Source organism: Tyto alba, unplaced genomic scaffold, assembly GCF_018691265.1.
Source record: "Tyto alba isolate M040663 unplaced genomic scaffold, T.alba_DEE_v4.0 Super-Scaffold_18, whole genome shotgun sequence".
NCBI lineage: Eukaryota > Metazoa > Chordata > Aves > Strigiformes > Tytonidae > Tyto > Tyto alba.
In genome coordinates, this window is record NW_024881280.1 from 32122132 (window position 1) to 32266310 (window position 144179).

The 144179-nt window shown below is 39.6% G+C and overlaps 4 protein-coding genes across 8 annotated transcripts; 1 reads left to right on the forward strand and 3 right to left on the reverse strand.

The window, feature by feature from the left end:
• Positions 1–3015: 3015 nt before the first annotated feature.
• On the reverse strand, positions 3016–19847 carry DDX24 (DEAD-box helicase 24). Of its 2 annotated transcripts, none has more exons than XM_042791197.1 (9): positions 19797–19847; positions 18663–19398; positions 15255–15632; positions 13406–13559; positions 11504–12019; positions 9300–9375; positions 8509–8697; positions 5943–6072; positions 3016–4187 (listed from the first exon to the last, which is right to left on the reverse strand). In XM_042791197.1, exons 2-9 carry the CDS (start codon positions 19390–19392, stop codon positions 3961–3963), a joined length of 2400 nt encoding a protein of 799 aa, XP_042647131.1. In that variant the 5' UTR covers positions 19393–19398; positions 19797–19847; the 3' UTR covers positions 3016–3960. The 2 variants fall into 2 exon arrangements, with proteins under 2 accessions (XP_042647131.1, XP_042647130.1); XM_042791196.1 differs by having other exon boundaries at positions 19806–19846.
• A 10498-nt stretch (positions 19848–30345) lies between these two features.
• Positions 30346–103084, forward strand: PPP4R4 (protein phosphatase 4 regulatory subunit 4). Of its 4 annotated transcripts, XM_033010563.2 has the most exons (25): positions 30347–30992; positions 31492–31565; positions 55323–55425; positions 64907–65054; positions 65736–65809; positions 68010–68116; positions 70609–70716; positions 75137–75258; positions 77867–77989; positions 80588–80757; positions 81815–81934; positions 83784–83861; positions 85197–85280; positions 86538–86720; positions 87455–87560; positions 88370–88517; positions 90010–90154; positions 91056–91097; positions 91189–91263; positions 93594–93669; positions 94064–94144; positions 94477–94570; positions 95015–95085; positions 95912–96047; positions 101173–103084. In XM_033010563.2, exons 1-25 carry the CDS (start codon positions 30876–30878, stop codon positions 101195–101197), a joined length of 2610 nt encoding a protein of 869 aa, XP_032866454.2. In that variant the 5' UTR covers positions 30347–30875; the 3' UTR covers positions 101198–103084. The 4 variants fall into 4 exon arrangements, 3 of the variants coding, with proteins under 3 accessions (XP_032866454.2, XP_032866457.2, XP_032866456.2); XM_033010566.2 differs by lacking the exon at positions 77867–77989; XM_033010565.2 differs by lacking the exon at positions 91189–91263 and having other exon boundaries at positions 30348–30992.
• A 1721-nt stretch (positions 103085–104805) lies between these two features.
• SERPINA10 (serpin family A member 10) lies at positions 104806–110759 on the reverse strand. Its single transcript, XM_009967236.3, has 4 exons — positions 110039–110759; positions 108416–108689; positions 107562–107709; positions 104806–105013 (listed from the first exon to the last, which is right to left on the reverse strand). Exons 1-4 carry the CDS (start codon positions 110745–110747, stop codon positions 104822–104824), a joined length of 1323 nt encoding a protein of 440 aa, XP_009965538.2. The 5' UTR covers positions 110748–110759; the 3' UTR covers positions 104806–104821.
• Positions 110760–131640: 20881 nt separating this feature from the next.
• On the reverse strand, positions 131641–136277 carry LOC104367447 (alpha-1-antiproteinase 2). Its single transcript, XM_033010562.2, has 4 exons — positions 135629–136277; positions 134362–134632; positions 132451–132598; positions 131641–131835 (listed from the first exon to the last, which is right to left on the reverse strand). The coding sequence occupies exons 1-4, from the start codon at positions 136275–136277 to the stop codon at positions 131641–131643; spliced, it is 1263 nt and encodes a 420-aa protein (XP_032866453.2).
• Positions 136278–144179: the final 7902 nt, after the last annotated feature.

The window sequence follows — 144179 nt, forward strand, 5'->3', positions numbered from 1 at the left end:
ACTACTGATTAGACTGATGTAATTACATCAATAATAAAAGAACATCAGACCTCTAATTAGGCCAGTGGTATCAAAGTCTGTGTGTACTCTGCAGTGCCCTTTCTCCTTTTCCAACCCAGGATTTGGGTCTGTGTTCTGTAACTGCAGCTCTCACCTACAGAAATTTGGCAATTTGTACCATCTAAAGTTGGTTGCTCTGGAAACAGGCTGTAATTTCTTCTAGCTTCGCAGCAAGAGCTGCTAAGCTCCAAGACAAACAAATGTAACAGCTCTGTTCACTTACTTCCCCAGGCCGGTGAACTTGCCTCAGGAGTCACGGATAATTTTCCTCTTTCTTATCCACTCTGTGTGGCCAACCCCAGGAGAAGCCTTCGATTGCTTGAGAAAACACTGAAGCCTTGAAGTACCTTTCACAAAAGCTGGAACGGGAAAACTCATATGGGCCAGAAAAATAGAAGACAACATGTGCTTGAGTATCGAAAGGGGGCACGGAAGGGATCTGTAGAGGGTTACAGAATCAGGACAGTTTCCTAACAGAGAGCCCTTCTGTCTCATGTCTCCCATCTTCTCCCCAGTCCTATGACCTCCCACAACATCCTGCTTTTCTGCAAGGACTACTAGATATTACTTACATATTGTTGCTACATTACCAATCTGTTACTAGTCACTCAACTCATGGTCTCTTGAGCTCCTCCCTTCATCAAGCCATTCATCAAACAGTCTGGAATCGCTCAGACACCCAAAATCCACCCTGCTAGCACAGGACAAAGCAGAGTGTGTTTTAACATCCAAGCAAGCACAGTGCTTCTTGCCAGATTTTCCTCCTGATGCCAGGCAGTATGAGGTGAGATCACCAAAAAGCGACCTTTTCCTACCTTATTTCCCCTTTAGGGGCCTGGATACAGAGTGAGGCCCAGCCGTGTGCCCGCGCTGCTGGCGTATGGGGAGGCAGCACTCCAGCTTCTGCTTTGCTAACTTGCTGGTTTATTAACAGACACGGGAGGAGAGAAAGAAAATGGTAAGGGAACGTCAGGGAACTTTGCTGTCCAGTATGTGAGATCCTGTCCAAACAATCTCCTCAGCAGATGTCTTAAATTACAGGGACTCTTCCTTCTCTTGATAGGCACAGGACAGGCCAGGACCTCTGTGGCAAGGATGAGGTCAACTGGCCCCATGCATTCACAAAATAAAAATGAAGGCTCAGAAGCTATTAGGGTTTCAGCTTTCTGTCGTGTAGTAGTGGTTGCTCTGTATCAGCTTGGTCCCTACCAACACTCTGCTGAACTCACACTTTTATTAATCTACTTGGAAGTTGCTGTGACAGCCTAGACTTAATTAGTCCTTTAATTAATGTGTATTTTAGCAGACATAAGCTGCCACAAAACACAAGATTACTCGAGGTCTTCGCATAGCTGCTGTGCCAGGAGAACATTACAGAAACCATTCGATATTACATACTAAATACTAAAATTAAATTGCCCATATGTACTCGATGTAAAACTCTTCATGTTTAATTTGCACCAGTGATACACATGCAAGAGATGAGAGCTGGAGAAAATATTCTCCTTTGCCTTCCTCTCTTCCTGCAGTTACCTAGTTCATACTGGAGGAGGGCAGCTAAGTGATAATATTTTCTAGTTACTGTTTAATAATTTGTTTTAATTAGCTAAAGCAACTATAAGGTTTTTCCTCTCTAGGTAGAAGACTCAGGGTATCCTGATAAGGTAAGGACAAGACAAAGCAGGCAGCCACAAGAGAGCTTTCAGAGTAATAGACAAGTATTCTTTTTAAGACACTGAGATATTTTTAGGGTCCAGGCTCAGCCTGAGCTCTTGTAGGGGTGCAGCATCAGTGGGTTAAGGATTGAGAGCTCACGCTGAGCACATCAGAGGCTGCAGGAGAAAACCAGCAGCAGAGCAGCCACAGGCAAGCATGAAGGTGGTGGGAAGCAGGGCAGAAGTGTCATGCTCCATCCTGGGGAGCCTTAGCAAGACAGTGGGATGAGGGCCAGACAGAGGGGTGGGAGTGTGAGAAATAGGTTGTTAAACTGTAGAACAGAAGCAGCTGAAAAACTTCACAGCAATGATGGGGAGGAAATAATACTCTCAGTCCCACAGTTCAGTTCTCCTCATGACCACATGGAATTAGAAATTGCCAGAACTGTCGGACCTCATGTAGATTTCCAGAAAAGGGAGGAGATGAAGAACTCTTTTGTCAGGACCCAGCCTTGATTTTGCTGATGAATCGTAAGCAAAAATATATCACGAGATGCAGAAAAGGCCCACCTGGTCTTCAGTCTGTTCAGGGATGCAAAACCAGTGAAAGTTCCCTTTCCACAATCTAAGAATATGATTAAAACGGCACAGAAAATGAATGAGTGGCTGCTTTGCCTTTTTTCAGCTTCCCTCACAAAGAACTTTCTTTAAATACTTGTTATTTTTCAGATGTCACATTAGCTCCAAAGATGTTGTCTTCTCACACGAGCGAGGAAACAGAACCTTACTGTCTCTTCCCCCCAGAAAATTTCCCCCTCTGCTCCAAAGGGCATGAGACAAACAGTGCATTGCAAGAAAAGCTTCATACGTAATCGATAAGCCCTGTATGCTTACGATAAAATTGTCACAGTTCTTCAGTAATGCAAGGAACCAAGAGAAAAGCCCTCCAGAGATGGAAGAGTAGGGAGGCCTTCAATTATTTACACAGATGAAAGAGTAAAGAGTTTGCTCTTCTCACATAACCAGCAAGTGGTTGGAAGAGGCACTCAGTCCCACAAATTTCTTTGACTAGCTGAGTAAACTGCTGCCTCCTATATCGTAGCAGTGACACTGGTTCTGTACTGTATGAGAGACACTCAGCCTGATCCAGAGCTGGCAAGCGAAGGTTCCCTGTCCTCCCACCAATACAGATCCCACTGATGCTTTCTGGGTGCTTTTCTCCTCCCCTTGCCTGTCAAGTCAAAAGTGCATCAGCTATAAGGAATCTAGGAATCTCAAGTGACTGGAAACAGACACAGACTTTGGGTTTTACAGCAGATATAATTTATCAAAAATTAAAATTATATTTCTCTGACGTATTTTTAAAAATAGTTTTAAAAAATATTTGCCCAGGTTAGGTTAAAACTCTTTAGAGACATAATTATTAGGAAGCACTCTTCAAAAGTGACATTTCACATCATCATCTTTTCCATTAAAGCAAAGGTCATGGTTCTAACATGCTTCAAGTACAGACTTGACTCCAAATATTAAGTAATTAAACACTGAGTAGCAACACTTATTCCTCAAAACTCTACACATCTCTCAAGGTCAGTCCTGGCCCATTGCCACCTTGACTTTTTTTGCACATTCTAAAACATATTAACACAGAACTAAGAGAATTAGACCCAGTGGAGAACAGAATAGCGAAATATTATCAGAGGAGAAAGAAAATTGGGAGAGATTTCCACAACCAGAATTGTAGACCTGCTGGTAACACTACCTATATTTGCTGCCCTTCTCACTGAACTGTCTGCAGTAAAAGCCAAATCTCCCAGTACCACTAAGTTCAGACTGTACTCAGACTGCATACAGCCCACCTTCCCCTTTCCTTTAAGGACATTAAAATTCAAACCAAGTTTTATCATTAGAGTATGCCCACAGCATATTTTACCCAGTAACTTTTACCTATCTCACAAAAAAAAAAAAGAGTAATAAACAGAACTATTTCAAAACTAATTCTCTTGTATTAATACAGAGAGTAAGAACATGAGAAAACAAGATCCGAGACAAGATGCAACAGCAACTAACTGCATGTTAACAGAGCCCTCTAAATCAACATTTTGCTTTGTGCCTGCACAACCAAGACAGGCAACATCCTCTGATATTACGTGTCTTCTAGTTGAGTTCCTCCATAAGCAGTGACAGCCTTGATAAGGATTGTCCTTGCTTCCATCAGAGTGATCTTGCTCACTTATCTAATTTAATTTTACTGATTTTTTTTCTTCTTGGCTTGTTGTTTGGACACAGTACCCAGAGCAGATTCTGAAATGCCCACTGATGTCTGAGGCAGGAGTAGTTTTCCAGACTGTGTTGGGTACTTGGTTTTCATGAGGACTTTAAACAGTGGCTGGGACAACATATGTTTTAGTTGTTTTTTCATCCCCTTCAGCATCTTTTGCTTCTGGCTTTCTTCTTGCTCAGTAGCTTTTCTTCCTTGGAGCAGAAATCAAAAGATACAGAATGTTACAAGAGAAGAACCTGCATTGGCAAGTTCTTTCACCAGGATTTTGCTGTGCTAGGGGCAGATGCTAATCTCATCTCTCTCTAACAAGGTCACTTAATTCTACTACAGTATTGCAGTCATCTGTGACACTTTCAGATCACCCAGGCTGTCCACAAGATAACAAGGATCAAGAAACATTCTGACTACTGAGTAAACTGTAGCCCAGGTATCATCCTGCTAAATTATCCAGTTGGCTCTCAAGCCAGAACAGACTCAGAAACAAAGGGAAAAGGGTCCCAGAAGGTAAGGTATTAACCCAGGGCTTCTAGCTCAGGCAGAAGCTTCTTCTGTGTATTTTGCTACTTTATGCATGCCTCATTTTAGCATCTGTAAAACAAGAAGCCCTTCCTCCTTCTACATAAAAAACGACGAGGTGCTCAGATTTAATAACATAGGAGAAATAGGGGCATAGAAAAGACTGGACATAGTTAATATGGTCAGAGGCCTGAACTGGAGAGAATAAATGAAAACCAGGTTGCTGTAATATAAATCGAAAAGACATAACTAAATCCTTTGTAACAGCGTAAGAGGCATTTCATTTATGGGAGGAATGACAGATTTTAATTGGTCTCCAACAAGCTACGGAAGAATCGGAGACTGAATACATTTTAAAGCATAAATCTGGCAAGATTCTGGGTGGCAATTACAAAGTGCTTCACTCAAGAGCCACAACTTACTTGGACTGGATGTGCTGTTTTGAAACTCATTTCAAAGCACAGCATACTCAGATTATGTCCAAACAAGACAGCAGAGTGCTAATTATCTGAGAGCACTCCTGAACAGTTTGGATGGAGACAATTAGTGCTCACTTGCAAAGTGGTTGAGAACAAGCTAGTCCAGCCATGAATAAATGAAAGAAAAAAATTAATGTGAACGTGCTTCAACATTAAGGCATCTGCATATTTAGCAGCTAAAAGGTTAGAGACAGCTTAAGCTGAAAAGACCCAGGCAGCAGCCCTATTCAGCATGCCTTCAAAGAACTGGTAGGAAATCGTATCGTCAGCTCCTAAAATCCGAACACAACGTGGCATTTTACAGTGCATCTAAGGAGTGCAAAGTTTCATGGTATTGAACTAATAGGCACCAGTAGTTGCACAGCTCTGCAGATTCTCTCAGGCACAGCCCGCAGAACATTTAATTTTAAAGATATAAAAAATTATTTACTTCTAACACACCACCAAAAACCTCAGCAACTTGAATATAAGTACTGGCCATTTAACCCACACAACTCAACCTACATGAGGCTCAATTTTTGGTGTTTGCTGTTGCTTTCTGGTGTTCCCACACAGCTGTCAGGCTCCTGTCCTGCTGCCTGAATACAGGGGAGTGGGAGAAATAAGAAGTGGAGAAACAGCTTTTTCTTTGACACAGAGAGGGCAAGACTCAAGCAGGACATACTGTGCTGTCAGATTACCCTAAAACGTTTGCCAGAAGCTGAACAGTTTTTGTCCTACAACATGTGGACTTGTCCGATTTGCTAGAACTGTCACACCTCCCTCAGCTCCAGCAATCTCCACAATCATCCTGAAAACACCAGCAACACCACATACTTAGTAATGACACTCCTTTCTTTCCCCTTCTGCCCTGCAGGTTTTAAGAGTTCCTCTGCCACGGCGGGGCTTCTTCTGGACACCAGGGCTATGGGACCACCTGAGCATATCCCTAAAACAAGCATTTCTACGCACCCATAAACATGTCATCATCAAGATCAATCTCAAGAGCCTCTGCAGCTTGCTGGAGCCAGGAGTTGTGTTGCTTCACACGACTGTTGAAATATTCTGCCTTCTCAATCTGCCGTGCCAAATTCATCCGCTCCTGCAAGAAAAGGACATGTTAGGCATTATGACTGGGTTTAACTGTGGGGCACTTTAGCAGAATCAGTGCTTGAGAGCATGCATTACAGTGCAACTGAGGTGCAGACACCTTTGTTCCCTGCTGCTGCCCCAGCAGGTGTGCCATGTCATCATTTGCTAGTGTCTTCCCTCTTCAGATCCATGATAGAATCTGACTTCTAAAACATCCCAACTACTAAACATGCCTGAATGTTAACTCCTCATTCTTTAAACGAATCATTACAAACACTTCAGAGATATCAAGGACAAATCATGATTCAGATACCAGTAATTTCCAAGTTACATATTTATGTAGCACAGCTGGATCTTAAAGTTACTAGTCTCAGCAATAAGGGGCAGCCGCTAGCTTCATCTCACTCGAAGAAGTAAGCTCCTGCAGGCTATACAGAAGGAGCTACCCATGTTTTCAGAAATGCACCTGATCTTGTTTAGGCACAGGACAAAATGTCCTGTCCTTCTTCCCAGCTGCACACAGGTGGAACAAAAATGTCCAACAAACCTGACCTGCAGCCTTCCAGCTGAGCCAAGCTGTCTTAAACAACTAATTTATTATGGGAAGAAAATCTGCACTGACAGTAAATAATAATCAACCCAGCAGCAACTTCTGCTGTTTGGAACGTGCTTGTGGTTGCACAAAACAAACCCTGTGCAGGACACCCTGACCACCCCAACCGAAAAGTCTGGTGCTACACCACAGCAGCAGCAGCCAGGACTGCCAGGATAATTAAGAAGCAGAGAGAAAGGAATCTGCAGTTGACTAACAGAACAAGTCAGTCACTTCTTTCATCATTACAGGAAATTTTAAATTATTTTTTCATCTTCGTAAAACTCGAGTCCTCTTCTGGTCTCTCCTCTACCTGGGTTCACCAATTCTATTCCTCTCAAAGTGTGAAATCCCTTCAGGCTTTTCCTGAACACGAAGGAAGGCAGAGCCAGGGAAGGAACATGCTGAAGGGACAGACATAAAGAAGCAGCAGAACCAACTACGATGGCTGCATGATTAAGCCCAGGGCAAAGTGTAAATGAGACCTGACCATGCAAAAGGCCTAGGAGGCTGGAGTCGAGTAATTACAAAGACATCTCTTCTGAGGAGAGGAGCACTGTTATGGATAGAAGATTGTGAGATAGTGGCAGGAAAATTTAAGTGTGGAAACAATATTTATTTGTCCATTAATTGACAGAGTGTAATAAGAGCCAAGAACACAGAAAGAAACATCAAGAAACACAGAAGGGACCTCTGAAAACACTAAAAACAACAGATTTCTCTGTTGAAACAGAACCAGAAACATTTGCCAGGTGGAGAGAGGCAAGGGGGCACATGAAAAAAAAAAAAAAAAAAGTCAAATTCTCTTTGTTACTACCAAGAGAAGAAAAATGAGGCTGTGGAAGCATTTCTTTGATTTTCGTTCTCTTTTAGAAAGCTGAATCTCCTGAAAGATTCATGCTAAATACCCCATTTTCAGCCAGCCTGGGCTTTGAAACTTGTTGATGTTATTTCCAAGGTGAGAATACCACTGCTGTCACTGGACCATGGACTCAGTCCAAGCCAAATGGATAAGCATGAACCAAAACACCATGAGGAAGGTAACTGTAACTGCTGCATTATCTGACAGCTTGCATTTCTCCTGTTGCAGACACTGTGCAATATTCAGACACTCCAACATCAGCTGGATTCCTTTCAAACGAAGTATTTAAATATGTCCCATTAGTACATGGCTGATGTGACCCAAACTGTTAAGAGAATGCTCAGACATGAAACGGCCTCCTATTCGAGAAGCAGAAAATCTGCAGTGACTGGATGCTTTCTAAAATACATTGTTTTGTAAATCCGAACCATTGTCTATCCTGTGAGTTATTGATTGACTGAATTCTCCTTAAGAGGGCAATAACCTAGAAAAAGGAAACATACTTGGTTTGACAGGGTTCAGTGGCAGCTGTGGCCTCACATATTTAGAAAAGCAGACGACTCACTACTCCAACTGAGAATAGGCAGGTGAAGACCACTGAAGATCCCTGGACTTTCTACTGTTCTCTAGTCTGTTCCTAACACAGGAGCTTTTAAACAACATAAGAGACATCCCAGCTCCCCAGCCACAAAACATACTCACTTCCCTGTACTGTTTTTGGGAATGTAGTCGTGAGAAGCTCTGCATAACAATGTGCAAGAGAAATGTGATACTTATGTTTGAACACCTCTCTTGGGCTAGTTATTGAGCAGAAATCACTAACATTGATTAAAAAAAAAAAAAAAAAAGGTAAAGTATGATTAACTTCATTTTCAAATCCATATTCCGAAGAGTAAATTTCATCTGAAACCTGGAAAGAACATGACAGGCAATGCAGTAATATAAGTAAGGAAGCAACTACTCGGGCTGCAAAGAGATTGTTGTTTCTTTACCTTGATAGAAGTCATGCACTTAGTTTCAACTGGGAAAAATGGAAGCTCTTCACTCTTATCCAGTGTTTTATAAATTTTCCTAAAATTGATCAAGTCATCAGGGCCAATCAGCAATAGGCTAAGGCCTTCACTGGCAGCTCGGGCCGTTCTGCCGCTTCTGTGCACATACAACTCAGACGTACGAGGGACCTGCAAATATTCAGAAAAACCATGAAGCTGGCCATGGAAAGCTAGCAGCAGCCTGTCACGCTCTAGCTGAGAGGTTGCCAGACAATATTGTCTTTTACATACACATGGTACTTTGCACGTAACACAGCTGAAGGTAAAGTAAAAGATGATATCTGGAGACTTTTTGTTCTCTGGTCCAGTATCCTTCCTTGCATAATTGTTTCTGAGTCTCTCCTAACTTCTGACCCTCTGACATTTTTGATTTGCAAAGCAGGAAAAAAATTGTATGTGTCTCCAGAGAAGAGTTATAGGGCTAAATCATTTGACACCTTTGGGTATCAAAGTTAAGCAAAAAGCGAGGAGAATTCATACCCGTTATGTCATTTTTCAACTGTAATTACACATTCATGAAATGCTACCTACCACAGTCAGTCACTGCAGCAATGAGATCCTTAAGTACAAAGCACTACAGGACAGTTAAATTAATAATGATTAAATCGCTATGCCTGGGACTATACTATACACAGGACCGAGAATCACAACTTAAGTGTTCAGGGTTTGGACTAGCAAAAGCTCATTTCAAAAACAAAACCGTAAAAACAGAAACATTAAAAATATTTAACCTGGTAGTGGATGACATGCTGCACGTTGGGAATATCAAGACCACGAGCCGCAACATCTGTTGTCAGCAGGACACAGCTGAGAAAGTGATAACATTTAATGAATATAAAATTGAAGAATAAACCATCTGCCAAGGAACATAAAATAAAGCGACCTAGAATTCTACCACAGCAATTTAAGGAACAGATTTGTGCCATATCATCTGCTGGATATATGCTATTTGTTTGCCCTTACAGAAAACGATACACAATATTACATCAGAGGTAGTTTTGAAACAGCAATGCTTAAAGTAAAAGAACAAAATGCAGTGTTACCTTCAGCAGGTCTATTCTGTTTCCAATAAACAAATGCACTACCTTGCTGGATCCGGTTTTCCAATGCTTTATTCTCCCCCAGTTCACAGGAATGCTAGTGCAAATCACTATTCAATGACCTAATCCAACCACATAGCAGGGGGATAAGCCCCCCCTTCATTAGATTTTCCAGTGCTCTGTCTAGTTTAAAACATCCTTACCGTTTATGGTTTAAAAATATCTTTAGCTTGATATGACTATACCATTAACAACACAGCTGAACTTTCAGCAGGACAGAAAGATTATTACAAGTTTCACACATTGAAAAAAAATCACATTATTAACATCATAGATTTAATTAATAGCTTTCTGGGCCTGAAATATCTTCTACCAAGTTGCACTCAAATAAGTTCTCTCAATAAATCAAAAGCTAGAAATGTAAGAGGGAGGATATCTATTCTGACAATTAGTATTTCTCCTTACCCCTAGAAATTAAGAACTATGCAAAAAAGTAATTCTTTTATATAAACAGTCTACTACAGAGACAAAAGTCTCCCTAGGGTACAGAACAACTTGTTTAAAAAATCTCCTAGCAGCTGAAACGAGTTACTGGTAGGTAATGGGAATTTGTTAAGATTTTATGGCATTTGACTGCATACTCTATTGCTACAAGGTTCAAAGTAGAAAATTCTACCGCTTCCAATACGCAGAAGGCTGTGATAGATGGTTGCATAGATTTTTTTCTTGCCTTGAAAATCTGCAGTCTCTGAAAACGCCCCGTCCGGCCTAGGCCAATGCTGTCGATGCTACATTTTGCCAAGTGATCCTGCAGATCCATCATGGCAATTCAACCTCTATTCTCCCTGCCTGAGTCTATTACCACGGTACAAATTCCCATAGTCAGACAGCATGCAGCACTTCACAGCGGGTCTTAACAGTGAGGCTTCCTGGATTATGGAGGTACTGAGACCACCAGTCTCCTCCCAAAGCCATCAGGAAACAGTAATTCTTAAAATGGCAGGACAGGCTTGCCTGGGTAAACCTGACTGCCCACTGCTGCTGAAAGGCACGACTGCCCCTTCTCTTGCTTTGTTCTAGGGTACTTTGATCCTTAGGAAGCTAATTCATCTATCTAAACCTGCAAAATCCTAGCCCAGCAAAAAGCGGCTAGTTTCTGGCTTAGTGAGATGAACCAACTTACAGAAGGATCAAATGAGCTGCAGAGCCAGGGCACAGAGGCAGGGAAGTGTACAGGATGGTTATAAAAGTACACGGCTGAAAACAGGTCAATTGACAGCTCCTTCAGCAGTAATGAGCTGCCAGACCACAGCATAATTCAGGCTCCAAGGGACTTCAGGAGGTCTCTAGTCCAACCTCCTAATCAAAGCAGGATGAGTTACAAGGTTGGAGCAGGTTGCTCAGGGCTGTATGCAGCTGAGCCTCAAAAACTGGCAAGAACAAGCAGCCTGTTCCAATGCCTCCCAGAGAAAAAGCTTGCTCTTATATCCAGCCTGAACCTCTCATTTCAACCTGCACCCTCTATCCCTCAACCTCCTCCCACGCCTAGCTCCATCTTCTTTAATAACCTTTTAAGATACCAGAGGGCCACCGTTAGTCCCCACAAAGTCTTTCCCGGGTGATATAAAGCCAGTGCTCTCAGCCTCTCTCCTTGCAAAGACAATTATTCCTGACCATCTTGGCGGCCTTCCACTGAACTTGCTCCAGTTCATCACCTCAACCATCCTGTGAAACCTCATCCTTAACCGTTAAAAACCTGGGCTCATGAACAGGGGGCTCACATCCCCAGCTAACTTCCCCAACCTGCTCCTACTCTTAACAGAATTGGTTCTTCTTCCCACTACCCTTTACACGATTTCTGTTTTCCTCTATTAGGAAGTAGAAAATCTACTCACCTCTCTCGCTCAGCAAACCTTTCCAGGTTTTTCAGCCTCTGTTTTTGGTGCATGTTGGCATGCAAAGGAAGAGGATCACAATTTAAGATTGTGAGGAGAGAACTGAGGCGTTTTACACAGTCTATGCTGTTTGCAAAGACCATGGTTCTTCCTGGATACTGGAGAAGAAAGTAATAGAGATAATAGTCCTTCTCGTTTGTATTACAGTGAATTCTTGTTTCTGTCAGAGTCTCAACAGTAGCCTCTTTCCTTGTTAAGTCTATTACTTTGGGTTTGCCCTTTATTCCTACTTTTTCCATTAACAATTCTAGCTTGGTTTTCTTGTCCATCTTTTTAGCATGCTTCTTCTGTAAAACTCTTGTGGGAGTCTGATGGACCAACGTCAAAGTGGCAGAAAAAACAAAAGTCTGTCGTTGAGGATTATACTGTGAATCATTTAAGATTTCGAGCAACTGAGACAGCTCTAAGAAGTGACCTTTCTCAACCATTCGGTCCGCTTCATCAATCACAAGGCACCTGTCAAATAGAAAACACACAGTAAAAACACACTTGTGCAGATAAATACGCATCTGATACACTTAAAAAGAACTTTACCTGCTGTGTCGGGTTTGTGTGGCAATCGTTTTTGGTAGCAGTGGAGGGGGCTACAGCAGTGGTCCCTGCGAGAAGCTTCTCAGAAGCTCCCCTGGCTCCAATTCGGACTGGCCTCTGGCCAAGGCCAAGCCAATTAGCAACGGCAGCTGCGCCCCTGCGATAATGTATTTAAGAAGGGGAACCTGAGAGGGGTTGGGACTTGTGAGAAGGAGTTATGAGAAGGACACCTATGAGAACACTGAGGTCAGTGGAAGGAAGAAGTGGAGGAAGGTGCACCGGAGCAGAGTGTCCTGTGGGGAGATGGCAGGGCCACCCATGGAGGTCCACGGTGGAGCAGAGGCCGACCTGCAGCCCGTGGAGGAGCCCGCACCAAAGCAGGCGGCTGTGCTTAAGGGAAGCTGGGACTGAGGGGAGAAGCAGACCCTGCTGTTTTGGTTCAGTGCTGGGAACGCTGCAATACGTGGGGGTGACCCACCCCAGATCAGCATGAGAACGGCTGCTTCCCGTGGGAAGGGCTCACTCCAGGGAAAGTTCATGGAGGACTGTCTCCTGTGAGAGGAGAACCACGCTGGAGCAGGGGAAGAATGTGCAGCATTCCCCCACCTCCTGAGGAGGAAGGAGCAGTGAGCTGACTGTAACCCCCACTCCCTGCCCCCAGTGCCGCTGAGGAAGGAGGTAGAGAGATCGGGAGCAGAGATGAACCCAGGAAGAAGGGAAAGGGTGAGGGGAGGTGTTTTTGGATGTGGTGGCACTTCTCACAGTCCCACCTTGTCTGTTAAGTGTTGTTTTTGTTAGTGTTGGAATTAAAATAATATTCTTTTCCTTCCCCTAAGGAGTCTGTCTTTTGCCTGTGACTGGAATGGGTGAGTCATTCCTCCCTGACCTTATCTGGAATCAGAAGCCTTTTGCCACCTTTTCTCCTTCCCCGCACTGGGGGGGAAGGGGTGAGTGAACAGCTCTGTGGTGCTCAGTTGCCCTCTGGGCTCAAACCACGACACCTGCTGAACACACAACGGAAGTTCTGCATGTAAAACCCAAGGGAGCACCAGGTATGCTGGGGTAGCTACAGTAGCGTTCCATATTTCTTTTTGAAAAATCAGGTTTCTTAAGGAAAAATGAAGTCTTTGCTACTGGCTTTAATTGACATTTCCCTCCATCAATATAACCACTGTGCATTTCAATAAAACACTCTGGCAAAGGAGTAAGTGATCTTAGGTAATCTGAATTATTTAATCAGTTAGTAAGCATAAACAGTATGCAGTGACACCCAGTTCAGTATCCAGCAGATAGTTTAAAAGGCACCTTTACCTGAGCTGCCGCAGATTTGAAAGATGTGGGTGTCTCTCTTTAACTAACTCCCACAGACGGCCTGGGGTTGCTATTACAATTTCTGGCTTTCGATTCAGTACACGCTCTTGTTTCTGTGCAGCCATGCCTCCAACCAGAATTGCAGTCTTAATGCCTAGAACATATAAATAATAGTTTTTATCTCACTGATTTATCAGTGAATGTTTCTTCATACATCTACTCAAAGTATTTAAAAAAGTCTATACTGCAGCCTTCAGCAAGCATTTTGTCCAGGAAACTTCAGGGTTTTTATGTAACACTGAACACACAGAAATGCCCTAAACTTTACAGAAAAATCCTTATTATTAGTTAGATGTCAGAAATAAAGTAGTCTTTCTTTAGTGCACCTGTCTTCCAATAACAGGAAGAATCACATATGTCCTCTATAGTTGTTAGCTTTGTTTACCTGTACTTCAAAATCTCACATTTTGTCAATTATATCCGCATGAGCAAGCATGTCCCTGTTATGAATAATGAGCAGGCCTCCCAAGACTGAGAAATGTCTGTCTTGCTAATAACTGCTCATTTGCTATGGAATGATCCTAACAAGAATGCTCCCACCCAATTAACGATTCTTTGGACTGCGCAGTAGCGCAGAGCCTAAATTAGCTTTTAGCAATTTGCTCAGGTACTAAAAGGAGTTTAGTTTTGGAAGTACAGACTCCACACACAGCTTATTTCACCCTACTTCTTCAAAGAATACTACACTGGCCCATGACAAACTCCATGCCACTGTGCAAGATTCCTGCAGTATCCAAGCCATCACTGATCTCTCTTTCCTACTACTTGTGGAACTCCATGCTTCCAGCTGGGGATTTTTTTCAAAGTGAGTTTGAGACAATAAAGAAAACCCACATCAAAACATTTTCTCTCCTGCTGCAGCAACTATACATCACCTAGGCAGCAGATTATTTTTTTTTTTTTTAAACACACAAATAGCTCTGCTTCTATCAGAACTGTACTGAAATAAATTGGTTATTTCAGACTAGGAGTTAAAATTAGCCTTGTAGTCAGCTGTAGGCTGATGAGCACAGCAGGACGTACAGACACCAAAGGAAGATATGCTTAAAAGCAGTATGCTGCACTACACATCCTTTTCAATAAATAAGCAATTACTGCTATTGGAGAAGTGGGGAGTTGTTTCCCAATTCTCCCCATCTTGAACAGTTTCACATCCTCACTCATTAAGAGATGTGCTGACCTCTGGTTTAGAAGAGAAAGGAACAGGATGGAATTGCTTTCATCAGGAATGTTACCTGGCAATATGCTGTGGCCTGAACTGCTGCAGGAGGCAAATCAGGCAATACAGCAATGCCTTCCACCCATAAAATTTATGGCCATAGTTTCTTGAGAGATAGACCAAAATTATAGATATATCTATTATGCACATAGATTGCTGTATCTGCCAAAAAAGGAAATTATGATATATATATATATATATTAAAAATTTATATATCCATAAAATGAAATTATTTTTTATCTATAAAATATGTTATCCAAAACCAGGACAAAGTTAGCTGTGGCTGGGTATCTAGTACTGATCCTGTGTCGCTGAAGCATGAATCAATAGCTATTTGAAAGAAGAAAACTTCTAAAGCAAAATATCCCACATTGACTATTTACATCCACATGCATCTCACTGAAGAATCTTAACGTACTTCTCAAATATTAGTGACTACAAACTCTAACTCTTCAGAAGCCACCCCAATTTTATGATGTGGAAGAAACTGTGGCACACATTCTGGCTCAACACCAATGCCAAGATCCAAACCCAGCATAATATGGGACGTGGTCTGTGAGGTCTACATACCTGTAAACTTTGCAGCTGCATCAATGTGGTGCTTTACTTGTACAGCTAATTCTCTCGTGGGAGTAAGGACCAGTCCTAAAAGAGGCCTCTTTTTATAGGAGCCAACAGTATGTGTCTCATCATCAGAATCAAATTCAAAATTTTCCAGCACCTTCACACAGCCTGTTGTGAAAGATGCATCATCTTCATCTCCACTATCTTCAATCTGCTGATAGGTTAGTTTTTCTGCTTCATCCTCATTTTCCCATCTTGTCTCATCATGATGCTGATGGGACTCTTTAGAAACACTGTCGTTTCTGGCTGTTGAGCTATTTGATTTTCGCCACTGCAGCACAGAGTGAATCATTGGAATTGCAAATGCAAGCGTTTTGCCACTTCCTAAAAAAACAAGGAAGAAGCATAATACCGACCGACAAGTCATTCATTTGAAAAGATGAGAAAAGCAACAGTCAATCACACACCGCTGTTAAAACATACAGTTGTAACAGACAAAACTCTTCATCTTTAGAAGACCAGAAACTTGCGGCAATAGCATCTTTGCTCCCGTTCCCTTTATACATCTCCTTGAGGTCACCAGTAGCATACTTCCTGGGGAACAGGTATTTTTCCAATCTCTAGCAGGTCAAGCAGATTCATTTGTTCTGAAAGTATTTTTTAAAAGCTGCAGTTGCAGCCAAGATATTTTTAAAGAACTGTATGCCCTTAAGGAGAATAACATGCCCTAATTGACAGTTCTGGTCAATGTTCTCCAAAGAACGGAATAGCAAATGAGGCCAAGGACAAACTGAAATGTACTTGACGTGTTCACTTCCATCTTCAATTTACAGTACTGTTTTTATGACTTTCTAAGTAACTGTATTTTGAAATACTCCACCGTCTAATCTCCTGATCAATGACCAGCTCACATTTTTATAATCAAAATACATAAATCCGATTGAAAACCGATAATTACTTTGGAGAAAAGGGGGTTGTCAAATACAAAATGCTCCCCTGATTTCAATTTCTGGGGTTTACTGTACCAAACTGCAACTCGCATCCCCGCCACATACTCCCGTCTGAACTGTCACTAATAAAGATGTTAAGAGAAGCCTGGTAGCACATTCATCCCAGTTGAGGTTCTCATATATATCAGTTAATTGATCACAAAAGCAGCATTCAGAACACAGGACACTATTACACCACTGCTGTAATAGGCCACTGCTGGGAAGCGCTGGTTGTCCACATCACAAATCCATAATGGTTTGCCAAGTTCAGCAACACAGAATTTTGCCGATTTAAGGGAGAACCTTAATATTAGTTAATAAACAGCTAAGCCCAGTACTGTTATCCTGGCCAGTACTGCTGCAAAGCCTCCTTGTATCCACTTCCCCACCTTCCTGCATGTCTGGGAGGTCTCTCGTGACTTCTGCAGTTGAGGCAAAAAATGTTTATAATCTGGATTTTGCAGAGCACTTCTACAGTAAGATTCTGTATTACAGAACATCTGTTTTTACAGTGAAGGACACTGCTGATCTTGAATCAAATATAATGCAATTTGGCTGGTGCAAATGTCAGTAGTGCCCCCAGCTAGATTATGGCTGTGATAATCAGGACTATTCTGCAGGCACTACATTCACCCACAAATCAAACAAACACCTCACAGGTCACATTATCTTCACAACACACAGATCATGTACCATAGCCAGGACTTCAAGACCAGGAGAAAAGTATATCTTGGTACCCCCAGATACTACAGCTCAAGCTAATTCATGATCTTTTAAATGGCTTTAGATTGTAAGATTTTACATAGATAAAATTTGGCTCCTCAACTAAAAACTTCAGTAATTATATATGGTAATGAACAGAAAGGGTTAGATCCACTACAAAAACAAGCCTTGACATTCCCTGCATCTGATCTCCACATGGATCTACTGCCATATCAAAATCTTGCTGTTCTTCCCTATGCCGCTACCAAAAAAGATGACTAGATGACTAGTTCCTTCACCTGTCACCTTCCTCCCTCAGGCCCAAAGCTAAGGGAAGCTGTAGGACGTAGAAAAAAAGAATTGCAGATTTTCAGCCTCTTCCAGCTTCAGCACTTCCTAACAGACAATTGTCCACATCTTCTCTCAAGTTTCTACAAGAACACAGATGACCCGCTAGGCTGTCTGGAGAAAGCTTGGCTTTCTTTCATGAAAGAATAAAATAAAGGAGCACAACACAGCCCTACTATCTCAAGGTTATGCAAAATTAAGAGAGCAACAACCCAACCTGCCACCAAAACTGCTTTACACCCTGCAGCTAGTGAGGGATTTGCTTTCTAGCACTGCCAAAATGGCACTTTTTTGCAGCACAAAACCACTATTTAAATCTCCAGTTCCATTTTCAAAAACACTCCCTGCAGGGCTTTTTAATCTTATTAAAGCTAATAGCGCCAGCCTAGCTTCTAATTAAAATAAAAATGCAAATTACTGCATATTACTATACCTTCATGCTCAAGAGCAGTAAATGGCTTTACAAGACAAGCAGTGAGATAAAGCAACTGGAACAGATGAAAAGAATGCAAAGTAAGCCTTCAAACCAAGGCAGCTTCCAACTGTGCTTCCTATTCTTAGTTTTTTTGGGGAAAGAAAAAATGTTGTACTGCTAAAGAAGACAAAACTTCAAATGTATGAGCAGAAAACGAAGTTAGAGGAAACATGCTCTGACACTTCACAGCATTAAGTAAAAAAGGAGCTATAACAAATTTCACTAAGGCTAGCAATGCTCAGGACAAAGGCATGAGCTGATCACAAGCTGGACAAAAGACAGGACCTCTCAAGTTATCAATGTAATACTCACTTTGAGCACAGGCAGTGAGAAGGGCTGGTGGCAACGTACTGGCCAAGTCCAGAGACAGGGCACAGGGTGGGCCTGTTTTGCTACAATAAAGGCCTAGGCCATGTTCATGCCTAACTGTGCCTAGGATTTTTTTACTGTTCCAAGCTAGTACTGAATCATCTTCAGAGGAATCTAGCTCTCTGCTTTGCTTTGGCACAAGGACATCCACGGAAGTTAGGCCATTGGAAAAACGACCCTGTTTGTTTCATTAATTACACCCTTTGCAGTGTAACACCTTAGAGTTCCCAAAATAGGAAACAATTTGTGAAACAACATAAAAGGAGACTTCTAGCAGAAGCATAAAAACTCATTGAGGCTTCAGTATTGCACACTGTACTTCGTAAAGATGGAACATTCTGTGTTTGTAAGTTACAAAATTTTAATACTTTACAGTGAATCATGACTAATATGCTGGATATGCAGAAGATACAAGCTCTTCTCCTACATATGCTTCTCCTGCTACATATAAAAACTCATAACCATGAGCTTCATTTAAAGAGGGGAGGTGGGAAGTTCCCAGCATATACAACCAGTTTAAGAGATTCGTACCTGTTTCTGCAGCACCAAGAACATCCATGTTATCCCGGATGGCAGAAGGCAAGGCTAAGGCCTGAATAGGAGTTGGAGCGCTAAACCCCAGGTAGCTCAAGGCACGCAACACTGGTTCAGGTACAAACAGGTCTTTCCATGCAGACACATCAGCTTTGCGATCAGTTGAGGAAGATAAAGCTTCTGTTGTCCAGTTTTTAACTTTTTTAGAAGTAGGTACTGATGCAAGAGCGTCCTGAGCTTGAGAAGCCTTACTTTTAACTACTTTCTTTTTCTTTTTCTTTGGAGCACCTTTTGTGCTTGAAGCGCTCTCAGCCACATGTCCATGGTCCTCACAATTTGCCACTTCAGTCATTTCATTACTTTTTGCCTCATTATCAACCAGCACATCAACTTCTGCTGCATTAAGATCATCACTTTTATCTGTTTTGCTTCTCAAAACTTTGTTTTTCTTTTTCTTTTTTTGGGGGACGACAGGTTCTTCCTCCTCCTCATTGCTGCCTTCTGAAAGACTCTCAGCCTTTCTCTTTTTCTCTTTTACTTTCCCCACTTTGGAAGAACTTACTAGTTTGTACTCTGTAAGTTCCTCCAAGCATACAATATCTCGAAACTCCTCATCAGCAAATAAACTGGGGTCGATTTGCACATTTTTCCATTTTCCTATTACTTGAATGCCTTTTTGTTTCAATTTAAAGGAAGATTTAAATCTCCCTCCTTTCCGGGTCTTCATTTTTACCTAAAAAGGAGAGACAGAAAAGGAGGGCATCAGATTAAAAGAACAAGGGCTACATTGTTGATATTCAAACAAAAGGGAACGCAAAGCATAATTACTTTACTTTTTTTTTGGAAACATTATTAATACGAATGGATATACGTACAACTGCAGCAGGCCAAACCTACAGCCTCGCCCCTGAACAGCTCCGGGGATACAATAAGAACCGGGGGATACAATAAGAACCGGGGGATACAATAAGAACCGCGGGATAAATCCCCGCAGGCCGCGGAGCACCCCCGCGCGCCTACCCCCCCCCCCCCCCCCCGGCTTCCACCCGCCGCAGCCGGGACCCGCGGGAGGCCCAAGGGGCCGCACCGGCCCGCGACCCCGGGGCTCCCCCCGCACCCCGCGGCGCTTACCGCGCTTACCGGGCGGAGGGAGAGAAAGCGGGGCGCGGAGAGAAAGCGGAGCGCGGAGAGAAGGGGACGCGGAGAGAAGGGGACGCGGAGAGAAGGGGGCGCGGAGAGAAGGGGGCGCGGAGAGAAGGGGGCGCGGAGAGAAGGGGGCGCGGAGAGAAGGGGGCGCGGAGAGAAGGGGGCGCGGAGAGAAGGGGGCGCGGAGCTCCGCGTGTCACCCGTCAGCCGCCGCGTGCGCGGCCGGGCGCCGCCATTTGCCGCGTGACGTCACTCCGCGGCGCCCGCGAGCGCCCGGCCCGGGTAGGAGGTGGCGGCGGCGGCGGCGGCGGCGGCGTGCGCATGCGCCCCCGCCGTGGGCGGGGTCTCCGCGGAGGGAAGGGTTCGCGGGTGACCGCGCCGCCTGTGGGCTGCGCCTCAGCCGTGAGGCGCGGGGGGCCGTGGGCTCCGCTCCAGGGCGGGTGTGGTTGGCTGGGCCGTACTGGGGGGTGCGCCGGTCAGGCGTGAGGGGTGTTCTCGGCAGGGCCTCGCTTTAGGTGCTCTGGCGTGGGCCTTCTGGGTCCCCTGCGCGTTCGGCCCTACCACCGAGCTTAATCAGACGAGCTTTCTAATACGTAGGAGACCAACGCGAAGCAGCGAGGATACTTTTCTTTCCAGTCTGGGTTAGCGGAGCGTGCCATTTGCCTGCTCGCGTTACTCTCGGTGTAGCTTGAGACTCGACCTACGCGTTAAAAAAAAGCAAACGGCAGGTTAGCTGCGGCTTGCAGTCCCCTTGGCCTGGCAGTGCTATTGTGGCAGCTACTTCACCGGCGTGGAGGAGGACGTAGCCTTTCTCCTAACCAGGCACTGCCTATGTTTTTCACAAGTGCATTAGTAGCTATGGTGCTGTTTGCATAAATAATACTAAAGCGTAGATTAGCCGTACTGCTGCAGCCCTGACAAAGAATAGGAAAATGTGTTTACCTTCCTGCAACTGACAATTTTCTTTCAGAATATAATCAAGATATCCACAGATCATTTGTGTGTTACTGTGTGCATAAGAATGCATAAAGGGGCTCTTAAATTTCCACTCTAAAAATTACCAGCTAAGGCTGAATGTCATCAGCATTGCTCATTCAATAGAAAACTTGTTATTCGTGCTTGGTTATGTGTTGATACGTTCTTTATTATTCCTTCTTTGGAAGAATACTGTGTGTGAAGTAATGGAATTTGGAGAAAAGTTACAAATAGCTATAGAAGTGAGCATACCACTGAGGTCACCGCATGGGTTTTTTTCCTCCTGTGTGATCAAGTGCTCTTTGCAGCTTGATCTTGGTGTAGGAAGAGTACATCATAAATTATATACTATGTTAATAGAAGATTTTTATTTCTGCCAAAAGATTGTTAGATCCTCTGAGCAGCTTTTTTTTTTGCTGTGAGGCATGGAGAAGAGAATTAAAAACAGGTTTCTAGGTGATAGAGACCAGGATAGTAGATTAAGGTGCAATTACAACAGCAATTACAATTATTTCGTCTGTGTGGTATCTGCAAGTGCTTCTTGGCTCTGTGAGAAGATGGGAAAATGTAAGGTTGTTTTCTTTGCCCTTTTTTTAAAAAAAAAATAAATTTTTTACTGTGTTAAGATCAAGGGCAGAAATAAGCATGTTAAAAGTTTTCAAGGACAGTTTCAGTTCCAGGTAATCAGTGTTAATAATCTGCCAGTGCACAACACGAAGAGTTGCTTCCAATTCATATCCCCATGCGAGCAGGGCTAAAGAGCATTTGATTTGTCCTCATGTTCTGTAAGAAATGAGTTAAAATCAGTGAGAGTCCCAAAGTGAGTTCAGGGAGCAGGATTTGATACAGCTGCTTCAACACTTCAGCCAACAAACCTTATTTATGTAGTGCTGAACTGGAGAGAGTGATGACTGACAGTGCTTGCTTGCTGATAGGAGCTGTGACTGCATCTTCACAGTCAGGTTTAGTTCAGCAGTCTTTATCCCTTCATCAGGAATATCCTTCCTTGCAGGTTGCGTAGATTCAAATTTGTAAGTGACAGTTGTGCTAGTTTACAATTTTTCCACTTTATCTCTTTATTTTACTGGATATTAGCAAAAGAGAATTTGCAGAAGGAAAAGAAAGCGATACTTTTAAATTCTGGTGTGGCTGACTTAATGTTTATCCTGAATAAAGAGTAGGAAAAAAAAATAATGTGGACAGGAGAGTTCTTAGGTGTTAATCTGTCCTTACATAGTTTCAGAGTTTTCAGCTCTATCCTGAACGAAAGATTTAACATGGAAATGACTTGCCAAATTATGTTGAATTATGATTTTTTTTTTATGTAATTACGGACATATTTTTACACAGTATAGGAGTATTCTGATTTTTTTTTTTTTTGTCATCAAGAATCCATTTGTGGATGCAGCTGACTTTTCTTCTTGATCAGTATTGAGCTCTATGTACTATTTATAGAGTAAGGAACTGAACTACAGGCCTTAAATCTTAATTTGGAAGAAGTCACATGCCTATTTGTAATGAGAGCGGAAGTTCAGAATGGTCTTACCTACATAAAGGTGGCAACTCTTCTTACTGCCATGGTGTAAACTGGTTGTACAAGAGGTATTAATTTTCTGAATTGCTTTGAAAAGGCATAACCAAGGGAACTAAACATTTACTTAGTTTTAGAGTAACATTAATCTTCCTGAGCTTTTGTAACCTGAAAGTGGCGCAGCTTTGGTATGTTGTGACAAGGCTTTGTCAACACGAAGTGTGCCTTTGTGTGCTACCAGAGAGTCAGCTGTTACACTCTTGGTAAATACATTTCCATTATTGACAGGGCTCTTAGTTAAAATGCCAACAACAAACAAAGCAGAAGTCTGCCTCCTCACCCCAGCTCTCCCTCCACCAACTTCTTTAGATCAACAGTTATTTAAATACCAGGAAAATCTGAACTGAAGATAATAACGTGTATTAATCATAGTTAAGGAGTCATAGCTCATGTCAGAATATAGATATTTGATTATTTTATCAATAATTTCCAAATGACTGAAGCCAATATTTTTTAAGTCCCAAGAGAAATGTCTTTATTACAGAAGTTTATCTGACAACAGATCCTTCTGTCCTTCCCAGCTGTAAACTTACAGTCCTTCAGGTCAGTAGCGGAGAGACCATGGTTTGGTCCCTACTGTGAAATACTGGATATTACATGTTTTCTAGATATTTTGATGTTTTGTAAAATATAAAAGACTTCTACTAAGGTAGGTCAAGCCAGATAACTTTTTGATGCACACCTTTAATTCTGGGATTCAGATAGCTGAATTCAGCGCCAGGAACTGTTGATTCTGCATGTGAGCAAATGTTGCAGGTTTTCACTTGGGGTAATCAAATTCTTTGGTTTCTTTGTTGAAAGAAGATCTGCATCTGCTTAACTACTGATTTAAATAGCTGTTACTGCTAATAAAAGAATGCTACCATACTGTGATTTATGGTAATACTCATGGTGCATTTTACACAACGAAAACATGCAGCCACTGGCCTGTATGTGATGCCTCCTGCGCTTTGCAGCCTGTAGAATTTGCTCGTCAGTCTTTTCTGACATGCCAGATGCAGCCCATCATCCTGGTCCTGAAGTGGAAAGGTAAAATCTCGGTTCTATCAGGCTCCAGGACTTTATTCTCATATTCACAAGTACTGGAATATTCTTCTGGGACCGACGAGATCCTAAGACATAGCACCCTACAACTAATAATTCTGGGAGATGGGTTGTTAACTGGAGGAGAGTTTTAGATTGGATTCTTCTGCCTTCTGCAACATTCTGGAACATTTTTCCTATGTTTCTCCAATTTATTAGTTCTCTATTGTTAAGTCTCATTTGAAAACATATACCCCTTTGCCTGTGCTGCCTTTTTTTTTTTTTTCTTTTCCCTTTTTTCTTTTTCTCTCTTCTTCTAACTTTGCAGATGAGTTGCTTGCTTATCTCTGTGAAGCATTTTTGGTGTGTAGTATATGCTTTGTCAAAGACATAGTGCTGCTTCTTCAGCTAATATGTTCACAAAGCCAGGAGAACAAAGTAATTTCCAGGCATGAGATTTAAGAGTGCTGGCACATCTACTCTAGTTACAATAGCAAAGACTTTTTCACGTACAGATATATCAAGGTGAGGATTTTTCTGTCTGACTGAAGAATAGCAAAGATGCCTTCATTTAAGATGAGGGAAACATTTGCAATGGTCACAAACGCAGTCAGATGCAATAGGTAATTCAGGATGTATTTTGAAGGGAAGAATGGTGAAGTTATGAAGGTAAGAGGGAATGAAATAAAAGGCTGTATGGGTTAACCAAGGGGAAGTGGGAAATCGGGCCATGTCACTTGATAGAGTAACTGGTTTTCTGGGCAGAAAAAGTTTATCTATCCTATCTGGACATCCTCAAAATATCATTTTCTATGAGAAATGATTAATATCAAGGAATAGGAGAGAACTTTGATGTGATAGGAATTGGCTAAAGAGGAAGGGGAATGCCTGTTTCATTTGGGGGAGCACATTGGTGGGTATATCCGTAGATTAACCTATCAGGTATATGGAGTTTACTCAAGGAGTTTCTTTAAGTCTTGTGGACTAATCTTACTTCATTAATAACTGTGATACTGTAGTAAATTTGCTGATGACACGGTTATTAATACAGAGGGGAGTGAAGGTATCAGGCAGATTCCAAGGATGTCGAGAAGCAGAATAATTGGATGAATTCACTCATACGAAGTGCAGCACCATTCAGCTAAGGCTAATACTTAATTTTATATATAGAATTTATACTATTAAGATGGGAATTTTATAAATAGAATTTATACTATTAAGATGGGATTTAGTTTTAGATCACTGCAGATGAGAATGACCTCACGTATTAATTGTTCACAGGATAACTATGAGCTGCCAGCGCAGTATATTTGGTAAACTAATTCCTGTACAGACATTCATTCTTCGCAGGAGGCATTACTTCCTTGAAATTTGGATTTGCAAGACAATATCCTAATCACCTGAATTCAAGAGAGGTGAAGTCAAACTGCAGCAGTTGCCGAGAGGACTGTTGGGGTGATCGTGGGAATGAAGAACCTGTTCAGGAGTGAAGACTGAATGCTGAGTTTAGCTTGTTTAACCCGGGATTAGAGCAGATACGACCGTAGTTTTTAAATACCAGAAGAGGAAGAATAAAGTAAAGGACAACACTGGCACGAGAAGAAACTCGGTAAACTGGCCAACAGTAATTTTTAGGTAGGAAATCTGGAGTTTCTATGGCAACCAATGAGTAAAGAATACTTGAAGGCAAAAAGTTGTTAGTTTTAATGTAAAGTTTGACATGTGTGTGACAGACAGTGTTCGCGGTTGTCATAGCGAGGAACTGGACTCCTCGGCTACCTCTGTGTTATGAATATAAGGGAGCCGGTCTCTGTCTGAGGCAGACTGGTGTGGTTTGACCGTGTCTGTACCCGTAGGCTCCCCTCACCTCCCGAGTTAGGGCGCTTGCATCCTTCCTGCCTCTAATACTAATTCTCAGTATTAGCCTTAGCTGAATGGTGCTGCACTCTGTATGAGTGAATTCATCCAATTATTCTGCTTCTCGGCGTCCTTGCAATCTGCCTGATACCTTCATTCCCCTCTGTATTAACAACCGTGTCATCAGCAAATTTACTCCAGTATCACAGTTATTAATGAAGTAAGATTAGTCCACTGCAGGAACGCCTGCCCTGAGCCGGGGAGCCATGGGGGGAGCATGCAGGCTGGCTTCGGGGACAGCGCTGGCCACGTCACCGTGTGAAATGCTGAGCCCCAGGCCCCCCGACCATGCCCCGTACCATTTCATCTGTTACTGGTTCCAGGGGTGCTTTCTGTTCCCTGCTCACTGTAAAGGGTTGAAAAAAATTGCCGGCAGAATAAGGTATAGACCTCCCTACTGAAAATACTGGTGGCACTGAGGCTTTTGCCATTATTGTGCCTAGTTCTAACGTATAAATTCAGCTTTATGCGGATATTTGAAAAAAAAAAATAAACCTGGGCAAAAAATGGTGTTCTTTCTTTACAATAGAAAATAATTCACTTAAACTTTGTAAAGTAGTTTGCTATTAGATCCTGCTCTCGGATCAAAAATCCTACAGATAGCTGGAAGATATGAGGAAAAATGGCACTTTTATTTACTCTGTTGTTATTCTGTCTTTTGTGCGTGTGCTATTTACTTTTGGAGAGAGGGTAGCAGATCAGATGCTGTAGGAGGAGAACATTACTAGTTCCTCCAGCAAGACATGGAGAATGCAGTGACTGCAATCTTACAAATTTTATATATTACATAAAAACAAATTTCAGGATCTTTTCTGTGTTCTTGTAACATAATCTTTTTGGTTTTTTTTAGATCTTACTGGAGGGTACTAAGTTACAGGAGTATGGGAGACCAGTTTGCAGATGATGAAACATGAGTGGATTCCCCTGTTTTTTTCATTTATACCCCATTTTAATTATATAGCTGTTACAACGAGGTGACCAAAGTAGCAAAAGAACAATTAGAAATTTTCTGCAAATGACAACAGGAAAATGAAGCAACAGTTTCTTAGCAACTGAAAAATATGCTAAATAATATTTTTTCCACTGACGTTTGTGTATGCTACGTTCCAAGCATTGTTCTGAAGTAGAGCCAGATTTTTGTGTGTGTTTCTTTCAAATTAATGTTCTTACAGGTTTGCCTTGACATGGAGTTTTTCTGAAGAACCACGGTTTGTGGAGACATTCTGACTCAGAATACGAATGGAATAAAAAAATCTTGCTTTATAAGGCTAAGGCATTAGATGGAATATTAAAGCTGCATTTTTTAAGGGTTTGGTGAACTATAAAAAAAATTAAAAGGCAAGCTACTCCAGTCGGAGGTTGCTTATTTGGAAATTGTGACAGTTGATACACCTCTGGCTGCCTCTTGGTGATGGTGAACAGACTGAACTGAACTTATGCGCGTTTAGGTGCCAAGTCCTGAGTAGAACTGTGATTACACAGTGCATAATATATAAAGTGTACATGATGAAAGGGTATTTATTTTTTATGGAATATTAAATTAAGAGAAAAAAGGGGAAATGAAGAATGAAATGTTTAATTTTGAGCTTTACAGAAACTCTTCAGAAGTCTACATTAAAAAAAAAAAAAACAAAACAAAACAAAAAAAACCCCAAACAAACAAACAAACAAAAAAAATCCCCCAAACCAGTCTGGAAAGAAAGCATTACTTTCAAGTTGACCCAAAATGAAAATGTACTGCACTTTTTTTTCCCCCCTCCAACATGATAAAAAAATATTCTGCTGAATTTTTCCTCCTTTTTTTTTTGTGTTTGGCCATTGCATAAGAATTTCTGGCTTTTAATCTGGAATGCACACATTCTGCCTGAAAGCGTTTCTTGGCATGTCCTTCTATATCCACCAAGCCAGTTCCTTCATATTCCAGGTGATTCAGACATTGTAATACATGCTGAGACTTCCTAAATTTTCAGCTTCTCTGTGAATAATTTGATTTACAAGTTAATTCTTTGGGAATGTGTAATAGGCAAAGTAAGAATCACAACTTTTTGCAGAGTAATGGCCAGAAGGCAGACACCTAACTGCTGGGTAGCAAAGGAGAACTGTGCATCTGTGTAACATGACATAAATCCCTTCACCCAAGAGTCCTTGGGTTGAGTCCGTCTATCTGAAGAATCCTTCAGGTGCAAAGTCTTCTCATCCATTCTGTCAGTTTGTTTTTTGGTATTTTTTTTTTGTTTTTTAGATCTTTGTATTGCATTTAGAGTTTATTGCTTTAGAAGGCATGAATAACACTATTTTTCTTCTTCTAGTAGGTATGAGTGCCATTTTCCCAGGTGCTCTGTAGTTGTCTCAATCAATGAAGGTTTATTTAAAATCAGCCCTGTTTTGGCTTCACAAGCTTACACAGCTCTTGTGTTAAAATGGAGGTTCCAATTCACTCTGGATTTCACAAAAGCAGTATGAAAGAGCTCTTCATTCTATTACAATAGCTGTGACAAGGTTAGAATGAAGCTGAAAGTAGAGCTTTTTGGGGGAGAAGAGTAGTGGAAAAGGGAGGAGCTGAATGCAGCAGCAGTGGAAGGGAAGTCATGCGTGACTTTTGTCAGAGATGAGAATGACAGACCACTTGGGGTGGATATGCCTGCAGATTTACCATCAGACGGGGATTAATTTTTATATAAGCGGTTGTGGAACAAAATATGCAAGCTTTTTTTTTGTTTTGTTTTTTTTTTTTCTGTCTGACAAATGTGTGGGTCAAAAGGAGATATGTTTATATTGACTATGGGCAAGCTAATTCCTTCTGTGGTCTTTATTCCGGTCCGGTATTCAATTTACAGAAAAAAAAAAAAATAATCTTATTTTAACTCTGCTTTTCACATTTCCAAGATATTTGTAGATCTCTTTGACATACCTACTGATTTTAAAATTAACAGAAGTCATGACTGCACAGTGTTCCTGGACTGTTAAAAGGCCAAATTTTTAAAGGCATTAAGGGAGATATTTACATCTTTATAAAGCCCCCTCTTCTGTAGTGGCTTACGAAATTTCTGTAAAACATGACATAAATCAGCCTAATTGTACATCTAAACTCCATATTCTTTAACTCAGTCTTTAACACTGAGTTATGAAATACCTGTTTTGAAAACTGCAATGAGTTCCTAATTCAAAGCACATAAAAGAATATGTCTTGTAAGTTCTTTATTAAATTCATGAGAACTATTTGCAAGGTGAAATAGCCACAAATTGGCTGTGAAAGAACTTGCAAAAGGATTTTCCTAACTAATTGAGATTGAGATTTCAGTATGTTTTCCTAATATTTACCATTGGCAGAAACCTGCATGTCAGGATTCTGAATTTGAGAACATCTTAGAAAAATTTTATTTTTTTTCCCTTGTGGAGCTAGTTAGTTAACTGCTCTGAGCGGACTTAGGTTCAGTTATAGCTATTATATTTTCTATCTCATGATGTTCCCTGGTTGAAAGGATAATGCGAAAGAGATGTTCAAAAAAAGCGTTTCTCATTTTAATTCATCATCATGCCTTGAAAACTCCAAATGGTTTTCGTTTTCTATTACATAACAGTGTAATTATCTATATGTACTTCAGATTAGATTTTTCTGCTAGTAATTCTGTTGTACATTTAAAATTAATGGAGATGCTTTAATCTATTACTCTTTTACTGGTTTAACTGAGCACAGGATTTGGCCTAACTGGTACACGGAGAAGTAGCACACAAAGGACTATGTTTATTTTTTTTTCTAAATAAAAGCTGAGGACCTTACCAATCATAAAATAAAAGGTAATAAAATTCTGGGCAATATACTACATAGTATTATCTAATCCTTAACGTTTCTGGAATTTTTATACTTTTATCAACAAAACTTGCTGGGTCATGCGGGCATTTCACAGTAATAGTGAAACATTGCACCCAAGTAAGCCCTTGTAAAATATATACATGCGTTTTTTAACTCCTGGTGTACGTGTGATTGTTTAGTTGTGTTCCATATAATCCTTGCAAAGGCCACTGTCTTGAGGCCTGGATAATTACTTAGCTCCGTAAACGCTAAGTGCAACTCTGTGATGATTCTTCCCTTGTGTGCGTTTTGCATCACTAACCAACCCCAAAGGAAGATGTCTTACTGATTTTTTTTTTTTAAAATACGTAACGTTCCATGCTTATTTATCCACCAGTGGGGGGTAAAAATGTCATACCTTGATTTTGAAATAGGCGCTCTCCCTTGTACCCCCAACGTACTCCGTATTTGTGAGCCAGAACGATAAATCCTACAGCATCCAAGGCCTAACTGCATGTGTCGGGGAGAATATCCACGTTGAAGTCTGCGTGAGCAGCGTGCGACCCGAGTCAGGGAAAGGGCTGTAAAAGTGAGGAATGAGACGTTACGAAGCGATGCCTTCAGTGTAGATCCTCAATTCGGCGGCAAGGGTATTTTTTTTGGTGTTTTATTACTGATTAATACAAAAGCATCACTTGGTGGGGAAGGACCCGCTTTGGACTTTTAATTGAAATCAGGACGTTTGTAGGTGTCTTGTGTGCAATTCCGTGTAGGAGCTGTGCCGGGGGGGGGAGGCAGGGTGCGGGTGAGGTGTCTGAGCACGGCGGGACAGGGACGCTACCCGAGCTGAGGGGCCCCACAGCAGCGGAACGGGAGCTTCGGGGAGGCCGCGGCCGTGGAAGAGGAGCCACGGCAGGCCGGAGGGGGGCTCGGCGGGGCAGGCCGGGCTGAGGAGTAACGGCCGCGTGGGGTGGTGGTGGTGGTGGGTGGGTGGGTGGGTGGGTGGGTGGTGGTGGTCGTGGGGGGGGGGGGGCGGCTGCCGCGCTCGGCCGCCGCGTTGCCCCGTGGAGGCCGCTGTGGCGCCGCGTTGCCCCGGCGACCGGTTCGGCGGTGCTGGGGGCGGCCCCCAGCGCGGAGGCCGGCGCCGTGGGGGCCCCGGGGCTGCCCCGGCCCGGGTGCCGCGGCGCTCGGCCCGGCAGGCAGGGCGGCTTGGAGGAGGAGGAGGAGGAGGAGGAGGAGGAGGAAGCTGCGCCGCGGGAGCGGGACGGGGGCGGGGAGCGTCACTGTACCGCAGCCACCGTCCCTCCTCCCGGGGTGGGAGGGCAGAGGCGGCACCCGGGCACCGCGGCGAGGGCCCGCCCGGCTCCGTCGGTGCGGAGCGGGCACCGCGCTGAGGGATTCCCGCCGCGTCCCCCTTCCCCGCCACACCGCACCCCCCCCCCCCCCCCACCGCAGCCAAGGGGGCGGCCCGCGAAAAGGGGAAACTTGGCTCGCAACCCCCCCCCCCCCCCCCCTCCGCCTCCGCTGAGGTATCAGCGGCTGCCGCGCTCCTGCCCGCCCGGGCCAAGCGGAGAAAGTTTGGCGGCGGGAGGCCCGGCGGCGGCGGCGGCGGCGGGAGGTGCCGCAGTGTGTGCGCCGGGGCTGGCGGCGGCGGGAGCGCCCGGGGCGGGGGGGGGGGCGCTGCGCCGAGCCGGTCCTGCCTCCTTCGGCGCGATGTGAGGCTCGGGGAGAGCGAGCGTCGGCTGCCGCGGGCTTTAGTTGTTACATGCGTCCAATAATCTTCTTCTCCAAAATGGATTTTAGTCAGAGCAATTTATTCGGATACATAGAAGACCTGCAGGAGCTAACTATTATAGAGAGGCCAGTACGCAGGAGCCTGAAGGTATATGCTTCAAAATAGAACGATGCTTTAAAATCCGTTTGAAATGGTGTCTTTTTATTTATGCACAGCTAACTGAACAGGCAGTTTATTTTTGCACAGCATCAGGATACTAAAAATTGTTTTCAGTCATTTTGGAATAAACAGTCTCGCATTCTGTACAGCAGGGGCTTAATATTTTCAGTATGAGACTATTAAGCTGGAAAAAAAATAGACTAATTTAGGTCTTTAGATTAATTCATATGTGACTTGTTTATACTTTAAGTGATTGATAGTGATGGTGTCTGACATGGAACTGCACTTCTATTACATTCCATCTTTTCCTGGTGAAAGATTTATTTGATTGAATACGAAATGCTGGCTAGAGATTTCAAGGATTAAAGTCAAATTACTGATGGAACTATCCCTGGGTATGTGGGGAGGAAGGGGTTGTTTTAAGAAGATTAAAAAGATAAAATAGTGAGGCATTGTAAACTCATAATCTCTATTTCACGCTTGACAGACACCAGAAGAAATAGAAAGATTGACAGTTGATGAAGAACTCAGTGATATTGAAAGGGCTGTTTATCTACTCAGGTATTTGCTAAAATACTACTGTGAAACATTGCTGACCATCATGCTTACATACGGCTTTTTCAGTGCCTTACTCTTTATTTTCTGTCCTTCAGTAGTAGTTTTATTACTTTCTGCTACGTTAAACGTATAGGCAAGATAAAAATAGGTACTGGTTTTTTTTCAAAAAAATGCATAGAACAGGATGCTTGCGTACGTGTATAAACATTTATTTTTTGAGTTTCTAATATGGCCCTCACCAACACTGAGTAGTACTTCATCTTCTTTTCCCCTGCAGTTGATCTTGCAAGATGCCATGAGTGTTAACATTAATAACACCGATCACTCAGTGACTTCATGCTCACTCTAAGGCATGAGCAGTTACCACAGACTGACAACAGAGCTGCTCGAGCATACTGTGTATGTCTGGGCTTTCAGAAGAGAAAACTTGAGAGATTAGTTTTATAGTCCTTAGCAAATACTGTAGAAGATACTGTATTAATACTTCCCTGTGTTCTGGTTATCATTTGACCTCCTTTTTGTTGTTCTTTATTTATTTGCAGCTACTCGAATAACTTAAATTTTGGTAGGTTAAAATATAGATCTTTCAACTATGGTGTAAGTTATCTTTGAGAGCAGAAATGTTCTGAGGGATGTTGAATTGAATATGCATTTTTAAACAATACCTAATAATTAGAGAACCAGATGCAGCTCCCTCTTAGTTTGCCTATTCTGCTATTTTAAGTGCTCTTCTAGTCTATGCCTGTTGTCAATGTTTAGGGTAGATATTCTCAGTGCCTTAGTTTTCTCTTTGTGGGGTGCATGGCATTATTTTTAGGTAAGCATTTTTGTCCATTCATACTACTTTTGATACTGAGTTTTGTTTATGTTTTTTTTTTTTTTTTTTTTTTTTTTTTAATGCTGAACTTTAATAGTGGATTTAAAAATCTTGCTTTGATAATAGTTCCTGTAATCAAAGCAGTCTGTTGACTCTAGGGAAATTCAGAGGAAACGGTTTGCATGTGGCGGATATCATTGCAAAGGATGCATATAAATTTTGCTTTTTTACCTCACAGCAATCAGCATAGTTGACTTTTTTTTTTTTTTTTTCCCTTTCCCTGTGTGGCAGCAAATTTCTTTGCTCTTTCCCCAGTTAAAGATCACGTTTCCAGCAATGTGTCTTTACTGGATCACTGCCTTGTTAAAGGGTAAAAGGTTCCACTTCATATCTTTAATCTTACTAATTGCTTTTCAACCTGGCCTTGAACTCCTCCTGACATCTTCATCTGCTTTCTCTCTACTTGAGCAGCTGTTCTAGAGCCATAATATTCTTTTCCTTGTGATGAAGTTTTCATTCTTATCTCTGCATTGTCCTCATTGATGAAAGGTAGCTTCAACTCTGCTTGATAAGGCAGAGTGTTTGCAGGGCACAATCACTTGCTGTGATTGTCCAGGTATGTTAATACAATAATTAAGTGGAAGCTTTTGCTGTTCAATAGCATATTACCTTCCCTGGACTGAGTGGAGTATAAGCAAACAGAGTTGAAAAGCTGCCTGTAACACAGGCAGTATCCTTTATATAATGTACAAAGGTATGTATTTTTGCATTGTCTGGCATTTTTTTAATCTATTATAATACAATACCCCTGCCTCTTCCTGTTTGATGATAATGTCAGAATGGTCTTTTCAGGCCTCATTTTCTCACACAGATGCATTATTTACTGTCCTTCAGGTTGTCCCTTATGTGGGACTCTCCTTGATGTTATTCAAAAAGCCACTGCCTTTTGTGAAAATCCCACTATAAAAATTGCTTTGGTGAGATTGAAATGAATTGTTAATGATGTCTGTGTTGTGCTTCATTTGGAAAGGATGAGGCTATCCCCATATACATTAAAAAATATGCAAGAAGTAGAAAGCAAATCTCTAAATACTACAAATAGTATCAAAATACTTAATGTGGTGTCACATTGTTTTATATATTGTCACTTATTTGTGTAACCCTAATCTGCAAATTGGAGATTTTTAATTTACTGAGGAAGGTACCTTTAGTGTTACACAGTACAATGGAGTTGACTAATGCTGAGTGAAACCTTTGTGTGATACAACAAAGCTAATGTTTACTAATTATTTTCCATGAAAGTCCTAAAAGAGTCCTCACATTTAAATGGCTTTCATTCTGAACAAAAAAGCTCAACCACTTTGTTCTCTTTCCGCGTCCTCCTTTCCCTCGCCAGACTGCCCCCAACTTCTCCCCAAACTTGAACTTGGATACACTGGGCTGCTTGTATGCAGAGTTGTATGTTTAGTAGATTCTTGCTTTTTACAGATTTCTGTTTCTGAAGTTGTTTACTATTGTACCCTGAAAACAGATACACTGACATCGTAGTTGGAGAGAATAGTACAGCCTTTTACTGTCTGAGGTTATTGGTGTCTGAGTAGTGTTTTTTGTTTGTTTTGTGTGTTTGTTTTTTTTTTTTTTTAATCCCCTTCCCCCGTGACTGATTCTTGCTATACCGTGGATATGAAGAGGTATTAATTTCCCAACTCTCATCAGTTTCCTCAGTTCATTCTTCTTTTTTTCACCTCTTGTATTGCTTCTCATTTGCCAGTAATATTATGGAGTTTCTGGCATGCTCTTTTACTTCTTGATACTGTAACCTTATTTGTTTTGCTCATCTAGTATGTATTTGTATCCTTCTAATGATTATTTTGTATTTCTGCATTGTCTTGTCTGTCTGTATCCAGCCATGAGGTATGGTGATAGATTTTGTAAATTTCTGTTTATTGTCTTCTAAATATAACATAAATATTTGTCTGCAAATGTTCTTAGCACATGGTGAGTACACTGACACATTAACTCTGTTTGGAACCTCACTGTCATAGGAATCTGCCTTCATTTTAATCAGTTTTCTGTTGCTACTTATCATAGTTTGGTTTTACATTCTGAAGTGCTAATTGTAATTTTGATAAGCCTAACAAGTTTTTGTTTTATACATATATTACTATTTTTAGGGGATGGCTTCTTTCAGTCTCCCCTTTTCTGCCATACTATTCTTCAGATAACTGTGTAATGATGTAGATTGACAAGATGATCTAGCTAAAGCTGATCATTTTTAGTCGGATTAGTTTTCAGCTAAATCAACTTCTTGATTTGGCTCATCATGTGGATATAGAAACAATTGTGCAAGCAAGAGAAAAGGACTCGGTGGCTCTCCTGGTGGCCAGAGTCACTTTAATATGACATAAGCATGGGTGAACTTCAGCTTTAGATCACTGTTGCCCAGAGTTCTCAGTTTTAATTAGGCAACATTTTGCAATTAGCCTGAGCAAGTTCTAATTTAGTAAGAATGTGGTAGCGAATTGGACTGTCATTTGTTGTAATCTCAGTTAACCTTGATTCTGGTTGAGGAACTGGGCTTCCTTAGGCCAGGTTGTCAGGGATGTTTATGAACTTGCCATGGAAATCAAGTGGCTTTAGGTAGCTGAAGCAGGAGAGGTGTCTGAGTGTCTAGGATCTTTGTTTTAGAGCTTCAGCCTGAGTGCTTGGGGGGTTTCTGGAGAGTCTAACTGGCGTCACTGAAGAACTGCATTCTGATGGTATTTTGGGTGTTGCTGGCCCAACAGCAGAACAAGGAGAGCAAAAGAGCTATGTGCAGCTCAACCGTGTTGGTTTCAAGATTGGTGGTTTATCATAAACCCATCAGCAGAGTAAGACAAGCTGTCGGACTTTGCACTGGACTGACTGAATAGTTTGCATTCCGCTTCAGGCCATCGTGACCTCTACCAGGACAGTGGCAATAAGCAGCTCGGGGACTGTAATTTTTATTCCTCGTATGAACTTTTGCCTGTAGTCTTAGTTTCTGTGTCGACTGATGACTGATTGATGTTATTCTTATTTGTTTCACTGCAGCTCACCCTTTTCTGGCATACAGCCAATAGCAAAGCATGTGTGCTTTGCCTGATGTGAATCTGGTGTGGATACAAGGATGCTTACTGGCACGCACACTGTAGCATGGTTTGTTTTCTGAGGGCTTTTCTGACAGATTTCCCTAGGGGTTTTACATTGCTGTGTGTACTTTATTATTTCGTGTTCAGCTACGTTTTGCTTATTTGTGCCTGCTCAGTGTTAAAGCTCCTAGGCCTTGACATTTCTGTCATACTCAAAATAACAGGGTAATGATGAATTATCAAGGTGGAAGATTGAATTATTCACCCTTTTGGGAACATACTGTGATTTGGTTTTGGAGTGATCCTATCTCTCAGTTTAGAAGTCAACACAATCCCCCTCCAAAACATTTAGCACACTTTCTGAAGACACAATAGATAATTTATCTAGATTGGAAAGAATTCAATGCCTACAAAGTTAGCGTGTCTTTTTTTTTTTTTTTTAAAAAAAAAGTTGTACTTTGGCTAGAGTATTCTCAAATTCTAAACAGCTTCTTATACAGTGTATGCTGTTAATTATGAGTGTCAAAATCAGTACTATTTAAAAGATTTAAAAAATTTTCCTTCCATTTTTCAGTTGTCTTCACGTTAGTTTTGGAGATTCTCTTTTCTCTGTAGGTGCAGGCAATCCACCTTTGAATTTAAATCAAAGCTTTCATTTAAATGTAACTTTAGGAGCTGATTTTCTAATACAAACATTGTGTCATTTTTTTGTGTGTTACATAATCATGAGAACTGGCTACTCTCCCGATTACATAGCTTCTGAACTTATGGTCCTGATGCATACATAATATACTGAAAGATCCAGCTGTCATGCTAAGCACATTGGAAAATAATTCTTCCAACTATACTGGCAAGATGTAAATACCAACACAACAATTATTTCTTCAGTCCAGTCTTCTCCTCCCCCCCCTTTTATTTTGTAAATTACAACTTAAATTTTATAAAAGTTTAATTCCTGTTTCACTTAGTTGGACAGATAAATTGATTGCTTGACCTTGAATCCGTTATGCAAATAAATGAATATATATGAAATTGTTTCTTTCACCTTAAAGTGGAAGGTGTACCTGTAGTCTTCTGAAATTATGCTGTCACATACTTTTATTAAAATTTAGATTTGTGCACATACTTCTGCTGATCATATTAGTTGAGTTGAAACTACAGCTGAGGAACCAGCTGTAAGTATACAGAGCAGTTAATGTAGTGCTCTGAGAAACTTCGGAAAAAAAAAAAATGAGAGAGAAAAATCTTTATTTAAGTTTTCTTTTTTTTGGGCCGCAGTTAGTGCAGGAAGATGGCAGTGCCAGTCCTCTCCCCATTGTAGCATTTGTGCTATGCTTGCCATTGTGCCCGCACAGCACATTGGGGAATTTATCTGATGCAAACCACGAAAAATTATGGTTAGTTTTAAAACGGATCGACTGTTTGGACTTTGTGCACCTGAAAAAAGCCTTGTGCCAGCACAAGAGAAGTTGGAACAGTGCTTGGGAGTGAGTGAAATATCTTTGAGACTTGCGTTTGGCTGGCTTATGGTATTCATGAAGAAAAGTTTCCTGGTGTGTAGTTTCACAGTCGGGTTAAGCTGAATGAAGCTCTTCTTACATGAGAAAAAGTAGCTCTTCCTTCCTTTCCTTATGTGTCTGCGTGGTACTGATAAATTTTGTGTGCCAGCACTAATGCTATTTCAGCCATGGAGTCTCGGTCAGGTTAGGGAATTGATGCTAATTCTAACAAATTTTTCAGGTACTTGCTTCCAACAAAATGTGCAACTGCATGACTGCTCATGCTACTATAAGCAGGAGCATGAACAGAGAAGGAGTCATTCTCCCATCAGTAGTAGGACAAATTTAGTTCCAATCACGCTAATCTTGAATCTATACTTTGAATCTGTGAAGTCAAATACTGATTGAAATGGTCAGAGAGTAGACAGTATTATCTATAGTGTATTTAATGAGCCTTTTGACATCAAATGGACTTCTGGAAGTATACATGAGAGCTGAGATGTGTGAAACCAGTGGTAACTCTTCCTCATGCATTGCCAAATTCTCTTCTGGAGATGCCAGTTATATTTCAGAGCATCTTTGTGCGTGACATAATAAAGAGCAACTAGGTAGTTGTATGGATGACTTTTTTTAATAGTAAACACAATTGAAAGAGATGTGGTTTTTCTTAACTTCTAAAAATTGTTCTGTTGCCTTGGGAAAACCTTATCATACCCTCCTAGAAAAGATCTACATAGAAATATCCAACTAAGTATTTACAATGTTTTTTTCTTTCTACATGACAAATCCCATACAGGAATAACATGTTGCCCAGCAGGAGACTGAGTTTGTTTTAGTTTTGTTTAGATGAGCACTGGCATTTAATAAATAACTTTAACAGCTGCACAGTTCATTTTGAGATGGCACATAATTAATGTGTAAGTACAATAATTCTCCTTTATATCACCTTCCTTAGAAAGCTCCAAGTATTTATAGCAACATTTTGAACTTCTAAGGAGCTTTTATCCTCATGTTGTTCGATATCACTAATTTATGTTTGTATCCTTTGCCTGATTTGGCAAGAGATAATAGTATTGCACTAGTTTATGTTAAGACCTGGAGATGCATGTGGTGGAAACCGCATGAGGATGTAGATGGGAAGATGCAATGTTTTGTATTAGAATATAGCGAAGGTACAAACTCCTCAGAGTAGGTCAAACTGTCCCTTTCTGGCAAGTCTGAGAACGCTTTCACACAGCGGTGCCCTAAAATATGACGACTGTCATATGCTAGTGCCTGAAAGAAGTATCTGGTGGATTTTCTCGCAGACTCCTCCTGGTGTTTTGAGGCCTGCTGTGTTGTAGGCATATGGAGCCCTTCACATGTCATGGCATGATGCTTCCATGGCCCTGCACTCGGACTCTACTTCATTTGTTGCCGACAGAGAGAAGCAGCGGCAGTTAATACTGGTCCAGCTACTCTTCCCCTGATAGCAGTAACAGGCATTTCAGTTTTGTGAACAGCGGGATAGTAGCATGCACCTTTACCTGTGTCAAAAATGTGAGTACTCAGAGACTCTTCAGAATAATGATTCTTAGTGCTGATACACCACATATTTTTACAATCAGAGCTCTTTTAGATACTCATCGAAATCTCCACAAAGCGAAGCAGATATCACTCCATTATGTATTGGTTCACATTGCTGCACTTTGTAAACTTTGTGTGAAGAGACGTTGTTTTACTGAGGTGAAATTCTGATCATAATTTAGGGACTTCAGGAACTAGGACTGCAGGTTTGGGCCTGTGTCTGTGCCTCAGCTGATATGCTATGAGAGGAATAATTTGGAATGAGACAAGAAGTAGCTTCACTGAGATTTAAAATGAATCCTGTTCTCTGGAGCATACTTGTAGAACTGTTTTATTTAGCTATTTTTAGAGTTAAGTTCAGTAATGTTAATGTTTTTGTCTTTGTTCCACCGGCTGCTAGTCTAAACGCCAATACTGTGGTAAAATTACACTGGATCTTTGTCAAGCCTCAGACCCCAAAGTTTTATGTCACAGGAAAGAAACCAGGGTTATTTCATCATGTAAACAGAACTTTTTGCACTGGGAAAACAGAATGAGAATGTAGACAGGTCTTGAGATGAAGGAAGTCAAGGAGGTCTCCCTTATTCATTGAGAAGTTCTCCTACTTTGGTAGGGCTGTCTTGTTTATTCGTTCAGGGGCAGCTTTTTGTATAAGAGAAGTTCTCTTTAGGTCTTGAAGACAAACCGAGAAGGAAATTGGAAGTGATTTCTATAGTGAGGGTTTCTATTGACATGGTCTGGCAAAATCTGTATTACAGCTAAAGAACCAACTGTTTAAATGATACAGAATTATAGGACTATGTGCCCGAAAAAAGAAGTCCCCTTCCAAAAACTGATGCCACAAGTGGCATCTCTAACCAAAGACAGAGTTATGCCCTCAGGGAAGGATTTTTAAAGATAGGCTGGTGATGCAAAAGTACCAAAAATGTTTTCATTTGAACACGATAGTGATGGGAATGCTACCTAACTGAGTTCTCGAAACTCACACTTTGAGAATTAACATGTCACTGGCATTCTTACATTTTGAGTCCCCCTTCCTCCCGCCCCCGCCGCAATGTATAATTACCTTCCTAGATCAGGTTGTGTATGGGTCTTTCCAGTCTGAACAATAACAGTATCCTTAGCAGGATTTGAAAATAAGGGTTCTCTAACTCCTACGCCTCAGTCTGTTAAAACTAGTTTTAGATGTCTATCACATTCACTGCAGTTGAAGTTGTTCCTCTCTCCGTGAATAACCTTGCTGGTCTCACTGAGACACCTCTTGACAAGATGGAGTTTTTCCCATTGAATGTTAATTCCCTATAGCCTATCAGATGATCACCCCGTCTCCAGAAGAAAACTGTCTTTCTGCTTTATGAGTCATAATAAAACAGAATGAGAAAAGAGACAAAGAGCCACTTGGAAACTTCTCTGCTAGATGTCTTAGATACATCTTTCTGAGGCATGCTTTATTGCCTCTGGCTGATACTCTTATACAAGCAGGAATACATACCAGATGTTTCATATCCATGTTATTATTTGAATGGACTCTTGATGATGCAGGTATTATTACTTAAATTCTACCTTCGAGCTTCCTTTGCACTCAAATAAATGTTTCTGCATGGTTTGTTTTTTTTTTGGCAAAGCATTCCCTACAAGGGGTTAACGTTAAGGAATAAAAATACCGGGCTCTGGATATATTCCTGTGTGTCTTGGTAGCGGTTGTTTCAGGAGCAGTTTTCTTTATTCCATGTTGCGTGGCTGTGGGTTCTGAGAATGTGTACAACTCTCATGTGCAGATGAGCTGAGTCATTCCTTGTCAGTCGTATCAATTCACAGCAGGACCGAGGGGAATTGCTATGCTTTCTCAAACTCGTTTCCAACAATAATTAACGTCTTGACTACCTACCCCTTACCTACTAAGGGATTGTAAATACCTACCCCTTTCCTTAACAGAGTCTACAGACAGGCAGTACTTCCTAGTCACTGTATAATTCCAAAATTACGCATTCTTTGTTTACAGAAACATGCTACAGAGTGATTTTTAGTCCCAGTGTTTCTCTAATTTCTACTTTCCTGTTCTTCCACTGTTCTTAAATTTACTATAGCATAAGAAAGACAGATTCAGACTGTCTGTAAGGAGGGATATATGAACTGCCATGAATAGAATTGCATAATTTGAAGTATGTATGAATCCAAGCTGAGTATAGTAACTAGGGGTCTTGTTTTACTGACTTTATCTACTTAGGGTAGCCAGAAACATATTTGTAGGTCTTCAGATATTTTTTTAAAACTTATGTTTTCTGTAAGATTATATAAATAAAGCTGACCAGCATCACCAAGTCAAAATAATGTATAATAATGAAGAGAGACTGAAGCCTTAAAGAGCATAGTCTTACATTTTTTCTAATGGGGAAGAAAAAAAAAATTATCCATTCTTCTTGTCCTTGCCCATTTTTCAATAATCATCCAGTTTAAGAGAATTCTTCTGGCTTTGCAAATAGATCAATATAGACATTTTAAAAACCTGTGAGAAAAATGCCTTAGGAAGTTAAGTCTTCCACTTGATCGTAAAAAAAAAAAAACTAAAACAGGATTATTTTTTTCTTTCTCTACTTTATCTTAAGTCAGAATGATATAATTGATTTTTATTTTTTTAAACTGCAGTGCACTGTAACTTTGAATAAAATTGCAGAAGTTGCCACAGGGTTTTCTATGGCAGTTCAGGAGCATGAGGAAGGGCATAAGCAGAAAGTCTTGTAGCTCCTGTTTTTTTCCTTATGAAAATCACTTTACATACAAATTGTCAGTTATGTCCCCATTTTTCTGCTTATGAGAATAGCTCTGTGTACAAATTGTCAATCATTCCCCTAGTAAAAAGCTTTGAGTCCACGTTTCTTGAAGTAAAACCAGTGAATTAATTTGGGTGGGACAATTAGTCCCCCTCCATATCCCCCCCAATGGTTATTGTTGAACAACAAAGAACAACATTAAGCACCGGAGCCATCAGTTTATGATAAGATTAAACAGAAATGGTTCAAAGCTGCCTATGTAACTCCAACACATTGCCCTTTAGCAGTTGGAGAAGAACAGGAAAGTTGGGTTCAAGCTGGGTCGAAGCATTGATAACTCAATTGATATAAACAGAGCTGCACAGTAGAAGTGCTGTTGCACTCAGTAACACCGATACATTTTGCTGGCAAGGGGTTATGTCTGCAAAATGGGATGATTTATTGTTTGCCTGTGCTGTGTGAGAAGTGCAGCTGACCAGCTTATGGCCTGACTTTTCAAAGTAGTATATATATATTTTTTTTTTTTTTTTTTTTTTTCCCCCCTTCTCCTTTTTCCTTTTACTCTTCCCCCCTCCCACTCCCCCCTCCCCGTGAAATTGCTTGGTAACTTCTGTTACCAAGAGTATCCTGAGAAGGCTAGATTAGGGACAATAAGGAAATACTTTAAAAATGCTATGTTGGTTTTTTTTTTTTTTTTTTGTAAACATGAGTTGATTGTATTGTCTCTGACAGGATAGACGGATGTGAAAGAGAAATGTGAAACGCATCTGTTTTAGTATACATCTTTACATGGTAATATTACTTACATTGTTGTGCAGGCCTGAAGATAAAAATGCTGGCTTTAAAGGGAGAAACAGAAAAGATGCCATTTTCACTGCTGAAATTGTAACTGAGCTTTTTGAGGAGGAGGATTTATGTCCATATTAAATAGCAAACATGAGTCACTGCCTCATTGCTGCTTGCACCAAAATTCTTATGTTATGAACAGTTAATCTCCTTTATGTAATTTAATTTAAAAGCTCAAGATTAGGATACCTATTTCTCTGCCGTTTTGGGAGCTAGAAGTTATTTAGGGTATAGTCTTCATGGCAAGATTTATTTTTGCTTTTTACAACTGTATCAAGTGCTAACCACTAAATCAATGGAGAAAAGAATGATGACTACTTAAAATTAACCTGCTTCTTTAGTACAGGTTTTAACCCACGAGTATGTCTCTTTCTTCTTATTCTTATCACCATGTAAGGCCAATTGAAGATGTATTTTAAGGGTTATTTGTAACTTCTTTTGAATCGTGCATGCCTGATGTATTAAACACAAAGAAAATACTTGCACCATAATTTTGTAATAAATGATTAGGTGCATACTGGTGTGGAAAAATCAGCTCTTAAGGGCAGATAAATACACCTGCATTTTGATCACTTGAACTGTCCCACCAATTTGAAAGCGATGTGTTAAAGAGTAGATAGATCAATAATATCCAGATCTTTCTATCCTACTTATTGCCAATTCGAAAGGCTTTTCCAGAGCCTCATCATACTTCCTGATTAAAGGAAGAGGATGATTTTTAAAAAAAATGAATAAATATTTGGAAAGTAGAAGCTTTTGGATCTATTGTGTATAATGCCCCAGACCTATAAGACCCATGAGTTGAAGAAGATTCTAAGTAGATTTTAGTACTTGCTAGGTCATTTGAAGTGTTCATGGCTCGCCTTCCAAGCTTTTTGTTGACGGGTGAAAGAAGTAGGTATTTTTTTATTCTGTTGCTCCCCCTTTTTGAGTCCAACATATAGAAGATTGATTTTATTTTTCCCCAGATGCTTTCCTTCCCTTGCAAGTGCATACATCTTATTTTCCTTTTCGTTGCCATCATCCCTATAGCTGAGGGTTTGCCTTAAGCTCATTATCTTCATGTGACTACGCACTGAATACCACTGGAGATGGTTTGTGTGACACCTGTAGAGACTGTATGAGTACCGTGATACTTGTAAAGAAGTTCATTAGGAGTTCATTTTCAGTAACAAACAAAGCAAAGGTGGGGGGAAAAAGTGATGTGCAAATGGTACTTTATCAGTGGTTGCCTTTTACTGTAAGTTTTCTTTTTCCATGTTGCTTTTGCTTCCATGTAAGGATTTTGATACTAACATAGTAAATAGATAAGCCAGATGTTCTCTTTGTTAACATTGGTATGCTGTGAAGGTTCTGTGCAGATTTGACACACATTCAAAGGAAAGAGATAGTCTTTTCTTCCAGAGATGATTCTGAACTAATTTTAGTAAATGTGGGTGGAATTACTGGTAAATGCTTTATTTATTCTTTCCATTGCAGAATGTCAAACTCTTTTTGGGATAATTGTACCATTAGAAATAATTTAAAATATGAGTATGTGAGAAAAAAATAGTCTTAACAAAAGGCTGTTTAAGATCGTTGTAGTGATTTTGAAGGTAGGGAACGTTATTGGGATTATAATTACCTAAACCTAGTTGGGTAGGCAGGCGGATTCTGATGCTGTGCTCATAATGATTTTAACAGCAATGTAAATACAGATGAATTATCTGTATATATAATACTAATTTTTATCTACTGTTTGGAATTATTCTGTTAGAGAGCTGGAAATTTGCAAGACTTATGTCATCACTTCAATTTGTTTATGGTGTTAACTGTATCATCTCGTTTGATTATCTGTCCACTCCAAGCTGTATGTCATCAGTGGAACAAATCTCGTGCATTTCTGAGAGCCTCAGACTCTTTCTTCATTTTAATTAAGTAGCTGAATTTCATCCTACTTTCCAAAGTGAACATGAATCAAGTAAAGCACTTTTTTGTTTGACAGAACGTGAATCAGCAACAGCTTGGAATTGAAGTAATTTTTAGTTATTTGCATGTTTACCTCCGAAAGCTGCCTTGGATCAGTGGTCGCTTCTGATGGATGAAATAGCGACACTAGTTAGCTGTTTGACATTGTATTGCTGATGCATGTAACTGCTTCATTCTGAAGTAGATGTCCAATACTACTTGAAAATATTTGAATAATGAACAGAAGGTGAAGAAACAAGCAAGGCTTTCCACTTCCGAGCTGTCTAAAAGCTAGCTTATATGAGGAGTAAGTTCACAGCCTTGTCTTCATTTTCTCATTATTTTTTTTCTTTTGAGTCACCAGGCCTTTTCAGTAGGACAGCAATAATTCAGTAGAAATTTGGTGTTAACTATTTGAAGTCCTTCTGAATTCACAGATTTCCTTGGTTGTGGAAAAAAAATAACTGCTTCTACAGCTAAAGCTTTGAAAGATGTATTTTTCAGTGCTCACAATTTTACTCCCATATTTTTCAAATTGAAACATGAGCTCAGCTTATGTTATTGTATATATCTATTTACCATATCTCTATAGATATATAGATGTATTTCTCTCACACATGGGGGAAAATGCTGTGAGCCATGGCTTCAGACCCTTGGATTCAGACTCTTTACCTTTTTTTATTTGTATTTTCCTTGTGGCTTTTCATTCATTCACTCTACTCATACACTGTACTTTCATTCATTCTGTACTCAACGTTCTTTACAATGTCTCTACTGATCTTTTACATTTGCATTTTCTTTTGATCCAGTCTGTGTGATTTTGAAAATGGGTTGTCAGCTCATGCAAAGTACGGTTTATGTACCATTTGTCTATGTTATAGTGGTTGATGCAGCAGCTTAGATGGTGTTGTTGCCTATTCCAAAAAATTAAAACTTTTTAGGAGAGGGCTTAAAAGTCCTACTTGCACTTTTAGTCATAGAAGGTTATTTTTATTCGAGGCTGTTACCAGGGTCTTCAATATAAAACAAACTCTTGCTTATACAGAAAAGGCTTTTTTAATGAAGCAATGCATATTTTTGTATAGGTATATATAGAGAGACCAGTAACAGTTGTTTTCCTAACCTTTGATGTGCTTTTCCTAATGGTATGCAGAGAAATTTCTAAGGAAATTAGTATAGCGTAGTTAAGTTTTGAATAAATGATTGAAGAGACTCATAGCACAGGATGAAGTGAAGGTATTGATATCTTCTGTTAGACTAGACAGTGCATCTTGAATAAATAGACCATTGTTTGTAGACCTGCAAGTCCATCTTCTAAAGGAGAAGTTGAAATGTACTGATACTGCTTTCCGGATCAAGAACCTTTAAATATTTTTGAGAAGATTCTCATCAACTTCCACAACTATTAGTTAGGGTTGCTGTGAAAAAAACAAAACAAGAAACCCACTGATTGATTCAAGATGGAATATGTTATGGTCAGAAGGGATGAGAATGCGTGATAGAAAGACACACAGATAAGTAATAAAGTGGGAGCTTTTGGATCTATTGTGTATAATGCCCCACACGTGTAAGACCCATAAACTGAGGAAGACTCTAAGTAGATTTTAATACTGATCATTTGTGTTCATCTCTTTCATGCTGCAAATAGATAACTCTGTGGATAAAATACACTGATAGAACAAATAAGACTGGAGAATGAAAAGAGATCCCGTGTTTGAATTAGACTGTAAGATAAATTTAGGTCAGCAGAAGTAATTTACCCTTCTAGAATTTGGTTAGCATCTGTGAATTTTCTTTTTTTTTCTCACTTTCTGTGTAGAAAAATTACAGGCCTTGTACTTTTTCAGAAGACTTCTTATATCATGTAATGCATGCTGTGAAATGACAAATCTTGCTGAAAGTGAAAATTATAACTTCTAAGTCAGTGAATGAGGACTGGGCAGAGGGAAAAATAATACCAGCTACTAGCTCACTTCTCTTATATCACCTTGGAACTGGAAATTGCGTTACCTTGATCATGGAGTGAAAAGACGGGGTTTACTTTTCAAATTTAGACTCAAAATAAAAACCACCAAGATCACTTCTATGCAGAGACCATACAAAATGCAGAACGTGTTATAATTTAATTCATCTAAGGAAGAGGAAACACCTTCTAGGAGATAGTAATGTTGATACTAGGGTAATATTTGAGAGGAAAAATGTGTTCCTTTGAAGGACTTCTTATGTTCTTGAAACTTTTCTTAAAATTCAAAGGAGAAAAGCTTAATGTTTTCTTATAGCAATTAGTATCTAAACTCACATAAACCGATGATATTAGGAAGAATGAAGTTATTCTATCATTATAGTACATTTGTTTTGGCTCAGGAACAGAAAGGAGTATCTGTATGAATTATAAATCCTTTTTCTCTTTGACATTTGTTCATCAAACAAACGGAAATGAGAAACTTCAGTTGACCAAACTGATCCTGGTAAACAAGGTTATTACGAATAAAAAACTACTGTGCAGCTTAATCAGGGTTTTCCATTCTTACTTTAATTGCGCTAGAAATTACATGTTTAATGGTGCATGTTCAGATACGTACTAAGATCAGACTAATTTATTCTCTTTAAATGTATAAATCATGTAGATTTTATTCAGATGTGCTGTAAATTTGCCATGAGCACATATATCTGGGGTAGAAGATCAGGATGATAAGGTGGTTTTGCAAATGAGATTTTAATAGAAAAGCATTACACTGTCAGTTGCAAGGAGATGTTCATGCTGTGATATTATCAGGGCTTCTGACTTCTCGAAAATGGATTTTAATCAGTTGTTACATTTTCAGATTCATTTTATTCTATCTTAGTAAAATTACAGAAGCCTGAAAATAAAGTTTCTTCTCTTTATTTGCTCCAGCTAGACAGGTAACAGAGGGAGGGAGAAAAGGGTTAAAGGACAAAGCTGTTTAATTGTTCTTTGGCCCCATCACAGTCTTGGTCTTTGTTACAGTCTGGTTTATATCCCTATTCTAGAATCTTACATACTGTAATAAATTTCATATGTATGAAGGCTTGCATACATAAATGTTACAGTGTATTAGTACATGTAGAAAAAGGCCATTAGGTTCTAGGGCAATTTTAATTAGTTTGGAGGTTTTTACATATGGTGCCCAGCTAACTGTGGTCTTCAAAAGGTGTTTTGACAGTAAAGAAAGTGCAGCATATGGTTCAGGAGCCCCAGTGCTGTATTTTAATACCTAAGTTTAGTTATGATCTACTGAATGGTTAATATGATACATAGATCTGTAACTATGTATATGTGTATGTCTAAGTGAGTAATGTTTTTTAAATTCTTGTGCTATCTTTTTTTGAGAAAGAAGCCTCTTTTTTTAGCAGCTACTGTACAATGCCAGAAATGTAAGCAGTTTGATACATCAGATATCTGATTTTAGAAGTATATCCCAAATACCTTGTATATCTTTGCAGTTTCAAATCTTAGGGCAAATTATCAGATAAAACATCATTTTGATTGCAGATATTTTTATTTGTCATTTGCAACATGCCGGAGGATAATGTACAAACAAGTCTGTATAGCACTTATGGTCTATAAAGTCTCTCTTGCAATATATAGTTTCAGGACTGTGTTAATATTTGTACAGCTCATGCTTCTCAGTCTTTGTTCAACTGAGGCTCTTAAAGAAAGTTATTTTAATGAAATGACAGGTCCTTCCATGGAACTGCATTCGTTTATAATATTACAGTATATGTCAAACAGATGTTCCGACACTCCTGATATATAATTTATGTTTACAGAAGTATACGTAAAATGTAAGCATACATGACATGAAATAAAAGGAAAGTTACTGCTCTACACTGGTCTTAATAAAGGACTGTACTTTTACAGAAAATACCAGATTGTATTTTATCCAAGGAGTATTCATCTTGAAAGAAAATGAAAATTAGTCTTAAAATCACTCATCTATGTTTGTGATTTCAAGACATTTTTCTACTTTCTAGACTTTTTCCCCTTTTCGTTACCAAACCCCTGAAATTATACAATCAGAGACAAAATTAAAAAATAAAACTTGGAAAAGTGTTAGTTTTTACTTACTAAGAGTAGTATGTAGGAAGCAGTTTAATAAATTTTAAGTCTGTGTCTACCCGTCTGCTCAGCAAAGATTGCTATATAAAAATCTTCACAATAAAAGTAAAGAAGATTCTCTATGGAAATCTTGTGGGCCATGTGCTTTTATGTTATTGACAGAAATACTTATCTGGATTTCTAGTTTGCCTTGACAACCAGTATATTGTACAGGAGAACAGAAATCCTGGAAGAATTGATATTGAATCATTCTGAATAGGCTAAATCCTGTCAGATGCTGAGCTTTTATACAAAGAGGAAATTAAGTTTAGGATTTACGAATCACAGTCACAGAATAGTTTAGGTGGTTGAGGATATCTGGAGGTCATTTGGTCCAATGCCCTGCTCAAAGTAGGGCCAACGTCCAAGTCTAATATAATTTGGTGTTGGATCAGGTTGCTCAAGACATTGTCCAGATGAGTTTTGAATGTCTCCAAGGATCCCCCAACCTCCGAGCACCTTTTTTCAAACTTTGACAATGTTCTTTGTGAATGTCTTTTTCCTAAACCTAATAGTTATTGAATACTTTATTCATTTTTAATAATTTTATTCTAATCCTTCACTCATTGAAGTTGATAAATTTTTACTTCTGCTTGCAGCAAATGGAGATTTAGACCAATGCAGAACATTTTGGAATCTTGCACTGAAAATAATGTCACTTATGGGATGTTAACAGTGTAATCCCCTGTGGCGGTCCATCAGAACTTCTAGGTTTAACAGTGTTAAAGAAAAGTCAGTTTATAAACACAGTGCTTTAGTTAGAGCTTGGGTAAACACTGTACCTCAGCTTTACAATGCTGTATTCTGCTCCTGTCATCATGTTTTGCAGGCTAGTGCAAATGAAGGAGAGAGAGATGTAAATCTATCCTCTTTTTCAAACTCCTTTGTGGTAATATTTGCTTGTGGAACATTCAGTGACTAATCTTCTTTCCTCATGCTGTAGAAGGAGCTGTAGTCCTTCATTCCATTTCCAGATACAAATGTTCCTAATTGAGTACCCAGGGACCTTTTAAGCTTTTTTGTTCCTATTTTGCGTAATCTGTTTTTAAAAATACTTTAAAAATTAAACTTAAATTGAACTTTTAAGCATCCATTTTAAGAAGTTAGTTATTTTAAAGATAAGAAATCTTATTGTCTGCCCTGAGCTTGCTGAAAGTTTGCAAACCTGAAAACACCTATCCTGAATATAATCACAGAATCATAGTGTAGTTGTGGTGTGGAAGGACCTCTGGAGATCATTTAGTCCACCTTCCTGCTCAAAGCAGTGTCAGTGCAATATATTTAGGATCTTGTCGTGAACTCAGGATTTTGAGTCTTAAGGATGGAGACTCTACCACCTGTCTGGGCAACTCATTCCAATATTTGAGCACTTTGACACAGAACTTTTTTTTTTAAGGTTTAACTGGAATTCCCTATGTATTGAATTTGTCCCTGTTGTCTCTTGTGTTGTCACTGGGCACCACTGGGAATAATCTGCCTTCTTTACAGCCTCATGTCAAATTTTATACCAGTTAAATAAGGCCCCCAAGACTTCTCGAATCTAAAAATTCCTGTTGTCTAAACTTCTGCTCAAATGCTAGATGCTCTAATGATTTCCGTGGCCCTTCGATGGACTCACTGCTGCCTGTCCATGAGTTTCTTGTGCTGAACAGAGGAGAATAATCCCCTCCCTTGAGCTGCTGCTGCTGCTCTTCCCAGTGCCGCCCAGGATGCTGTCAACCGCCTTTGCCGCAGGGACACGTTGGTGGCTCCTGGTCAGCTGCGTGTGCACTGGGACCTCCAGGTCCTTCCCTCCCAAACTACTTTCCAGTTGGCTGGCCCCCGGCCTGTGCTGGTGCACGGGGTTGGGTTATTCCTCCACAGCTGCAGGACCTTTATTTCCCGCTGTTGAACTTTGTAAGATCCCTTTTGGTTTGTTTCTTCAGCTTGTTGAGGCGGCACAACCACCTGATCCGCGAACCCCTCCTCCCCGTTTTGTGTCACCTGTATACTGGCTGAGGGTGCACTCTGTCCCATCATCCAGGTCATTATTGAAAACATTAAACAGTATGGTGTAGATTCCTGAGATAAACCACTCGTGGCCGGTTTCCAGCTGGCTGCCTTGCCACTGATCATAACCCTTGAAGAGCCAGTTTTCAGTCCACATCATTTATCCAGCTTGTACTTCATCAGTTTATCTATGAGGATGTTACGGGAGACAATGTCAAAAGCCTTACAAAAGTAAGTTAAACAGCTTCCACCATCCAAGGCAGTCATCTCGCCGTAGAAGGCCGTCAAGCTGGTTGGTCAGTCATGATTTCCTCTTCACAAATGCAGGCTGACTACTCCCAGTCACTTTTGGTTTTGTCCTTTGTATGTTTGTAAATGGCTTCTAGGAGGATTTGTGCCAGTCTCAAGGCAGTCTCAGTTATAATGTAGACTGTATTTTATGAGGATAGGAAAAAAACCAAGTAAATCTAAAGGCAGGGGCTAGAGGGAGAGGCTTAGTGCTAGGCTTGCACTTGAGAAATACCAGCTCTTCTGTGAGCCTTGTAGTTAGAGCAGCTCTGGTCCCGGCGGCTGGCAGCGAGCAGCTGGTGTTGCAGAGGCAGTACATGTTAGGGCAGAAGTGTTCAGGCACAACAGCTTTCTCCCCTGGTTGAGGATTTCCAGCATTGTAAAGTCACTGGGATCTCCTGTAGGATAGAAGATGAGTCCTGAAGTTTAATATTTAAATGATATTAAAATGTTATTATCTATGTGGATTTTGCTAGCACAAAAGAGGTTGAGCTAAATTGCTTCTAAGTATAGGGCTCTGTTGAGTTCTTCTACAGTTAGCACTATTAATAAAGGAATAGCACCTTCATTACATTGAGCTTACCGTGACTCTGAAGTAAAGATTTAGCATTTATTTTAATATATTTAGTAGTACAAAAATATCTAAATCTGAGCATTTACCAATAATTCACTGTATTCCTGAAGTCTTTAAGATTTAAAGGAAATCTATGGTGCAGCTCCTTTGGTAGAAATAGGAGAAAAATCTTCTGCAGTTGGAAAATTACAGGCTGTGTAGGTGTTGAAATGCCTCCTGCTTCACATTCTTAATTGGCAGCAAGCCAGATACTAAGCATTTCTGGTTTAAAGGGAAATGCTTCCATTTTCTTTACATTTCTGATGGATGAAGGTTGCACTTTGGTTGCATTTTTTAGCAGATAGGATTTCTTCCATCTTGATACAAAATGGATAAAATTTTCAATTAAATAGCTTCTCCAAATTGCCTTGATCTTTTGCATTATTGCCGGATAATACAAAGGTACGCATCTTTTCCTTGCAAGTTGTATTGTAAGAAGTGGGCCTCATCCACCCTGTGACCTTTTTCTACTCTGGGAGCTCTAGATTTCTCAGTCCTGCTTTAAAGCTTCGTTGGAATTAGTATGTGATACTCAGAGAAGTCTGCTATAAACATGAAAGGCTTTAATATTCATGGCTTTAAATTAGATAATAAAATGGTTTTGAATAATGAAAAAATATTGCAAGCTGTAAATAGATCAGTTATCAATCATTAAGTTCATTTTCAGTGGCTGACAGAATACTGTCCTTTCACTGAATGTAAATGTTAATGAGAGACGTGTTTTTATTGAGAGAGCTCATACCTGTTTACCAAATAGGATTGCAAGGATGCTGATACTAAAATCAGTCTAAAAAATTCGTACTCTCATCCATTCTTCCTGGTTTTGAATGGCGTTAAAAAGGGCTTTGGTGTAGCTTTGCCCTGTCAAAACTTGTCAACATTCTTGTGTTTACAGAAAACATTTAGAAATATGGAGGGGTATATATAGTAACTAGCCAGAAAATTGGTTCCTGATACTTTTTAAGAAAGTCACATCAGCTTAATTTTACATTAATAGTAGTCTTAACAGATGATTAAAAGACTACAAAAATAGTGATACATTTTCTCAGTTGGAATACACACCGTATTTAAAAAAAAAATATGCAGTATTGAGTTAGTATTTCCTGTATTCCTGAAGTAAGGTGTATACCAAGAGAAAAAGATAACCCATTTTCAGAAAACACAGGAAATTATGATTGTTTTTATTCTTTGTCAAGACTTTTACTCTTGACCTTGAAATTATGTAAAAATTTGTCTTATTTTCAGCCTGCTGAGGTTTTTTAATCAGTATCTTTGTCTTTACACTCCGATATTGTGAATTACAGTGGAGTTTTTTTACATCTGTGTTGAGCTCCATCCCCAGCTGTAATTTTGTTCGCTCTTTATTTTTGTAAATGTTTGGGCACAATAAAGGTGAAGTTTCTGCTCTGGGAATGATTCCCAGGTTTTGCTCAGCAGGTCAGAATGTTGCAGCCCTGATGACAGCAACGTGTGATAACCTCAGCACAGTGTTCACGGATTTCTTCTCACTTGTTACTCGTCATAGGATTTATGATAACTCTTCTATTTGGGTTATTATCTTTCTAAAATTTATGGTGTATATGGTCCATTAAAAAAGAAAAAAATACTGGTTCCTGGCATTTGTGGTGTATAGCAGCCATTTAGAGCAGTCATTGCCATGACTAAGTTTGTGATGGATCCTTCTTGTTTGTTCTGGAACTCAGGGAGGTAGTAATGTTTTATTTTGTCCCAAATTAGTCCTGTGAGTTAGGTGCTATAACCACACCAGCATTTCTGAAGATGTTAATTCAGGTTCAGATTGGACCTTAGGAAAAGGTTCTTCACTAAGAGGGTGGTCGGTCACTGGAACAGGCTCCCCAGGGAAGTGGTGAGAGCACCAAGCCTGTCAGTGTTCAAGGAGTGTCTGGACAATCCTCTTAGTCGTACGGTTTGGTTTTACGCAGTGCTGCGAGGAGCAGGGTGTTGGACTTGATAATCCTTCTGGGTCCCTTCTAACGTGAGTTACCTAAGATTCCAATATAGGACTAGGTGGGAAATCAACGGCACTCCTTGCAGTGGTGGAGCTAAGCATTAACTTGAATGCCTGTAGGGCTGAGGCTTGTCCTGTGTTTCGGTGGGCAGGAGCTGGCATTTAGTTAGAGCGCAGGTACGTGGCGGAGGGCTGGTCTGTGTGTCTGTCCATATAGGCAGCAGAGGGAAGCGGGCGCTTCGGGGGCTCTGTCCGTCTCATCAAGCGATGCTGAGATAACTTGCTCTTTATTGAGTCCTATTTCTCCCAGTTGGTTTTAAATAATAATTATCTTAGAGGCAGAAACGCACAGTTTAAGATTAGGTTAAATCCATCGTATGTGCTTTAGATGCATACTTTAGAATTAAAGGCACTTCGTGTTATTTTGTACAAAAATCGAGACATATCTGCCATAGCAAGATTTACTCTTCCTGGAAGGGGAAGGTTTTGTTGAGGCAGAGGTTTTCCCATGTTAAGACCCTTATGCAGAGTGATAGATTGTCGTTGGTGAGTTTTCAGAATGGAAACCTAACGCAGAAGCCAACTGGGGTGTGTATGACTCTTCTCCTTGCAAAGGGGATTTGAATTTCTGAACTCCTGCCTTCCAGCCGTTGCTTAATCTTCCAGAACTTACTGCCAGAATTCTAACATAGAGAATTATCGCTGCGAGGGCAGTGAAGAATACTTTCTTTCTAAAATACACTGAAATTGCAGTTTTCTCAACATGATCAAGTTAATGTTGGTGATACCGGATTGTTGTTTGAATATTTTCACTGGGAAATTACAGTGTGCAAAGAAAAAAAAAAAAATCTTTCCAGTAGGATATTACAGTATTTCTCTTGGGGTATTTTAGTGTCTGTTGATTTTAAACAAAGCTTTTACTTTTTGTTCTTGCTTATTATACAAACATATACTCATTTTTAAAAGCATATTTACATACATTTAACAAAATAGATGTAAATTGGCCCGCTTGACTGTACCTGTAATTTCATTTGATCTTCTCAAAGGCATGAAGGTTGAGGATGATATAGAGCATTAATGGAATGAGTGAAGATATTTTCAGCTCTAAATGTTGCAGAAAGGCTTTGCATCTTAACTGTAAATTCCCTAGTATACTTCAGAGGCAGAAAAAAACTGGAAGGTGGTTTTGCAAGTCTACTGTCCTGTGACCAATTTGTGTACCTAGTCCCCTTCCCGAGCTTATATGTTTCACTAAGAAAACGGAGTGACGGTGGGATGGGGAATGGCATATGGAAGTTTTAAAAAGTAGTTTTACTATGAATTTCTTTTAAAATTATGTGTATAGTCATACTGTATATTTAATTGTAGTGTCACACTAAGAAAAATGCTTGGATGTTTACAGTTGAGTTTTGTGTGCTTGTTTAAAAATGAGCTGTTTAGCTGTTGGAACAAATCTGAATTTGTTTAGCAAAATGGATTTTATTCATTTAAACAGTAAAAAGGATGTGTTGTTTGGTTTTAATTTTGGCATCCTCCAGACCCTTTCTGATTCTGTTCTAGAAGTTTATTCACTTAAGTAGTTTTTGTTTTCATCTCATGCCTTTTCTTTATTCCTGCCTACAGTTTCTCTCCCGTCCTGCTTTTTTTTTTTTTTCTTTTTCTTTTTTTCAACTGTGGGATACCATTGAGAAGAGACAGGGTGAGGAGAAATGTGTAAGATCTGTAATCTAACCAAGTTTTTGCATCCTCTAATCATGTTTGTCAATATATATCTGATTATACACATGACTGTTTTCCCTACAAAAAGGAAAATATGGTAGATTTCTGTTAAAATGTTGTAAGTTCACTGTAGTTTTCATTTATATCTTGTATTTGTCCCCTTCATACGCTTTATCATTTCTATTGTTATAATATAAAAGCTCCCACAAAACTACTGCCTTGGTCATCCAGTGTGAAAAGATCTGTCAAATATTTTATATTTTTTTCCAAAGCCATAGTGAAAATTAGAACATTCCATATTAGAAATGATACATAACAGCTTTTATGGTTGATTTTTAAAAAATGCTGGTTTCTACTAGATACTATATAAAAGTATTGCCTCTCGACTTATTATATGAATAACCTGGGTTGTGTGGGTTGTTGTTTTTGTTTTATTTTTCAAATGAAATCTGTGAGCTTGTAACCATCATAAATAGTAATGTATTGTATGTATATATTTTTGTAAGCTCTGGCCAGGATATCCAAGGAACAAGTGTGGTGGCAAATCTTCCAGTCCTCATGCGACAGAATCCTGCAGAAACACTTCGTCGTGTTTTACCAAAAATCAGAGTAAGTTATGTGTAATGAGGTTTGAATGTATTTTTTCTGCCAGTGAAAGTATTTTAACAAAGGCAAAAAAAAAAAAATCCCACTTTTATTTCAAACTCACTCTTAGGAGAGGTATGTCCAGTAGATCTTCCACATTAACTCACTGAATTTACTAAGTATTGCAGGTATTACAGTTTTTGAGAAATGTTAAAACAGGAAAAGAGAGCAGAATTAATAGTATTTACATATTCTAAAGACTTACCAGTGTTGTTGACAGCTTTTTGAGAACTCGTGTTTTGAGGATCAGCCAGTCATAATGGTTCTTTTAGACGTTCTCAATCTCTTTCCATCCAAACATTAAGATTTTCGTTATGCTATCCAGAAAAGTATACTTTGAGTTTAGCTGTCTGAAGTTTCACGTCGCCCACGACATTTTTAGTAAGTCACTGTTAGCTGTGTAGATGCATGCTGGCCATGTAATGTTATACAGTAATTTTATATGCAAATAAGTTTGTATAAAGGATATTTGGGTTGTTTAACCTGGAAAAGAGAAGGCTCTGGGGAGACCTTATTGCAGCCTTTCAGTACTTAAAGGGGGCTTATAAGAAAGATGAGGACCAACTTTTTAGTAGGACCTGCAGTGATAGGACAAGGGGTAATGGGTTTAAACTGAAGGAGGGTAGATTCGGACTAGATTTAAGCAAGAAATTCTTTAGTGTGAGGGTGGTGAGACACTGGAACGGGTTACCCAGAGAAGTTGTGGGTGCCCCATACCTGGAAACGTCCAAGGTCAGGCTGGACGGGGCTCTGAGCAGCCTGATTTGGGTGAAGGTGTCCCTGCTCATTGCAGGGGGCTTGGACTAGATGAGCTTTAAAGGTCTCTTGCAACCCAAACCATTCTCTGATGATGTGATTTTAAGGAGTTTCGCTGTATTTCCATTCTGCCCTGGGTAGGACCCCTTGCCTAGAAGAAATAAAAAAGTTCATTTAAGGAGCAGCTTCAGCCAAATAAGAACAAACTGCATCGCAAATGCAAAGCCTAATAACTTGAAAGCTAAATAATTCTAATAGCTCTATGTAAGGCTACAACAGGAATTAAGGCTTTGATTAGGTTAGCCTGCCTGTTAGAGTGAGTTTCAGTGATTATAAAGGCTGCCAGCTGGGTAGAAAAACGTATTGGTTTTGGCTGTCAAAATATCTGAAAGTTTCTTTTGGTAACAACAAATATCTGAGGTTTTTTTTTTTCATTGGATCAGTGTATTGTCAGTCCTTTATTGATACCATTGACAATTTTAATGTGATTAAATCAAAGTTTTGATTTAGAAGAGTCTGTGGCCTGGTCTCGTGCAATTGATCACTTTGATTATAAACTCAGTTCTAAGTTATACGAATTGCCTGGTAAAGGAACAGTGTGTTCATTAGTAGCTGTTGGAATGTATGTGCTCTCTATGGGATAAGAGGTAACAATCACAAGCGTTTCTTGTAGAAATTTTATTTTCCAAATATTGAGTTGTGTTCATAACTTTATGGACAAACTCAGTTTCCCCAAACATTTTTAGACATACATTTGAAATTTTCAGTAGTGTGATTCAGTCATGATTTTACCAGGACATTTTGTAGAATTTAGGGGTTTTTTTCCCCATATAGTTTAAAATTCTTTCCCTTTTTAACATTCCTGTTGGCAAACTGTGTTATTTTCTTGTTGCAAACAACTAATGCTTAAGAAGAGTATTCAGATCACTTCAGAAAGAAAGAGTTTAACTAGTTACTGACTCAAGCTAAATATGAATTTGATGACGTAAAATACATTGAACTAAAAGTCTGAGTTATATTAAGAATCTCCTTGGCTGTGTTGTCCTCTCTATCTCAAGTACTTTAGGGATGAGAAGAAAAAGTCTTCTGTAGTAACTGCTGTGAGTTTTCTTCCTAGATCTGTATCAGATTCTCATTTTCAGGTGTAAGAAAGTATCTTAGTAACAAAGGTGAGATAGCTGACTCATGCTTACGTTATACAATTTTCTATCTACTGAGGAGATGATTACTAAATGCCAAAGTGGGCCCATGCGAAAATTAATCTTGTTTGTTCCATTAAATTCTCATTCATATTTTCATTGTTTTCTTTGCTGAAGTTTTGAAGAAATGAATTGCTTCTTTTGTTGAAATGCTGTGTGGATATGTATCTCTTCAGCCTTTTTTTTTTACTTTTAAGGTAGCTACCTTAACATTCTATTAATAAAAGAATTCCAGAAAAAAAATAACGTACTATGAAAAATTACTTGGTGTATTTCTTACTGCCTATGGATTTGGCCTTAAAATGGATCCTCCCTCTGTCTCCTAATCTTAAGGAAGAGACTGCTTGTGTTACCGGAAAGTGGCGATTAATTCACTCTCTAAGATTCAATTTTGGAGTTTTAGAGAGCAGGCATTCTTTATTACAGTGCCGGACACACAGGGGATAGTTCCTCCTAATGTGTGTATGTGAGAGTGAAATCAACAGGCATTTATACTACCTTAATCATACGTATTCATTGCATTTTAATCATATTTCCAGGAACTCATTTAGCATACATTAATGTCTCTTGCGCATGGCAGTTGGAGTCTTTGGGTGGTCGTCATGGGTCTTCAGATGAAGGCTCATAGTCTTCTTCACTGTGTTTGCCAGTTGACCCTTACTTCTGCACAAACTCAGTCCTGTAGTCACGTACATCTTGTCCTTCAAGTCTGGCCTGGTCTGGTTTGTTGCTAATTTGCAGCTTCTTTATCTTTATTTTTCTTTGCACCTGCCACTACAAGGCCAAACCGTCTCCAATAAGATTATTTATGAGTTCCTTATCCTACAGTTATTCCAACTATCCCTCAAAAGATCAGTATTTGTTCTGCAGCACAATTGTTAAATGATTAAAACATCTTAAATTAATCTTAATAATTCTATTCCACAAATATATATTTTCTAAGAATCTTAGTTTGTGGATATCACTCAAGTATTTGTGAAAAACTAATTTAATGAGTTATGTTCTGCTTATTTGTTATGAACTGATTGACTGAAAGGTTAGGAACAAATACGTACGTAGTTCACAACATGGTTACTAGCAAATATTCTTCTGTAGGATATTTAACTGCAAGCCCTGCTGCAGAGGAGTCTTAGGTGGTTCCATCTGGTAGATGCACTCAGTAATTTTCCATGCACCAATATATGCTGGGGGCCACCCAGCTGAAAAGCAGCTTTGCAGAGAAGGTCAAGGGGGTCCTGCTTGACACCAAGTTGAACATGAGGCAGCAATGTGCCCCTGCGGCCAAGCGTCCCAAGGCTGCATTAGACAGAATATCGCCAGCAGTTCGAGGAGAGCAATCCTTCCCCTCTATTCCATCATCTACCCCAGCTTCTACTCTACTACAGCTGGAGCACGGTGTCCAGTTCTGGGCTTCTCAGTGCAAGAGAGACACGGGCGTAATGAAGAGAGTACAGTGAAAGGCCATGAAGAGGGTTAAGGGACTGGAGCATCTCTCCGATGAGGAAGTGTCGTGGTTTAGGCCTGATTGACAGCCAACCACAATGCAGCACCTCTCTCTTCCTTCCCCTCCGGCAATGAGAAGGGACAGAGAGCCAGGCTTGGGGTTCAAGATAGGACTGGGATGGGGGAAAATCCCCCTTTTATGATCATGAGCAAAAGGCAGACTCGTTAGGGGAAGAAAAAAAAGAACATACATTTATTACAGACACTAACAACACATAACAGAGTAGGACAGTGAGAAGCATTGCCACATCTTGAGAACACCTTCCCCCACCCCTCCCTTCTTCCCGGGCTCAGCTCTGCTCCCGATATCTCTACCTCCTCCCCCAGGGGCGCAGGGGCAGGGAATGGGGGGTGCAGTTAGTGCTGCCACTTCCTTCATGTTCGGTGAGGGGAGTGTCCAAAACTTGTTACCCCCTGCTCCATCGTGGTCCCCCTCTCACAGCAGACAGTCCTCCACAAACTTTCTCTGACATGAGTCCCTCCCATGGGCCGCAGCGTTCCCCACACTGCTCCGTCATGGGTCACTAACTTCCTCCGACTGGATTCCCTCCCACGGCTGCAGCCCTTCCCGAGCTGCTCCGGCGTGGGACTCCCCCGCATGCTGCAATCCTCCCAGCACTGAATTACAGCAGCGGGGCTGCCTTTTTCCATGAGACCCCGGCCTTCTTCGGGCACAGAACCTTGATCAGCTGAGCAGGAACAACAGGCTGTAAATCAATGTCTGCTCCACCGTAGATCTTCATGGGTGGCAGGGGGGGCCGCCCTGCCGTCTCACCACAGGTTACAGGAGGGTCTCTGCTCCGGCACACCTCCCCCCTCCTTTCTTCCTCCATTCCTCCACTGACCTTGGTGTTCATGCAGCTGCCCCAACTCCTCCTCACCAGTCCCACTGCCCGTCACCACGTCCCTTCTTAAATACGTTATCGCAGAGGCGCAGCTGATGGGCTCAATTTCCCAAACAGAAGTGGAGCTGGCTTGGAGCTGGGGGAGTTTCGAGAAGCTTCTCCCAGGGGGCCGCCCCGATAGCCCCCTCCCCTGCCACCAAAAAACTCCACCACTCACTCAACCCAGGACAGGAAGGGCTGAGAGGGCTGAGACTGTTCCCCCTGGAGCTTGGAGAGGATCTTATCAATGTATATAAATACCCGAAGGGAGGTTGCAAAGAGGACAGAGCCAGGCTCTTTTCAGTGATACCCTATGAGGGGACCAGAGGCAGTGGACACACTGAAACACGGGAGGTTCCCTCTGAACATCAGGAAACACTTTTTCACGGTGAGAGTGACTGAGCACCGGCACGGGTTGCCCAGAGGGGTTGTTGTCTCCCTCCCTGGAGGTATTCAAAAGCTGCTTGGACATGTTTCTGGCTCTATGTGGCCCTGCTTGAGCAGGGGGATTGGACAAAATGACCTCCAGAGGTCCCTTCCAACCTCAACTGTTCTGTGATTCTGTGAATATCAGATACCTCCTTTCAGCTTTGCATTATCTCCTGAAACTTCTGTGATCCCAGGAGACTCCTGTTTCTTGAGGCGCTGTTTCAACTTTTGGCTGATTATTTAAATTCAGTAAATGGTCAGGAAATAGCTGTCCTCAGAACTGACACATTGTTCAGCTAACATTGAAGTAATTCTTGTTATCATGTTTGTGCTATAAGATGCAGGTCAGCAGGCATTTTGTTTAAATATATAAGTGTGTATTAAAAAAAAGTGCTTTGAGAAAAAGAATGACTTGAAGCTGCAAAGTAATCGAAACCCCCTTAACTTACACCAAGTTTCTGCGGTTACTACTAGATGTTATTCTTACATTCATAATGCATTCTTTCCTAAACCAACCTGCTGGCTTCAAGAAATTTTTTTTTTTTAATTTTCTGTTTAACATTCTGAATCCATTTTTGTTTCTGTTGTTTCTGCTTTGAGAGCACAGTTCTTCCTGAAATGAAGAAGTAATAAGAAACGCTCAAGTTTTTTTACCCTTATTTGTCAGGGTGTGGAGAAGTGGTAGTCTTTGCCTCTCTGTCTTTACTAAAAAGTCTAATGTGGGAATATAGTTTTTGATTCTAGTGGACCTGGAAAATATTTATATGGTTGGAGTTGGAGGTCAGTATGTTTAGATCAGGCGGTACTTAATTACTTTGTAAAAATATCTTCCTGCATAATATTAAAGGACATTCAACTGAAAACAATATATGAAGAAAGAAGAGTTAGGAATTGAAGACAGAAATATTAGGAATGAATCAGACAATTTTAATAATAAATCAACTTTTGAGCAAATAACTGAGAAAAATGGTGTGTTTTTTCTCTTGCAGTGTCATTTAAATCCAAATTGAATGCTGCCATAGATGATAAATTAAATGAAACTTAAGCTAATGGGCTCAAGGCAGAGGGAAAAGAGTGAAATAGAATGAGGTTGGTCTAAATCCAAGTGTTCCTTTCAGGTTTAAGCTTTATAAATTGAAACTTTCTTGAATGTATACGAGTTGGATTTCTTTCTATGGCTATACTCCTATAAAGCAGGTTCTTCAGTGGTGCTGTGTTATCTAATATTTATTTAATCTGTAGTAGAAGAACAGTTCTGTTGTACCCATGTTCACTGCACTTTTAACTATAAAACAGTATTTAACATCATTAACCGCTTGACCTTTTTTTTTTTTTTTTTTTCTCTTTCCTTGTTTGTATTGGAAGAATAGTCCTGACCATTAAATGGAAACTGTTATAGTCTATAAGGGCATAATTGAACTCAACTGCAATTAGAGTCTTGCAAATGTAGTCTGGCATTGCAGGGAAATAAGCTGACCTAAATGTCTGTGCTTGGGTTCACTTCTGTAGATTGGGAAAAATAATTTGTGAATTGCAATTTGCACGTGAAAAATGAGTTGTATAGTGGTTTCGGGATACTATTTGTCTGAAAGTATTGTCACCATATAACTGGGTAGGGAAACCAGTGTACTTATTTAGCATACTTGCAGAAACCCAAAGTATAAATAAATACTGTTTTTATTGGAGCTGAGGGTAAAACAGATACACGAATAAATAAATGCAAGGAATTTTCTGGCTGGATACAAAAAAAATTTTTACTTCGCTGTAAGAAATAGATAAATATAGTTACTTTTATAAAAAATATTGAAATGGATATATTCAAATTGCTTATAATTTCTTAAAACCTAATTAAACTAAAATTTATCAAAGACTCCTTACATATTTAGCATAAGTGTTTTAGTTCTGAGATAAGCAAAATGAAACATACAATATATTAATAAACATGCCAGATCTAAATAATTATTAAATTGGGTGTCAGTATTGTGGTTATTCTAATAAACAAATACATTTTATATTATTTAGATGTTAACATTGGAATGAAATGATGAGATATTCTTAAAAATTCTACAGTTAAAATGAAGTGGCATCCTTGTATGGGTTCTTTTGCATAGAGATCCCCACTCTCTGGATTTCTGCATGCACCTCCTCATGAACCTTGGAAGTTATTGAAATGCATATTTAGGAAAACCTTGGAAATTCTTCTCAGCGTTTCTTCTTGTGCACCGAATAGCTCCTTTCAAATGATGTTAGTCGTGTTTTCCCTGTTTTCCATCCTTGGGCACTGCCACCAAAAGCAGTGGAGGGATATTGCAGGCATCTGACTGACTAATAAAAGATTCTTCCAACTGCTGTGATTGCAGAAAACTATGGCTACTCTTGTTGAAGAGTACACATGAACCCTTGTTCGGTGCTGTCTGATTAGTTCCAAACTCATTTTGAGTTACTCATTTTCCTAATGTATCGATCTCCCCTTGAAAGCTTTTTTTTTTTTTTCCCTAGTTGATTTTACATTTTAACAAGAGGTGCATTAAACCAGAGGTGAATTTTCTGTTTTCCAATTAATGGAATAAACAAGGCTTTCTAAATTTTTCAAGTTTTGATGCCTGAGTTCAACTTGTAGACGTTAAGGTAGTTCAAGAACACGCTAATCCCCTTTAAATATGCTTGTCTGAATAAGATAGACAGGAAAAGCTTTTTTCCTCCAGAGTGAGAATCTGTGGAGGATCCGTGTCTATACATGGATGAAAATATATTACTTTCAACATAAATCCATTTATATTAAGTAAATTCAAGTAATTCAGCTGGAATTCAGTGAAATTAGAATGAGGAGACCCATACATATTCATATGTAGAACTGTACAGTTCTGAGTGCAAACATCGGTGCAGGCTGGTGTGTAAGCAATCTAGAAGTTTACATTTCAGTGTGTCCCAAGGTTCATGAGGAAGCACATCCAGAGAATGTGTTCTCACATGATGATCCAGAGTTGCGTGGATCTGCGGAGGAGACTATTTGGAAACTTTATTTCATGGTAAGTAACTCTGCATTGCATGCAGAGTGAATACGTGCGTAAAATTGAAATCAGCTCCATTACGTTCTGGTCTGCAGTGGTGTGTTCGCATCTACAGTGTGTAGATAGTTCTTTTGATTATTTTGGGGATGTAAGCCAAAATCCCAAAGCAGTATGCGCGGGTATTCAGATCCCAGAAACACTCAAGTTACAAAATTGGTAGGTGTCCTTACTCTTGGCTGTGGGTATTGGAATAACAATGCAGGAACGAGGACAGAGATTGAATGTGGAGATAAGAAGAGGGTGTTTTCTGTGGCTATTAAATGCAGATATTTTATCACACTTTGATTGGTAAGGTATGCAGTGCTGTTTCTTTTTTTCATTTGAGGGAGCAGCGGCACAGAGAATGCTTTTATAAAAGTACACAGCTGTAAACTGGGACAGCTGTTCAGAGATAAGTAATGGATCTCTTTGAAATCAGATAAACTAAAAACTATGCATTTGCATGCACAAACCGGTTGGCATTTGTGTAATGAAAACTTCTTGTTGTTTTACTTTGAAGTAAGCAAAGTCTACTAAGTCCTCAGATGTTCTCCGCAAACTATTTTCTCAGCAAAATTCCTCTGCTATATAATACTTAGGTGCATAATGGGTATTTTCTTAATCTGGTCTAGGCTGTTTTTTTTTTTAAATTTAAATATCAGCTTCTTGTTGATTTTGGTATGTGATCTGAGAAACTACTGTTCATCTCAAGCACTTTAAAAAGAAAAACAAAACCAGATACGTAAAATGTTAAGTAGGAAGCATGGGCTTTAACCTCTTAGCGAATTTGGGATCACTTGTAAAATGAGTGTAATGCTTTAGTAGTAGAATAGTGCACTTTATTTTTTCATGAGACAGAGATACATTTAAGAAGTAAACAAATGGAATGTTCACCTAGCTGATAGATACGTGTACATACTTCCAGTGAATGCTGTGTCATAGATTGCATCCTGTGAGCTCTTTGGCGTGTGCATAAATCTGAAATTTACACTGCTTTTTTGCTTCATTCAGAAAATCTAGTAATATTTCACCCCCCCATTATTTTTGTTTAAGTTTTGAATTGGTGCTTTTAAAGACAGCCTAATAAATTATATTTTTATATGTTAAAGCTAAGTACTATTAAATTCTGAGTTGTCTAGATAAATATTCTAGTACATTTTTCTTTATTTTTGAGACTATATATATTTATATACACACACACACACATATATATACACATATTTTCATTTGTGTTCTGTGTCAGTTGGCAATGGATGAAATTCAAATTCCCTTCTGCTATTTAGTATCTCACTGGACGAATGAAATATTTCTTTTTAATTCATGTGCATGAACAGCAGAAGTGCAATTGTTGGCTGGTCTGGTTTTACCTCTCATTTTGTAAAATAGAAAAATCCACATATATGCATGGATGAAACTGAAAGTCACAAAAATATTATAATTAACTTTCTAAGAGATTTGAATATCTCCAAGTAATTGCTGTTAAGAGAAAATAATTATACAGCCAATTTTGAAGTTTACCCAGGATGTTGCATATTCACTCTTAAAAGTGAATGTAAAAATTCGAATGGTCTTTCGGTACATTTCTGCCTCATCCTCTAAATTGGTATAATTTGTAATTATACAGGAGGTGCTGCATGTGGCAGGAGTGGAAATGCAATTAACAGCTGCTGTTTCATTTTTGACTGTTCTTCAAGAGGAGTCAGTGTCCATTCATACGTACTCCCACTCCTTTCTGCACATCATTCTCCAGAACCTGGAGCACAGAGATGCAGGTCAGGGCTGTGCAACTATACAGACTGATTACTTGTGTCTGTTTTTTCTCCTCGGTGACTGTACAAGACTGTGTAAAGCAATGAGTGCCGTCACTGTGACTTTGTATCCAGACTTGCATGAATGAAAATATTTCTGCATGCTGACCGCTTGCATTCTGATGTTTCCATGTAATTCTGCTTGAAGCAAACGGAAACACTTTGAAGGACTTGAATCGTGAAGTCGTTACGGAGTCTGAGCTTCTACTGAAGTATCAGAATTTTGTGGCTGAGAAAACGGAGGGAAGGTGGTTGAAGTTTCTTCTGTGATGATTAGTTTTTCTTGACTTTGACGCCGTATTTAGGATACAAAGAAGAAAAAAAGGCCTCTTGCAAAACTAGAAAGTTTCAGTTGGCGTAAGAACAGAATATGCTTCTAAATGAGGGAAATTACCTTTTCAAAACAAACAAGATCAATACTGTTTTTGTACAGCAATTGAAAAGGTAAAAGAAATGGGGACTGAATTTGCTTGCCACGTATCCTACTTCTTAGTTTGAAGTCTTTAATGTTAATTTAGTGACTTAGATATCTATCCCCTTGAAGAGGCGCGTGTAAAAATTGAGAGCTAAATTTGCAAAACAGATGTGTGTTTTGTACACTTGTTATATGTATAATGCAGCAGATAACCCATTTCTTTCTCACAGGGGTCAGCAATGCATGGCTAGAAACTCTTCTTGCTGTAATAGAAGCTTTACCAAAAGAGACTATCAGACACGAGGTAATAATATTCTCCCACTTATGCTGGCAACTATTCAGTAATATTTTGTAAGATTGTATTTCCCTGCAAGGCTCATTTACTTCAGTAAGATCTGTGGCAGTTCTACGCCTGTGAAAACACTAATGCTTCTGGAACATACTGTAGGAGAGGAGCATGCTAAAAGGCGGGACAGGAAAGCCACCTTAAAAAATTTGAGTGTTCTTCAGCAAATAAAGACGATTTTCTGTAACACTTCCACTGCACTTATTATTCTCAGTAACATGTTTTCATATACCCTGTTTTGCTTTACAGGTTAGTATCTCATTCTGCGTCTTCATGAAGAAACTACATTTTGTTTGCTACTAGATTAAAATTCTGATTTCTGCTAAATGGGGCTGAATGCTAGAGATCCATTTAATTCTGTATTTCAGTTGTTCTTCATGTATCAAAAGCATAATGCCCTGCAAACACTTAATTTTTCACTGTGTAGCTCAGGAAAGAGGAAGAAAATCTGTCACTAGGTCATAATGTCACTTCTCTTTACTCAGCTAAATTATTCAGTTTTGTTTTAAGTATTCATATTTCATTGTTAAATTTAAAAGCTTTGCAACGGGCATAGTTTACTGTGTTTATAATTTAAAACAATATGGGGATTTAAATATATGATTGTTCGTGTAGTGTAAAAATACTCATTAAAATTAGTGGCTAATTGAAATCCAGCACTGTTTAAAACATAATCTTCTAAAGGGTGGAAAGTTAGGTTGGAAATAAAAAAGAGATCAATTATTCTAGTCACCTCCGAAATCTAATCATAATGTAATTTTAAAGATGCCATTTAAACGAGGTGGAGTTTCTCGCCCGCTTTGTCTCTAGGATCACATTTATAAGTTTCCACAAAAATTTGCTTTGGGAAGATGACAACTGATAAACCATCATTGATTCAGCAGCTATACAGAAACCTGAATCTGGAAAGGATTCTTTGGTGTTACTCGGGGGATCTTTGTCTCGGAAAACTTGGAATATTCTAGTTGTTAAATTTTTTTGTACGTGAAAAATTTTAGGAGAGTCGTAGATTCCAAGGACATAAGGAGAGGTGTGTGTCTCAGAGCAAAGGTCAGTGTAACCCCGTCCCAGGTCTCTGCCCATGGCCACTTCGTGGGATAGACCGTGTCTAGATCAGTAATTGCAGTTATTATTACTAGACACGGTGTGCTTGCTGTCATAGTTCAAAGACCAAATAAGTAATATACAGTTCTGCAGGTAACTAATGCCATGTTTCTTTATGCAGTGTTGCAGTTAGAATCATACCTTATGTACTACTCTGGGTGATCTGTTTGTCCCGAGGGTGGTAAAGTTCTCTCACTTCAAAATTTCAGCTGGTAAGAGGAGGAGAAAAACGCTTCTAGAATATTGTTGGACTTTCCTGCCCCGTCTGTTATCCTGTTGTGGAGCTCTGCAAAAGAGATCGAGTGAGAAACTGGCAGACTGCAGGAGATACCCTCTCTGTGACATTCTTCCTGGCCTGGCACCTGAATTTCTGTGATGATTTCTGGGCAAAAAAAAAATAAGATATCTAAATGTGGTGTTCTGCAGGCCTTTCTTAGTTTGTTTCTGGCACCGTAGAGGTGATCCAACAAATGACAGCAGAGCTCCAATAAGGATGCAGGTTTTCTGCATCTGTATGGAAATTAAACCTTTTCCCTTCAAATCCCCAAAGAATGCATCATTGAGAGGGATTGTTGCCTCAAAACTTTCCATCGAAAGAGACGTTTGCTGGGAAAACTTATGAGAAAGAACCCGAGAGGCTTCCTTTTCTTTTCTCTGCGTATATATTTTTTTTTTTTTTTTCCTTGTGCAGGAACATATTTAACAACTTTCGTGAAAATTACCAGCTAATAGCTATAAATATTCATATACAACTTAGTCTCAAAATAAAGACACAAGTAGACACATGTAAAACTGTGGCTGTGATCTGAATCATAAACTGCTATTTGGGCCAAGATATGGGTTTAATATGCTACAATTAGAACAGAATATTAAATACGGGCTTCCAATAGATTATTAATGTATATAGGCATCATTATTGTTAGTACTGATTAATTCCATGGAAGGGGTAGATGACATTTGGGATATGTTTATCTAGATTTTGTTTTAAGAAGGGGGGATCCATTATTTACTGCTCACATTTTTTCTGTTCGTATTTCTTTTTTCTTCCATATAGATCCTGAATCCACTCGTTTCCAAAGCACAGCTTTCTCAAACACTTCAGTCCCGCTTAGTTAGTTGTAAAATCATGGGAAAATTAGCTAACAAATTTGAAGCTCATATGTAAGTAGACTGTACATATATTTTAATTCCACAGTATATACCAGTATATTTCTTTGTCAGTGGGCAGAAATTACTTCACAACTTTATTGCAAAAATTAAATGCTTTCTTTTCACAGAGCCCTTTAGCTGGATATTAATTAATAATTAAAAAATGTTCATTATGTAACTAGCCTATTCAGACTTGCTGATGTTTATCAGCTTTTATCTTCAGTTTGTATGTTCTTCCACAGGTTTGAATAGGTGCCATTTTCATACCATTCTTCCATATTGTTTTTCTTACTAGGAAATAAGCCAAACAGTAGATTTCTCTGAAATTTAAAGGGACAAAACACAACTTCATCACCTTAGAGTTTCTCATCATAAAGAGAAGAATCCTGTTCCTAACTTTTTTTTTTTTTGCCTAGCCAAATATAACATGTAGCTACTTTTTTTTTGCAACTGTTGTTGCCTGATATTATCCATCTCTTAGATTTAATATCTGTGGGTTTGGACAGTGGTGCAGAGGAGGGAAGCAATGATGAAAGTAAATCTGAATAACTGATGTGCCCAGAGCTATTGGTATGGTACGTTCCTTGGACAATTTATCCAGTCCTATGATAGTAGGACCTTTTCACCAAATGTTTCCTATCCAGGCAATTGGCCACATGTGATTTTGCAGTACAAAAGAACTCCACTGAGGGCTACTAAATGCGTGGAAACCATGTTGAGCTGAGAAGGTCTATTCTAATAATGATTTTGATCTGCCCCAAAATGCAAGAATTCATCATAACAGAAAAGATGAACAACAGGACCATATGACAGGACATTTAGGAATAAATGTCTTTAAATTACGATTTTTTTTTTTCTTCAGTAAAAAAGAACTAAAGCAACCAAAAGGAAGCTATCTACGCCTTCATTTGCTATGTAGACTACACTTGTTGGACATGCAAAAATTATTTTGCATGATTTTTTAAGAATGTTTGAGAATTTATTGAGAATGTTACCAAGGCCTTCAAATCTGTATCTTCCAAATTTGTAGAGTTCTGGCAGAATCACAATTGCTTTTATTTATTTGATGTTACATTCTCATGAAAATAAAGTCACTTTCCAGATTACTTGGGATCTTATGAGAAATTATAATAGTGTTAGCCATAAAGTTCAAATAATCGTACCTTCTTTTTTGGGGTTTCTTTAATATGATTCCTTGCTGTTCAGAAGTAGGAAATGCCGCATTTCAGTGAACAGATAGTAGCACCGTTTCTGTACAGAAGCTACATGTTAAGAAGATGGCTGAGAATTTTCTGGAACATACTGATCTTCTGGTAGGGGACTCTGAGTGCAGTTCAGAGGGCTGAAAAGAGACCTGGATCCGCAGGTTTAGAATGATTCATGGCACACTCTCATTCTCCTTCCAGGAGGGGTCTTGGTGTAGGCTTAGGAGACGTGTCTGTCCTCAGGAGTAGTCAATGCATAAGCACATCTTCATATTCTTCTTCAGAATGGCACCATTCTACTCATAAAATTTATACTGCAATTAAAATTTCACATGACTCCAAGGTTATTTAATAGAGTAGTGGAAAACTCCTGGCCGTGGAATAGAATAATAATTTTTCTACCTTCTGTTCCTACAAATAGTTAAAACCAAGTCTTTTTTGGAAGTAGTCCCTACTTCAGAGTATTCTAAAATGCCAAATTCCCAAGACTTTTTGAAACTCGAGGCTGAATTTTTCTGTAAGAAGTAAATTAATTTTCAATGGAATGAGTGGAGGCTGTGCAAGCTGGCTTGAGAATTTGCTTGTCTGTGTCTTCATATTATTTCTCTTGAGTTTTGCAACGGCATAAGGATTTGGAAAGAGATATTTTATGAATACTTATGACAGCATCTTGGGCAGTGAAAGGAAACACAATGGCTCATTCTGCCAAGTTGTAGTATGTGTTTTTACTTAAATAGAAATCAAAATAGTTATTGTGTATCTGCTATTGATTTAACATGAATACTTGGGTCTACCGGCATAAAGGCATTGCAGTACTGCAGATTTTTATCTCAAATTCTTTTTCTACTTTCTTCCCAAATATCTCTTTGGTGATACATGCATACCAAAAATGAGGTTTAGAGACAGTTAATTGGAATTTGCACTTCCATTTATATAATTCTTTGTATTCTTACAGTGGCTGTTCAAAATTGTACTGAAGATGGTTATTAAATGAGGACAGCATCTTTAAGCCTACCCACTATTTTTGTAGTTCAAAAAAATAATAGATGAAATATGAGCAAATTATACTGACTGTAAATAATCCTTTTGCTGTTTCTGTATAGCACATATTTGCATCTGATGTACAATGTTCTTTTATAATTGCAAATTCTCAGAAAAATCATGTCGTGTGTGATAAATTAGTTTAATAAAAAATTGCTATTAGAAGTAGTATATGGCTAAAATTTGAGTGGATCCACTACAGAGTGGATTTTGTGTATTCTTGTTCTGTATATTAATAAAAAATGTTCACGTTTTTAGTATTAAAAGAGAGATTCTTCCATTGGTAAAATCACTGTGCCAGGATGTGGAATACGAAGTTAGAACTTGCATATGTCGGCAACTGGAACATATAGCTCAAGGAATAGGGTGAGTACAATTTGCATAACTACTTCTAAATGCAAAATCTTTCTCTAAAATATTTAATGGTAACCTAAAAACTCCTTTTAAGATTCCTAACTTAATTTATGCATACTCAGTAATGAATTTGGAGTATACAGATGTGTTCTTGGGAATCGGCTGTTGGCAGTTGGCTCTTTTCCATTTTCAGATTTTTTGTTTCTCTCTGATAGTAGAATTGCTGAACCATATAAATAACAGTTTTTTGTAAATAATTAGTTCATCTATAGCTTCTTGAAATCATCTTAATTATCCATTGATGTCACTGGGCTTATTTAAAAATGGAAGAGGATTATGGCAAGTATTAGCAGTTTCTAATAATTACTGTGCAGATTTTTGCAAAAGGATGTTAAATGTGTTTTGTAAGCAAATACAGTATCAACTTTTATTCTAAGCTTGAAGACCTTCAATATTGCACATATAGGAATAGAAAAAGTCGAGAACTTTTATTTTAATAAACAGAACATGTTAACTACCCACCTAGGATTGGTCTCTGAGTGAACAAATATTTTAAAATTCCGGGTCTGTCTACCTGTTACTGTGTCAGGAAGGAAAAAAAAAGCAGTAACTTCTCTTATAGACTTGAAGAAATTATCACGTAAGGTTCCCCGCCCTATGTTACACAGCGGGGATAGGTTAGATATTAAGAGTCCCTCTGGCTTTTAAAATTGGGAATTTATGAGCAAATTCAAGTATAAGGCTGAAACTGAAAGGTAATTTGAAAGATATGGTAAATATGCATTTCAGATTGTGAGTACTGGTGTTTGCGGAAAAGCTGCCTCCCTGGGGCTGTGACTTATTTTTTTTGAATGGAGAATTATGTTGTGGTTTAGATTCTGGGTTACTAAAAAAAAACAAACAAAACCAAAGCATCAGAAATTCCTGAAGCAATGAGATTTGCCTCTCAGCCATGGAATACTGGAAAAGCATATGTTCAGGCAGTGGTTTAGCTTACAGATAAATTTGTCTTGACTGCATACAAAATAATTTTATGTATGTGCTTTAGGCACCTCTTCTGCAAGGTCCTTGTCCTGCAAAAGTTCAGAGGATTTGAATAATGTGAAAACACAGTATTACTCATCTCAGTAAAGTTACTCATTTGTTTTTGTACTTACTGTCTTTTAACAAAACGTAGGCTAGCATGGTAAATCATTTTAACATTTTCCACATTGAATGGCTTTAATTGAAAAGAACTTGTGATTTCAGAAAAGAAAGGTAGTATTTGTCGGTGCTGTTAATAATTTATAAAATTGGAAATGTAACACATTTTACTAAACTGAATTACTGAATAATTTGAGCTTGCATTTATTTTTGCAGTATGCATCTATATCATGTATCTTTATGTATCTTAAAATTGAATTCTGTTTAATGGGAGATTAAAGATGAGTGAAAGAGAGGGTTCTGTTTATCTTTAGGGGGTGACCAGTGTTTTTTTTTTGCATAACTACTGAGTTCTGAAGGGAGGGAGGGTTCTAACTGTCGTACTAGTTTGAAGATTTTTCGATGCCACCAAAATGGAAATCCACAGAAACATATTTGCAAAGCATTTATTTTAATTTCCATCTCCCCACCCTCCCTTTTTTTTTTTTTTCTCCTGATTTCTGGGTCTTGATTTAGGATGTAGTCCTACCCTTCTCTCCCCTGACCATTCCTAGGCCATATGTTCTCATCTGTCTCAATCACCTTCCTTCCTCTTTTCTCATTGGTTAGTGCTCAATCCCAGGAGATTTTTTTGGTGTCTTATTTGAGGTACTGTTTGCATTTCTATGGATTCCTTCCTCAAGCCTTCCAGTTAACCTCTGATATAGTCCAGAGCTGAGAAATAATTATATGAATTTGGCTTTGAACATTATGTGTGACACATAATACAGCAAAATAGTTTGTTTGTTTGCTTTATTAGTGTATGTTATACTGAGTAAAATAACTCTTATCTAGGTTATTCATATAGCTAGAGAATATTCCTTTCTGATATTACTGAAACAACTTTTGTGTTTTAAAAATGTACAGCTGCACAGATTTCCTTGCCTTATGGCTCAGTTTATTGAAAAGCAGAAAATGGTTTTGGGTAGTAACTTTCAGGAAGCACTCACTGTTTGTGTGAATCCATGTGAATTTGCTTTCATTATTTTTTTTTTTTTACATTTAAGATAGGTATATGTACAACCAGGTGTTAAAATAAGAACTAAAGATGTGCATTTGTGTCCTTTTTCTCACTCCTCCTCCAAATGCTGTTTAAGTTTGAGGTATACTAAGCAGTGTAAAAGAAGAAGCAAAATAGCTCTTTTGTAACAAGGTAGCTATATCTTATACTAATAAGGGACCATTTTGGAAACGAAATAACATTTTCTTCTTCATTCTGTTTAGCATCTTTAAAATGAAGTAGATTGCTTTTACTATACCTGGGAGCTGAAAATCTTAAAACAAGATCTGTGTTATGCAGTGGCAAGTAACAGTATTACTGGCAATTTAGCCAGCCTTGGAATATTGGTTTAACAGGGCTAAATGCATGTTAATCAATTAGTGATGTGTTCCATATGTCTTTAACTCTTTTCCTCCCCAACTTTTATTTTTAGCATTAAAGGATTCATAGACACAGTTCTCTCTCTGAGGTATTTGCCTAGTCCCTTCCCAGTGGTTCAGATGCTTTAATCTCATAAGAAATGATGAACTGTCAATATTCTGACAGTGTTTCATGTTGAGGATGAATAGGTGGTAGAAAAATAAAAATAATTAAATAAACAGAAATAAGGATGTTTTTAGGTAAATGTTGAAGGCATAATGTGACAGCCGTCTCAATGCTTATTTTTACTGTTTAGTGATGTAAATGGTATCATGTAGTTTCCCCATAATTTTATATGAATGATTAAATATCTGTTTGGAAGAACACTGTTAAGCTACATCTTGATTTGCTGGTAACAATAATAAACTCTGTAAGGTGGAAATCACTGATTATAAACATTTGAAAGTTTTATTGTTCATATTGATTTACAAAAGGGATAGCTGTTACTTGTTTAGTCTGACTGGAAGGAGTATTTTGGGCATTTTTATTTCAGTAAAAGTCCGGAAACCTGGAGGCTGTGATCGGTTCTGTATTAAGAATTGTGATTTTTAATACAGAACTGTGATAAAAATGACAGTCGAAACTGTTTGTACACTGTTGCTCAAAGTGTCAAACACATTTTCAATTTTGTCATCTTGGTTGATGCTCACGTGGTGTAATTTTATCAGAGTGTTTCCCTGCACTTTTATGTTTTGGGCAGTATAAACACTGAGGGACAGATCCCTGACTATTATAAATTGCTGTGGTCCCATTCTCGAGATGTGGTGCTTACAATAGCTTTCACTAGTTGATGAGCAGACCAAGAGCTCATGCATGAGAACCAGACAAAGTGGGCTTCTTAACTCCAATGCAGACAAATTCAAACACTAGAAATCTTGACTACTATAAATAAAAAAATGAGCATAACAGGGAAAAAAAAAAATAGTGGAAATACTGGGTATGTCTTTCCAGTTCTTGTTGATAGTAGGGCTGCAGAAAAGATCTTTCTAATCTCTTAGAGCAATCAAGAATCACTTATACACCAGGACATGGGAAATTGGTAGCTTCTACAGAAGCTATGTTTTTGCTCCGAGAAGTGAATCTCTTTTTGTCTTACTTATTCCAGTCACTTTACTGCGCACGTGTTTCTGTGTCAGGAGTATTTCACTCCTCCTTAGCCTCCTCTGATTAAACTCTGGTTTCTAAGTCAGTCCCTAATACAGCAATCTGCTGCCAGTGTACAGATTCAAGTTGCCAGGACCGTCATACACGCAGCAGTGCTAGTAATTACCAGGGTAAAAAGAGACAAGCAGAATCCTTTCTTTACTACTTTAAAACAAGCCTAAAAGCTAGTGTTCTGACTAGCTGGGATACTGTTTTCTCTGAGCAGGAGTTGCTCAGCCTCTGTAAAGAAGGCTCGGCTTTGAAGCACGAGATTTCCAGACGCTTCAGTCCAACATGACTCATATTTGATGGTTTTTGGCTTTGCACCATCGCATTGAGCAGCTTCTGCATATTGGATCAGAAGAGTTTTCTTAGTGAAGTAACTGGACTCCTTGTGCGTTTTTTTCAGACTGCATTTTCTTTGATTTATTTTGATCTGAGTGCTTTTTTTAGCGATGAAGTTTCTCATTTTAAATTTGCATGTTTCTTTGGCTGACAAGGGAAAAAAAAATCCCGAGTTTGACTGGAGGTTTTTATTTAATTTTCATTTTCTTACAAATTTGTCAATTTTTCTTTCTTGGCTACCCAAAAAATAGATAAATGAGTATTGCAAGGAAGAATTCTGTTTTGCTGTGGCAATATTGTTTCATTGTAAGTTTTCTCTTGACTGCTTGCCTCGCTTTGCAGGACAGAACTAACAAAAACTGTGGTGCTTCCTGAGTTAGTAGAACTGGCAAGAGATGAGGGCAGCAGTGTACGCCTTGCAGCTTTTGAGACGTTAGTGAATCTGCTTGATATGTTTGATGCAGGTGAGAATTTAATTTAGGCTTACTAGCCCAGTTCTTAATGCTTTAATGCATCTTATAAATGTATTTAAATGCTTTTTGTTCTGTCTGCATTCTTCAGACATTTCTGATTTTATTTAGTTTATTATTTTATCCTTTATGTATTTCTTGTCTTCCAGTGCGTTATACATAGTAAGTTTTAAGGAAAGTGAACCAGTTGTTCACAAAATCAGTTATCTTATTCCAAGTTTCTAATGTAATGTGACTGAATGGAATGAGTAAAATTACTGTATGATATTAATATAAGGTTGTTAGTCTTTACTTTAATGCTATCAATACACAGAAGATAAAATGTTAGTTCAACAGATGCCACTGCTTATGCTTATTTTGCCGTTAACTAGTTTTTGCCTCATTATTGAAATAAAGCTAGTCCTAGCTACAGACTGCTTCCTGAGCTGAAGAACCCAGACTCAGGCAATGCTATGATATTTGTGTGTGTATCAGTAAACCTTGCAGGTTTTAACATCCAGTGTTACATGTCAAATACATCTGTAAATTTTGGTATAGAAAATGTATCTTCATGTCCCATATACTGCAGTGTGCACAACTGGTTGGTTTTGAAGCTACTAAGCATCATCAATTACTATTTTAATTCCTTTAAACGTGTGGCTATATGGCACTGAAAGCTTTCTTCTTTGCAATGAGAAGGTGTGTGTATTTTACAAAGCTTTTCTGTATTTAAAACAGACAGTGCAAATGCTTGTATTTTTCTCAGCGCTCTATACCTTTCCTCTGATCAACATGCATATTTCATGCCTCTCCAGGTGTAGGGGTGAGTGTCTCCGTCTTCATGTGAGGAAGGAGAAATCCTCTGTTGTATCCAGTTCTTTTGGCATAGTGTGTGTGGGGGGTACCTACGTGCATGCTTCTTGGGTTCTCATCACAAGTTCAGGTCACCATTCGTTGGGGCAAACTTGAAGGAGAGCTGCTGTGACTGCTCCAGTGTAGGGGAATGTTCTGGGTAACCGCTGTGCCTTGTCCTCCAACCAGCTGCTCTGTCTAGAATTTTTCAGGGGGGGTGTAGAAGACAGTAACAGCTTTTCTGGCTCTGTATCAGTTGTGCTTTCTGCTGCTTTTTTTTTGTTTGTTTGTTTGTTCTTTTTTTTTTTTTTTTTTTTTTTTTTACAACTGGAAATGTATAAAGCAACAAAGTACATGGTAGATCATTGCTACAGTGTATATGAAAAAAGTAATTTATATTGTTGATCACTGCTCATTATTTGCCACTTTTCTCTTTATACTCTTTTTCCAAACTCTTCAGTTGTTTATCTTCATTAGCAGCTCTGTATTCTGCACCACATTTCCCATTCCTACTCCCATTTTACTGACTCTACTACTCCTTCCTGATACATAAGTGAGGAGCAAATATTTACTGTACGGGAACTTGGTGATGAATTACTAAAATTCATGACTGCATATAAGCCATATGGAGGACTACATAAAGAAATGAGATAGTTTTGGGGAGAATACCATAAATGGACTTTTTTGCAGTTAGTGCTTATATCAGTAAGTATGATAGTAAGTTAATTTTCAAATTACGGAGCTTTTGCATTGATGCTATCAAATTTGTGATTCTCTTTACACCTCAGTCTTCATTCCTCCTTCCCCACACTTCAATTGCTGTAACTACTGCTTTTAACTATTAAAAAAATCTTAGAAAAAAAATCAGGGATTGTTTACAGGTTTGTAAGGAATGCGTTTCTGGAAATTTGGCTTGTGTAGTTTCTAGTTTCATGACTGAACTAGAAAATGAACATTTTGATGGCAAACAACCCAAAATTATATCTTAGGGTTTCTTTCCCACAATATAAAAACATTTCTTCAGGTCAACCTAAATATTTTGTTCAGTCATAATTATTTGCTGAATTTTGCTGTTGATCTACCATTAAAAAAAAAATCCTAATTCCTTTAAATCTTGAACATTTTAAAACACCATGGTTTTATTTGAAATGAGTTAAACCATATACATTTATTTGAACATTTACTTCTTTAATTTATAAGGAGGCAAAGTGCTTGGATTTGACTTTAATTTAGAAATGATTTAATTCCATTCCTCTGCCCTAAATTTTTCTGTTTCTCTGTGAATTTATTGTTGACCAAAAGATTTTCAACCTCCTCTTCTCAGTGGGTTGAAAAAATTAACTTACAGTGTACCCAGATTTTTCTTTTCACTGTCATGATCATGTTTGGCCTTGATCTCCCTGTATTCATACTACTGCAGGAAATAATATTGTAGGAGTACTGCAGTATTCCTTCTATCCTTGTAATCTTGGTGAACAGAAAAATTAGGAACTGTTCGTTTATTCTCTGTCTCATCCTTTACTGGGGGATGGTTTTTCCCTAAAAACAGACAAATCAAACAGGTAAGGTATTAGAATTTAGGACCTGTATTGTGGTAGTATCTTCGTCATTCTCTATACTTCTTGTTTTCTACCTCCACTGAAGGCCTGTCAGAAATACTCCTGAGCATGTTAAATGAGATTTTTCTTAACTTACTATGGAATTCCACTCTCCGTGCTCTTTTTTAGATATTGACAAATGGCTAACTTAAAAAATTTCTTTTGTTTTTCAGATGATAGGAGTCAAACTGTCCTCCCTTTAGTGAAATCATTCTGTGAAAAATCCTTCAAAGCAGATGAATCTATCCTAGTTTCTTTGTCTTTCCATTTAGGAAAACTGTGTAATGGACTATATGGTATGATTTAATGTTCTTTTTTAAAAAATCTTAAAAATGAGAGAAGATTGGAGAATTTGAAGTCCTTGGAAAATATCCAGATTTGAATGTATCAAATGAAATGACAGTTAGGAAAGGAAATACGGAAGTAAAAGTCTGAAATCATCTATTGCATAAATATTGGATTTTGTGAATTTCCTCTTCGGGTGTCCATCTGTATTGAATTTTTTATGTTTAGACAGGTACAGGACTTCTTGGTTAGACAGGGTCAGAGATGGAAACATGGTGTTTTGTGTTTGTTGGTTTGACGGATTCATTTTGATTCCTTCTTGCGTAATGATTCCTTCTGGAGCTTGTGAGGTGGGTGACTGAATTTTTGAAACTCGAAACCTTTGAAAACACAGTATGATCTTAACTGTGTGTGTTCACCTCTGTGCTTGATAACCTTTTTGAGGTACAGTACAGATTGTGGCCCATAAGGAATTCAGGGGAGAAAGGAGACCTAGTGGCATGTGGATTCCCAACTGCAGATGAGGCCAGATCCATACCTATAATTTTTGTGGCTTCCACTTGAGCATGCCAAATCTTTCCTTGATCATTCTGCCTACCATATACCCTCTACACCGAGCTTACCTGGGGAGGAGCAACACAGAATCATGGTTTCAATTATAGACAATTTTCCCCTAGGCTCTTAAACCCTTTGATCTTTCTTACAGATCTTTAAAATGATCCTTTCTGATCGTGTTGGAGACTATCAAAGTGACCGTTGCTTCACTACAAATAACTTGAAAGGGCTGTTTCACAGTGTCAAACTGTTATTTACAGAAACATAGAGCTAGGACAGTCCATCCTGTTTGTAACATGTCTTCCCAGTCTTCTTTGCTCTGGGTTGAATGAATTTAATTGCTGATCTCTCTTCACCTCTGAACTCTCTCTGGCAAGTTCATATTTTTGTTGAAGTGTTACGCCTTGAGAGAGCTAAGCAAAGTGAAAAGGTTACTTCATGTGTCTTGCAAGCTATGTTGCTGTTTACATTTTTCAGTATGAAAACCTGTTTGTTTGTTTTTTTTTTTTTTTGAAACAATTTGCAGTAGTTTGACATTATTTGTTCAAGTGCAGCCTATGAAGCCTTTTTTTAATAAATCTGACAGATAGTTAGTCTTTCTCTTTCCTGGCCTTGTGCAGTTGATGCAGATCTGGCTAAGCATGGTACCTTACGTCTGTTGTAATGGAATAGTAGTCTAAAGTATTAAGAACTCATGTCCAGTTTCTGGATATCATTTTAAGGTCTATCTTCTGAAGGATAATCAGTCTCCCTTCTAGGTTGATATTATCAGAATATTGAATAAGCAAAGTGTTTAATCCAACATCCAAAAAACCCAATGAAAATACTGAATAGTACCAGACCTAGGATAGACCTTCCTCTATACAGTTGCCTATCTTGTCAGTGAACCATGGGTGACTTTCTCTTAACTCTTTTTCCCAAACAGTTTTGCAGCACTTTTATCGTTTTTCATCTCTCTTTCCTGAGCCCTTATTTCGCTTGTGAAAAACATGACCTTTACTACCTCTTTTGTATTCACAGGTCCTGTTAACCAGTACTAGAAGGAAATGGAATCAATTTGACAAGTTTTGCTTTTGCCATGTAGGCTGCTACTCGTTTTCTTGTTTTCTTTTCAGTATTTACAAGTAGATTTTTTGACTTGTTTTTGTTCCAGTATGTTCAAAAACGTGAAAGTCATCTGACTGATCTGTAGTTCTATGGCTTGTCCTTCCCCTCTCCAACTAGTAAATATCAGTACCACTTCAGCCTTTTTCCATTCTGATCCATCACTTATTTAAGATTTCAGCAGCTAGTACTTAAATACCTTAGAATACTGGAATGAAACACATCTGACCCTGCACATTATGAAAACCTCTCATGTTTAAGTATTCACTGACCTGTTCCTTCACTACTTAAAGCTTGAATCTTTGTCACATTTATTAATTGTACTGAGCCTCATGAAACTAGTGGAATTTGAGAAAGAAAATAAAAACATCAAGCATTTCAGCCTTCTTGGTACCAATCACTGATAGCTTTCCTCTCTCTCTTGAGTAGAAAACTGAGCCTTTCCTCGATTGTTCTCTTATTACTAATATACTTACAAAATGATTTGTAATTATTGGAGTCATCTTGCTAGTTGCATTCCAGTTTGTTCTGAGGTTTCTAGTTTTATTCTTATACCTCTTAATTATCTGTAGCAACATGGCCTAATTTTTCCACTTTCTGCAGGCGTGCATTCTTCATGTGACTGAGTTCCATAAAGATCTAAAGACTTAATGAAGAAGGAAACAGTATGAGTGGAAAAAAACAAATACATTCACAGTCCTGCTGTTAAAGTCCTGAGTAGTTCAAGAATTATGTAAACAGAAACTAAGATTCACTCTGTTATAGTTAGCTGTCATTGTTCTGTAATCATTTTCTCTGTATTATGTGTACTGATGGTGCACTGCTAGACTCAAGGTGGGGGGGAGGAGGGATAAAAAATGACATATTTGATAGATTTGTAAGTAAGATTTGTTTGGGGTCATTATTAATAGCATTTGTAATGAGGAGACTATTTTTTTTTTTTTCCCGAGGCATTTTTACTCCTGAACAGCACTTACGGTTTTTGGAATTTTATAAGAAGCTTTCCACACTGGGTTTACAGCAAGAAAATGGGCACAATGATAATCAACTACAACTTCAAACTCTGGAACAAGAAAAGAAATATATTTCAGTGAGGAAGAACTGTGCTTACAATTTTCCAGTAAGTAACATGAATTTAAGGTTCAATAACTTTTGTCATACATATCGTTCACTAAATAGGACTGCATGGATGATAGAGAAGTTCCTCTCAAATTGTACATTGTTAACTAGGTTCCAGCTCTCTCCTGGGAAGTTCAAGACAATGGCTTAAAGTAGAGGTTGTTCAAAAGAGTTACGAGGAAGGATTCCTCTTTGCAGAGCCTCAGAAAATTATTGACAAGTTTTGACTGACAGTGTTGTTCTAACAGGTTACTGGTCTCATTCTTTCCTACACATTTCTCCAAACCCTTAGCACAGAGGATTTAAGAAAATGGCTGTAGAGAGTCCCCAGTTTCAAACCACTCAAAGCTAGGTTTTAGCATTTGCTGTGTCATGGCATTCAAGGGAAGTGAAGATTGAATCTGAATGGTTATATTCATGTTTTAGTCATGTTCCTGCCTGAATATAAAAAGTCTTTTCAAGTTTATGTGAGGTCTTCAAACTTAGCACTCATGTTTCTGTAAATCTACTTTGTATTTTGACATTCATCATTTATATTTAAAGAAAACATGTGTGTACCAAGAGCCAGTAGACAGTTATTTTTATTCTACCTTTTAAAGATGAGCACCCTTTATGTAGGTAGACATCTGTTGGTTTATTTGAGCAAAAACAAGGTGTGTACACACACAGTTATGTTGAATTAGATGCTTGCTTTGCTGCTTGTTAAAATGTTCTTTCTTTGTGAAGTCTCCAGTTGCAGCTTCCACTAGTGTATGTAAACATTAACCGTATTTAAAGAGCTAAGGTTTTATATCTTGTGGTTTTAATCTCTGTCTTCAGAAAAAAAGTCTACAGCATGTCTGGAAGATATGTATATCCAGTTTAGTTCTCAACTCCGGAATTTGTCTGGTGCCTGTGTTTTGACATGGCCATCAAAACTGCTACACTTCCTCTTTTAAATCACAACCGGTTATCTCCCAAGTGTCTTGCTCGTTGTAACTCAGTGTTTTCATCTGATATTTTCTGATAGTGTGGTCCTTTAGCTATAAAGCTAATAAAAAACTTTTATCTTTCCACAGGCCATGATTGTTTTTGTGGATCCAAAGAACTTCCATTTAGAATTGTATTCTATTTTCTTCTGCCTTTGTCATGACCCCGAAGTTCCTGTCAGATATACTATGGCCATAAGCTTCTATGAAGTGAGTCTGCAGTGCTTCTTTGTTAGTACTTAAATGCTTTTATTTTGTGTTGCTTTCTTTAAGCTTACGTTTGTGACTGTTCAACCAAAATAAAAAGACTTGAGAGAACTTGTTGAAATGATTCAGTTTGTCAGAGGTGATCGGTCCCTTCTAACCTCTCTGTACAGTCCGTACACACGCAGCAGTCGAAGTGGTGTGACGTTTGGCTACAGTAGCCTACTGCTAGGTGAGCTTTTTAGGAGCAAAAGCTAGAAGAAACGTATAATGGTCTAGTACAACAAACATAAGCAGTTGAAGTAATTACAGTATTTTAAGGTTTTCAGTGCTATTAGAAAATTATGAGACAAATGGGAGAAAGCAATTTGCCAGTTCTGGTCCTGAAAACCTTCTTTAGAAGTGTACAGTTAGCTTGTGTGTGCTCGTGTTCTGTGGAGATGGCTTATGTGAATCAAATCTAAGTTAAATGCTCAATTTAATAGGAAACTACTTGGAAATTTATGCAGATGTGAAAGCATATGTATTTTTATTATTCCATTCAGTTTACAGAAGCTCTATTGTATTATTTTCATAAAAGTTAAAAAATGTACAGCTGCAGAGGTGATAACCTTATGGGATGAATTCCAGAAATGAAAATATACTCTCTCCTGATCGTAGGAACCCATATAGGGAGGTCTTCAGCGTTTTACTGAGAATCCTTGTGTTTCAGTCCTTGAGCTAGTCTTTTTATCCCATTTTGTTGCTGGGGGAATTGGTAAATTTAAGCGGCTTGCTGAAAGCATTTAAATCACTAGTAGAGGCATAAATGGCTTTATTCCCACCATTGTAAGAAAGATGGATGTATTTCCAGTTCTTGTTACCTATTGATGTCTTAATGAATGATAATCCAAGGTGATTGTTGAAATTGTAAAGTGAGCATCTAATTCTACACAATATTTTATGTTAGATGTAAAACACTTTTAAGGTACTGCCTGAATATAAGCAAAGTATTTTAGATCTTTTAAAAAAACTTGTAAAATTATAGCTTGGTCTGAATGTACATTTAGTGCTGGGTGATTTAATTTTAACACCATATCTAGGCAACCACGTGACAGCCAAAAATGAGTAATTTATGGATGTCACTGCTAGGTGGATTTTTTTTTTTTTTTTTTTTTAAATAAACTCCCTGTAGCCATTTCCTTAAAGCTTCCTCTTGATTGGAAGTAAGCTCATATTTTCACTTGGCTTATATAAATAAATAAAGCCATTAAAAAGCACCATCTAAATATTCCATAGAGCAAAAATCTCATTCCTCAGGTTTTTTCTCTTATTTCCTATAAAACCTTTTTAACAGTATGGAGATGGGCTGCTGGTGTTTTTTAGAAATTTGCATGTGACTTATGAATTACAGTCAAAAAACCCAAAGCAGTAAGGAGTGATTTCCTCAGATGGAAAGGCTGGGGAAACTTAAAATCCAGCACAGGCTAAGCCAATTTTCCTATTTTATCTTTTGTAAATTATGTAGCAGACTGACTGTTAACTCTCCTAAGGAGCATGGAGTACAACATCTGAATATTCTAGAAGGAATTTTTCTACCCTTGCAGTGCAGTCTTAAAGATTTTTGGTAAATGTGAAATCGAGTTAATTCGAAAAGCACATTTCATGGTTAGATAATAGGCCTCTTCCTTGGTGCATAGTCTTTATATAAGTATATTTTTAATGTGATCAGTGGGGAAGTACTCCACTTCAGAAGGCTGATGTGAAACAATTGTTCTTCATCCCTTCTTCATACTCACTGTAAAGTAAGCACATGTTGTAGTGCCATGGAACTAAAGGATGTTTCACCTTGCTATCTTACTGTCATTTTTTTTAGGTTGCTAAGCTTTTAAATTCTGGTGTGTATACAATACATAAAGAACTGGTTACACTATTACAGGATGAGTCACTGGAGGTAATACACTCTTATTGGAACTTTCTTTTGCTTGTTACATTGAGGCAGATTATGTTGGTGTTTAATAACTGTGATAAGACAGTAGAGTACTTGAAATGATCAACAGCTTTTACTTCTGTTTCACAGATGCTTCATAAAGGTGTCAGCCTTCTGTGAATAAAAAGGGGGAAAATAAGAAGGTGTTTGGATTTAGTAAACCCACACTGGTTTTATTAGGTTAAAAAGGTATTAATTCTAAAAAGTTTTAATTGCTGTATTATTTATTACCTTACAAAATCTGCGGAAAGATAAGGTTTTGATAAAATTTGAGTTTTGATAAAATTTTGATTAAAATAATCATTGATAGCGTTCAGGGTTTTTGATGTGCTTTATTTTTGTTGAAGAGGACATGAAGCAATTGTGTGTGGTTCACAGATCAAGATTTATAAAGAGTTTCAGTCCAAGATGGGTTGCAGAATCTGTGAATGTTTATGAGACAGTTTAGTTTGGTGTACCTCGATTTCAACCTGCGTAAAACATGAATCACTTAGCTGTGTTACAGACAATATGGTGAGATGTTTTGAACTGAAAAAAAGACAAATACTTGTGTTTGGGACAAAATCACGATTTCCTTTGATACCAGTTATTCCAATAGTTAACCTTTTTTGTTTTCTATGTAGGATCTTTGGATATGGCATTGAAAAATGAGTTTTGCTTTCAGGTGCTCCTTTTTGTTTTGGTAGTCTTTGTCAGATATTTTCAGGGAAATTAGAAGTATTCACAGAACATCATAGAACACCTACTAATATGAAATTTATGATATTCTGTCCCATCTTAAAAGATTTCTCGAGATGAACACCTGAAAGTTGGGACTCAGAAGCAGCTGGGGATTTTGAAAAATTCCTTAGTTTGATCCCTGTACAGTTATCCAAATAATAAAAAATATTTGGTTCTTTATTTTATAGACTACCTCAGACAGAATTGGTGCCAAAAATATTTAAATATGTACTTTTCTAGTCTAATTTTAAGTATTACAACATTTGAAAGTAGGGTTATTTTATTAATATAGGCTATATATTCTATTTTAATTTATCAACTGCAGTTTTTCTTAAAGCAGGAAAAATTGCTTGTAAAATTCAGCTGACAAATATAAAAAACCAATTTCTTTGTGTTTGTCAAGGCTTTTACTTAAAATCCCAGCCCTCATCAATGCAAATAAGTTGCCTTTTTTTTTTTTTTTAACATGGATGTGAGAGAACAGTAACAGAAGAGATGTCAGCAGGGATATGTTGGTGAAAGATAAATATTGGGTCAAGTTAATTTACAGACCTCATTCATGCAGCCTTTTTAAAATAGGTGTTAGATGCCCTGGTAGGTCACCTTCCTGAAATCCTTGAACTAATGACTAATGGAGGAGAAAACAGTGGATCAGAAAGCAAGGTGGGTATTCTCATGTTTTTTTAATTTGGTTTCTAAATGAAGGTAGTAGCAAAGTTGTTCAGACACATTGTGTGAGAAGGCTATCATGATTAGTTTCTGCTTTGGAGAGATACAAAGTTTCTGTGTTTTTTTAATTGTTTGTTGAATTTATAAATTTTAAAATTAAAAAAGTTTTGAAACATCAGACTTAATATAACAATGAACAGTTTATCCATGTTATTTTTCTAATTTACCACAGATTTACTGAAATAGAACAAATTTTGATTGATAGCTAACACTAAATGTATTTTTTTTTAATATATTTATTTGGCAACCATCCATGGTTGACATTTTCAGACAGTTTCTGCTAGAAGAAAGCCTATTTCCTGAGGTAAAGACACTGAATTAGGATTTAGGAAATCTGTATTCAGCTCCCAACTTTGCTCATTATTTGTATATGACTCTGGATAATGGTTTGTTCCATGGCTCCTCACCTATAAAATGGAACATAAAAGATCATCTCCTGCTTCAAGATGCTGTTTTGAGCATAATTCCTAAATGCATAGAGAAATTAAGATATGCCAATACTATAAGAACTAACTAAATCTATTTTCTTTCATGGACAAAAGCTGAGAGTGTAATTTAAAATGTCAATTTGTCAGATGTTTACAGCCGTAAATGTAGGTAACATAACAAGTGCAATGTCAAGTGTGGCAGTCTGTTCCATTTTGCTTAGTGCTAAAGAGAATTTAGCTTGGCTACCGTAAAGTCTTTGCCTCTTACTGAGAAGAGGTGTATAATACCTGCTACAAATAATTAGGGAAGTGAGAGAATAACTGCAAAGATCAAGAGGCTAGAAGGAAAATGGGATTTATTTCATTTGAGAAACAGAAGACTGGGGAGGGTTGTAATGGTCTTCATGTCTGTAAAGAGGTATTACAAAGAGAACAGTGATTAGTTTTTCTTTGTCAGGGGGAGGGGTTGGAAATGAAAGCGTGTTTAGTTAGCTACTAGAATAGCTTTTTGAATAGTTAAGTGGCATTTACTGCTTAGGGGAGGTTATTTAAACCTGATCATTACATTTTTTAGGAACAAATCAGACTAATATCTACTGGAAATGTTCATAGTGTAGCTGATGCTGTCTGAAGAGAGGAATTAATTGACCCCTTAAAATCTCTTCCCTTCTTACATTGTTGTGATATGCTTTTTAAGAATAATAACATGACATACAACTAGATGATGTAAAACTCTTTTAATGTTTTATATTTTTTTTTCTAGTTATTGTCTATTCCTGACTTGATTCCCGCTTTAACAACAGCAGAACAGAGAGCAGCAACTTCTTTAAAATGGAGAACTCATGAGAAGTTACTACAAAAATATGCATGTCTCCCTCATATCATATCAAGCGATCAGATTTATTACCGTTTTCTTCACAGAATGTTAACAATCATTTTGACAAATGTGAGCCCACCTGTCTTTTTCCCGTTGTTTTTTGTTTACGCCATTTAGAACAATGACCATCAGATATTTGCTATGTGTAGTGCTTTATATATTATATTAATCTTATTGCATATGGTATACCAAGCTGTATTTTTCTTATATAAGGCTGAGAAATTGCTCTGAGAACTCACCCCCTATTTGAGAAGCAAAATTTGGATTGACAGATTGTCATGTTTTTCCTCCCACCCAACACTTATTTCCTTTCCTTCTGCTCATTATTAGATTCTTTCTAGGTAAATCAAAACTTTTTCATCTGAGATATGCCTTTTTTTTTTTTTTTCTGATTCCATACATTATTTTGCATTGTGTTCTATTCTTTATGAAGGAACACTTTATTCTGAAAATGAATAGTCATTTGGAGCTACTAGTCTGAAATTTTGTTGAATTAATTCGAGAGTAAAACTGTCTGTCGTCAGAGGAGATGCTGTGAGCTTTATTTTGCAACACCTGCAATGTAGAATGTGTCTTCCAAACATGAAATATTTTAAGGCATTAGTTGAATAAACAAGTTAGGCAAAAGGGATAAAGTAGTAGGTGTCTCATAGATGGCCAAACTTCCTTATTCTCACTTATGCCAATTATTTAAAAATTGATAGGCTGTTTTTTAGCTATTTCTTCTACTTCTAGAATTTTTATATGTTTTTACTCATATTCCTCCAGGTATGTTTAATTGTGTTCCCTTTATTTCTTTCAAGAATGTCCTCCCAGTTCAGAAAGCAGCTGCTCGAACTCTCTGCGTTTATTTGCGCTATAATCGCAAACAAGAACAGAGGCATGAGGTTATTCAGAAACTGATTGAACGTAAGATGATTTTTCCTTGATTACTTAAGAGATGCAAGTTAGTTTTGACGGGAGATCTATTTGTGGTTATATTTATTCAGTGTAACTTCCTGCCGTCATTGGAGGGATTGCACTTAGAAGACATTTAGTTGCTCATATTATCACCAGGCAAAACATATTGTGCGTATGCGAGGAATATATCTGAAACTTATGCAAATGAATTGGGAAAGAGGCAGTATGGGAAATTGATAGTATGCCAAGACCCTTCCAACCCTACTTCTTGAATCGAAAATTGCTCAGCTGAAGGTCCTACGATATACGGAGCAGATTTCCTCCGTAGAAGTAAAATTCTCTGGAGGATTCAGCATAAGAAGTGCTGAATAAGTCTTCTCAGCAGTTAATTTATGAATGAGTTAGTCACCTAAGTTGACTTTCTAGTCTATGCTATGTGTTTCAGCGATAGGTTAGAAGTTCGATTAGTTCCCATTAGCAATTCTGAACGTTTACACGGTAATTTTGATACACCTGTGACACGGTTTGGAAGGCATACAGGGCTGCGCTCAACACAGTAGCTAGTTCACTTGCTATTTCTGCTTTTTCAAATGGCTAAAGGGACAGGTTGTATTTCTGAAAAAAATTCTCACTGACAGAACTGGTAATTGTATTCTGAAGGTTAGGTGCTCACCGAAAGAAAGAATTGAGATGGGTTGAGAAGGTGTGCTCTGTGATGAGTGTGATTATCATCTCTGAGCCAAAGGTTAACCTTTGAAATGTTTTCTCTCTGATACTGAAAACTTCATAGATAATATCTGTGGATTGTTATTTTTCAGAACTGGGCCAAGGAAAAAGTTACTGGAACAGACTTCGTTTTTTAGATACTTGTGAATTCATTATGGAACTGTTTTCAAAATCATTCTTCTGTAAATACTTCTTTCTACCTGTGCTTGAACTTACACATGACCCAGTGGCAAATGTGAGGTACTGTACAAAGAATACATAGCAGCCTACAGGAAAAAAGCTTTAAATAATATATTAAGAAATATTGCTACAGGTTTCATGTCTGGTTTAAATAATGGGACTTGGCTACAAAGGTACAGAGCCCTCAGGGTGACCAGTATTAAAGGTGCAGGGGACTATGGAAATGATGCTGGAAAACCCCAGAAGCAGGTCAGTCTGATTGAAAAAGTATTGGGGTTTGGGAGTGAAAGGAACGCTGAGGCAGAGGAGCCAGCAATCGATGAGAAGAAACTAATATGCTGTTTCATGGGTGTAGAGAGAGAAATGTAACTTCACGGTCTCCATTAATTTCCATCCTTTTCAGCATCACTGTATGTGAAGTAAGACACCCAGGCAATTCTTTCAGTGGTCTGAGCTTAACAAGTTAGCATAGGTTTTACCTTATGTAAAAGTTTTCTACTTCATTGTTGAAGTAAATTGAAAAGGATAGAAGAATATTGGTCTGTTATTAATTTTTATACAGTTTTTTTTTCTGTTACTATTTTAGTTTCTTTTTTTCTTCACTAAACAGATAGGAACTAGACAGTTATTACCAATAAGAAAATAGTTCCTTTTTTTTTTTTTCCTTTTGTAATGTATTTTGTATGATTTTATGCTTTTAATCTTATTTCGGATGTGTGTAATTCATCTCATCACGTGTCTGAATATCTAATACTAATGCCACAGTAGAGATTTACATAAGCATAATTTGCACATACCTGTGTGTATTCAGTAAGCTTCACAACATGCAGTTTATTATCAAGTGAAACTGTTTAAATAGACCTTATGTTCAGTATAACTCTAACATCAAATTTCAGCAGGACCACAAACCTAAAAACTGGGCCATTTTGTGCATATAGGTTAACATTTGTGTCTCATGCCCTTAAATTAAGAGGATTATATTAAAACAATAAACTAAATTTGCATATAATCTGAAGTACCTTACTGCTTTTAACATTTTAATTAAAAGCTCTATTGATACAATATTGAAATTTAATGGAACCTTGAAATAACTTGCAATCCCTTAACTGATATTAAAATTAATTTTGTCATAATTACTTTCTGAATTGTTCCCTTACACTTTACCAAACGAATGCACTGTCCTGTAGTGGGCAGAAGTTTAGAAGTCAAACATACTTATTAGCTCATGATTTTAAAACAAACTTAGGGAGATACCACTCTCTAGAAACCTAGAATAGTAAAACTCCTTGTAATGGGAAGTTGTGAAGGATAAAATGTTTTGAAGGTATAAAACCAGTAAGATGAATTCATAGAAGAAATCTTTTTTTTAATGTTATTAATCACCAGGTTGCCATTTCTGCCACAGGCTTGTCTCTGATCACAAGCCAGTGGTATCTGAGAGCATCAGAGAATATTACCACGTATTGCTAGCATGCAACACAAAGAATTAATAATGTTTATTAAAGATTTGCATCAAAAGGTGAATATTTACCTTTTTTTTTTTTTTTTGTAGAATGAAGCTATGCTGTTTGTTGCCAAAAGTTAAATCTACTCTGAAGATTCCCACTGATAAACATTTACTTCAGCAGTTGGAATTATGTATAAGGAAACTTTTGTGTCAAGAGAAAGACAAAGATGTCCTGACTATTGTAAAAAGAGTAAGCATTTTTCTTTTCCAGCAGCATTTTGTCTTGGGGTTATCGTTAAAATTTAAGATGATTAAAGTTACGCTTTCTGTTGATTCTCTTAATGTAAGCACAGGAGACTAAAGAATTCTATTGTCTATTATGTAATTTTGAACAATTAAGAGAAGATGTAGTATAGTGCTTTCTGTCAAATTTAAGAGTCGGTGTTTCCTTGGTTACTTATATTGCAGTTATTTTCTAGTGACTGGGATGCAGGATTTTGGCTCGATGACCACTTGTGAAAAAATAGCAGATGACTAAAGATGGTATTAAAAGTTGACCCTAGTAAAAATGATCAAGTCTCTGAGGTGGAGTTATCCTATATATTTTACAATATACAGCTAAAGGATTTGCAGGATTTTTAAATGTTACAAATGTCTTTGTAATGTGAATATGCACGAAAAAGTACGTCTTTAAGGGATGCCCATACTCAGTCTCAAAGAAGTCATGAAGTGAAGTAGCTGGAGTAGGTGGCTTCCATATAGGGCCAGTCTGCAGGAGAGGTTGGGTGAACATCAGTGTGGAGCATCCTGGCTTATTCACAGATTCCTGAGTTATTTTTTCGGTCTTGGTTCCTAGGTCCGTGCTCTAGCCTTTCTGCTTCTGTGCTTTCTTTGAGTGTATTTTCAGTTCCGTACAGTTAGTCTATTAGTTCCTCGTTGTGAGTCTCAGCAGGGCTCTGAGAATACTCTCTGAGAGTTTTTAACTGCATTTGTAGCACAAAAATATAGGCAGAGGCTTCAAATGTTTAGGAAGAAAAGAGATATTTAATTTTGAATACCACTATTCTAAGTTTCTTATCTGGACGGTCTTTTAGTTAAAAGTGTGGCATTCTGTTAACTAATGATAAATAATGTTTTGATTTTCTTTGTAGACAGTGTTAGAATTGGACAGAATGGAGATCTCTGTAGATGCTGTAAGTAGTTACTAACTTTAATACTTACCAAGTACTTTTAATTCCCATTTTCATGTAGTGATTTTTTATTTTTATTGATCTTATTTTGAAGTTTCAGAAAAGATTTTACGAAAATGATTTATTGGATCAAGAAAAAGAGAGACAAGAACATCTCCTTTTGGAAATGGTATATTTTATCAGTACAATCTGTCCTTTTTTTAATAGCTTGTAGCTAAATATTAATGAAGCGATAATTTCAAGGTAGGGGAAGCGCATACTATGGAGAGACCTGGTAGGTTCATAATCTGTGTGTAAATTTTACACTTTATAATAGGGTTAAATCTTTCAAAGTAACATATAACTTCCTTTACTACCTAAATTTTGCTGTATCAATTAGAAAGGCAAACTGGAGTATCTTGAAAAGATACTCACGCTTGATGCCTTTAGCAATCCAAGCCCTTCAGCATTTTGAGGGAATGAAATCTTTTTGAGGGAGCGTAGCATTTTATCAGGTGTGTATAACATAATAAATTGAGTAATAAAACACCTCAGAATTCACATACAGCTTCCATAGGCAAAGAAATGAATGTATTAACTTCTTTTGTGCCAAGGAAGCTGGAGGAGGCCCTGTGTGTTACAACTTTCCTGTTAGCCAGAAAAAAAGAAAGATAGATATCTGCAGCCTGGTAGGAGGGAGGCTTAGTGCAGGTTGTGTAGAGCAAAAGGAGCTGCAATTTGCTTAGGATTTGTAAGAGAAGCCTGCAGCATGCTTTTCCACAGTCATGGCTGGAAGCAAAAGCTGTAGCAGGTGCTGCACCACATAGACTACTACGTCTTCACAAAGCCTAGATTAGGTTACTGCAGTTCTCCGTTCTGCTGCCTCCTCTCCAGCCTGAGGTGGGAGAAGCTAAGAAACTGATAGGATTTAGAAGAGCCCGAATTTCATGAGTATTGTTCTTCTGACTTGTGGTAATTGAGCTCCTCTGTAGCGAACCAGATCAGATTCAAGACTGTCCAAAAAATGTCACTTTTTCCTCTTTCGGATTGCTACAGAGCCTGCATATAGAATTGTGGAATGATTTGGGATCACCTAGTTCCAACCCCTCTGCCATGGGGGTTTGTGGCCCACTGGTGTCAATAGGTGACTGCAGGCCTTCTCGGGCAGCTGATGTTCACGCTTTATTCTCAGGACCTGCATACACAAAAACTCCAATATTCAAAAATTCAAAGACTCCAGTTGAGCTTTAGTAGTTTTTAGGTAGAGTAATGTTTTTGCAGTGAAACCATTTGGGGCTTGGCAAAAGAGCCTCCAGTGTGCTCTGTGTTACCGTGCATTGTATGGTAACATTAATTTTTACCCTGTTTCTACAGCTAGACTTTAGAAGAACACGTGTGTTTTTACGGTATGTCCCACTGAGATGGGCAGACCACCTGTATCACAAAGGTCTTGTTAAGCGTTGTCTGAGGGAGGCATGCTTTTGAGGAACTGGAGATTTACACAGTAAATTGTGACATGTTGCAGTCCCAGATGGATGAGGAGCCACTGAACCCAGTTAAATGTATCTGACCGCTACAGATTTTAATACTGAATATGCTAATAAGTTTCCTTAATGTTAGTAATTGACTTAGTAGAAACTATGTTTCAGCAACCTTGACCTGAATTAATTGCCTCTTTCTTTTTTTTTTTTTTTTTTTTTGACTTGGGTAGTAATTAGAGCGAAATGAAAAGATAGAGTAGAACAATTACGGTTCACTTGTACTTTTTATTATTAACATAGTACAGAAAATAAGCTAGTATTATATAACTTTTTGAAGTTGGAGTGATATCTATTCACCAAGAACTGCTTGAGAGCAAGTATTGGCTTTTGAAATTATTGATGTAGCTGTATTAACACTTGTTTTCTGTCTATGTATGTGCTCTCTAAAGGTACTCTAAGGCTAGCTAATACTACAGAAAGGCAAATAAATTCTTTAAACTTGAAGAACTGTAATACTTGGTTTTGTTTTGCACGAAGGCTTATCAACTTTAGATGTTAATTTTAGACCTTTACAAAGTTTGAGCATATGTGACACACTTTACCATTTCAGGAAGACATTTTCATTGAATTGTATGTTTGAATTAAAAATACTGCCAGTTCTATTATCAGAGTATCTGTGTAACACAAAAAGTTTACATTGTCAGTTGCCAATTTCTGTATCTTTTTAGTTTGAAAGAAAAAAGGCCATATTTAACTTTAACAATAAGTTATAAAAGCGAACTTCCACTCTGAGATCCCTTCTTAATTAAAGTCAACATTTTTTGGTGTGATTTTTATATAGGATATGTACCCTGATTTCATTCTGTACTGTTTAATTGGTTCTCTTGGATATTCACTAAGGGTTGTACTAATAGTAGGAAAGAGTAGAAATTAACTGTTTTTTTGGTGATTTGGAAGCAATCCCTAGTTGAAACACTTTTTTTTTTTTTTTTTTTTTTTTTTTTTGAGTAATACCTAAGAAAACCATTCATTTTTTTAGGAACAATTAGAAAAAGAGAAGCAGCAAAATGAAGGAAGATCTACAAATGTTAATGATAAAATGTTTGAAAAGAAGCGTAAGTTTGTTTGTTTGTGGACATACTGTTTGTGCATGCATTGCTCTTCTATAAAGATAGAGAAAGGAGCAGAAAAAGAGACACTTTATATAGTAAACAGCAGAGTTTTAGATAGTGGCAATAAAACTTTTCGATATTTTTAAAGATATTTCTGAAAACTGGCCTCATATTAGGAGGAAGATTTTTGGCTTTATTAATGAAATACATGACAGTTTTAGTTCTCTGGTATTTTTCATTTTGGGTTGTAATGTAAGTACTTGTCTGTGGTGTTTCTGAAGTGTTAGTAGCACTGGATTAGATCCTGTTTACCCCAGGGCTGTGATATGCTATGTCCTCTTTCTTCATTTAAAGTTAAGCTTTAAGAGAGAAGTATTTATACTGGACTTTTTTTTAGGTAGAGACAGTAAAACATCATCAGTGTTGGCAAAAAGTATCACACACTCTGTTCCTGGAAGCTCTTCTGGAACATCAGCAGGTAAGAACTCTTTGAAAACATTTCTAGAATGCTTTGATGCAGGATAAAACAGAGCAAAGCTGCTGTTTGCATTTGTGGGCCAAAGTCTGACTTACTGCACATGGGAAAAGATTCCATTGCTAGAACTGAATGTGTTTTCTATGGGTTTGAGTTTTATTTTATTCTTTGGCCTATAAATAGGTGACATGAGGTTTATTTATTGTTATTGAAGTACTTAAATCAGTTCCTTCAGCTAGCATAGGCTGACAGAAAATTATATTAAAAAGTGTTCTTAATTACTGAGGAAATGCAATGATAGCCATGTTAAAATTTTTTGCTACTTACAATTTTAGGAAAAGAAGACAAAAAATCCAAGTTGGTTCGAAGCCAGTCTTTCAGTACTCAAGCACTACATCCAAAATACAGCAACATAGACAAGTGTCCTAAGTATCTTTTATCTTCATTGCTTACCTCATATGTTTACCTAATAAATAGCTATTATGAAATTATATGCACATGAATCTATGAAAGTAGTGATGTGCTCACTGAATTGTGACACAGATTTTCAGCTTTCTGTTTAATTGATTAAGTTACACAGTTTTGAACTAAGGGAAGAAATACCATTTTAAGGCATGCTGAGGCACACACATTGTTATTAATTCTTTTTAAGTTAATATATGTCAGCTTTTATCATATATTAAAAATATTTGTCAATATGAACTGCTAAATCTAAATTCATATATTACTTAAATTTCAGCATAACATTCTCATTTGATTTTTTCACATAAACTCAGAAATAACCTCCAATATTACTAAACAGCAGGATGATACTGTGGCGAAGAATACTTTCCTGTAATAAGCAATTTGGTTTTGTTTTGTTTGTTTTTTAAGTAAAAGCTCTGCTACAGGTTATACATCTTCGGTATCAGGAATCGGAAAGAGTTGTATGCTAACCTTTAGTGGTAAGTAGGTTATTAGATTATATTTTACATTAGTTTTTTGTGGGTGCTGAATATGTGCCATTAAACAGGCATAATTCAAGATACCATTCTCCTAAAGAATGTAGAATAATAGATATCCAATACGTTTGAGCACTTTAGTGCTAGGCTAGTTATTCTGTTTTTCAGTTTCTTGGGTTTTTGTTGTGTTGTTTTGGTGTTTTGTTTTTGTTTTTGTTTTTTTTTGTTACAGTCATTTAAAGTTACATTTGAAAGTCCTAAATGTAAAATGAGTTTGGCATTTCTTGATTGGCATTTTAGATGTCATAAAAAGGTTGGTTTTGCAATTTGCATCCGCCCATTTTATGTGGGGATAAGGATATTATGTATAACTTCTGCTGAATTAGGGGTGAGAAACTGCTGTCTGGCAATTCCCCTCTCTCCATTTGCTGTTGAAGAGTTTGGATGATTAAAGATTAGAATGAGATTAATTGCTTCCCAGAGAAACCTGACTTTTTCCTTTCACTACTAATAGACACTAGGCAATTAGCTTAGATGAAATAGCTAAATTTTAAGCATCTAAATATTGGCCATTTAAGTCCCACTATCTTGATATATTAAATGTATCGATCTTCTCTTCCAAAATGTGTGTTCTAATTATTTTTATTTATCATTTTTTCATAAAAATACTCGAAGAAATGTTAAGTTGAAACCAAGAAAGTTAAACTTTTGGATTTTTGCCATAGGAAATATACCACTATTGCCACAGGAAAAACACCTCATTCTGTTTACTCTCTATGTATTTTTTTCAGACAGAATTATCTGTCTAAACTGCAACTCTTTATTTCAGATGATTCATTCCGGAGTCATTCTACTGGTAATAGTGGAAATGCTGCCTTTCCTTCCAGTTCTTCTCGCAACTTATTTAATTCATCTGACCAAAAGAACAATGGAAATAAGGAGAGTCAGTCCCGAAAGATGAGCATGTAAGTGGTTGCCAAGAGGTTAAATTGAGCTTATGGGTAACAGTCTCAAGGGGAACTCAGAAGAGCCATGTAACATTAAGCCTATATTTTTTACTTCTGCACCCAGATTTTGAAATCCTAAAATAGCAGGGTAGAAACGTCATGTGTGCAACTATAAGTGCTTTCAAGATTGTGTTCCCTTTTAATTAGTCTTTCACATTGTTTCTCCTGCACATGTTTGCATTCAGCTGATACGTTATGGGGAGGGTGGGATGGGGCAAAGTGAAGGTTAGTGCATTTGATATGTAATAACCACAGTCACTATGATCTAGCTGCATGTAGTGGGAGAGATAGAATGTGTGTATTGGTAGATGATCTAATTTTCCCTTTTCCTTCTTTTTATGTGCTTTTGTATGTTTATGTATTATCATGTAACAATTTAGTGATTTATTTTGAGAGATACGATGAACTGGTACAGCGACTTGTTATTAAGACTGCCTTCTTTGCCTTGCCTTAACCATTTAGATAAAAAAAAATTCAGTACTAGGCACCTCCCTCAGGCTGGTTTTCTTTAAGCATCAGGCTAAACTGTTTAACGTTTTGCAAGAGCAGAATCAAAAATGAAATTGTTTGCTCCTGTGATGAAAGTCTTGGAAAATCACTGTGATGTGCACTTGCTTGGTCAAATCTCTGTAGACTCTAGCAGGTAATTCCCTGCAGATTCCTTTTACACTATAGCTTGTAGCTCTAAATTACTATCATTGGACTAGCTATAATTTTAGGTGCTCAAACTGAGATTTTTCTTTCCTATTGGAGATTTGCTTTCTTAGCCAAGGCAGAATGGAGAAAAGAAAGGTGCCAGCTATAGCAAAAAAGGGAGGTTGTTTTGGAAAGCAGGCTTAAGTGTAATAGAAACTACAACTTGAAGCTGCAAAGTATGGGGAAATGCAAGCTAGGCCTTGGAAGTCTGAATAAGTATGAGACACCAGGAATGAAAGGAGAGTCCAGAATGTGAGACTGTGACTTGCTGTTCAAAAATAATGGAGCAGACATACGGAGCCTGCACCAGAGAGGAAAGAGGAAACACCTTACACTGGCTTGCCAGGTAAAAAGGGGAAACAGCAGTGATAGTGATATCTCTTGAGTGGTCCATTCTGGTGAATTAAGTATCTGTATGTACTCATATTTTCCCACTTCAGTATTTTCAGGTTCTTTTAAAAAACAAACCAAAACAACCACCCCCAACTTTACTCGCAGATGTAAAATTCCTAAATTGTAAAATAAAACACTCAGAAGTTTAACAAACGTTAGAAGTTGTTCTCTGAACAGCTTGCATTCAGCCACTTGTATACATTATATTATGATACAGTCTCTTGCTGTATGATCACACAGGATTTTTTCTACCGTAATTTTACCACCTTCCCTGTACAAGACAGATTTGTTCTGGAATGAGATCAAGCTTGCATAGTGACCTATTGTTTTTAAAACTGCATTTTTGTGTGTGGAAAAATTTTGAAGATAAATAGTGAATGAAGGTAGACTGATTGTGTTGATTCAGTGGTTTCACAGTAGAAGTACCTTAAATTGCCAAGTCAAATTGCACTCTGTCCCTGTCTTTTGCCAGAGTCTAATGCCTTCTCTTAAATGCTACCCACAGTACTTACCTCACACTTTTTATAGGTGAACATTAGGCGGTCACTTATTTCAAACTCAACAGTTAGATCAGTAGACAGGCTGACATTTTCAGCTATCTGTAAGGTAAATGGGACATGTATCTTGAGTACATCAAATGACATAATGCTGCATACTTCCAAAAATTAGGTGTGCTCAAAAATCTGTGTTCTTTCACCCTAATCACTGTATACTTCTGTTCCCTTTCTTTAAAGCCAGAAATTTAGTTCAAATGTTGTAATGTTTTTTAGCAACCATTGTAGAAATTTCAGTTACTCAGCTGTCTCACAAGGATTTGTGGAAAATAAATGGATTAATATTCACAAAGCAGTTAGATGAAAAGTTCAGGCATATTTTTTACATCACATAAAACTTTTCCAAATTTCAAAGAATTTTCCGTCTGTCAAAGTAAAACTGATATCTTTTGTTTGGGTACAAAGGGACAGAAAAAGACTCGCACAAAGCAGTTTGTACCTTTGTCTTCAGGCAGGAAAATGGAATGTAAGAGACTCAGCTTCAAGTCTCAGTGCACCATTCCCAAGTGAATACCTTAACAGCATACTACTTGAAAGCAGGTATCTGATCAAACACAGTGATCTGGATGCTCTCTCTAGTTCAGAAAGTCCCTAAACTGCACAGTGTCAGAAGCCAAGAGGATCTACTAGGGGAAGCAAAACATTTTGGGAGAAAGAAGAGCAGGCTTAGTATGACCTACATTTAGTTCTGAATAAGAGTGTTAATGTTTTTTGTTCTTATGGGAGAACACATCTCTCAAATTGGTATAATGTCTGCTGCACTGTAGAGTCAATTTCTCTTTTGTAATCTGGTCCGATACTTAATTGTTTTCATAAGAAAATGGAGCAGCTCTATGAGGAGATATTAAGAGATACAGATAAAGAAACGGTTAGTGGTGAATGCATTCATCTGCATAACCTTGCTGACCACAGATCTGTTTAGGTGTACCTCTCTTCCTTCTGTTCAGAAAATCGGTCCTGGTACTAAATGTACACATACTAAAGTACAAAAAAATAAAAAAGTCAGTTTCAAGGAAACAATGTTCTCTAAGTTGAATGATGAAGAAAATTGATATCCAAATATGTAAGCAGTTGGCGGAAATGACTTACTGAGAGAAGAATTTGAAAATTGTACAGTGAGAGGTGCAATTGAATAGATGCTCATAAATGAGTGTCACCATCTAGGGACTCATTAAGGTAGAAAGCTTGTGAGAAAATTAATAGAGTGTATATTTAGACTGTATCATCACATAAATTTACATATGTGCTGGTTTAACACTGCAATTCTGGCAAGTCCTAGCTTTTAATTTATCAGCTCTGCAACATGAATAAGGTAACTTCTAATATGTTTCTAATAATTATGTGTGTTTCTGAAGAATGGAAGATTGGGCAGTAATATGCTGTTTAATAATTAAAATATCAACAGATATCATTAATGATTCTTAGTGAAAAGTGATGTATGCTTGGACAAAATATCATTTAATTGCTCAAGTGTAATCTTTTCCATAAAACTGCTCTACTGAATATTGACAGATGTTCACTTTTGACAATATAGTGCAGTTTGTAGGGATGGAGAGTTTCTGATTTCATACATTCATGTTGTTCCAGAAATTTTTCAAAACCCAAAGTTACCGTGCTGGAGAACTTACCGTGCTCATGAGTCCAAACATTTTGTTTGTCCCATTTCATAGCCGTGTGCCAATTAAAATATTCTCTGTTTTTGAACATAACGTAGATTCAAGAAAAAGAAAAATCTCAGTAAATCCCGATCCAGTGCTCACAAGGAAGTGACGAGAAAATGACCATTAGCTTTGGTGTCATTTGCTAGACCTTGGGTAATATTAGCCAATAGAAAATGCAAGAATTATGCTAAAGAAGCACCCATATAGTTTAGTTGTGGAATCACAAAAGAGATGAATACCTGCTTTAAGCACCTTATGGGTAGGAAAGAATCACAGAGAGCGCTGGTTGAGTATTTCATCCCACAGGAGACCTTACTTAAATCAACGTGCAGAGCAAACGTGCTGTTCTGACTTTATGATGAAGAGTTGCCAGTTAGATCATGAATCATCCTAGTGCAGAAATTGGCATGATTCATAAACACTCTGTCCCACAAGTAGTCTTGTATTACTTTGCTATGTAGTTTTATTATCTTCTTTTAAATGTTTTCCTTTTTACGAGATTAAGATTTTTTTTTTTTTAGGATGAGAATTACTGTTTTGCTTAAGGTTACATTACTGTAATGTGACCGGCTTCAGTATGCTATTGGTTAAAAAGTATTTTCCACAACTTTATACTTTCTTCAATAATCCAGCTTTATAGACAGCATTTAAGAATTTTGCATCTTGCCTATAGACATATAGATAGTGCCTGATTTTATTTTATTTCACTTTCAACTAAAACCTACTTCAAGAATGAGGGATATAGGTTTTCCATCCTGTAAAAAGTGGGAGTACCTTTATTGTTGTATAGAAAAAGATTTCTTAATAATAAATTGATATCAGTGGTTTATAAGATGTCCACAACTGACCTTTAAGACATTCACATTGGTGTGACCATGTTGTAATAATTATATGCATAAGTATCTTAGCCTCTTTCATCCACTCATATAATTGCTTGTGAACTTGAGCACAAGATGAAGTAATTCTGCCACTGTTCTTCTACACTTTGAGTTGGTTACTTCCAGCTTCTAATAATGTTTTTCTTCTGCCTTTTAAGCTGATAAGAGTTCTGAGGTCCAGTGGGCCTGGCATGTGATTTAGGTGCCATTTCTAAAACGAAGCTAGTAGGCACCCTAACACTGATGTATTATCATTAAAGGTTCCATCAACAATTTTAAAAGGGTGAAACAGAACAATATCTTGCTTTGTTTGTAAATTATGTTGTAAAATATTGATGCAAATATTTCCAGACTTCTAAAAGTTAAGCCCTGTTCTTCCAGAGATCTCTGACCATTTCAAACAGTTGTTAATTGACATAGCTGCAACGGCAAAGTTAAGAACAGTGTATTTAAGGATTAAAAAATTAAGGCCATGGAAGGTGCAGAAATTGCCCAAGTGACATGATCAGCGGAAGACCTAGAAATAACCCTGTAAAGAGCTCTAAGCTGCTACCCCTCCCATCTCCACTTTCCCCAGATTTTATCCTGGGTTAAGCTGCAGACCTCTGGCATTGTTTGTATCCATGAGCAGAATGCTCGTACTACCTTAACCATCTCAGAGGGACCTTCACGTGACCTTCTGCAGGAAACTTAACGGAGAAATAAACCCTTCTTGTGAAGAATGACCTCAGAATGTGTCCATTTGGCTTTTTCAGTGGGTGCAGTAGAGCAGCTGGTCATTTTTGAAGTATAGCAGCTAAGAGTTATATTAAAATGTTGCACACAGTAGCAGTTTATTATATTATGCTATTTAATAACATAGCAACAACATATGATATGTGTTTCTTTTTTCTGTATGAAGAAAAAACAGAAAATCAAACTCTTAGATCTTCTGACAGAAAAAGAAGGGAATCAGAGACTGGTGGAAGCAACGTTCTGGTGACATAAGGTGGGAGCAGCAGATGGGACTGTCTAATGCCTGGAGTGAATAAAATGCATCCTGCAATGTTAAAATTTTTTATCTTTTAAATAAAATCCCAAGCTGTAAAATATGTTCTGATAAGTAATGTAATGGTTGCAGAATTCTAATGTTGTAGTGAAATGTTAAGAAATATAACTTCAGCTATGTGCTCTTAACTGCTGTAGCTAAAGAGAGGATTTTGTTTTCTTCAATTATGCCTTTGTAGTTCAAATTCTCAGATTTAGAATGCACATATCCATTACTTAATTGGCTTATTTACAATTTTAGCAATTCTTAGCACCCATGTTTTATGCAAGAAATACAAGAAATTGTTACGAATATGAAAACGTAATCCCACATTTTTAAAGAACCTTCAAACCTAATTTAAGACCAAAGTCCAGAACCGTTGATCAGTCTATGTAAACATAAACTTCAGTAGCATTGTGCTGTGAATTTAGAGGTAATGTTTTTACAAGTATTATGTAAAGTTCATAAAAATCCGGTGTAAGTTTCAAAGCAATCTAAAAGCAGATGTCTCCAGATGATACAAAAAGAAAGTTTTATTTCATAGGTTTTGTTGTATAAATACTTGTTTTACTTTTTAGTATTTCAGATTGTATTTTCACTTGAATAATTTATAATGATGAATCTGGTTTTTAATCAGCTGCTCTTGCAAGCTACCATGCTTCAGTGATGTCACCTGCATTTGTTTGTATTCATGCTAATGTTTCTATCAAAATTTGTCTGTGGAAAAACATGCAATTCTATTTTAAAAAGTTCTATTTATGCCAATACTTAAGACAGAGCCTATGAAGCTATTGTCAGCTTCTCTATTTCAGGATGGAAGCAGCATAAATATATTGATATCAGAAATACGTGGTTTTTAAAATTTCTTGGTGTATGATAAAGATGACCTGACCTGTGAATGCATACGCGTGTGTGGTTACTTTTATAATGTAAAAATATGAATGATGATTTACTCAAAATAAAACCTAGGACAATGCTGTACATGCATGTTCTTGAAAAAAAAAATTTCTCAGGGCATCTTTTATAATGAAAATAAATAAAAGCATTTACCTATAGAAGGTATTTATTTTAAATAGTAATAATGCTGGATGTATGCTGTCATGTGTGAAGTACAAAATGCGTCTTTGGATTTAGCAGTATTACTGTCTGAATTCTTAAGCTTCTTACTCTGCAGTTGGATTTAGGTGTATTCTGTGTCTTTAGTCACATTATCTGGATGCTGTGGAAACACTCGAGTTTTCAGTTTGTTCTGCAGCCTGGCACGTAGGGTATTGTAAATCACAGCTTCCTTTAAAAGTTTTTCAAGTGTTATGATGCTGAACAGGCAATATTGATGCAGATCTAGAGGTGACCTGTGCTGGCTTCTCCCAGGTTCTGCTTTTGTCTCGTTCGTGAAAGCAGATACTCCCAGTTCCCCAGGGACAACGTGCCCACTACGGCTGCTCACCCGTGGGCCGCAGGAGACTCCCTGCTCTGCTCTCAGTCTGGCTTCTGCCGGCGACCAAACGCAGATCAGCGGTGCCCAGCTGCAGAACAAGACTCAAAACTGTGTTTGACCCTCAGATGCCTTTCCTAGAGCAATGCAGAGCAACCAGTAAGTTCCGAAACTTGAATCCGAGCTGTTTCTCCCCTTAACAAGCATGTAACGAGTTCTGTATGCAGTCTGTCGTTTGTTTCTTATTGGCTGTCATTTGTCTGTCATTTTTAACTAATTTATTTAATGCTGATAACGTGCTTCACTTATTAACCCTACTGTGTATTAAATTTCTGCTATGTGATCTTTAAATGCTTCATGTAGACATTTTTTTTGGTCCGCACATCTTCCTTGTACAATACTCCTGGTGTCTCGTGTGTACTTCCATCAGTCCCTCACACTACAGACCTGCATCTCGCCGATCTTTTGTGGGGCTGCTTACTTCTGGGTTGCTTCTGTTGGACAGCACCCATACTTTCAAATTCTTCACAGCATTGGTTTTTCCCTGCAATTCCGAGTAACAGCTGGAGGTCAACTGTGCAGTGATAATTGGGTGGCTCCCTATAGCAACGTTCCTCCTGTTAATCTTTCAGGGGCAGGGAGGAGTGGTTCTCTTTCTTTCTGGGTACATTCCTGCTGCAAGCGTGGAGTTGGGTTAGGTGCACCTTCGTAGTCTGGTCAGATACCAGAGTCTGCCTGCCAAATCCTTTTGTGAGTGGCTTACGCCAGTGTTTGGGTTGCTGTGGGTAGACATCTGATCGTAACTGAAGTGATTTTTAGAGGTGTTTACCAGCTTTACCCTGTAACGTATCCTTTCTGTCTTCTCTTGCAGATGCATCTCTCTGTGTGTTTACTGGTAGACAGCCTTGAAGCTTCTATGCCAAATGATTTTGAAAACTCTTCTGCCCTCTTTTGGGCAGCTATTTTGTGAAGGCTGTATGAGCAAGCAGAGTAATGCTTAGATCTGTTAGTTATATATAGCTAGAGGTAGCTTTTTGCATTGTTTCATACTTTATAAATAGGACTCTGCGGCTGATTAAAATGTACTAAATGTTAAAGATCTTGATGTTCTGCTGGAATCACTGCTCTGCTTGAATAAAGTGAATTGTATTTAGATCATGGAAATATTTTTCGGAAACATTTTGGCAAAACCTTTTGGATTTTAGGATCAACTCTGTGAATAGATTTATTCCACTGTTATGGAGGCACGTTTTTGCCTACCAAAGTCTGTCTTAGTGCAGGCATAGAGTCCTGTTACGTAGTTCACCCTGATATCTAGGTGATAATACATGCAGAAATTCTGTTTTTAGGAGAGACCCAGCTTGATGTTATGAAGTAGTACAGATTCAGAATTTCCAGGTTCAGAATACCCAAGTTATTTTTTTCAGAATTATTTTGTCCTTAATAGAAAGAATATTTTAAAAGCAGGAACATTGTGTACCCTGAGAAAATGAGGTGGCTTGATACTATGACTGTCCAAAAACTTTGAAAGGGATCACGCTCCAGATGATGCAGGCTTCATGATAGACTCAGCACAATTTCTACAGTAATAAAGATCTCTAGACAGAGGCTGTAAATTCTGTTTTAGGGCTCGATCCTGCTTCTATTTTTATAAGCAGCAAAATTCTGCTGACATTGAGGTCAGTAGGCTCTTAAGTCTCATTGCAAGAGAAGATAACATTGAGGAATACCAAGGTACAGTGTTTGGGAATGAACTTCCTGAATATTTTGACATACGAATCTCTGGTTTTCATTCAGATTTTATCACTAGAATGTTGAATTTTGAAAGCTCAGTTCTGCGGGCTTTTTAAAATTTTCTTGGTAGATTTAACAAGACACATTTTTGTCACTTTGTGCCTTAGCGAATTTAGCTTGTTACTTTAGGCGTGAATAAAGTATTAGTAGGATGACCCACTGCTAGGTGGAGAGACAAAACAGGTTTTCACATTTTCGTATTTCACTGTCTTTTTATTCTGATGTAAATTGCTAAACTAGAAATAAATTTTACATACCTTTTACATAACCAAGAGTAGAAACTGTTACCTTTATTCACATTTCTGTTGGATCAACCACCCTGCCAATGAACAGTAACGTTTTAAAAGTTTCTTCAAAGATCATGAAAAGGAACGGTCGGTCAACTTTGATGACAGGAGGCACGGTGAATGCAGTTATTTCTGACCCGCTAGCTGCTGTGGCCTCAGTTCCTTCTTCATCCACTTCAATTACTGCCTTTTGGACAACCTGCAGTGCAATGTAGAAGTGAAATATTTGTCAGAAATTATTATTGGCACGAAGAATGTTTTTCGAAGTACAGAGCATTCAGTTGAAGTAGGCTTCTATTAAGGCTTAAAGTGAGTAGGTCAGTGGAATCTAGCTCTGTGTGTTAGACTGGTAGATCCATATGCCGACTACTTCAGCAGCAGAGGAGTTAGTACAGCCACCACGACCACAGTACTTACAGAGTGGATGCTAGTTCAGGTGTCATTGTGCTTTTCCACATTTCTGAGCATACTCATTTCTCACTTAGAGATTCTCTTCTTGCAGCTGGCAGCGTGAAGCAACACTTGCAGCGGTACCGTGCTCCTCTTTGTTTCTCAAAAGTGGGAGGTGTGTTTTCATCAGCCACAAACACTGACCGGCTGTATATGTCATTCGCAGCTGATTTTGCGAGAGCTTAAGCAAATGCACCAAGCTTGGCTTTTTTTCCTATATATTTTGAATTTGCACATTTGGTAGCACAGAGTAAGGTTGTACAGCAGTGAGGTACAGTCGTGGGTTGGTCTGAGGACCTTCCCTTCCCACTGAAATCTCAGCCTGGCAGGATCTGATTCTTTTCCCTTTTTGTTCTTTCAGTCTGCATGTACCTCTCAGTACTTCCCCTGTATTTGGGTCTGTATTGGTGAACTGCCTCGTCAGCTAGTGCATTCCCAACTCCCAAACTCCTAATTCTAGGAATGATTTCTGTGAAGACAGTTGAAGCACTTCAGCAGCGTTGAGCTCTCTGCTAAATATTCTTAAATAATGAAGCTGGCTACCATGATTCACAGGGACAAGATGGTTCTCTGGCACTTTATAGCTGATGCACATATTGCTTCTAATATCAGTTAGCAGCTGCTATTCAACTGTGATTTTTTCATGATAACAGAGTTAACTGCTGAGAATCAGCACGGAATAGTTATATGATCAAGAGGCAGGGAGAAAAGTGCTGCAGATTGCTATTTTACTTCCCAAAAGTGCAATAGTTTATACCAAACTGAAAATCACCACAATTTTGTCTGTTAAATATTTACTCTTAGGATGTTATATTCTCCCAGTAAACGTTATTTTGTTAAGCCAGCACAATTTTGGAAAACTAGTTCGGGGCTTAGAGGTTTTGAAACTTGCCGTACTGACTATTAGCAGTTTTGACAAATTTGAAAGACTACTGTAATGATTTGGTGTGGGGAGACTTGTAACAGCAGCACCAGCAGCTTAGAAGGATTCTTTCTGATAGGATAGAAATACCTGAAGGGAGGGTGCAAAGAACGGGGAGCCAGACTCTTTTCAGTGGGGTTGGACCAGATGACCTCCAGAAGTCCTCTCCAACCTCAACCGTTCTGTGATTCTGTGAAGTTATGATCCTAGGTTATCAGCAGTCTACAACCCCGTACAACCACAAGGAGTTGTGTTATATACATTCCTCACGCAGGTTTATAAAGCTATGTTTTTAAATTCCGTGTCAGATTAATCTCATCTGAGTCTTGTTTTCCTCAACTGTTTATAAATCAAGCCAAGCCTGTTGCAGGGATTTTGTTGCTTTAACGTATGAATTTGCATGTATGATTAATTGCTTTTAATCTTGCTTCACACATTCTTGAAGTCGCCAGTTTCTCTGTGTGATATGTCTTTTATCTTCTTTCTTTGACCAATTTTCTATTATCAGCCATTGTCTTCTGTATAGACTGTTTCTTCTTAATGGGACATCTCTGGTCACATAGATGTTGTTCCTTCTTGATATTGGTGTGATTGCCAAGTTCTTTCTCTTCCATTCTTTTCTGCTTCTCATTCTGCTTCTGTTTTCTATCAGTTTTCTGAAATTCAGCTTTTCTCTCCCTTAAATAGTGGCACTGAGTTGTCTTCTCCTCTTTTTCCATGGTTCTGTGTTCCTCTCTTGGCCATTCACCACCCTTGCCTTTGCCTGCTTAAGTGATCTTGAAAAGTTTCAGTGTATGGAGGGGGGCATCAGGATGGATTGGAGTACAGCTGTGTTGTGTCGATGCTTTGCTGTGAGATTCTATTTTGTGTCTGCCAAGGTATGTAGATGGAAAGGCAGGACTGCATTTACTTCTCTTTCTCGCTGTTACTTTTTTGAAATTTTCTTATTTGAACTTTCTGAAGTTCTTTATTTGTTAAGAAGAATACCTGTCTCTGGTCTGTGTATCAGGGGTTCCCTCTTTGGATTTCCTTCCTTGCTCTGCCTTTTGTCATTTACAATGTCCTTCTCGTCCACAGTTTTTGTGTAATTGTGCTCCTTCCCTGCCAACCATGTTCATCTTGAGGCAGAGCTTTCCTCCTGTGATGGGTTAGCTTTGGAAGGTGTTGAGCACATATGAAATGTAACTGCCCCTTACTGCTACACACCTCATATTTGAAGTGGGATCCATACTGGCTCAGGTGTGCAGATTGCATATACTTCACAGATAAGGTCCTTTCCTATTAGTGTCCCTCTGAGTGTATATGACATATGCTCTTGGCTGGGCCATTTGTATACTATTATAATCCAAATAGCAAATAATTTTAGAAGGCTTACCTGTGAAACTGCTACATATTCTTGATCTGTGAGATGACTAAGATCTGCTGTCCGCGTAAAGAGATTTTTAATTCCAAGAGCATGAAGCAATTTCTTCATTTTGTATTTTTGCTCTAGTTTGAACTTTGGAAATGAAATATCCATTTTTCTGTTTGAAAAAAAAAAAAAAAAGTTCATTGCAAACTTGGGCTACATAGTAGATCATTTGACTGCTGAAATGCACACTACTCAGGAATTAAGCTTTACACAGAAGAAGGGGCAAAAACGAAAGAGTCTCTGCTGGAATTTAGGTTGACAGAATATCATCTCTGAGCTGTTGATTGCCAAAGATGCTAGAAATTATTTCCTTCTCTCTATAAAATACTTCTACCAGCACTTACAGTGCACAGATACCAGGGCAACACACTAATTTATTGACCAGGGAAGAGAATTGTCACTTTGGGACTTACATTTCACAGGCATCATTTAGGTTTACATTTTCATATTCAAACTTATCAATTGGTCTGGGTTTTTCACTGGTAGAAAAGGTTTAATAAATGTACTGCATATCTAGATTTATTGTGCACTTTGCCTGGCAATGATAAATTTAAGGAGAGGGAAGGCCTAAGGAAGAATTTGGAAAGACTAGTTTGACTGTGCCCTCAGAGGCACATCCTTTTTTTATTGAGGAGAGCCACAGACTTGTCACCTCGGAATAGAAGCCTTCACATGCCCCATGGGCTGTGGGTAGGCTGTTAAAGGACCTCTACCCTAATGCCACAGACACACCAGCATGTGGAAAGGGTTAGGAAGACCAGCTAATCTGCCGTGCTTTGTTGCTTTGCTGCAGTAGACAAAAGACTTTAAAGCAATACCTGGTTTTCATGTTTCCAAGCCAGGATTCCACAAGCTCTGTAGTCAAATGGTCTTCAAGTGAAATGTAATCTCCTTCCTTTTCTGGGATGACAATCAGCATGTGGGCCTTCCCTTTGTAGGGTAGCTTTATCACAGTGCATCTTAAGTTCTCATCAAAAGTTGAATTGACTTTATCTGACTTGAACATCATGGGTACCTGTACGCTTCTGTATTTGTTTATGTGGAAAGTCTCCATTTCTGTGAATTTGGAATTAAATGGGTAGACCCACTTGCCTGAGGAAAGAAAGAAATTAAATGACTGTGCATTCAGACTTCTTCAGACAAGCGTTCAGAAACCCTTGTAAAAAAAAAGTATAGGTTATTTTCTGTATCTAGTTGAAGTGGATGTCAGTTCTGTCTGGGATAAGTGGATGACAATTGCAGTATATTAAGGGTATGTGCTTTAATTTTTTTGCAGCAGGAAAAGGAAGTAATTCACAAAATAAATACCTTCATTTGCAGGGAAAGAAGGGAAATCTTTTTCTAAGGTTGATTAGTTGTCAGTCAAGTTCAGAACTGATATCCTTTTTGTGTACTGAATGCCATCTGAGCATCCATCTTTTATTAACATGTCACCTTATCTGAAATCCTTTACCAGCTGTTCAACATCCTGTTTCTAAATTAATTATGCAATATTTTGGGTGGGGATTCATCAGTGCACTGAGTTGTAAGGTGCACTGGAATGTGACCTCCTCTCTACTAATGCTTTTGATCCTTACCGTTGCTTTCAAATGTAGCCACAACCATTTATCTCTTTTGTCTGTTTTTTCTGCCAGGAAAAGTAACCTTGGCATTCGGCACACTGCACTTTTCTAAATACAAAAGAATAAACTTAATCCATGGGGAGACTGTATGGCTGAGGGGTAATTTTCTTTGCTTTTTACCTAATTGGCTTTCTCTGGCTTCTGAATGGCTGTTCCAGAGTAAAGGGTGGGCTACAACTCCTTCTCATCCCCGGGACCTCCTTTTGGAGAACCTTATCTTTCTGCTAAGACAGTGGTCAGAAAGACCCCAACAACAGGAAAAGGAGCATAAGGTATTTGGCAGTAGAGGACCTCTCCACAGAACAGTCTCTGCCCATCACAGCTATTTCTTTCCCTCACCCTGTAAGGTAGTATAGTGGAGTACTTTGGTTCCTCTGGGAAAAAAGCTTCTTGACTGAAATAGTGAAATTATTCTCGTTTTCGTGATTTTGTGTACCATGTAAAATCAGTAATTATTTTATGCCCAGCATCCATCATTCAAAAGATTATCATGATTAAGACGTCTACATTTTAATTGGTGAATGAAAATTAAACACTATTTTAGTTCCAAAGAGGGATTATTCAGTGTCAGATTGAGATAATCTGATGCGGGGCTTTTTCTTCTCTTTGAGACTCTATTGTATGGAAGAAAGCGTAGAAGAACAGTGATTCCCTGTCATGAAAAATCCTCTCCTATTAAATAAACCTAATAGAAGAAAGTAAATGCAGATGGAGAAAACAGGACATCTGAATTAATTTAAACTTCCCCTAATGTAGCTGAAGTTAGAGTCCTGATTCTCCTAATAAATAACTATTTTGCAAAATAAAAACAGCAGTTACCTTTAAAGACAATGTAGTCCACGAGTAGCAGTTTATTGTGGCGGTCAAGCTCTTCAAAAAGCTCTGGGATTTTTCCTTTGGTCCTTTTGTTAATGTTTTGATTTATGACGAATTTTGCCTGTGTAAAGTTTTGAAAGTCCACTCTCAGGAATTCCATATCAAAGTACTGCTTAGACAAATTGAGGAAAGACTCCTTGAGTCTGAGGTCTTTTCGGATAAAAGAAAGAGTACCTTGCACAAGGAGAAGTTCTTCATTCATTGTTATGTTATCTTTCAGTTGTTTAAACAAAGCTGGTAAGTGATGGTGATCCATTCTGTCCTTCAAAGCTTGGACGTTTAGACTTTTTACTATTTGTCTATGTGTTTCCCCTTTAGCTGCCAGCATATATACAGTCATGAGAGCTGATACAGAAAGGGGAGAGATGATTACATTGTTATCATGTGTCATTGCAATTTTTCTGTAGAGGTTAAATCCAAAATTTGCAGTCTTTTCAGTGAAGTTGTGAAGAGTGAACTCTTCGAGACCTCGATCTTCAAAAGGCTTAGAGATATTTTGGTGATGATGCCACTCTTCAGAAATATTGACATTTTTATTTCTTTCCAATAAATTATTCTCTTTTTCCTTCTTTGCAATTTTAGGTTTGATGCTAGCCTTTATGCTTTCAACACATATTTCACTTAAGAGAAGTATGTAAATTCCTATTTTCATGTTGACATCCAATAATAATAAGCTCTTTTTTCTTCTAGTAAAGACAAAGGAAAAAAAAAAAAAAAGGTAACAATGACTTTTTAGCTTGTTATTCTATTCACAATGCAAAGGTCATAGATATAGCGAGGTGGTCTTTCTGCATCTTCAGTGTATATACTCTAAGCCTAAGATCTGGTTCCTGTCTGAAAGGACAGATTTAGATCAATGAAGGAGATAAGTTTCCAACATCATTAAGTCAATCCAGAAGAAATATCATGATCTTCTGGTATTGGTGGTTCATGTCAGAAGTATTTCACTGATTTTCCCTTGCTAACTCAGAATTCCTTTGCAAAATGAAACCCATATTTCAAGTACAAGATGCAGCTCAAAGATGAAAAATTGGCTTGTTGGACCCGTGTCACAGCTTTTGCTCCTGTGAAATTGATGTCATCTATAAGCACAGGAATTCTAGGCAGCATGTGGTAGAAATGACATGCTTGCCTTTCATCATTCCTTTTCACTTTTCATCCTTCTGCTATAGGTTGTTATTACTCCATTCAGATCATTTTCCTGATCACATGCCACAGTATTCCCCGTGCTTTTATACTTCAGCAAATGCTGAAGCAGCTTTGTCAGTGCCATCTCCTCCCTGAAAATTCCATTTTTCAGTGTCAAATAGCACAAGGATGAAACAGTTGTTCTGTGCTTTAAAATACGGTATTTTACACACGTTGTGATTTCTAACTGAAGTTGATACAGGGTCTCCTATCTGTCCAGCAAAATCTTTGGAGAGAAATTGATACGTCTTGCAGAAGGCCTCAGGCAAACTTTAGCATCAGACATTGCTTGTGTAAATTTGCACATGCAAGCACACTTTTCCCTGCATAAAATGCAAATATGCTCATCATTCAACTTCCATTCAAAGCAATTTCTCTTCCACACAGCAGTGTTCAGTTTCACCTTACGGAAAAATTTTGAATGGCCATAATCTTTGGAGACGCGTTTTCCCTTTGTGAATGGAACAGGATGTTAAAGACCAGCAAACCTGCACGGAATCCTGTCGTATAGCAGTGGCTTGCAAATGGATAAATGAGATGAAAAGATACATTGTATGGCCAGTCTTAAAAATAATAAGTGATTCAACAATCCAGGAAACACATAGCAACTATTAGCTACTCCTTTTAAGCTAAGGATCTGTAACAGCAAATTATGGTCATTGTATCATTTGTGATTTGGCATATGGGAAAGCTATTTTATTTGATTGCCATTTATTTAGAGTTCAGCTGAATTTCACAGTTGCCTGATTCAGGCTGTGGGAGTGGGAGTTAGTCCTGAAAAGGTACGTTGATGGGAGTGCTGAGACATTTGGGTGCCAAATCACAGGGTGCTTTTGGCAGTCAGGTGGTGTGCTATTTTCTTTTGAGATAATAGGTCACGTTCTGTACTTGGTGCAACACAGATGGGATGTAATGACTTAATCGGGAGGCAGTGAAATCCCTGAATGTTGTGCCTCTTCTCGAGTGCATGGCAGCCAGGGAACAGCTTAAAATATGCAGCGTACTGTGGTCGTGAATGTTTTTTTCTTAATTTTTCTTTCCCATTAACTCTTGTGTTTTTTTGTTTGTTTGTTTGTTTGGGTTTTTTTGTTGTTTTTTTTTTTTTCCCAATGAAATTTGCAGTGTCTGGGTTCTGCGGGAATGAAATAGGGAAAGGGGTGACAACTTCAGGTGCTGCCTTGCTGGCCAAACGGCGCACACGACTTCGGCAGGGTTGGGATACTCACTCTCCCCTGCCAGATTGCAAGCGGCGCCGCTAAGAGCTATGGCAGTAACTGCTACGCCTTTCTGCTCCTTGACTCACTTCGGTGGGAAGGAGCACAGGCACCGAGGCAGGCAATCCTATGCCTGCCCTGGCTGCAAAGAAGGAGGTCCCTTCCCCTGGGAGTCATCCCTGCTTCCAAGAGGTATCCTTGGACACCGCGGAGTCAGCTTGAGCAGAGAGGCAGGGATGGGAGAATTTTTGCTTCTCGTCGTACTCGGTCACAGAGAAAAAGCTTTACGCAACAGCAACCAACCCTCTAAAGAGGCCAAACTGCTCCCTAGGTGTTGCAGAGCGCCAGCTTTTCGCCGGCTTTTCTGGGGATAGCGCAATTCTTGTGCAACATCTGACGGTGTTGCGTTTGGCAGACGTCACTGGTGCGTCTTTCTGAGAGGTCCGGGACAGCGCTTGGCTCGGGCGGGCCACCAGATTCCACCCACCCCCCCGAGGAGTTAGGAAGGGACCGAGCAGGAAAGCAGTGAGCTGCCTTCCAGAGGGCTCTGCCTTCCTCACACAAATAGTTTTCAGGCTGAAAGGACAGGGCAGGTGCAGAAAGCTGTTGTTTACAGGCACGTTCCAGGCCATTCGGCGCTCGAGGAGGGAGTCCCGCATCCTCAGACATACACAAATCCTGCTGATTTGGGTGCTATGAACATCACAGAAGTAAGAACCTCACAATTGTGCTAAGCATTCGCTGCAAATTTGAGATTGAAAGAAATTAAGCTTAACATTACGTCAGCTTTATTATTCAAATTCAGGAAGAGTTAGAAATAAAGCACATCCTCTAGGATTAGGAAAAACAGTTCCAGAAACAATGGAGTGATATTTTTGCACATTATGGACTTGTATTTTCAGACCAGAGTTAAGCTTATTGCTAATTTCAGAGAACTCACTTTATGCATAAAGTGGACGGTTCGTTAATAAACATAGAAGTGCTAGAGCAAAGTTAACATTCTTTGCATTTTAAGAAATATTTGTTTCTCATAGTCTCGGATATCAAAGAAAGAAGTTGCTTGCTCAAATGCATTTTTTCTTCTGAAGGCATTAAAGCAAGAGAAAATTATATTGAAATGCTGATTAAGATCTAGAGCCACTTAAAACAGCACATCTAGAGAATAGCTGATAAATATATAAAATTATATATATATATATAAAAGATAATAACCCCTTTACAATCTAAATGCTTCATATAAATTTTGTCTTACCTGTTAAGTAGCTCCTCTGTTACTTTTCTCAATCAACTACGTTTAAAAATGAGATGAAGATGTCTGTCCCATATAGAATTTTTTCAACAAATATTTGCTCTTCCAAAGAGTGATAATCTGGTTTTGTCTGTTATAAATTAACTGCTTTACAAACATTGTGTGTTGTGTTTCCCATCAATGGCATAATGAGGGAGGGTTATATTCCAGTAACCAAGTTCTATCTTTCATGAGAAACAAGAGAACAGCAAACTCTTTGCGTCCAGCCCTTCGGCACCCCAGCAGGATTTGGCCCCACACATCCAATCCCCCGCGAGAATTATTTTACAGGTAGGCTCTCAGCTACTCAGTGCTGGAAGCAGTATCCAGTCCTGCTTAAAATACCCCCTTCTGTAAATGAATTGGTCACTGTTCACCAGTTCGGGGGGAGCGCAAGGGAGGGAGGGAGCAGGTACAGAGCATTTGTAGGTGTGTTGTCAGCTGCCTTGACCCAAAATTTAGCCCTTCCTCTTAGAGCAGAGACCAGGGCTTCACTCCCTGCTCCAAGAGCATTCCAACTATTTGGTAACATACCAGTATGCCAAAATTAACCGACTGCAAAAGCACTGAGTGATATTTCTTCTATAAGAGACAAAATGGGCAAAGCTGGTATTCCTTCAAATGTTGTACAGAGCTATAGGAAGTAAGAATAAACTATTTGAATCTTCATTTGGTTGGGCTTGGACAGATTTGTCAGGCCAGTTTTGGGTCTTGAGCATTATTAGTTGGGCAAAGCGTATTTTTAAGACCGATAGTTTACTCAGCAGCTTCTGTAGTGTGGGCGTGATCTAAACTCTTCACCGTTTTGATCATTGGCCTAATTCCAAATAAAATATAAACATGGAACTGCCCATCTTCCCCTCATGCTCTTAAACTGCTTTCTATAATACTCCCAAATGAAACAGAACATTTCGTTCCGATTTGGATTGTAAAAAAAAAAAAAAAAAAAAATTTGGCCTTAAAACTTGAGATAAGGGGACTAGTCTCCATATTTCAACTGAACGGGAAAAAAACTTCTACATGCAGTCTAAGTGGAAGCATTGTCAGAGAAAAGGAGGAAATATTAGAAAGCCCACAAAGGACTTGGGCATCCAAGGCTCAATGGAAAAAGGCTTTTGTTTGTTGCTGATGAGTATTGCTTCTATAAAAGTGGCCACAGTGTTTGCTTACAAAGGGCAAGATTTGATTAAGAAGTGCTTAAGACCTGAATGTAGCCCCTCCATGGTCTGACCAGGTTTGTACCCACGCTACAAGGACACATTACCGGAGGGCACTTCTGCATTTCATGCTCTGAAGAAGTTCAGCAGAGGAGTTGTGAAGAGTCGCAGACTCTAGGTCCCTAAAATCTTCCTTTCTTTAAAATCTTTTAAAATATTCTTCCTTTTAGAAACAATCCCAGTCATAATAGGCCCCAAGTATAGGCACTGTATTAAAGAACACAGGAACATAAGATGGGGTGACCGAGTGAAGGACCTGCGCTAACATCATGTGGTCTATTCCCTAAGGATAAAAAGCTCCCCTGTGAATGCCCCATTGACTCCAGAACTTCAGTTCTCTGTCCAGACTGGTCATTTTTTTTCCACTCCCTAGTCTATATTTATTTGCGGTTAGTTCAGTTGGATTTGAAATTCAAATGTCTTCTCCTTACACGGAAGAAATTTGCATCTGATCTGGTTGAACAAAGCTGCATGACTGAGATGTGCTTCTGAAGGTGCATTTTCTGGAGATTGTGGTACTGTACTTGTGGCCCAGGAAGACGATACACAGAAAATACACAAAACCTTACCCGGCTTTTGTGCTCTGGCAAAATTAGCAGTGTTATTTGCACTAAGAGTAGCAACCAAGCCTCTTCCCAGCCCTCGCACCAGGACCCTGACACACATGGTCACCACTGGCAGCCCTGCCTGAGTTAAGATTCAATGATATTGATATTTAATATTCAAAAGCTGAAGTCTTGTTTATAGATGGTAGTAAAAAGAAGGGTTTGAAGAAATCTTTGAATCAGTTAAATCTTTTCTGGACCCCAGAAACCACATCAATCCCATTTTGTTTGGAAGAAAAAGGAGGCTGCTATGAGATGTATTGACTGTGTACAGAGATCTGAGGGAATTGTCTTCCTCTCTAGTTACTCACAAAGCCCTTGCTAGTTTTTTTTTGTGCTGGGTAACACCTCGCGGAGAGTATTCTCCACACACTATTGGGAGTAACGTATTCATTCCTCCCACCAACTCCTATTTATATTGTCAGTCACCCCTGGATTCAACAGAGCTTTCTGAGCAGTAAAACACCACGCAGCATATGGGTAATGCTCTGCCAAACTATACATATTCACAGAGTGATTTACTGGGAGCGGATTGCCAGCGTGCAACACTGGCAAAATTGCACTTTTCCACAGTTCAAGACAAAACTACCCCCGAGGCCAGGATAAGCCAGGGCAATACATGTGTATTGCTGCCCAGTTGTGTCTCTGGGGGGAGCTTGTGCCAGCACAGCCCTGAGGCTGGGCGACAGGCAACTGGTAAGTCAGCAGTTGAGCTAAAGACCATCTGTTCTCTAATAGACAAGTGGTTTTGGATTCATATGCAACTCTGCAAAATTTGGCGGTGATTATGTAGGCCAGCTTCTCACCAACCTGTTTGTCAAAGGCTCTGCGACTCTTGAGTACCTGGGGGTAGATGATACTGCAGAGGCAGGCTCAGCTGCTTGTTCCAAATATTGGGATGATTTCTGTTGGAAGCCCCTTTCAGCTTTTTGCAGTTCTTCTTGTGGGGCTGGCAACACTTCTGCTTCAGTGGCTGCTTTTCCTCTTACTGATTTTCTCCAGTCTGGTTTAGGAAACTTTCAGTGACCATGCAGAAACCAGTGATCTTAATATTTGGTTTGTTTTGGGCTTAGGTTCCCTGTGCTAACTACGGTTCCTTTCAATTACAAGCTCCTTAGTACAGCAGTAGTGTTTGCTTAGGTAATGCCTCTGTTTCACAGTCCATGCCTCATTTTAGCAATGTTTGTAACTCCACCACAGTTGAGCTTCAAAGTGAGCTATAAGATGTGATGTGCAGGATTGCAGGACCGAGAGATCAGGTTCCTGGTGGTTTAATTAAGTGTACCTGTGCCAGGTTCCCAGTGAGAGATTTTTTGGAACAGAGTTTCTTTCCTTGCTTAGTCAAGGTAGTAACCGAACAGATACTTTTCACTCCAGGCCCTGCAAATTTCTGTCCCCAGCTAGTGACTACCCATTTGTTTTTTCAAGGACAGACACAGGATATTTACACCTGTCTTGAAGGAGCTAGCTGGGACCAGTCAGTAATACTGTCCAAGATGGAGTCTGTTGAGAAGAATTAAGGCAAAAAGTGTTAACTTAGGAAAATATTTGGGCAGAATGTGATCTAACCTCTCCCATGTTTCTTAGACGGAACAAAATGCCAGTGTACCAGGAGGAATGCAGAAGATACAGAGATTTTCAAGGATCTATATTTATTCCGAAATCTCACTGTGAAATTACTCATAACACATAAACTAACATGCTCCAACAGTTATAAAACAGCTCTTTATACAGTCTCTTGAACATCCTTAGTTTGTCAACGAGATGATTCATCAAGGTGGCTGCTGCTTCTCCCAGTCCAAGAGTGCCTATTATAATTGAAATCAGCTGGATGCAAGCACCCTGATGGCTCCATACCTACACTTTTCATAAGCCCAACTTTTTTTGTAGAGAACTAGGCCTATGCAATTGTTCATATGGGAAGATTCCTGTAGCGAAAGCATCTTTGGAAGGTATGTATGCCTGCAGCTCATCTGGGGTGGGCTGGGTACGTGACCGTACAAGATGACCAAAGCAGTAAAGCTGTAGCACTTCATAACACAGGGCTGAAGTATCTCCTTTATATTTTCAACTTTACAGTTAAGCACTGTCTAACTGTCCTCGAACGCACAAATAAAATTGTAATTGTCTGTTAATAGGACATCTTACTGTGGAAGCTCTTTTAGGGAACGCAAAAATCATGAAACACTAACAGTGTGTCCAGAGAAGTACTGTCAATTTGTAGTAACAGGTAAAATATCATGTAGCGTGAATCCTGTGTTATTCCAGGGGATGGAGTAAACAACTTTTTACAGTCACTCCCAGCCTTGTTTCCTGTGATTCTCTGACTCACAGCAAAGGAATATTTTCGTTCTCAAGAATTTATTTGGTCTGCATTTTTACGTGCGAGAACTCAAGAGCTGCAGCAAGGGGTGGTTGATGTTTGCCTAGTCCCCGGGGAGCCAGCAGGTGTCATCAGAACCTTTATTTCTCTGATGGGAAGAAGGATAATTTTGTGTGTTTGCACATCTGCCCTTCTCTGTGCCTTGCTAAATTTGTACTGTAAGGCAGGACTTAAGCAGGCAGGAGTCAAAACCATAAAAAAAGGGCACTGGAAGATATTTCTGTTCTCCTGGGAGGTCATCTCAAAGTTTCTCCACTAGATGTGAAATGCAAGTATATTTCTATTTTCAGTTATCGAAAAAAATCAATTTTAAAGGCAGGAATTACAAAGTGTCTAAGAGATTGGTATGTCTAGAGGGAAAACCCCTTATTATTGCATCTTCAAAGTGGCATAAAATACTGACATCGATGACCTCTGGTCACCTGAACTTGGAATATGATGTATTTTCCCACTATTCCTTATCCAGATTCCATGTTTACATGCACTGCACATGCATCTCTTTATTTGTGCAATAAACGAGTCGTGACTTGCAGTCTCTGACTGTCTGGCCTGAAGCAGTTACCCGACGTAATGAAGAAATCTCTGCACTTTGGCCTCTGTAAAAGACAAGCAAAAGATGCTCTCTTGCACTTGTGAAATGTGCTGAGGTTTACTAAGTACCAAATGAGTGCAAGATAGTGTTATTCACACTGCCCAGAGTGAAGGGCAGAGCTCTGCCTTGTGGGGGTTGGGCTGATTTTTTTTTTTTTGTTTGTTTGGGGTTTTTTTTTTGTTGTTTTTTTTTTTGTTTGTTTGTGGTTTTTTTTTTGTTGTTGTTTTGGTTTGTGTTTTTTGTTTTTTTTTTTTTTTTTTTTTTTTTTTTGTTCTTATTGTTTGTTTGTGTTTTTAAACATGGAGATCAGCCCAGTAACCTACTACAGCTCTGGTATTAGTTCTCATGGCTTGAGTGTGGGCTTCCTGTAGGCTGCATGTGGCAGGGATTCGAAAGCCAGCTCTTCCTCCTTGGTATGTACCTACCTGTCTGTGCTTTCACAAAGTATTTAAGCAGGGGTTGGTTTTCATACAGAACTTGGTGTCCTTGTTTAAACTGCTTCAGCTCTTTACTCTGCCTGGTCTTCAATGAGACAAGTCAGTATCCGTGTGCTGCATGATGGTCTCGGGATCAGTCCCTTCTTGAGATTTTTAAATACCTGAGTTCACCTGAAAACAATGGAACTAAAGTGGGGAAGCAAGGGCAGATAAATCTTTAAGAACACATGAACATTTCCTTCAAATACCACATGAAGCTGTCGTATGGCAACAACATAATTCTTGTGAGTTTGAGTTCAAAAGATAATAAATTATACACTGCCACATACAAGAGACATCCATAATGATCATTCTCAAATGTAAGGCCAGAGACTTTGGGTACTTGTGTCTCTCACTTGATCATATATATAATCCTAATTTTCAAGAAGCAGACATATTATACTAAAAATCCGCTATCAGTTGAAAATTTGTAACTAATATTTCCATTGTTTCTTTCCCATAAGGAAAAATATTTAGGCAGTGAAATAGTTAAATGGACAGCACCCCCTGTCTGTGAGCTGTGTGAGGACACGAATATGGTTTTCTTTATGTTTCATACGAATAGTGCATTTAATATGTGGGCAGTGCCAGATGTGATCTGTTAATTATTCATTTCCTTGATTTAAGTGCTAATGTCACTTAGCAACCTTACTCATCTTTGGAATGGAACTTTTTAAGGATGCACATGCATTGCTAGTGAGAATAACATTTATATTAAAAAAAAAAATATTGGGGAAATGGAGCAAATGCATGAATCTCTCTCACTCCTGATGGGAACTGGGTGAAAAGTTTATAGTTCTTTTGATAGGTTTCCTTTAGACCATTACAGCATTTGATTGCTCTTCCCAGTTCCTGAAATTTTCTGGCTAAAGTTCCATTCAACTTTGTAACTGTGACTCAGTGAATTTTCAGCTTGGGTTTTTTTTAAGGAAATTCAGGTTATACTTTGTCTCATTCTCTCTCTCTCCTTCTCTTCATTCCATTTTATATATTTTCAAAGTATTCTCTATTTGCATCCAATCTGACAAAATGATAAAGGTCTGAAACATATAAAATTCATACAAATTTCATGAAGTTGAATGACCTGATCTGGGACAGAAACACTTCTACAGCCTGCACTGTGGGAGGAGCTGATGAGCTTGTCTCTGCTAGACATCAGAGAATCCACACCAGAGCAGCTATGGAAACCGGGTTTCACTGAATCTGTAGGCCAGATGACTGTATATGCAAAAAAAAAAAAAAAAACAAACAAAAAAAACCACAAAAACCAAACAAAAACCCCAAAACTGCATAGGTTTGTTTTCGGATATTTACTTTTATGCTGGTAAATTAAGCCCATCAGTGTGTTGAAGGTAAATGAAACTTAAATATTCACGTGCTGGATAACAAAGAGTAGCAAGATATGCTTATGCTGAGCAGTTTTTGTATAAGTATCCACACCTAGAGGGTGACAGGACAGCTGGAAGGAAGGGAGAAGAAAAGGAAGACAGTCAAAGTAGCAAGGAGCTGAGACTTTATTGAACAGGGGTCAGAAATAGAAACTGCCCTTGGAGACGCTCAAAATCTGGCCCAAGGTTTCATCAGTCCATGAAGTGTAACTGGACATTCAAGGTCTGTTCCTTGGCTAGTGACAGCATTTTGCCACATGGCTGGCGCTGGCAATGCAGTCTCTTTGGACGCTGACTCACTTGGAGTAGAAAGTTGTATTCCCATGGGATATGGACTATGGGCTTAAAGGACCTTCACTGTCAGGGCCTCTGTGAAGATTAAGCTGCAGGTTAGTCTTGCTTTTCTGTGCTACAGTCATAAGCACAATATCAGCACTGCTCTCTAGGCCTTTTCTTGGAAAGATTCCCGGTCTCCTACAGTCGGCATTTTGTGCCAAACTGAAGCATTTAAAAGCCTGTAATACACTGTATTATATATTCCTTTCAAGAGAGTGGTGTCCCCAGCGTGGGAGCAGTCTTACTTCAGACACTTCTTGGGTCTGTGGCCAGATCAGAATAAGTCACTGAACACATCGGAGGCATCATCTTTACCTCCCAGAAGGCCTCATCTAGCATCTTCAGCTGTTCCTTCTGAGTCATTTTTGATTGAAAGCACCTATTTTGCTCCCTCTATAATGAAACAATTTTTGGATCCCACTGAAGTCACTCCATACCGAATGATAGTAACCTTGGTCAGCAGCTGATTATAGAATGAATGTGAGATTTCTGAATCATATAATTTGCCTTTGATGGGGGTATTCATTTTTCTTTTTGGCATTGTAATGAGCATGGAAGCATTTGCATTGACAGGAGGTTTAAATTACAATTCACCACCCGTTCTTCTTCAGTGAGCAGTGGTGTCTTCAAGTTCCAGTCATTGTCCTCTAAAGGACAGCCAGTCCTGTGGTCAGACTTCTTGTCAGCCAACATTTCTATTTAGTAGAAGATAAACGTAGGGTGAATGTGATATTTCAACTACATTTTATTGAGCGAGTGGCTATATTTAACGAGACTTTACTCTCTTTGACCGACAGGAAAACAAGTGCTCTTGTGAACACCAGTGCAGTAGTATCATGAGATGGAGGACTCTGTATCGAGAGACAGCTTGAGACAGGCTTTAGCCTTTAGCATCATGGTTCATACACTTGCCACCCAAATTCATATCTTCAGCTTGACCTTATTTATCTGATAGCCGAGGCACATCGTATCCATAATACGTATTGGAAAATCTAAGCTCAGACATAAAGATGTTCTTCAGTCACTTTCTATAGTAAGAACTGGACCTATTTTGATACTTGTGGTAGGTCAGACCCAGTGATAATCCACCTTGAGTGTACTTCATACAGGTCGGTCGATACAGGCAAATGTCTTTGCTTCTAACATGCTTCAGACATCTCAGTTCCTTAGACTTGTATATGAGTAACGTGGGCCACATGCGACAGTGTGCTCAGATGCTCAGGCTCCTGCTACTGTGTACCAGGTCAAATTGTTTTTCCCAGGTATCATGTAATGTTATGGGCTATGGAAGAGAGACGTCCGACCCATTGGGAGCGCTGAAGAGAACACGAAATACAGACAACGGATATTTTTCATCATCTGCATAAAGAAACCTATAAGATACAGACCGTTACAATAATAAAGAGAGGAAAACTAACAGTCTTTTCAGTGTGGATATGTTTTATCATTGTATCAGTAAAATTATAACTGACATAGGGCTGTCTACATGAGGAAATAATGCAGTGGAACTGTATTGGGAAAACGTTACTATCCTAATTCCTTGTATGGAATTTCATTCCAACATAAGAGTGACTTCTTGGCTGAGCTTAAACTCTTTGTCAGGTGACAAATTTAAAAGGGTGTCTTACACCAGAACAAAAGTTTCTTTACAGATCATTTTCACTCTAGAACTATATCGCTTTAAACTAATCCTTTCGATCATAGCAGAACCTTGTTCTTGTGTGCATACAGTTTTAATACGAAGACGGAATTATTGGTTAAATAGAATTTGTGGAAATCAGTACAACTGTTTCTGTCTTTTTGACCAAAATTCAACACGTGAAGCCTTGCAAAACTTACAGCTTCCACTGCTAGCCAGCACCACAGGAGTAGATACGTTGCCCACACTGTGTCTGCCTGACTCCTGCCCTTAGCTGACTTACAGAGCAGCTCTTATCCTCAGCGTGCCCAGACCAGCCATGGAGCGATGGGTTTTGAGTTCTCACTGGCAACTGAGCCAGTGTGAGCCCCGTGTAGGAGCAATTAATTACAGTGGTACAGAGCAATTACACTGGTACAGCTGTGCCTGTGGCCGTACAGCTCATGCTGCTCAGGGGAAGTGGCACAAACAGTCTCCGTATGAAGCAGTTGTATAATGACATAACTGTATTGCTTCACTAAACAGGCCGTGGGTTTAACTGTCCTTGCTCAGGCAAAGACCAATTTAGTAATTAATTACGCACATGCAGCAGTTTATGTTAGTAACAGCACATCTAGCTCAAGTAGATGTGCTAGATGCAGGCGTTAAGGCCAGCCTGCAGCGCAACACTGAACGCCTGCAAGCAAACAAGCTGCAACAGATGAGGTCGCAAAAGCAAAAGGTGAAGCCAGGCTGGAATTTGGGTCCTAAGCACTCATGAAATGTAAATGTTTCTCTTTTTCAGATCTGCTGGAAAGAAAAAAAAAAAAAAAAAAAATGCCGTGCAATGGAGTCTTTGCCCAGAATTTTATCTCCTAGTTTAAAATCAGGCAATAGGGCATGGGGGTAGAAGAAGTGTGCAAAGTCAGCACGCTTGCTGCAATGCAAACACGAGGGTTATCTTAAATTTACTCTGAGAGCCTGGAAAACAAAGATATAAGCTGGCAAAGCATTTTCTCATAGAATCTCCGCTGTGCATTGAGAGTGCCACAATCTCCTACAGAGTCACTTGGTTTAATTACAACGGTGGCTAACACTTTTGCGACACCAAAACATAAAACAAAGATGAGTGTGTGTGTGCGCGCGCCTATGTGTATGTGCATTTGTGTGTGAATGCATCTGTAGGAAAGAAATGCAATGGCCCTGGCCAGGGCCAAATGCCAGGACGTGAAGCAAACTGGCGCAGAGCTGGCAGGACCCGGGCTGCGTCCCTTTGCCCGTCAGCCAGGGTTTGCTCAGGAATGATGGCAAACTGCAGTCAACCGGAGAGCAGATCTGGGGAAGGAAGCTGAGAAAAAAAGCACGCCTTGGCGGGGCACGCTCCGCACAGGGATGGCCTGCTGGCCCGTCAGGCAACACCAGTGCTGCTCAAGAGTTGGGAGGCTGGGCAGGCAGGAAGGGGCAGAATCCTGAAGCCCACCCGTTCCTTCTGTAATCTCAACAGTAATGCGTCTGAGCTGGGGAGAAACCTCTGCTATAAAGTGCTGTCATCACAGTTGTCCAGTGATCTCAAAAATATCCAGATTTTGTGCTACCTTGTACGGTCCATGGTCCCTTCTGCATCTGCGTGGGGGTGTGAGACTCACCTCTTCTTGGAAGACTTGAGGCATTGACATTACCCCGCGTTGGTAAACGTAACCTGCCTTGGTTACGATCTGATATACGTGGTAGGCAGAACTAAACTGAAATAAAATGTGCTGACTGTCCTGAAGTGTCTATTTTTGATTCTGCAATGCTGCGGCGGACCCAGTTATATCCTGAAAATGTGGGGTTTGCTCATATCAGGTTAAAGGGGGCATTTGGAAGTTGGTATTTCTTCTGCAGGGGAGACGAAGCCTCTGCCTGTGGCAGCAAACGCACACCCCCTGACTTCAGACTTCCAGCCTCATGGACGTCTCTCCTTTCCCCCGCCGTGTCCCCCCCCCCGGTGCCACCCGGGGAAGGACAGCGGTGGCGGGTGGCACCGGGGCTCTTGCGTCAGGGTCAGTGGCTCCTGGCTGGGCAGTGAGGCTGGGAGCCCCGTGGCTCCTTCCACCCGAGCTCCTGTTAATCCCGAGCCCTCACCGCGCGGGTACCTCCGGTTTCTCAACACAAGTGGCCTTGCATGGAGCCAGGCTCGGCCCCGGCACTGCCAGTCCCCGTGGGCAGGGGCAGAAGCAAACCGAGCTAACCTCCCAAGCTAACCAAGGGGGCTGAGCTTTCCTGCCGCTGCCAGATTAAACGCGCTCCTTGTTTCTTGAATTTCGCATTTGTGTTTCACTAAAATGTTGAATGATTAGAAAGTTTTTCTTCCGTGACCAGAGGAAGCTGACTTCACAAAGAAAAATGCATATGGGATCTGCCTGTTTGGGAAGGCTGCTGAGTCAGCCAGTCCTCCCTGACTGATGCTGGTGGGCTGTGTGGGACAGCATCACCCTCACTGCCCAGAGTTTAGGCTGAGCTCATTTCCACTGCAAAGCCACTCCAGAATATATATTTTCCCCACTACTGTATGAGGAACTCATGGTATCTTTTGAGAACATATGAAAAATAAATCCCTCTAGTATACATTGCTAAAGCTTTTGTTGAAGTTTTGGATGTTATACAAATATTAAGTCATGCTAGATTTTTACCTGTGGCCAACAAGTTATGTTGGTTAAATAGTTATCTCCCTTGCTTTGAAGCCAGATATTTCAACACACTAGGTAGCCTGATAATATCTCAGCTGCATCATTTAGCAGGCAAATAACTTCTCTGTGTATAAAACCATAGCAAACCCAGGGATATAAAAAAACGGATAGAACTAGATCAAGCTGTAACACAAGTACTTAAAATCCCTATATTCAGATTGCCTGGAGAGTGATCACAAACTCAACCAGATTCTCACACTGATCTTATACAACTAATAACTCACACAACCACATTCACACCTGGCCTGCAACATGCTGTCCTTAAAAATGCTGGCTGTTGTCAGTGCCCCAACACCAGCAAAACTGTGTGTTTCATCAGTTCTGATTAGAGGCTGGGCACTCTGGGCGCGCTGCTTTTGCCACCTGAATGAGCACGCAGGGGTTTTGCCACAGCAACGTCTGTGTAGCTGTCACAGAAGAAGAGTGGCAGTCATTTACAACTGGGAAGATTTGGTTTTGAACAGTTTTTTTCCATATAACCATGAAGAAAGAAACCCAATAGTGTTTTTAGCTGTGATTTCCCCTCCTCTCTCTTGAGCTGCTGTCCCTTGTCAATGAGGAGAGTCATGCTGACGCCTTCCACTAATCTTTAGCTGACTGGCTCAGTTATTTCAGTTATTGAAGATAAGAAAGAATAAATAATGATGAAATCTTATTTCTTATGGTTATCCGGTGGGGGGAAAAAAAAAAAAAAAGGTACTTTTGGTCAAGTTGCTAAATATCTAGTGACTGAATAACAGAGTATCAGTATATCAGATAAGATAAGGAGGCAAAGAAAAATTAAGTCATACTGATGCCTCTTGTACTGCCTTCCTCAGTTCCCAGACTAATGAAGTGGTTTGAAATACTGTCCATGGGACTGGTCTCCTCTGACCATCTCAACAGAGCAGGGGGACCCTGTTAGCCCTGGAGCAATCACCCAGAATGTCCCTGGGCTGCGGGTCACAGTGTCCTGCGTGGGGATGTCCCCTTGCACCCGGAGGGAGCGGGGGGTGGTCAGGGTCTCCTCTCTGCAGCCACCCAGACCTCGACCCTCCATGATGTGGCCAGCCTTCTGCTTCCTCATGGGTGCAGGCACCCTCTGTCTTACTGCCGAAATGAGGATTTTGGTGCCATGTCCTCACTATGCCCTGGGGCTGCTCACCCGCTGCCTTCCTGCTTTGCCAAAGAGACAAGTTGGACAGGTCTGTTGGCACTGATACGTCATTGCCTGTTGCATGTCAGCCCTTCAGGTGTCACTTGACAGTGGGAAGATGTCCTGGGTTGAGTGAGTGGTGGGTTTTTTTCGTGGCAGGGGAGGGGGCTATTGGGGCGGCCCCCTGGGAGAAGCTTCTCGAAGCTCCCCCAGCTCCGAGTCAGCTCCACCTCTGCACCAAAACTGAGCCCATCAGCTGCGCCTCTGCGATAACGTATTTAAGAAGGGACGTGGTGACGGGCAGTGGGACTTGTGAGGAGGAGTCGCTGCAGCTGCGTGAACACCAAGGTCAGTGGAGGAATGGAGGAAGAAAGGAGTGGGGAGGTGTGCCGGAGCAGAGACCCCCCTGTATCCTGTGGTGAGACGGCAGGGTGGCCCCCCCCTGCCACCCATGAAGATCTACGGTGGAGCAGACATTGATTTATGGCCTGTTGCTCCTGCTCGCATGATCAAGGTTCTGTGCCCAAAGAAGGCTGGGGTCTCGTGGGAAAAAGCAGCCCCGCTGCTGTAATTCAGCGCTGGGAGGATTGCAGCATGCGGGGGTGTCCCACGCCGGAGCAGCTCGGGAAGGGCTGCAGCTGTGGGAGGGAATCCAGTCAGAGGAAGTTAGTGACCCATGACGGAGCAGTGTGGGGAACGCTGCGGCCCGTGGGAGGGACTCATGTCGGAGAAAGTTTGTGGAGGACTGTCTCCTGTGAGAGGGGGACCACGATGGAGCAGGGGGAACAAGTTCCAGACACTCCCCTCACTGAAGATAAGAGAAGTGGCAGCGCTGACTGCATCCCCCATTCCCTGCCCCTGCGCCACTGGGGGAGGAGGTAGAGATATCGGGAGCAGAGCTGAGCCTGGGAAGAAGGGAGGGGTGGGGGGGAAGGTGTTCTCAAGATGTGGCAATGCTTCTCACTGTCCTACTCTGTTATGTGTTGTTAGTGTCTGTAATAAATGTATGTTCTTTTTTTCTTCCCCTAATGAGTCTGCCTTTTGCTCATGATCATAAAGGGGAATTTTTCCCCATCCCAGTCCTATCTCGAACCCCAAGCCTGGCTCTCTGTCCCTTCTTATTTCTAGAAGAGAAGGGAGAGAGGGACGCTGCGGGGTGGTTGGCTGCCAACCAGGCCCAAACCACGACAGAAGAGAAGCTGTAAACAGTTGTGAGGTGGCGGGTACTGGTGCCCCTGTGTTGAAACCTCCCATTTTCCCCAGACCAGTATCTGGCATTCTGAAGTAATTACAAAGACAGAGAGAAAGTGAGACACTAGTCATGCTTGTTCACATCTGTGGCCTGCAACAGCTCCCACCTTGAGTCTCAGTCAGGGGAACGCTATGTTTTCTGCCAGCACTGTCTCTTCTCAAAAGGCCGGGGCTCTGGTCATGCTCCTCCAACAGTTCCACACATTTCAGAAAGTACCTGGCACTATATGGAGTATTTTCATATTGCATACAGGAAGCAAGAAAGCAGTAGAGGTGTCCTGTCCTTTGGAAGAAGTGTAAATAGGGTTTCTCCCCTGACTCCTCTTTGTAGGGAGGCTGAAAGACATGGGGTGGGAAGTGAAGGGAGTTTTGGTTCCCTTCCTCCAAGTACAGCCTTGGATAATGGTGAGAAAAGAGCAAAATGTATCCCAAATGCCTTCTTCTGGAAATAGTGTATGAGCTGAGAAGTCTGTTCCAGCCTTGGGACATGGTACTTGGGGTACTTGAAGGCTGTTGGACCTTCAGCCAATGTCATGGTCCTGGTGCAGTCAATGAAATGGGGCTTTCTGCCTGGCCAGATCACCACAAGCACAGGTGTGAATCCCATCCCCACACTCATTAGCTGCATCAGCTGTGTCAAAAGCTAATGAACCTGTTTGTTAATTGCTCCTGAGGTGCACCTCTGGCTCATTTATATCCACACCGCCCATCTCACTGGAGGGGAATAGGTCAGTGAGTTGAAGTTTTGCTTTTCTATGTGTTTTTTGAGCGCCTTTGAGGCGGTCTGTGGGAAGCGAGGAGCCTTATCACCTCTTGCTCTCCGTTTCTTGGGAAGGAGGAGAGCAAGGACCCGTTGGTGGAGCAGGTGCTACAGCCGAGCCAGGAGCGTCCACCTCCCGCATGAGCATAAAGGTACTGGCAGGTGGGAAGATGAAATGGTGGTTTGCAGGAGGGAGAGTGGGAGGCTGTGAAAAAGATCTGGTGTGCAGAGGAAATGCAAAGAGTGAGTGTAATAGGGAAAAATCTGTTTGGTGTTTCTTGCGGCGATGAGAGCAGGATTAGGAGAGTAGAGCTTGGTGGATGGTGGGGAGAGGTGAGAATGGGCCGTGTAACAAATGGTGCGGTGCAGCGTGGATGTAAGCAGGGAGCAAGCTGTCTGCTGCTCTTTTGTGCTAAGTGTGGTGCCTGCCTCTCCTTCAACACTGTCTCTGGCAAATCCTACGGTGGAAAATCACAGCGTGGTATCAATACACTGGGAGCTGTTGCCTGATGAAGCAAGTCTGCCAGAGAGCTCTCGGACGCCGATCTTGGCACTGGCAGGAAATCTCCTGTGGGAACAGCAGACACCCCTCGTCACCGCTGCTCTGTCTTCCCACGGCTGGCACGCAGGTACCCCGTCACTCCCTGTCCCTGCAAACCTCCCCAGCACATTTTACAAACACAGAGAGATCATATAAGGGATGCAGCGAGAGGGTGTTATGGTTTAATCCCAGCAGGCAACTAAGCCCCAGACAGCCACTCATTCATTCCCTGCCTGGTAGGATGGGGGAATGAATCGTAAGGGTAAAAGTGAGAAAACTTGTGGGTTGAGGTAAAGACAGTTTAATAGGTAAAGCAAAATCTGTGCACACAAGCAAAGCAAAACAAGGAATTAATTCCCTCCTCCCCATGGGCAGGAAAGTGCTCAGCCATCCCCAGGACAGCCGGGCTCCATCGCACATAAAGGTTACTTGGGAAGACAAATGCCATCACTCCAAAGTGCCACCCCTCCCTTCTTCCCCCGGCTTCTTATTGCTGAGCATGATGCCATATGGTATGGAATATCCCTTTGGGGTCAGCTGTCCCAGCTGTGCCCCCCATCAGCCCACTCACTGGTGGGGTGGGGAGCAGAAAAAGCCTTGACTCTGTCAGCTCTGCTCAGCAGTAACGAAAACATCCCTCTGTTATCAACACTGTTTTCAGCACAAATCTGAAACACGGCCCTGTGCTAGCTACTGTGAGGAAAAGTAACTCTATCCCAGCCAAAACCAGCCCAGAGGGGAAGCACAACCTGTGGAGTACCAATTCTGCGTGGCAGCATGTCTGCCCCTGCATCTCCTTTCTACAGCCCTGTGGGCTCATTTTCCCGGAATATGGGAGGAAAATGGAATTCCCCAATCCTGCTTCTGAAGGGAACACGTGTCTGTGAGAGCATCAGGATACTGAGGGTAGGGAAGAAAGGAGTCTTATTCCCCAAATATGGATTAACAACCTGCAAAAGCTGGTTTAGATGATGTGAGGAATTTAACTGATCTTCAAATCTCTCCCAGAACCGCAGGGGGACAACCTTCCTCCTACTATGCCATATTTATATGTATATGTCCCCATCCACTCCAAAATGGTTTATGAGAGAGCAAGCTCCCACAGGAAACTAAGACCTCTGTTTCTTCCACATTTCTTGATATAAACTGAGGATCACTCTACTGAAATACATTATGTCAGTTTTCCAACCGGTGCAAATTGGTGTGACTCTAGGGAATTCAATACATAGTTAAGGACCTCACCTCTTTGAGCTCTCTCAGCCCTAAAAGTTTTACTGTTGCTTTGCTGAATGCCCGTTCTTTAACAGCAGTTAAGAGTAGGAGTGATAATAACTGACGCCACAGATGCTGCACCGTGCAGTCATATTTCAGGAAGACAAGAAACCTGCACAGTCAGGTAGGATGCCTTAGGAATTATTGCTGTGTGAAGGTTGGGCCACAAAGCCACCCAAACAGATGGAGGTGAGTGCAGGAAGGAGCCAGGAAGATGATGTAGCATATGTGCATCTCTTTTACTGGGAGTCCTGACAGAGATGCTTATGAGTTCATACACTTGTCTATACAGAGGCTGTGTCTATTTAGCCAAAAAACACTATCAAACACCATGTGTGAGTGTTAACAAGAGCTTTTACAAGGAACACAGAGCAGACGGGGCTTTCCTTTGGACTATGAAAGGGGGACAGTGCTTTGCACCAGACTGATAAAATCACACGTGCTCTTAATTTCACACAAGACCTTGCTGAGACTGTGTTAGCTTCCCAGACTGTTTGCTCTCAACGTGATTCCTGCTGCCGTGACACCATTTCATCTCCTTCCCAGAACCACAACTGTATAGAAGAAAGGTTCTCTTTCTGGTACCTGTTGCCAAGGCAGGTCTGTGGAAAGCAGTTACCAGCCAGCCCTCAAGCTGCCCTGTGTCCTACCTGGGTGCCTGCCACCACTCTCTGGGTCAGGCAATCTGCTTGTTGGGTGCTCCTTACCTACTTTTTTTTTTTTTGTCAGCACTTGAAATATCTACAATTTTATAGACACTCATTATACGTTTTTCCGCAAATCTCCGCTGACAATGTGCTTGTGTAAGTGCCGTGCAAATACCTCACCTGCCCATCCAGCTACATTCTCCTTCTGACCACTGATGGATAGATGTGTGAGAAGTCAGCTACTTGCACGGGCTATCTAAGTCTGTTGATTGGCAATACCTCATTGAAATTCTTCAGGTTCAAGAACAGATTTGATCCTCCCGCTGTGTTTTGAGCTGCAAGAAACTCAGGAAATTTTGCTGCTAGATTAAGACTAAAAATGATGGAAGGTTTCTGGTGGAGAAAGCACATTTCTTTCTCTGTTGAAGACAGCTTTTCACATTCCCAGTGCTGTCTCCGTTAGAAGCTTCAGTTTCCTGTGTCCCTACATTGTTAATCCAAATCTTCCCATCTCTTGTTTACTTACTTAAACTACAACCACTTCTGCTCTGTTTGCAAGAGTGTTAATCATTTTATCTGCTATTCTGGCTGACAACCACATATTAAGCAGGAGCCCTCCATTGTAATACAAATATGTCTCTCTGAATGCTGGCAAATCTTAGGTCTCTCCTTGGCTTTTGGTCAAGTAAAAAAGGCATTCTTAGCTAGCTGAAGTTAAAACATTTCCCTTGCTTCCTCTTAAGCAAGCGTCGTAGTCAATACCAATATGTTTTGATAATGGCATAGAATGAAAACTCTTGCTGAAAAAGAACCAAATAGTAAGCTGGTACAAATGGAAATAAATAACATTATGCGGTTTCACATCTTCTTTAATCAGTAATAGCAAGTGGAATTCATATGTCACTTCAGCTAGTGATAGTCGGGTTAACTACTTTTCCTATGAAGAGCGTACTGTTTGTATCTCTATCAAAAATCATCATGAGGAAGGGATGGTTGAACTCGATGGTTGGAGGAAGAGACACTGTCATTATTTCAGCAGCAGTTGCTGCTGCTGCCTCAGTACCTCTCTCATCAACATCCAGAGCAGCCTTATGAATAACCTAGGAAGAAAGAAAACAGACAGTCATTCTGGGCAAACAACAGCCACCTGAGATGAATCAGACCCCTTTTAAAGCAGTCCTGCTTTGGAGGATCCACTGAGAAGTGAGTAGAGGCAGCAGAGATGTGAGCTGGGTTATTGTAGTCATGGCCATTTTAAGTGAGGACCAGGACGGAGCTTCAGAAATCTCAAAACAAAAAGTCCTAAACTACTTTTCCTCCATCCCAGGGGTTGGATGAAGGATGGAGGCTCCACTTGTAAGAGTTTATCGGCACCTCTGAAACCAAGTCTCCAGGGTGGGAGGACAGGCTGTGGTGTGCTCGGGAGCTTTGGCAGCTCCCTTCAAAGAGCTAGGGGTTGATGTTCCTCTCGTGTTCCAGATATTGCCCAAGAAATCTTGGCCGATACCAGACTTGGAAAAAACAGATGGGCAGCAAACTAATCTGATCCCCACAGCCACTGAGGGCCAAGCTCCTCCTGTAAGCTTGCAAGCTGAGGCCAGGGTGAGCCCAGCTGCAGGCAAGCTGGGAGCTGCATTTAGCTGGTGTTTCTGGGTGCTACCACAGAGGGGGTTTCCTGCAAGTTTGTGAAAGAAAGGGGACAGCCACAGACTTACTTTAGAAACCTTCAGCTCCGGGGTGCCAGTGATGCCAGAGAGATCTGCCTGGTCGCTGAACACATCCACAATTCCCATCTTGCTAAGGGTGTTCGTTATTTCATAGCTCCCAAAAATAGAAAATTTGGGGAAATAGAGTCTCATCAGGCTGTTAAGTAGAAGAGAAACACAGAAGCTGGTGAGAAGGATTTTTTTGCTGAGGCAAATGATGGTGAGAAATTCCCATGAGTGTCAAAACCCAGGGGGTTGGACCCTGAGTGTACAATGAGCCCTAATTCAGACACTAGAATAAATAATATCTATCTGTTGTTTTGCTTCAGCAAACCTGTGAGCACCTTGCAAAGGAGGACAGTAATGAGAGCACCTCTTTACAGCCAGAGAAGATGAAGTGCAGAGGTGACCATGTCACTCAAGCAGGTGGAATCCTGAAGTGGGCCAGACAGAGTCTGCTTGGGGAGAAGTGTGGCAAATCCTGTCACTTCAAAGCAAAGGAGTGTTTTTTTGCAGAACTGTGGCATTTAACACGGCTCCAGGGAAGGTCTGTGCCCTGCTGCCTGCAGCTTTGGACACCCTGCGCTCTAATTGTCTCCCTCTTGTTGGCTGGCAATGATGAAGCTTAGCTTTGACTCTGAGCTATCTATAGGCAGCTGCTGCTTAATATGCTTTTTGTTGAATTGCTCTTCACGGACTGTCTAGGGATCCTTGGAGCCCCCGAGTCACCTGCTGCAGTGATTACTTTTTAGTTAGCTCAGATCTTTTGCTGTCTTTCCCAGAGACAGCTTGGGTTGAAAAGCAAAACAGGACAGGACCCAAACCCCACTGCTGCAGCCTTTGGGTGATACTGCCCAGTGCACCAGAAGATAAAGGGACCGAGTGTATTAGCACCAGCATAAACATAATGTAGAACTGAAATTGCTATTTGGTTCTCACAACCTCTCCCATGAAGAACTTATTCCTGTGTTGGTCTTGAAAGAACTTGCACCAAGAATTAATTTTGATAAGGATTTTCCTGATTTTGCAGCTGAGAAGTATACATTTTTATTTTTCATATTTGAGGTATCACACTATTATCTTGTATCCAGTTTGCTACCCATTACACTTTTATTCACTGTGCTGGCATTTCTATAATGATGCACAAAGAAACATGGGTGTGAACTGCACAGCCTTATTAGCTGTGAATCAGGGCAGAGCTTGGTAAATTAGGCATGTATTAACTTGATATTTCTCATCTACTGGTGCTAAGATCTCTTCCCTCCCAGACAAACAAGGTTGTAAAATGTGTTGGCTGATGCTAGTGTCAGTGGTAGGAGCTAACAGAATCTCATTAGATTTTTATAGTTTCAGAAACAAAAATGCCAGAAAATCAGGACACCCACAATTAATCACTAGCTTGTTCTAACAACCACTGTGCGCTGCAATTCTTCTTGTAAGGAAGATGTTTGTGTAGGACATATTATATGTGTATGCATTACTACAAACTGTTTAAGTTATAGTTTATTTAAGGTTTAGACATATGTCTGAGTCACCGTGTGTCAGTGACATATGAGAGGTACAGCATATTGGCTGAAACCTCAGTGTAGGAGATTTGCCTTAGAATTGCCGTCTTCCCACTCAGTCAATGACTGTTTTAGAAACACCAATCTAGGTTTGCTATTTGGGACTCCTGGGGGCCCATCAGGATGGTCTCTGCTCTGGTGGGGGGAGCAGCAAGTCACTCGGGCATCAACAAAACAGTTAAATACCAACCAGCTGCAAGATTTTTACAGCTAGGGCACACAAGCCAAAAATAACCCACTCAGTTCCCAGAATCAGCAAGTTCACAGTGTTTGCATTCCCAAAAAAGAAAAAAAAAAAAAACAAAAAACAACCTATAAATCTACATGCTGCTGGAGCTAACTGGCAGAAGATTACCTCTGGAAGAGATGGTCTGACCATTTCTGGACGGTTTCCTTGACTAGAGATTGCTCCAACTGCTTCATTTTCCCTTTCGCTGGCAGAACCAGAAATGCAGTAGCACTCCCATTATAATGAAGCCGTACCACAGTGCATGACAGCTCCTCATCAAAATAGAAGTCGAATCTACCCATTTGGTGCATCATAGGGACTTTCACAGTAGTTTCATCATCCACAAAAAACTCCCTTTCTTCAGTATGCTCTGGATTAAAAGGTTTTTCCCAGTTGCCTGATACAGATAAGGAAAATACAATTGAATACTCCAGGTCTCATCCTATCATAAATTGAATTTATATGACTGGTAAGAATATTCACCTATCTCTCCATTTGCTAAATTCAGAATTTTCAAACATACATTTTTAAAATGTGTATCACAGGAAAGCAAGAATCTTTTATCTGGTCAAAACGGTGCATTAGATTCCAATTTCACTTTATTTTTCAGATGCCAGTAATGAACTAACTAGGCATTTTCTATGTACCTACCACTACTTTTCTGTTCAGGTGATCTAAGTGGCCCTTTGGTAAGTTTACATTTAAAGGTTTACCTGACATCATCGTGTACTCATATAGTTTATGCATTTAATTTCTATTGACTTTAATCGTAAGCCTCACTTTGTCGATAAAATTAACGTAAGATCTCATATCTGAGTGCTGTTATGTCAGGCTTAAAAGCACACCCTCTAACCCACATCAGAAATGCACCATGTTTCCACATTGTTCCTTAAAATGTCCTCCCTTGTTCATCACTAGCTTCTTCCGTATATAAATATGTTAATGTGTATTCATAAAAGGACTCTGATAGAAACAAAAAAGGAGCATGTAGTAAATTAGGCCATTGAATTTTGCATACTTTTACAGAGAGACATTAAAAGGATTAGGTCATACGTGCATCTCAGCACCTTCACTGAAAATCAGAAGAACACGGGGCAATCAGAGTTACAGCTGAACCCACAAAAGCGAGCTCAGGCTGTGCGGGAGGCTGCAGCTTGGAGCTGAGCTCCCACGGCTGCCGCAAAGAGAATCACTTCTGCGTGCCCCCCGGCTGCCTCCCCATGCCAAGTGGGGTCCTGCCACCTCTCCACCACCTCCAGTATACAATTAGGGGCTCTTCTGGCCCGGCAAGGAGCATTTGAAATTTCCCCCTGAGCAATTTCCAAATGAGGTAGCTGACGTTAGATCTGTTGATAAGAACGAATAACGTGAATGCAAATCCTAGAGGACTTACCTTTAAAGAAAACAAAGCTAGCCAGAAGCATTACAGTTTGTGGATCCATGTCCTTGACCAAATTAGTAATTTTCCCATGTGTTTTCCTCTCTACATAATCATTGATCTGCTTCTCAGCCTCTGTGGGATTGTTAAAGTCAGTGGTAAAAGCCTCCAGCTGATACAGAGCTTTGGCATCATCTAAAAACTTTTTTAGAGGTCTCAGCTTCTCCGTTAGAAAGATGGCGTTCCCCATGTTGAGCTGGACCCCATTCTCAGGATGGCTCAGCATGTGGTAGAGGTTGTGGAAACCTTCATGTATCTCTTTCTCCTGAATCTCTGTAAGGTTGAAGGCAAGTCCTTCCAGGATCTGAGTCTGAGTGGTGGATCTAGCCCCTAGGGCCAGCATCGCAAATGTAGTGGAGATGCTTACGGGAGAAAAGAAAATGTTCTTATTGGGTGCCTCCAGTGTAACCTCTTTAAAAAATTGAAATGCAAAGTCAGCATTGTTTGGCACTAGCTTGAGGCAAGCGATCGCTTCACCTCTGTGATGCATGTAGTGTTCAGGTTCATTTGGATCATGTCCACTGTGGTGGTTGGGTGGGAGCTGACCACAGGCAACAGCATGAAGCCCAGCCAGTAGCAAACTTATGTAGAATGTGGTCTTCATCTTCTTGTACTAAAATCCTATGGAAAAAAGGACAAGCTATTACTAAGGTAATTAAATTAATTAAGTAGAAATAGTTATTCTGTCATTCCCATTGAATAAGAAATCTTTTATCTTTTTTTTTTTTTTTGTCCTCAGTTTCCATGTTCTCCAACTCTTGACAGATTTTTTGTTGTTGTTGTTGTTTTCCCAGGCCTCTTGGCAATTCTCCAACTCTTTCTGTCACACTCCCCCCAAATACCTACAAAGGCAAAATTCAGCGTGGATTAGCTGAATACACAGCACCCTCAGCAGGCCAGAGAATGGAGCATATCCCGTCAGAAAACACAACATAGCTAATCACGGGAAGGATGCAATACCACTGTGCTTTTCATACTAATGGTTAAAGATAATTCCTGGAAAGCACATCATAGAAGAAGTCTGGATGTTTTTGTGAGTAAAGGAAGAAAGAGGAAATAAATGCAATTAGGCAGCAATCAGTAGCCACATACAAACAGAATTTGAACAAAGAGGCATGAAGGGGATCTTTAAATAAGCTTTTGGTCAGATTGGTAAGGAACCCTATTTCAAGAGAGGACAAATGGCGACAGCTGTTTTTCAATAGCAAACCAAATGTAAAGCCCTTTGTCTCTAAGGATAGGTGTTCTTTCTTTCTGAATAAAAGTGATGTACCACTTTAAATAAGGACCTGAAGTAATGTGTTGTCTCTTAATAGACAAACTAAACCATTGGAGTGGGTTCATTTTCAGCACAGCAGAAGGAGTCAGTGTCATTAACAAAAACAAGGCCTTATTTTTATCAGATGCTCTACTGGTCAAAGGGTGATATATTTACCAACCTGTTACGCTTGGCTGGGGTAGCTACATTCCTTAGCAGAGCTGACACTGCACTGTATAAGCTCTTACAAAGGAACCTTGGAAATGTGGATGTGAATGTCCCAGTGGGCCTCATTTCTGAGAAGGAATCTAGGGCAAGGAAATGGTGAGAGAGCTGCAAAGAATTTGGGGAGATACTGAGCCAGATTCACTAAGACTTGTGCAAGAAGAGACATATTAAACCAATTGCATCTTTCTGCTCTGGCATGATGCAACTTAGGAGACTGTCATCAGAAAGTGTTATGCCCATGGTCCTGCTTTCTCCATAATATCAGAGGGAGCAATTTGTATTAATAGTTGAATATCCAGTTACAGTTAGACCTGCGTAAGAACAACAAAACGTTTTCAAGCTATAATCAAATATTCAAACATTTACATGTTTGATATAAGTATTTCTAAAAAGAAGGGCTACTTGCAGCAACACCTACTGTGTTACTGACAATGGAAGAACCATAAGGGTTCTTGGTAACTACATTTTCAATTACTGTGCACAGTAGTTTTGAATTATAGTATGGCCTCCTCTGATTTTGACATCGAAATGATACTTCTCAATATATCCAGCTACTTGTAACTCAACGTAAGAGCTCCAGTTCTGAACATTTAAAACTGCTATCAGTGAGCCAATGCATTAGTCAGACTTTGAAAAGAAATCAACTCCAAACAAAAGCATCAGAGCTAAGCTTAATCTATTTCCACATATCCAGCAGGCCGATTCAGAAGCTGCCTCTGGATAAATTATTCACGGCGAGCTATTCACTCAGCTGCAGTCATCATTTATTAAGAATAGCGTGAATACCAAAGAATGAAATACTTAATTTTAAACATAAGTCACCACCTGTTCCCTATCTCATCACATTTCATAATTATTACAAAACGTAGCAGATAGATGGACATTTCTATATACACATTGAACTGACAATTCCTATTTATTTGGAATTCAAAGTAGACATGGAATTTAACTGACCTGGCCTCAAAATTATGACTAATGGATATGGCTTGGTTCTGCTGTAAACATTCTGTAAAATATTGGTTACAGCTTTTTGATATTTTTGCTCTATATAGTTATGACATGGTTGCATTTTGTGGCTAATTTATGTACTTTCATGGAATTAATTTCATTTTATTACAGCTTTGAATTCACAGATAATTAAATACAATCTGAATCTGAATCATCCATCTGTTACTCACTACTGGCCAATCACAAACAGTCAAGACTCATGAGTCAGCCCTCACAAAAATTTTTATAATGGTTGATTTTAAAATCATTAGATTATAGAGGACTCAGCAGCTGCAGTTTGTAGAGGTCTTTTTTGTTGTTTAAGCCTTGAAGATACAAGCGGCCCACTCTATTAGGCTCTTCTTTGAAATGTAAAGGTACTTTTATAATAGAATTTGCATCCTGTAAGCCTTTAGAATACAATTGGGGATTGTTACTCCATACTTGATATTTAGTGTTCCTTTTGATATTATTGTGGCTTCTAGGTTAGCAAGTGATCAGCCAGTGATAAACTGACAGCAGAGATCCTTTCAGTATGAAGGAGAAGATGCAGATTCTCACATGGTCTTAATGATTGAGGGATTTTCTTACCAAGCATACTTGCTAACAATTTATTAAAAAGTTAAGATCCAAGAACCTGTGCTAAACAGTCCTTAGGGAATTCTCTATATGAAGGGGATAATTTTGCAGGAAGCTTTCCGTCTTAAGACCTTTACTCATATAATCTCCAGAAAAACAGTTTGTTCATAAACATGGGAGTAGAAGTGAAAAGCTCTTCGTTTCTAATTCCACATCTACACTGAGTTGTTGAATAGCCTGGGAGGAAATCCATTTACCTCTGTTGTGGTTTTAGATCAGAGGGTAACTGAGCACCACACAGGCACTCACTTCCCCCTTCCCCTCAGCACTGGGAAGGAGAAAAGGAATCAAAAGGCTCAGGGAGGGATAAATCACCCATTACGGTCACAGGGCAAGACGGACTCATTAGAAGAAGAAGAAAAAAAAATAACATAAATTTAATACAGACACTAACAACAATGACACTTAACAGGGTAGGACAGTGAGAAGAATTACCACATCTTGAAAACACCTTCCCCATCCCTCCCTTCTTCCAGGGATCAGCTTTGATCCCGATATCTCTACCTCCTCCCCCCTACTGATGCAGGGGCAGGGAATGGGGGGTGCAGTCAGTGCTGCTGCTTCTTCCATCTTGGGTGTGGAGGAAGTTCTGGAACTTCTTCTTCCTGCTCCAGCGTGGTCCCCCTCTCACAGGGGACAGTCCTCCACAAAATTTCTTTGACTTGAGTCTCTCCCACGGGCCGCAGCGTCAGACCTTCCTGAGCTGCTCCAGCACGAGACACCCTCGCATACTGCGATCTTCCCAGTGCCCAACTACAACAGCGGGGGCTGCTTCTTCCCACAGGCTCCCCAGCTCCTTCAGGCACAATCACCTGAGATGATGTGGGGCCCCCTTGCAGACCACAGGTCGGCATCTGCTTCACTGTAGACCTCTATGGGTGGTGGTGGGGGCAGAAGGCCCCTGCCATCTCACCACGGGCTGCAGGGGGGGATGTCTCTGCTCCAGCACACCTCTCCCCCACCCCTTTCCTCCTCCATTTTTCCATTGACCTTGGTGTTCACACAGATGTTGCAACACCTCCTCACAACTCCAACTCCTCCTCCCAAGTCCCCTTCTTAAATACATTATGACAGAGGCGCAGCTAATGGGCTCGGCCTTGGTGCAAAGGTGGGTCCGACTTGGAGCTGGGGGAGCCTCAAGAAGCTTCTCACAGGGAGCCGCTGCCCCCTCCCCTGCTACCAAAAACCCCATCACTCAATCAAACCCAGGACACCTCTCTGCCTCTTTTCTTCTTTCTGTCTTACGTTACGCAGTGACAATATATTTGTGATATTTAAGAAAAGGTTGCTTTCATGAAGAGCTTTCAGTCAAACCAGACAATGGCACAAGAGTGTGCTAATACCTGGAGGGCAGTGTCCCTTTAAGCAATTTATCTGTAATAGACCTGGTGATAACACTTGTTGCATATATTACCTCATCCCTATCACACAGTCTTCCCTACCATGCAACCCAGCATGGCAATACTTATTTTGGTCAGTATATCCTAGAAAGAAAATGGAGAAAACTGGGATTATCTGAAGTTACCCTAGAATAATTCCACCAGAAGACCTGGAAGTGAGCTGGACTAAGTTTTCTGACTGACAGAACTTGCTTCTTTGTGGATACAGCTAATTTGTCCACTTTAGGTTTGATTTTAATCTCTATGATTTGGAGGGAAAATTCTGAAGACAAATTTCTCCCTTTACAGTCCCATGCAATGGCTCAGAAGATGAATATTCATCCCAGGCTACTCCCATACAGGGTCCTCACCAATAGTCTTTCAGACAACGTGAAAATTTGCACTGCTCAAAAACATATGCAGGCATGAAATAGAAAAGCTGTTTGCTCACCAGATGGTGCTACTTCCCTCCTGATTGCTTCTAGATGAGGAAATCTGAGAAACCTGTTTCCTGAAAGCTGTACTGTGAGGGCACCAGGAACATCAAGACACAACACCACCACCGGTGGTGTCTGCTGAACTAATCTCATCTTCTAAGGGCTATATTGAAAAAAAAAAAAAAAAAAAAAAAAAATCACCCAAGCACACAAAAAAGTCACAAAAGAAAGACATGACTAGTCACATCTGTGTGTGAGAAAATGGCCTCGGAAGCCTACTGCCCAGGACTGCCTACTCACAGGAGCACCACAAACTCACATGTGCTTTCCTGGCTGGCCCGAAATCCCTCTTCATACCTCATTGTACGTGCCTGGACACACTCAGGGGCTTCTCCAGACTGATCAGCTAGACATTTGCTTTTCTTGTGATTCGGAGTTTTAATGCCTCCACTCCTGAGCCCCCTGAGAAGATTGCAAGCACAAGCCAAGGGCACTGGATTCTGCAGAGAATCCGACCAGTGTGACTATTTAATTAAACGTAATTCATTTTTGCAGCAGAAATGTGGAAGCCGAGTTTACGCTATCTTTTAGGAATGTATGTAACTGTTCCCAGAGCTGTTCCCAGTGTCATCTCTCTTCTGTAAAACAGCTTAACATCGGAGAACTCACTCGGGAAGCACACCCTCCCAGGGTGGCATCACTCACTTCTAGGCCTCCTTTTACCTGCAGATGAACATGAGCTCTCACTCTTCTCCCAGGCCACAGTCACTATTTGCTGTTGAACCTGAGTTACTGCACATACTCAGGGATGAAGCATCACTGAGGCCAGAGGATAAACAGAGGATAAAAAAAAGAACCAGTGCGATGATTAGGGCAGTCAGGTGGGACAGAGGTTTTCTTCTCTCTGCAAAGCAGCAGCAGTCTCAAGAACAGATCAGACCAGGTTCCCAGTTCCTACTTTCCAGTGTGCTCCTGACCACTGCCCAGTCGGTGGCTCTATGAACACATTGGCCTCACGGTGATCTTAGTTCCTCTGAGCATGTGGAGAGCACCATTTTCTTTCGTTCCCTCTCAATGATCCTGTAATATGATGATTAGTGCAATAAGGAGATGCCACATCTAAAAGGGAAGCAGACCTTAGATATCCCATTCCCTAACCAAAGATATTTCTTGTAGACCTTGAATATAAAAATCATCAGAATTACTTAAAAAGAATCACCAATACTTTAAAGAAAAAGCTCTAAGCATCCGTCCTCAGGCTTTTAATGGAGCAGAGCCTATTTCCTCTAGCAGGATGTGCAACTGGGAAAGACCCACTTTTAGGTGCTCGGGATTTGTTGGCTCCAGAGATCACCTTGCTTCCCTGCAAGGCAACCAGACACCCCACTCTGGCTTTTCGATTCTTATTCCTCCTGTCAGCCACCTGACAATGTGCAGGCAACTCAATGTCCTTTATATCCAGCTGACCCAATAAAAGCCTCTTTATCACTGGAACAATTACTAAGACAGATTTCGACGTAAGATACAACCCTAGGAAAGATTTAAAATCAATTGCATGCAACAAGAGGATACACTTTTGAAGTCTCTATAGGAAACCAAAAAAATCACTACTTACGGCAGCTTCCAAGGACCCTGCTGTCTTCACTAGGACTACCCTGCAGGTACCTCTCTTATTTATACTGTTAAATAGCATTATGAAAGAAAAGTGTCCTCTAGAAAACATTAACTAGAGCAGACAAGTGTTATTACTTTTGGAATGGTGCAGAGTAAACAGTGAAGACAATTTTTTGGGGGAGGCACCTGATTTTTGCTGTACATGCATGGCCAAACCCTGCCCTTGCTTACAACTGTTTTAAGAGTCCTCCTGAATTTCTGCAGATCTTCCTGCTGGGAATCCAGCCCCTCAGTCTAGCACATACTTCACATGCGTCATTAACTCTTGTAAACTTCATGAATTCATACAGTAGAAGTACTGAAATTAATAAATTAAAAACGTACATAGTACTAGAGAAGAGCCTAAGGAAAATACAGCTAGATGCATGCTGCAGCCAGGTCTCATCTTAGTATTTTGCACAGAGATATTTTGCTTCCTCTACACCAGAATTCTAAGAGTTTTTATTTGGCATATTTGTTTTAAATGATCCACTATTTCATAATTACCCGCATTGCCATAAAGAAGGGCCAATTTCTGGGGACATCACTAGTAAACTTAAAATTAAAGCTGTGGTACTGATGTTTGTAGTGGCTAAGAGTTGCTATAGGGATGGTGACATGATGGCAGAGATGGGCGTTCAGGAGCCCACGGTACCTGGCACACCCCAGCCAGATTGGTGTCACCCAGTGCTCCATGCAGCAATGGATTTAAGGCCAAAATATTGCCCTCTGCTCCATGAGTGTGGGCTGGCACCAGGTGAAGGCACTGCTGAAATGCAGGCAAAAAAAGTATCGGGCTGTTACACCACAGCGTGCTTTCATGTAGAGGTGGCACCGCGTGGCCAGGCCATCTGTGTTTTACATGATCCCCCGTTAAGGCCAAATTCCACGCAGGAGGCTTTGCTCCTGCAGCATCCGTGGAGGGGCAACCTCAGGGGCTGTGCTAACGTGGGTATAACTGAGGGACTGGAAAAAGCTCACAGGTCAGTGCCCAGCTGAACACCTGCCACTCAGGAGGAGCATCCCCTTGGGAGGTGGGGGATTGCAGGCGAAAAGGTGCTGTACATCATAGAATCATTTACAACGGAGAAGACACTTCAGATCATCGAGCCCAACCGTTAACCTAACACTAAACAAGTCCACCACTAAGCCCTGTCCCTAAGTGCCATGTCTAAGCGGCCTTTGAATGCCTCCAGGGATGGCAACTCAAGCACTTCCCTGGGCAGCCTGTTCCAGCGCTCAATAACCATGAGGAAGTTTTTCCTAATATCCAACCCAAACCTCCCCTGGTGCAACTTGAGGCCACTTCCTCTTGTCCTATGGCTTGGACAAGGAGAGGAGACTGACACCCCCCTCGTTACAACCTCCTTGCAGGTGGTTGTAGAGAGCGATAAGGTCTCCCCTCAGGCTCCTTTTCTCCAGGATAAGCAACCCCAGTTCCCTCAGCTGCTCCTCATAAGACTTGTGCTCTAGACCTTTCACCAGCTTTGTTGCTCTTCTCTGGGTACGTCCCAGCACCTCGATGTCTTTCTTTTAGTGAAATTGTCTTGTAGCGTATTTTAAGGGAAGAATCTTTCAATCAATCTTTCAGAAAGAAAAGCTTTGCAATAACAGGATAACAGTTTTGGTGGGCTTTTACTCTGGGCCATTCCTCCGAGGTTAGGAGCAAATGGAAGCATTTATTTTCTTCTGTTTTCCAGCATGTATCCTTGCACATGTGAAACTACAGGTAGGTGCAGCGTGGAGGGTTCCATGCATGCAGGGCTATCAGAGCTGCTGCAAATTCTTTCTTTCCTGGCTTCTCTCTTTTTCCTCTGTAGGTGCCTTTCACCTGTGCAAAGGTAAGCAGAGCAGTTTGGTATGAGTTTTGTTCCAGGCTGCTAGGACATATGTTTGAATTGCTTACCAGCTGGTAAAACAGCAGC

Excerpts from the sequence above, each read along its gene's own strand:
- DDX24 (XM_042791197.1), bottom strand. The coding sequence starts at position 19,392 with ATGAAGACCCGGAAAGGAGGGAGATTTAAATCTTCCTTTAAATTGAAA. Across the intron at positions 15,633-18,662 it reads TCTTGGTGCTGCAGAAACAG|GAAGTGGCAAAACGCTTGCA; the intron begins GTACGAATCTCT and ends TTGTTTTTTTAG. Across the intron at positions 12,020-13,405 it reads TCAAATCTGCGGCAGCTCAG|GTGCCTTGTGATTGATGAAG; the intron begins GTAAAGGTGCCT and ends TCTATTTGACAG.
- PPP4R4 (XM_033010563.2), top strand. The coding sequence starts at position 30,876 with ATGCGTCCAATAATCTTCTTCTCCAAAATGGATTTTAGTCAGAGCAAT. Across the intron at positions 65,055-65,735 it reads CCTGGAGCACAGAGATGCAG|GGGTCAGCAATGCATGGCTA; the intron begins GTCAGGGCTGTG and ends TCTTTCTCACAG. Across the intron at positions 75,259-77,866 it reads GCTTGATATGTTTGATGCAG|ATGATAGGAGTCAAACTGTC; the intron begins GTGAGAATTTAA and ends TTTGTTTTTCAG.
- SERPINA10 (XM_009967236.3), bottom strand. The coding sequence starts at position 110,747 with ATGAAAATAGGAATTTACATACTTCTCTTAAGTGAAATATGTGTTGAA. Across the intron at positions 108,690-110,038 it reads GGACTACATTGTCTTTAAAG|GCAAGTGGGTCTACCCATTT; the intron begins GTAACTGCTGTT and ends TTCTTTCCTCAG. Across the intron at positions 107,710-108,415 it reads CTTGGAAACATGAAAACCAG|AAAAATGGATATTTCATTTC; the intron begins GTATTGCTTTAA and ends TTTTTCAAACAG.
- LOC104367447 (XM_033010562.2), bottom strand. The coding sequence starts at position 136,277 with ATGAAGACCACATTCTACATAAGTTTGCTACTGGCTGGGCTTCATGCT. Across the intron at positions 134,633-135,628 it reads TAGCTTTGTTTTCTTTAAAG|GCAACTGGGAAAAACCTTTT; the intron begins GTAAGTCCTCTA and ends TATCTGTATCAG. Across the intron at positions 132,599-134,361 it reads TCAGACCATCTCTTCCAGAG|CCTGATGAGACTCTATTTCC; the intron begins GTAATCTTCTGC and ends TCTACTTAACAG.